At 38.1% G+C, this 144,179-nt stretch overlaps 2 protein-coding genes across 12 annotated transcripts in view; one reads left to right on the forward strand and one right to left on the reverse strand.

Moving 5' to 3' along the window:
- Positions 1 to 2,198: 2,198 nt before the first annotated feature.
- On the forward strand, positions 2,199 to 119,775 carry PRUNE2 (prune homolog 2 with BCH domain). Of its 5 annotated transcripts, XM_081940221.1 has the most exons (20): positions 2,199 to 2,424; positions 28,371 to 28,475; positions 29,426 to 29,628; positions 31,997 to 32,148; positions 40,651 to 40,803; positions 41,839 to 41,933; positions 65,962 to 66,117; positions 73,003 to 79,282; positions 80,583 to 81,366; positions 98,245 to 98,321; positions 99,507 to 99,707; positions 103,893 to 104,069; positions 106,031 to 106,133; positions 107,293 to 107,424; positions 108,794 to 108,880; positions 109,751 to 109,849; positions 111,572 to 111,607; positions 112,049 to 112,081; positions 115,138 to 115,185; positions 118,146 to 119,775. In XM_081940221.1, exons 1-20 carry the CDS (start codon positions 2,389 to 2,391, stop codon positions 118,171 to 118,173), a joined length of 8,985 nt encoding a protein of 2,994 aa, XP_081796347.1. In that variant the 5' UTR covers positions 2,199 to 2,388; the 3' UTR covers positions 118,174 to 119,775. The 5 variants fall into 5 exon arrangements, with proteins under 5 accessions (XP_081796347.1, XP_081796350.1, XP_081796348.1 ...); XM_081940224.1 differs by lacking the exon at positions 115,138 to 115,185; XM_081940222.1 differs by lacking the exon at positions 112,049 to 112,081.
- A 19,579-nt stretch (positions 119,776 to 139,354) lies between these two features.
- The window catches only part of GCNT1 (glucosaminyl (N-acetyl) transferase 1), a 26,207-nt gene continuing 21,382 nt past the window's right edge, over positions 139,355 to 144,179 (reverse strand). For 6 of the 7 annotated variants that reach the window (XM_081941925.1, XM_081941922.1, XM_081941927.1 and 3 more), the window contains exon 2: positions 139,355 to 143,212. In XM_081941925.1, the coding sequence (XP_081798051.1) occupies positions 141,829 to 143,136 (1,308 nt within the window). In that variant the 5' untranslated portion in view covers positions 143,137 to 143,212 and the 3' untranslated portion in view covers positions 139,355 to 141,828. Of the gene's footprint in view, positions 143,213 to 143,329; positions 143,350 to 144,179 lie in introns of those variants that run through there. The other variant, XM_081941928.1, reaches the window with a different exon arrangement.

A 144,179-nucleotide genomic window follows, 5' to 3' on the forward strand; every position in this document is an offset into this window, starting at 1 on the left:
TTAATATCTGACACTGGAAGAAGTAAGTCTGTAAGCATTATTATAATTAACCTTAGGAAAAATATTCAAAGCAAAGTCATTGTATCACTGAATTCATTATTAAGCAGAATGGTGGAATATAATTTGTACAGCTAAATTGTTCACCTCCAAGGCCATTATTAGTCAATTAAAAGTAGCACATTATTATCTGTGTTCTTGGAGATTTGTTAGAAGGTTTAAACAGTATCGGAAACAACAATAACAACAGAAAAAAGTAAAAAAGTAAAAAACATATAGTTTATACAAATCTATATATGTATATAAAGTTTACAGAATGGTTTCATTCACTCAATGGTTTTAATCATATTTTATTTAACTATCCATCCATAATCAGATGTAAATAATTATTCCAATAATAATATCTTTCCAATGTTGAAGCTTGAATCTCTTAGGGGGAAAGTGGGGGGGGGGTATGGAGAATCCATTTTCAATGCCCATAGATCAATTCCATATAAAATGCGTGTAATGAAGAGTATTGATATTAAAAAAAATAAGCACTATCTCAAAGTTAATAAATGTAATTACAGGTTCCCAGAGTGCAACAACTTTAGGCTTTCTCAAAAACTTGTTTTAATGAACTGTTATTTTTATTGCATCTTTAACAACCTAATATACGTCTTTTCAAATGTGACCCAATAAATCTGAAGGATTATTTTTCTGCTAAATTAGACAAAATCTAAGCACTATTTAATTTTTTGATACAGACATTGAGGCAATTTTCTGTAGCTCAGACAAAATGAAGATTTCCAATTCCTTTTTTTTATTCAGGTTTTAAAATTTGCATATCAGATAAATTGATTGGTAATGCATTTCTACAGACTTTTTTTCATAAGATTTGGTGATCAGTTCTAATAGGCGTCAGGGTGTCAATACAAGTCACAGATACTGCCAATTGGCAGCAACAGACAAACAATATTTATCTCAATAGTCACTGAGTTTATGAAGTTTTTTACTCACAAATATGGATATTCTACGTAAAGTATGAAATATTCTGGCTTAACGACTCATTTATCAATAGCCAAAGAAACCTCTTTATAGATCTTATTTGTATTTAATGTAATTATTTGAGAAATATCACGTGGAGTCAGAGTACCTAAATAGTTAATGAATTAAGTACACGTGAAACTTGTGAATTGTATTAATAAACAAATATTTCTATAATGCATTAATTCTGATTTAGTCCATTAACAGAGTATCCTGCAGAAGAATCCTTCTGCATGTCAGCCAGGTTTCTAGAACTGGAAACAAAGTACAAAGTCCCGGGGGAGGGGGGAAGAAATCCAATAAACAATCCAGATATTATGATTTGGACCCATTTTATAAATCCTTCAAGAAACTATAATTTACTATGCCCAAGTATGCCTTTGTACATACCTAGTATAAATAGCACTTTCTGTTATGTGTGTATGCCGTATGTGCATATGAAATATGTTGGAGTTTGTTTTACAGCAGTATACTAGAAAGATTTGAGCAATACTCTACACTTGACTTCTGTGAAAAACACCAAAATATATGAAGTGATTGCCATGCTTCACTAAATAAAGTAAGACATGTTGTTTACTTAGGTTCCAGCAAAGGATAAACACACGCTGACAAACATCAGAGCGGTGATAATCTACAGAAATATGTTAGCCTTTTTAGTATATTTCTTTAGAAACCTAACTGAAGGCCATAGGATTTACTTCTAAGCAAGCAGGGTAAAATTTGGACGTCGGGGCTGCATCTGGCAATCGGAAGTTTCCAGTACCCATAACTCTAATTACAAGGAAGGAATCGTGCATCATCACAACACAGTAAACAACGTTGTGTGTGTGTGTGTGTGTAGCTTTCCGGCTCCAGATATAGCTCGCTCCTTGTTCCCACATATCAGACACCCTTTGGGGCTCTGCAGTGCTGCTGGGAGGCGAGCGAGCGGACCGAAGGGAGAGAGGTTTCTTCCCTCTGCCGCAGATCTCCGCATCTTGTCTTTCGCCTCACTTTTGGGCGCTGTCCATGGTTGCAGCAATTGTCCGCGTGACGTCAGCCCGCCCGAGCGTCCCTGCCATTGGTGGAAGAGCTCGGTCGGCCTGTGGAATCATGTAAACTCTGCCCACCCACCCCTCGCCCCCCTCCCTTGCCCGGCGGGGACCCGAATCCACTTTGTTGCCTAAATAGGCAGAGGAGTCCACCGATCTGTGCAGCGCCGATCTGTTGGGAGACGTATAGCAGCCGCGCGGCGGAAGAGGCAGAAGCCAAGGCAGCGGGACAGTCGATGCCGGGGAGGCAAGGAGCCGCCCTACAGAAGCAGTGCGGAGCTCTGGCATGGGACTTTGCCCTGGCTGAACAGAACCCGCAGGCCGAGTAAACACCATGGAAGACTTTTTGCAACGCACCAAAACAAAGCTGGTAAGTTCTGCAGAAAAAGAGGGTATCTTGGAAACACTTTTTAAAAAAAAAAAACCATACCAGTTTGTTTTGCTACACTTTCCTGCACGTTTTTGTTTTTAAAGTTTTGGAATACATCCAGATGAGCTTGTATGAATCAGCATTTTGAATAATTATAATATGAAATAGCTAACAATGACACCAGAATGTTGAAGGTTGCAACACCTGTGTTATTAATGGAATTCATTACTTCTCAAGGGTCCAGACCATATTTGTTTAAAAAAAACCACACACACAACAAATAGCTGAATTCTCACTCACTCATTTGAAGAACTTGGTCTGTAGTTAGAAGGGATCCCAAAGAGCCGTCAAGCTTCTCTGTCATTTTTGTCAACCACAGAAATGATAGCTTATGGTTTGTAGGACAATTCAATCCATGTTTATTCAGAAAAGAGTTCTACTGTACTAAGTTAAGTATACTCTTAGGAAAATGTGTTCAGGATAACCTGTTCAATACTCTACAAAAGTGCATGGAACTCCTTTTGATTCTGTAGGTTAAAATTGTGGAAGTAAACAACAATAAGTGTAAAGGTGAAAGTTCAATCAATGTCACAATATGAAAGCATCAGAATACCAAAACAAATTCACCACCATTGAGATCCCTTTTACTTAAAATGACTGTTGATATGAACCAAATGTAATTTAGGCACAATAAAGCTGTGCAAATCAGTATCTGGTTCTGTAATATTTCTAAGGAAAGTTCAGTTGACAATACATAAGGACTACAAGGGCAGAAGACACGAGCTGCTTTGTTTTAGCATGTCATCTAACATTTAAAGTTATGTTTAAAACTTTTAGCATATGGTCATTAATCAAAATTCATGCCACTTGAAATAAAATTGCTCTTAGACTACATTCAAGTGCATTAAAATTAATATCTACAAATAACACCATAAAAATATTACATCTATCTTCAATAATATAAATTATATAATATAGAAATTCAAAAATAAATAAATAAATAAATAAGCATTTCAAATGTAGTTAAATGGCATTATATGCCTTCTCCAGACTTTTTTTTTTAACCAAACATTTTATTTTTGTATTTTTAAATATCTTTTAACAGATATCAGTTATTTGAAAAAGTTCTAGATAAGATTTCTTCATAGAATAATATTCACAGTGACTAATGTTATACCTCTTTTTTTGAACCTCATTTTTTGCTTAAGTTCTCTTCAAAGCAAAATAGAGCAAAAGCTGATGACAAAGCACAGAAAGCATGAATAATTGAGGACTTTCTTTTAACTCTAGAACCAGAACACAAGCACTCAAAGTATAAAATTAACATTATACCATTGTAGCAGAAATTGAACATTAAGAATGTTGAATTCCATTTTTAAAGTTCTGTTAAGATCTTCTCTTGCTCATTTTCCCTGTGCTAAACCCCAGGTCTTCCCACGCTAGCCTTAGATGAGAATTAGAAGGTGGTATACAGATCAGCACATCTGATGATGACTTAGTTATATTAGTAGAAGTAGCCTGAATGGGAAATTGTAGTGCTCTCCTTGACTTACCATGTGTATCTATGCTTGCTGCGCTTGTAACACTTTGCGCATAGCTGAAATATTTTATCATTTTTTCAAACATGGCTAATATGTATTATAAGCTTCTCTTTGGGATTGCTAACAACAGTGAATATAAAATACAACCCCTATAGATTCTTAAGTAAGCAAATTGTGCTAAAGGACAAATTCCAGATGAGTTTCTGAATTCGTTTGTTCAGCAAGAAGTCAAAAAGTGCAATGGAATTACAGAAGAGCATTTATTGATTGAAGCAAAAGCTTTCATAATTAATAGCTTACTTTGTAAGATACAGTAAGTTTTTTTTTTTTACAAACTAAAGGTAAAGATGCCCTTGAATTAAACTCAACTCTTAGTGACTGATTTGTGGCAACAGGACCTGAATTGTTTTCAGCTATCTTTTTTAATGTTTTAAAAGTTCTTATTTTGGTTTACAATGCTAGAAGTCCATAGTGATGTCTCATTTGATACTTACCAGACAATTGCCTGCTTATTTTCAGGGCCCAGGTAATTAGTCAGCCAGGGAATCCACTGTATATGTTATAATTATAAATATTAATATAATGAATAAAACCTAAAAGTAGCCAAATAACATTAGGCTTTGATAATTCAAAGAATGGGTGAAGAGTATAGACATCTCCTAACATCAAACAGAAAAACAATATAGTATCAGATGAATTTGCCTGCGGTAAGAATTTCACAGAGGAAAGAAACAACTGTGGAAAATTTATTTGCTACCTGGTGGGAAAATTCAAATTGGCAATTTTTAACTATGCATATGTAAATAATCTTTAATAGCATGGATTAGCAATATTTTTGATGCCTGGCACCAATGAACAACATTGCATTTTATATATTTATTACCAAAAATTGGTATGCCACACAATTTCACTGACTCTAAAGTAGCTTACATTGATAAAACAAGAACGAGCCACCTGATATTCAATGAGACTGCTGACTTTTTTGCATGTGGGCATGTTAACCAAATGAATCTATAAATAAATAATAGTCAATATTATAAAAGACAAAGAGCCATAGCTAGCAAGTGACTAAATCTTGTGAGATTTAGTGAGCTTGAGATATTTGGACCATAGAAAAAACACTGGGAATCATGTCACTGATGCTATCTGTCATATTATGGTCTGTACAGGTACTCCTTGAGACATGACCATAATGAAGCCTGCCAATTTTGTTGCAATGGTCATTAGGTGAAGCATCTAATGTAATGGTCATTAGATGAAGCATCTAATAAACCCCCGCTCATCCCTGCTGTCCCAATGAATTGTTAAATGAACATGTGGGTTATTAAGTGGAGCATAGAGTGTCTTGGGATGGGGGAAGCCCTTAGAGGCCTAGCACAGGCACGGGCCTGTCTGCTCTGGCCTGCCCAAGGTTTCCTCCATCTCCTGAGATGCCCTGTACTCTGCTTCCCACTCCTTGGGTCCCACTAGTTCTCTGAGTTCTTAGGCCTCAATCCTACCTCACCAGGTCAAACATCCACCTACTCACCCTTTGAAGAGCTCCAAGCTTTCTAGAGCATTGGAATGGCTTGTTTCTTCTTATTTTACTGTTTTATTTATTAAATTTATTGGCCTCCCATTTTACCACTGGGTAACTATGGGTGGCTTACAATATTAAAAAGATAAAATTATATAAAACCCATGCAAAATATGAACAAAGTACAGCAAATATATAATTGCTCAACCCTATCTAAAAGATGGGAATGGAGGGAGGTGGATGAGCAGAAGTGGGGAGGTGGAATCTGTTATTAATCTGTCAATCATCCCCAATGTAAAGTCCCCCCCCCCATTAGATCCCCAAGCCAACTGGCAGAGCCATGTCTTTAAACTTTTGCAGAAGGTGCAGCCGACTTCACTCTGGCGGGACAAGATTTTCTAAAGGGCAGGAGCAAAATTCTACTGGACCCCATCTATGGAATACCCTGGCCAATGGGGCCCACAGCAGGCCTCCCCTGCTGTCATGGGTGAGGCAGGCCATTCCATTAGGATGAGATGGTCCCTCAAATTACCTGGACCCATTCCATGAATGGCTTTAAAGGTGATTATCAACACCTTGAATTGCATCCGGAAGAAAACCAGCAGTCAGTGCACTCATGGAGCAGTGATGTGACATGGGCTACTCTTGGGACTCCCAAAACTTCCCATGCCACTGCACCCTGCACCACCTGTAGTTTCCAAATGCTTTTCGATAGCAGCCCCATGTAGAGTGTGGTGCAATAGTCCAAACACAAGTTGAATAGGGCTTGAATGTCCAAGCACAGGGACTCTTGAACCAGGAGAGACCACAACTGGTGCTCAATCTGAAGTTGTGCAAAGGCTCTCCTAGCCACAACTGCCACTGCTCTTGGATTCATCGAAAAGAACTCCCAAGAAGCAGACTGTATCTGTCTAGGGTAGTGCCATCCCATCCAGAACTAAAGATGTCAAAATCCCAAATCTTGGGGTTCCATCCACCCAAAGCAATTCGACCTTGCTAAGGTTCAGTCGAAGTCTGTTTTTCCCTCATCTAGGGTCCCACGGTCTCCAGGCATCAAGAGAAGTCAGCAATAACATCACTTGAATCATCAGAGTAGACATACAGAGTTGAGTATCATCAGCATATTGAAGATATCACAACTTGTGGTGATGGATTATCTCACACCCTGCAACTATGCAACTATAGCTTTGCATAGTTGTAGGGTCTGGTTCCAGAACTGGCCACCACTATGCCCCACCCACAAATAGTGCCCACATTTGAATCACCATCCGATAGCCTAGAGACAAACTGCTTAGTTTTGCTGCCTTAACAAGATTTGCACAGCACTGCAGAAGATTTTTTTGGGAATTCAAAAGTTTCTTCAGCAGTGTGCATACCTTGTTAAGGCATAAAAATGAAGCAGTTTGTTTGTCGGCCACCATTTTCATTTCACCCACAAGGAGGTAGGACAAAATGGTGGGTGTATTCTGGTTGCCACTATGTGGCCCAGAAACATGTTCCTAACATGAAGCTCCAGAGAGCTTCAAAAGGGAAATGTGATGGGTGTGTGGGGAACAGACCCAAGCCTTGTAGGGCCCAGCATAGGATGGGGGAGATGTGAGGAGTGGCTCCAGAATGGTTGGTTATAAGGGTAATTGACCACAGGGGTGCTGTAGCCTTTGTAACTTTAAAACAGAATTGAATGTAATTTTGGGGTGTCTGCTGTAACTTTGAACGTTTGTTAAGAGGCTCATCATAGCTCAAGGACTACTTTTATAGGTATGTCTCATATTTTAAAGAGAATAATTTGTTAAAAGTTTTCAGCTTCATAGAAATCTGATATGAATTTGAGAACTTTTAGCATCATACAATTCTATACTCCATAATGTATTATAAGATTTAAAAATTCCAGTAAAAACTCCATGTATTTATTTCTAACATCTTATATGTGAACTATGTATGTACCTATATTTTTATGTTCAGCTTTATGTATTTTTATTTTTATATAAAAGAAATACCCTATTGACCCAGCCAGTTAAAACACCGAAGTAACACCTATATTTTGGACCCAAGCTATTTAAGAATCATTCAACTTTTTCTAGTGGATCCTGTTGATGTTTTTATGCTATGGAAGAATGCCATTATGTGGTCAATTTAATAAGGTTAGAAGACTATCCCAGATGAAGAAAAGGAGGATATATTGGAGAAATGTATAGGATATACATTATTCTAAAATAAGCAATTTCTAACATATAACAATCTAACACTCATGGCTATCTAGATAGCAAGCACAAAAATATATTGCCACATTTAACTGGGCTTAAAAACAAGACCTTTCAGAAACTGGAAGTATATTATCTCTATCGTCACTACTACTAATTGATATAAATTTTTGTTTCTTGGAAATAATCAGAAGATTTCATGTTGAACATGACTTTTGTATAAAATGCCTAGTATACATATAAAAATTGGACATGTTTATAAGAATACACATGTTAACTCTACCAGTGTTCTTGGATTAAAATATGAGTATCGGTATGTACATGTGAGTTATTAATTTAACATAGTACCAGTGTTAGATAGGACAGGCTTGATCCAATGAACATTGAACAACACATTATCACATCAGTTCATGTTATGATTTTGTTTGAAGTGTGCCAGAAGTGGGGAAAACAATAGAGTTGCAATGAGTCTCTATTGGGGGCTGTTCATGGCCAAAAGTGGTATCATTCCAGTATTATAAATATTTATATATAAACTAGGATAAAGGAGGGTGACTGATTAACTCTCATGAGGGGAATGTAGCTAGTTATTGTGGATAAAGCTGATATGCAATGAGTGAATTGATTCCATGAAATCAATTCATTCATCGCATATGTTGAATCTAATTGATGTTTCCTTTATTCAAAACAGTTTCTGGATATGCAATAAAAGATTGAAAGTTTTTCTTTAATTCTGAGTTCTCTACAGATTCAGTTTCTTAATAAAATACTATGCATACTAGGGATTGGTCAGAAAGAAGAGCAATGATAATTGAATGAAATATTTCTCTTAATATTATGCTCAGAGTTTTATATACATAGTGCATAATTTTATGTTGCAAGTCAAACTGTTGATTAGAAGGCACAGAGCTTACACAGTAGATTTGTTGCATGCTTTCCTGGCATGTTGAACACTCTAAAATATTTCTTGCTATGAATCTTCAGAAGCAAATGCCTAAAAACTGGTGATCCCACTGTAAATGTTCTGCTAATTTGGATACTAAATATGTAATTAAAAATTCTGCAAAATCAGCTTTTTAACCTTCTATTCTAAGAGACTATTGATCTCTTAGAATACTTACTGTCTTCTTAGAAACAAAGATTGTTGGTAGCAACTCTGTTCATTTGGCTCATTATCAACTTATTGATAATTAAATGAAAAAGTATGGTATATTTTTCAAGCTTCGTTTAGTTTAAGATGAATTAAGATGATTCAGTGTTGAATCCATTTACATTTAACTTGTAGTGGCTCCACGGATGAAAGTTTCAAACCAATGGGGTGAGCTTAAAAGTGCCATATATAATATGCTTAGATTAATAAAAATGCAACTAATGTCAAATTATTAGTACTATATAACTGATATTGAAAATCTTGAATTGTTCTTATGAAACCATTCAAACTTTGTTTGGAAAACATTGTTCTGAAAAACAGTACATATGATATCAAGAACGAAGGTAAAATAGTAGAGATGGTATTTTACTTGTATTTTATTATTTCAAGAAATGACATGTTGAAGATAACCATGAAAAAATATTTTCATAAGAGTCCTCAAACAGGTCTCCCTCTGCATAAATGATTCAAGTATAACAGCTGTGTTTAAACATAGCTGCCACCTGCACAATTTTAAAACATGCAAGATAAAATGCATATTTTTTGCACTTTGATTGATGAGTAGATTTTAATTAGTGAGCTAACCACTCTGAAATTATAGTAGCTTCTATTTAACATCCAGTTTGTGTAATGATTTAATACTGAATGCCCCTGAAGAGAACATTTAATTTGCCTTTTATTTTAATCTACTTGTGACTCAAAATCCCATTTAGTTTAAGGGAATTCCCTTTCCTGAATTGTTCTGTCATGTTGCATTTGTTTCTATTTAGACTCTCAAAAGTAATTTGCAGAAATATAGCATATAGCCCATTTGTCAGAAATTAGTTTTCCTTTGTGATACAGCTAGGCAAAATATTTAGCTGTTAATTACTGTGATTATAAGATGTTTATTCTCCAAAGCACCTGAAGGCAGGACAAGAAGCAATAGATGGAAACTAATCAAGGAAAGAAGCAACCTAGAACTAAGGAGAAATTCCCTAACTGTGAGAACAATTAATCAGTGGAACAACTTGCCTTCATAAGTTTTGAATGCTCCAACACTGGAACTTTTTAAAAAGGGATTGGACAACTATTTGTCTGAAAGATATAGGCTTTCCTGAGCAGGGAGTTGGACTAGAAGACCTCCAAGGTCCCTTCCAACTCTGTTATTCTGTTTAACTTCTTTATAGTGGGAGGACAAATGTCTTGAATAAAGATAATGGCAGAAAATATTAGGGTATTAATACTTTTTTTTTAAAAAAAAGTGATTCGGAGTCTTACAATATACAAGATCTGTTAAAATCCAAAGTAATAAAAAGGCCAGTTTCACTACAATTAATTGACAATTAATTTATTATATATCATGTTATAAAACAGATTACAGTATAGCATAAAAACAAGTGCATGTTAAGTCCTTTGAAATACACGAGTTGTGGCCCTGGAATAAATATAGTGAATTATCTTACTTTTCAATAATGATTTTCTTGTTGATATGTAATTAGAGAAGAGGAAAAAGAGTGGTGTGTGTTTTTTCTGTTTGTTCTTTAGATTTATATCACTGGGCTCTCCCTTTGGTTAAGTCCCCAACCATATAGAATATAGACCAGTGATGGCGAACCTATGGCACGCGTGCCACAGGTGGCACGTGGAGCCATTTGTCAGGGCACGCGAGGCGCTGCCCTGTCAGCTGGCCAGCACGCATGCGTGCGCTGGCCAGCTGAGTTCACAGTTTTTAAAAGCCATTTTTTCGCCCTCCCAAGGCTCCAGAGGCTTTATAGGAGCTTGGGGAGGGCGAAAAGAGCCTCCCCCGCCCCCCCCGGAGGCCCTCTGGAGGCTTCAGGGACTGTTTGGAGGCTTCCCTGAAGCCTTCGGAACGCTTAAAATGACCCTCCGAGCAAACCGGAAGTCACTTCTGGTTTGCTCGGAGGGTCGTTTTAAGCGCCCCATTTTAAGCGTTCCGAAGGCTTCAGAGAAGCCTCCAGACGATCCCTGAAGACTCCAGAGGGCCTCCGGGGGAGGCGGGGGGGCTCTTTTCGCCCTCGCCAGGCTCCTATAAAGCCTCTGGAGCCTGGGGAGGGCGAAAAAAGCATGTAAAAAGGGGGGGGTGGCTGTAGTGCGCGCATGCACACTGGGGGGGTCACACATTGCATTATGGGTGTGGCACGCCCACACACGACCCCCCTGCACTCCCCCCACTTGTGGCACGCGAGCCAAAAAAGGTTCGCCATCGCTGATATAGACTAACAGAGTCAGAAGGGACCTTGGAGGTCTTCTAATCCAACGCCCTGCCTAGGCAGGAAACCCTATACTGTTTCAGACAGATAGCTATCCAACATCTTCTTAAAGATTTCCAATGCTGGGGCATTCACAACTTCTGGAGGCAAGCTGTTCCACTGATTAATTGTTCTAACTGTCAGGAAATTTCTCCTCAGTTCTAAGTTGCTTCTCTCCTTGATTAGTTTCCACTCATTGCTCCTTGTCCTACCCTCAGATGCTTTGGAGAACAGTTTGACTCCATCTTCTTTGTGGCAACCCCTGAGATATTGGAACACTGCTATCATGTCTCCCCTAGTCCTTCTTTTCATTAAACTAGACATACCCAGTCCCTGCAACCATTCTTCATATGTTTTAGCCTCTAGTCCCCTAATCTTATGTTGTTGACTGGTAGAGGGACTGGCGTAAAGTCAATGAGTCTCCTTGGCTAATGATGGAATTTAAACTGGTTTTACCAATCTTAGTGCAATGTCTTAATTCTCCAGTAACTGAACCTAATCCAGTATTCATAACACATATAGTTAAAAGTTAGGGACACAATTTAATGGGAGTTTCTCTTGTGCAAGGTCTTGCAAAAAGGAATAAAACCTCTTGCTAATTTGAGTTTGCTCATGAGTTATTTCCAATGGCATGTGTCTTTGGATGTGTCTTTCAAGTGCAATTCAGATTTTAGCTGTATAGTTGTAGCTAAACTGCAAAAATCTAGATGACAGTAAATAGCAATTTTCAGGATTTTTGGAGCCCAGCTATGCTTGCCCTACTAAACAGAAATTAAAAGGAAAAGGTTGGAATCTACTTTAATGCATTTGGGCAAACTGAAATACACAGAGATAAAGTGCACTATATAGTAATACTCTTATTGTTGCAGGAATATTGCTATGTGTTCTTAGCCCAATAGTTTAAAATTCTACTCCTATTTAATAATATTCAGATTAAATACAATTAAATAAAAATACTTCTTAGCTGATAAAAAATATAGTATTACATTGTTATTTAGAAATGATTGTGCTTTTCAAGAGCTGAACTTAGATAACAATTTTTCAGAAAATTTCTGAATAGATTTTTTTCTCAATAGGTCTTACTGAAAGCCATGGTGTCATACTAAATGTAGCCCTTTGTAATTTTATGTATAAATGTAGAATATTAACTTCCGCCTTCCACTTGCTACAATTTGGATCTTCCTTGAAGAGAAAATCATTGAATGCCATCTAAGTTGTGAGAATTTACAATGTACATTATTGATTGACTCTAACATAAGAGCTTGGATCTCTTTTTAAAATGCAGATTACTGACCTTGCAAGTCTAATGGCTCTTCTATAATGATCTAAATTGTGCTAATTCATTCTTAGCCATAGCTCTGTAAAAGGAAATAAGAGCCTTCATTTTACTGACTATTGATAGTGGAATAATGACTCTTCTATAACATTTGATTGCTTTCCTTATCATACCGTATAGTGTGTGCCATTTCTCAAATATAATCAAAGCAGAGTTTTAATATTTGCTTTTATTTTTCTGCAATCCATATGTTTTTCTATAATACAAAGAAATGAATTTGGGATCAAGAGTGCAAGAAAAAGTAGATGTGCTGTCATGTTTTTCATCAAATTAATGGTATGCCATTTTTTCTAATGGTAGTTTACCACTGAATAAATATTTAGTAATTTAATAATAATTTGGAATGGTATAGTACATCTAATCAAGTACACAACAAAACTGTTTTTTCTCTCTCCATGTATATTCAATGTTGACATTTTTGTATTTTATGAAAGAAAGTCAGAATGAAATTATGTGCCCAAAACTGCTGAACTAATTGAAATAAAATGCATTTTGTTTTAATCTATTTGATGACCATTTTCACTGAATGAGAGAGGGTGAAAAATATTTCTCTATTATCTCAATTCAGATTCTAATTCTTAAACTTCCATTATTTTAATGGAAGTTTAAAATTATTCCTTAATTTTATACATATTATATATTGCCAGTTAATCCTTAACAGTATGTCTTGTAGAATTCTTGAAGCAATTATTGGATTTTCTAGCATTAAACTAACATAACCAGATAAACAGCATACAATTACTCTTTCCATAATGGACAACTTGTATCAAATATACTCAAAAGAGGTTATACTTAGAAATAAGAAAATGAGCTTTCCTTAGATTTATTTCCTGACATATTAATATGTATATTTGCAAACTTTGAGATTAATGAGGATGTCATTAAAAAGTGAATCAGAGGCACTAGATAATACATGTAGGGTTAGCTGATTGTCTCTTTTAACAGGAAGTAATGTTGAAGTGATGTTCCCCTGAGGCCTAGAATGAATACACATCTGTAATTAATGTAAGAAATGACTGGATGTCACATTTACTTTTCTCTTGCAATGAAAGATCATTCATCTTGAAATATAAGAAGCCCTAACCTTCAAAACAAACAGTTCATACATAATAGCTTAAGAAATCTGTTTCCCAAAGCATATTTGAAGCAGATCACACTGATATGTAGAATCTTTCTGAGAATCTTTAATATTCAGGCTAGTAGAAAATTAAGCAGAAGAGCTAAGTGAGATATCAATTCAATTTCATTTTTTGTGGTCAAAGACCAGTACAGAACAAAACAAAATTTAACACAGAGTTTAAAATACATTTATAAAACAACATAATTAACATCTGCAGGATCCAGTCTGGATTGTCATTGGGACCAGAGGTTTTGTCTTCCAAGCTTTTGGACTCATCCTGGAGCACCTCTTCAATCTATATCTAAACACCCCAATCTACATCTAAAACACTACATACAACAGCCACCAAATAAGTTCCCTAAAGATGGGCTCCAGCATCCTGAGTCTAAAACCTCAGAAGACAAAACCTCTGGTCCCGGTGACTGACCCAGATTGGATCCTGCAACAGGTATATTTGCCTTCGTTCATAATTAACATCTGTATGTGAGATACAGCCTATATTAAATCATAATGTAAATCCTAAAATTATATGAAACATGATAATATCTAAAATTACAACAAATCAAAGCTATTAACATCAATGAAGTAAAAATATCTAAAATTTGAATGAATTATACTTGCATAGAATGCATTGCAGGATGTTGGCCCATCAAAGTGTGACAAATCTTCTGTGCTGCTGCGCAAAATCTAGCTAGCTGTGCTGTAATAAGGGCTATCTGGTCTATGAGCAGCATCTGGGCATAAGCTGAATCTGGGTAACCAGAATGTCTACTAATGAGAGGCACCATGAATTGCAAAACATTCTTATAATGCTTTATTGGGCTTCTACTATTTGTCTCCCTTACTGGTCTTTAGATTGATCTTTATTTGATTAGCATCACAGTCCTTACCTCATATGTCCTAGAGTACAATGTATGTCTTCTATTCCATTTATTCATGTTTCTAGGAAAGAATCACTATCATCAGTCATATATTCAGTCTGCCCCAATTAAAATTTTTACATATGCCTTAAATATAAATTGTTATCTTTTCTTTATGTTGCAGAAATTCAAACATTCCTTTTATATTTGATTTCGTGCCTCTTTACTATGTAATGGATTGAAAATAATCTTCACTTTACTTTAGATTATATGCTAGAGAACAACCCTTGGAGAAAAAAATTAAGAAGTCATATGAAAGAAAGATAAATGATGCTATAAGGGTCCTGTCCCCGTATAGCATCATATTAGATGATATTACATATTATATCAGTATCAGTCCATAAAATGTAGCGATCCGAGAACCAGGATTCTAAAAAAGGCTATATATTGCTTTTAAATTGGTTTTATTAAACTAACAGTCAATTCTGCCATAATACAATACTATCAGTTCCCTGATCAAGGTAGTGAGCAAGCAGCATGGTGACAAGATAAGTTGCTCTGTCTTGCTCCATATGTTTGTTGTTTCAAATTTTCCATACTTTTAATTGGTTCCCTGTAGAATAAGATTTACAAGCATATGGTATTGAAAAATGCTGACTTGTATTTGTTATCATATATTTTAATATGCTGGTGGCACAGATCACTTAATTTTAAGTGTGATTATGAACTTACTTAGTGTAGACAACTGTGTTTTTAAAATGCTAACAGTCTGCAATGCACTAAAATTCATTCCAGTTCTTTTTAAAGCATTTAATGGAAAAGCAAAGTAGCCACACTTTTAAAGGTCTTGACATAAGAGTTTTGGTGAAATAATTATGCTAGTAACTATTTGAAAGACACATCTATGGTTAGTTGCAAATACAGAAGAACATGTAAATTCTTGGGACCTTAGGTGAGACCAATAGCCTCCATATCAGTATTAAAAACATTTTAGTATTTCAAAGCAGAAAACAATGGAAAACTGAAATAAACCTCCAGCGATATGGTTACCTTCATATTGAATGTATCATATCCATATGAATTTATCATATTTAGATTCAGAAGCTTTCAGAGGCTTCAATGATTGTTAGAAAGATTATGAGTAAAGTTAATAACATTTTTGTAGAAGAATGGCCACTGAGTTATATGCTTGATTTCTTAGGAAAAAATTGTAATGCTTTTTAAGTTTGAGGTGTGTTGTGGCCCAGCAGGATCCGGTTGAGCTGCTGATGGACTCGGATAGCGAGGAACCATATGAGTCTGCGCTGGACGATGTAGAGGACCCTGTACAGGGTTCAGACTCAGAGCAGGGACCAGAGAGGCTTGTTGGCCACTAGGAGGCTCCTGAGGCATGGAGCAGTGGGGAGGACCAAAGGCAGTTTGTCCCTGATGCAAGATTGAGAAGGGCTGAGAAATGGAAGCAGCAACTCCGTAGGCAGACTCACAGAAGATGATTAAGCACAGGTGGTTGTGGATTGGCCCCTCCCAAGAGAGATTATAGGTGAGGCGTTGGGAGGGGACATTTGCAGGAAACAACCGTTCGAATTAGTAGTTAAGAAAATCTATCTGTATATTCTAGCCATGTCTGTTCGTTTGGACTATCTGCGTTGCTGCAGAGCTACTCTATTCAACGTGAGTTGTCTGGGCCCTCAGCCAAAGGATTTGTTATCTCAGTAATTAAACAGTGGCAAATAGCCAAGCCTGTGTTCTGGTTTATTCACAGGCATGGGGCGGGGAGGGGGGGGGCAGAACAGAGGTGTATGTGTATAATGTTGTGAAAAGTTCTACTGACTGACATCTAGGCTATTTCAACTTTCATTATGATTCTCTTGATCAAAACCTGACTATAGAGTTCTAAGATGCCACATATTACTTCCTCATGTTTGTATTCTACTTTCCTCTATTAATTATTATTTTTAGAGTAGATCTTCCCAATTTCATCATCAGCCCATTTTTAAGGCAAAATGTGTAGTCGTGTTACTGACTTGCTTTGGTTTCATGATGTTCATCTCATGCTCTCCAGTGGTAATGCTGACTGGAATTTTTCCAGTTGATTTCAAGAATAATTATATTAACTATCCTTATTAACTTAGAACTTTCTTATTTTTAAAAAAGAAGAAAGAACTTTTTTGCATGAAATAGAATGAAACCGGGATGGATTTAGGCTACCAAATCCAATTCTTGCTCAAAGCAGGAATCCAGAATAAAATATCCCTGACAGATATTTGTCTTGTCTCTGAATACGTCTATTGCCAGACAATTAAGCAAATCCTTCTGTAATTGTTTTTACAGTCAAACCTCTGTTCCTGTTGGGAAGCTTTCCCTCACATTCAGTTGTGATCTGTCTTCCTGCAGCTTCAGTAATAAAGACATTATCCAATGTCTTGCTCTCTGGAGAAAAAAAAAGACATGTTTTTGACTTGTGTGATCAATTGCACTTTCTTTCCTTCTGGTCACCTTTCTGCAAGATTTTACATAATTTTTCAGTTTCTCTTCATACGGCTTACTTAAGATCTTCTTGCTGTTTCCTGTGGCTGCTCTATTACATCCTATTTTTATTCGGAATTACAATCCCTAGTGCAACTGAGGATAGTAGCCATTGAATTGGGATGAGCAAACAGTTTTGGGCTAAGCACCACATTCATTTGCATGGACCATTTTTAGAAATGAGTTTTAAAAAAGAGATTGGGGGAAAAGGTAACAGAATTTACATTTAGAGCAAAAATGTAGATTAAAATTTAATAATCAAATACAAGAATAAACACAATCAATATTCTCTTCTGACAGATGCTTCTAAAAAGTCCAGCAGAATGACGAGATAGGACAGTGGATTCTGATACATGATTTTCCTATCCATTGGCCAACATTTATTGTTCTAAAATAGATATTCAATTGCTATGAACTGGTTACATATAGAATTCCCAAGATGTAAATTGTCCTTTAATTATTAATATTCCTGATTAATATTTTAGAAAGAAGGCTCAGTTAATTCAGGGATTGTTTGTTGATTCTAATAATCAAGCATCCTAGGCTACTTGCAAAAGAGAAAGCAGTTTTGTTGCTTAAAGGCTTCAAAGGCAATCATTTTTGTTTAAGCCAAAACGCATTAACAAGTAAAACACCAGAGTCATATACCAATGAAATTTGGTTCAGCGCCAATGGCTTGGTATACAGCAGGCCAGCACAATTCATAGAGGGGAAAGGGTCACATTGATACATTAAAATGTTTACTGGTGACAAAAGAAGAGTTGGCATGCCAACTCAGTTATTCAGAGGGTAATGAAGAGGCAACAGCATTGTTGCTGGCAGTGTTGGTATCGGTGAGGACTGGAAACACTGGAGGTGCTTTGCAGCATGTCTTTCAGGATGGAGGTAGTTATGAAAGCCTAGGCAATGGCAGCAGATCCTTTGCAATGGTGACATTTGGCAGTAGGGGATTGATTGAGTTTTCAAAAAAAAAATATTGCAGGCTGCTTGACACACGTTGTATAGGTCAGCTTTAGAAGAATGCATAGATACCCTGAAGGAGTGCAGTTAAAGCAAGGAAAGGAGGAGGTGTGAGAAAGAGAACAGTCCTTACTTGGTACAAAAAGGGCCTACTTGGCCTATCTCTAAAAGCTGGCACTTGGTAATTGTATCCATAATGAGAGTGTTTATATTCAGTTGGCAACTCTTCCAAGTTTTAGAATGTGGTACTAGTGTGGAATGCAACATCTAACTAATTGAAGAAGGCCGCAGGGGTGGGCTGCTGTGGGTTCTCATGGGTTGGGCGATCCTCTAGCTAAGGATCTGCCCAGTTCTGCCCAGTTCTGCGAACCCTCAAATCCCACCCCTGGATGGCCCCACCCACCCCACTCCACCCTGCCCCTCCCAGGAGTCTCCACATGCTCTGTTTGGGATGCCAGGTAAGTACAGGGCTTGCTGGCACAGAGTCTGGGGAGGGTGAAAAATGGCCCTCCAGGAAGTTCAGAAATGGGCCCGTTTCCAGCTGCTGGAGGGCCTCCGGAACCCAGGGAGGCCATTTTTGCCCTCCCAGAAACTGGAGAAAAGCCTTCCAAGCCCAGGGAGAGCAAAAACATCCCGTCCCCCTGCTGTGGTGTAAGAGGCCAACTAGGCCACGTCCACCATGGCCACGCCCACCCAACCAGGCAGAGAACCCGTTGCTAATTTTTTTTTGAAAAAAAGTTTTTTATTGGTTTTACAAAATTTTAAGGAAAGGGGTAATGGGTATGGGTACAAATTTTGACAGCTACATCGTGCAGGAAATGGTATTCCCCCCAAGTCTCATAACCTTTACAAAATGATAAACAAAATGTTATTGCTTAACTAAATCTTGACAGCTTATTTTTACATTGTATCTTTCAATGAATTCAATCATTTACTTTGTATCTAACAAAAAGATTCATTGTATCAGCAATTGCAATGTTTTTCTAACTTACTTTTGTGATCTGAGTCTTCTCATTGTTGCCTCCTCCCCACCACCTGCCAGCAAAGCCTCGGCCCCTCCCTCCTTCATATCTTGTGTACTGTCTTCCGCTTTGTCTAGGAGAGCTTTGTTTTTTTCCATGAAGGCCTCCGCCTCCATAATTGTATTAATTCTAACTCTGCCGCCCTCCCAGAAAATCAACATACCTTCTGGCAATAGCCACCGGAACCAAAATCCGTTATCAAATAATTTTTTTGCTATTGGTGAATATTTTTTCCTCTTATCTCTTACTTTCTTTGGGATTTGTTTCAGGATGGCTATCCTTGTATTTTAATGTTTACTCCCTTTGTGCCCCCAGAATCTCATCTCTTGTAGCCTTTCTAAGAAATTTAATATGAACCTCTCTTGGAACATTGTGTGTTCTAGCATAAGCTGAATTGACTCTATAAACCAAGTCAATATCCCATCCTAGCTGCTGTTTGTCTTTTTTAATATATTCAGCTAACATTGTTGTCATGATCTCCTTCAAGTCTTCATTGTCAGTCTCAATTACGTTTTGAAATCTAAGGAAAAAAGACATCCTTTCAAATTCCATTTTTATCATGTGGTTCTCAAGTTCTAAATTTCCTCTCTGGACCACCCTCACCTCCCCCCTCATCTCAGTTGTCCCCTCCTCCAGAACGTCTAGTCTTTGCTTGTTTTGTGCAGTTTGGTTTTGATTTTCTCTGAGTTGTTCATTCATTTCTCTCAGTTGATTTTTCAGTTCATCCTGCCCTTTTAAAATCCTTTGAAGCAGCTGGTGAGTTACTGATTCCTCTTCAGGGGCTTTAGGTTGTAGAAACGATGTTAGTGACTGTTGACCAATTGGGCTGGATGTTGAAGATGCTGGATCAGAACCTGGCTTCCCAGGTGGTGGTTTCTTCGGAGCCATCGTAAGAAAAAAGCTCAGAGATATCTATGTCCATACAAAGAAATGGCGACTGTGGAAAAGCACAACCAAGAGAGACCACAAGGCAGACAGTCCAGACAGGAATAGAGACCTTTTATATAGTTCAAGTCCAGTCAATTAAATCAGTTATTCCAGATCCAAGATACTATGTAGCAAGAGATGTTTCTGAGAGTCACGGAGGCAAAGGTACAATGCCAGCAATTTTCATAGGGGAAGTCTAATTTCAAAGAGCATAAAGATGGAGGAAGTGTGCCATCTTGCTTCGCCAGCACCGGAGGTCAGGAAGCAACAAGTCAAAAGTTTTCAAAGTTTTTAAAGGAGTCAGATCATTACTTTTCTTTCACAACTGCATTAAGAAAGTCATTTTGCCATTGCTTATAACGAGTGTGATTCCTTTTAAAACTCTCTCTCTCTCCTCCGAGAGAGAGCAGATAAATCCAAAGCCGCTTTTCCGAGGGGGGGGAAATCCCCCTCCCTCCAATCACACTTCCCAGGAGAAGATTGAAAGTCTTTTAAAAAGCTGATGTTCTTTCATTTAAATATCAAAAGGAGAATTGGGGAGGATTCGCATCTCACCGCACTGCAGCTGTAGCTTTCAAATTGTCGATCATCCAGCTGCCTCAAAACGAAAGCGCGTGGGAGCGTAGGAGCTCCGTCGCGCACCCCCTCTCGCTTCTCGGCTCCTGGGGCAATGCCAGAGACCCCCCCGCTGCCACCACCGATCCAGGGGACCCCCAGCGAGCAGCCCCTAAGGCAGGGCGTCCCTTCAAGGCACCCTGTGCCCCCCCAAGCCAAGGGGAGCCCACCAAGAGAGCGCAGGACGGACAACACTTCCGTCGCTCTCAACAACCAGAAGCAGAATCTGGTGTTGCTAAAATTTTTGAAGCCCACTCCTGGAAGGCTGGAAGAAAATATTCAGCCAGTCCACTGTTATCTATGTAAATTGATTACTTTTCTTGCTGTCTTCTATAGAATCAATCATGTCTTACAGTTCTCAAACAACTGAAAACTACACCAAGACAAGAAATCAGGGGGGGGGGGGGAAATGTGTGTAGGTACATATACCAACAACAATTTAGTCAATAGAGTAAAGTGGGTGAGGTTGTCTCACTATGAGAGTATGATCCATGAGGGACTTATCAAAAGTCACATTTCTTTTTGACCCTTCTTTCTTGCATTTTGTTCATTCAGTATACCCAATTCACCCCATGGCAACAATTTGAGATAGAACAGATCAGGAAACAGACATTGCAAGAAATATTAGGACCCTATAGATATAGGCTACAATCTTGTAAGTCTGAAATAATTTCTCCTTCCCTTCCTCTTATATCAAAGAAAGACAAAATAGAACAACCATGAATTTTTTTCTCACACTTTCCTGTTTCCTTAAGCTAATCTTTTTTTTTTACTAATAATCTCCACATATTTTTTTCCAATCTCTGAATTCTTCCTCTCTTTGTTTTTACACATCCATTTCTCCCTCAGGTATCTAATGCTTCTGCAGTCGGAAATATACAGCAAGGGAGGAGTCCTGAGGAAATATCACTTTAAGATTTTCCCAGAACCTTGATCTGACTGCTTTCCATTTCCAGAATGTAATATATACTGTTTCTATTGTAAGCACTTTTGTGCAAGTGCATGCAACTGTATTATTTTTGAAAGGCATTGTAAATTTCTTATAATGTTTGCTGTTTGACATAGCCAGGCAGGCAGGCAGCAGGCATGCCGAGTTAGGAAACAAGATAGAATGGAAATTTTAGGGAGCACAATTTTTGAGGAGGAAGAAAAACACAAATTGGGCAGTATGACACAAATAGAGTTTTTGTTCCATGTTGGATCTCGATGAGATGGTGTTACTAGCTGCTGAAAAGAGAATTGAGTGGAGTGTGTTAAAAGAAAATATGCACGTATTACAGGAACTTGTTTTGATACTTGGTTTATGAAAGATTTATAAAGTAATTGCAGTAATATCTTTGTTTTATAATCAGATAAAGACAAAGTAACAGTCTGTTTGTTCGTGTAATCATAAAGGCTGAAAATACTCTTTGCTATAAAAATGTCACTTTCAATTTTTTGTTTAGATCTTAATAAAACTCATACATTTATGTGAGTAAATATTCACTTTGCATTCATCTGGGTATGTATTCCATTTATCTCAAGGCAGAAACTAAGGCATTTCAGGATGAACTACATATGGGCAATGGGAGTGGTTCTAGGAGATATTTTATTCCTTTATTTGTTTAATAAATAGTATATTCCTCCAACTCACACGCAGGGGACTCCAGGTGGCTTAAGAAGTTATGCTCCTTAGCTGAAGTTGCTGAAAAATAAATTATCCTACAAGGATTAATTATACTTTATTTTTGAAAACTTGACTAATTTCACCATTCTAGAAACCTGAGAATGTAGATACTAATGTGAAAAATTTCAGAGTAGATGAGATAAAGCTAGTGCTAAATCTTTTAGTGGATTTTGTTAAGCCAAAGTAATTTTGCATCCTCTGTATGGCTATCAATAGAAGAACGAGTTGTTGCTTTATATAAGTGTACAGAGATGGCGGATTGCCCTGCTATCATAGTTTGTGTAATTTATTGACAAATGTTATAAAGAATTATTGGTATATTTTGGCAATAGATATATTTTTAATATCTCTGAGAGAAACTGTTAACCAGATATGCTGATAGTCTGCAGAAATAAGTACTGTGTAATCAATTTATTACAACATTTTTATTATTCTCATCACATTTTATTTTGCTTTGTTAAATCAAAGAATAAGTACACTTAATTTTTAAAATGAGACATTGTTTGATGTATCATCAGCACTTTTTAACAACTGCATTATTTGACAAACATTTTGATCTTGAACAGCCTGGTTTCTAATATTACTTCTTTTTTCATAGAGAATGAGCTATTGATAATACTTTTTTACATATTTACAAAGGTGTGCATGAAGCTGCAGATAAAATACAGCGGGCAGACAGATTTCTTTCTCATCTCTTTTACAGAGAATTTAAAATAGTTAGGAATGGACATGCTTTTTTTCTTTAGACATATTACAATAGTTCTTTCAACATCTCCACTATGTCTTGCATCATTACTCGTTATACTTAATGTTTTCTTCTGAATCTGTTTAGTTTGCTTCAAGTCAAGTCTACTTTGTCCATCTGTTGTAATGTCCTATGGTTTGGCCTGTCCTCATGGACTTCCTCTTCATAGATTAATTCATTTAAATAACATATTTACCAAGAAAAGTTAATGCAATATGCAAAAACATTTATGGGTGTGGATATAATCAAAGGGAATAGACCAGTGGTGGGATTCAGCCAGTTTGCACCACTTTGGGAGAACTGGTTGTTAATTTTCTGAGCAGTTTGGTGAACTGAAATCATTAGGGCAGAGAACCGGTTGTTAAATTATTCGAATCCCACCATTGGAGTAGACTCTTCGAGATAGTAAGTACCAGTGGTGTGTTTCAAAATTTTTTAGAACCTCTTCTGTGGGTGTGGCCTGCTTTGTGGGAGTGGTTTGCTGGCCATGTGACTGGGTGGGAGTGGCTTGACGGCCATGTGACCAGGTGGGAGTGGCTTACCAGTCATGTGATCGGGTGGGAGTAGCTTGGCGTTTAGCAACCAAAATGTTGGCTCAGAAACTGGCATTTGAAGCACGCAAGTCTTTTTTTTAAAAAAAAACAAAGTTTTATTGGTTTTTTAAAAATTTACAAGGAAAAAGGTAGTGGAAAGGTGTACAAATTTTGGCAGTTGCAAAGTGTGGTAGGCGCCCCCTCCCTCCAAACTCATAGTATACATCTGAGTATAAAACATTAATACTTAGTCATATATAATCAGCATATTAGTTCTATTGGTACTTTCAATCAGTTTAATACATTGTAATATATAGTCCACATGTTAATTCCATTACTACTTTCGGTCAGTTTATATCAATGAGATTTTCTTATTCATTTTTGTGATCTGAGCTTTCTTGGTATTGCCCCTTCTCCCCCCGCTGGCAGAGCTCCGGCCCCTCCCGTGTCCTGCATATCCGTTGTAGGATCTTCTGTTTTTTCTAGGTGTATTTTGTTTTTTTCCATAAAGGCCTGTGCCTCTATGGGTGTGTTAATTCTAATTCTTGTCTCCTCCCAGAATATCAACATACCTTCAGGCATCAACCATCTAAACCACACCCCCTTCTGGTATAATTTATTCGCCAATTGCGAATAATTTTTCCTTTTTTCCCTAATTTTCTTGGGGATCTGCTTCAAGATAGTTATTTCCCTATCATGGTATGTCAGGGCCTGCCCCCTTTGTACACCCAGAATTTCATCTCTTGTGCTTTTTCTAAGAAATTTAATATGTACCTCCCTGGGTACATTGTGTGTTCTGGCATAGGCTGAATTCACTCTATAAACCAGATCTATCTCCCATTCCATCTGTTGTTTTTCTTTGTGTATATATTCAGCCAAAATGTTTGTCATGATGTCCCTTATGTTTTCATCATCTGCTTCTATCATGTTTTGAAATCTAAGATAAAAGGACATTCTCTCAAATTCTGTTTTCATTTGTTGGGTATCAAGTTCTTTGTTTCCCTTCTGCACCGCTTCTACCCCCCCCTCCGCCACCCCACCCTCCACAAGGTCCAGTCTCTGTGAGTTCTTATAAATTTGGACTTGGTTCTCTTTAATTTCTTCTTTCATTTCCTTTAATTGTTTCTTAATTTCCTCTTGGCCCTGTATGAGTTGTTGAAGCATTTGTTGCAAATCCATCTCTGTACTTTTAGGTTGCATCAGGTCTGTAATCTTTGATTGTGTAGCAGGGCTGGATGTTGCTGATATCGGGGCAGAGGTAGCAAAGCCAGGTTTTCCAGGGGGTGGTCTTTTAGGAGACATAGTTTATAGAATAGAGAGTTCAGTCAATGTAGAGACTGGACAGCTGGAGCGGCAGAGCAGCCAGATGAGTCCAGGAGGCAGAAGATCCAAGCAGGAGAGAATTTCTCTAGTCAGCCTGGCAATAGAGTAAAAATTTTTCCCCCAGAGAGTTCAAAGAATAACAATCCACAAGAGATTCTTCTAGGTAACACAGAGACAAAGACCGGAAGCCTGAGTTTTTAAAGGTGGAGTCAGGTTTCACAGTTCATGAAGACAACGGAAGTGTGCCATCTTGCCCTGCCAGCTTCAGGCTCAGAGGCATAACAAAGTTTTCAAAGTTCCCAAAATCCTCAGATCATCAGTAAATTATGGGGTTAAGTTCAATGAAAGTCACTTTAGGCAAGGGTGTGGCATCATTGGTTGGCTCTCCCCCCTCCTCCTTCCCCTGGGGCTGAGAGCAAAATTGTTCCAAGCCGCCTGTCCGAGGGGGGGGAATCCCCCTCCCTCCAGCCGCGCCTCCAAAGTTAGCCGAGAGTAAAAGTTTTAAAATGCTGAAAGGTTCTTCAAATCAACAAAGGGAGTGAAGGGGGGTATGCGCCTCACCACACCGCCGCTGCTTTCTTCTGCTTTTTCATTCTCCGATCAGCCTGTTGCGAAGACGCTTTACGCGCCCTCCGATACTGCTCCCCGGTGCCTGGAGCGAGGCGGGGGGCCCCCCACCAGCCGCCGCCGATGCAGGGAACCTCTGCAATGCCGCCCCTCTGGCAGGACGCCTCTTCGGGGCGTCCTGTGCCCCCCAAGGAGTGGGGAAGCCCACCGGGGAGCCGGAGCGAGTAAACGAGTTGCCTGTCGCTGTCAGCCGCCGGAACCGGAAGTGAAGCAAGTCTTAAAGCTGTCAAGTTACAAGACCCTTGCACCCCTAACCCTTTAGAAAAAAAACCCAGGGGTGTTCAAACTTGACAGCTTTAAGACTTGTGGACTTCAACTCCCAGAATTCCTCCTCCAGTCATGTTGGCTCAGGAAATCTGGCATTGAAGTGTGCAAGTCTTAAAGCTGTCAAGTTACAAGGCCCTTGCATCCCTAACCCTTTAGAAAAAAACCCAGGGGTGTTCAAACTTGACAGCTTTAAGACTTGTGGACTTCAACTCCCAGAATTCCTCCTCCAGTCATGTTGGCTCAGGAAATCTGGCATTGAAGTGTGCAAGTCTTAAAGCTGTCAAGTTACAAGGCCCTTGCATCCCTAACCCTTTAGAAAAAACCCCCAGGAGTGTTCAAACTTGACAGCTTTAAGACTTGTGGACTTCAACTCTCAGAATTCCTCCTCTCACTCTTCTTCTTGATGATGTGTGGACGGGCGGGGGGAGGGAGTTGGAACCGGTTCTAAACGGAACTGTAGATTTATGGAACCTCTTCTATAGGAGAGGTTAGAACTGGCAGGAACCCACCCCTGGTAAGTACCTAGACATATTTAAAATTAAGAGCAGCATTTATTTTTCTATCACTCCACATCCAGAAGAAGTTATTGAAGAGTTTGATAGTGAATAAAAATGTAAATAATTTAAGAAATAGAAAACATTGAGAATAAAAGCTATGGTAATTGAAAAAAAGTCTGGACGTGGAATATTAAAAAGTGGTTATCCCAAAATAAGGAATATTGAAAAGTAATAAGTATCTCTTTATTCAGATAACAAAAATTAAAATACCTGATATATTCCTATGTTCCAGCCAACCAATCAAGATTAATGTTTCATATATTTATTTGACCACCCCTTATAGAACTGACCATATTCTGTGCCTACAGTGCATTATCAATTTGTACTGATCTACTTTATTTAAGTGGGTTGTTGACCCCTGGTCCTCCTCTCTCCAATAGCTGAATGTTTAACAAAACAGGGCGGCCTGTGCATGGAGATACAGTGGTACCTTTGTACCTAACTGCTTTGAAACTCATAAATTTGGTACTCAATGCATTTTGACATGAAAGTTTTGTCCTGGTACTCATTGTTTGTTGCTTCTCAATGCACAAGCTACACCTTGTCAGTGTAAGCTGCCTTGTGGCTCACTACATTATTCCTTATGGTAAACATGTGTTTAGTAATCGTTTTTGGTACTCATCGCACCTCCCAGAAGCAATTACCCTATTTTTCGGAGTATAAGACGCACCTTTTTCCCTCAAAAAAGAGGCTGAAAATCTGGGTGCATCGTATACACTGAATACAGCATTTTTTTGCCTCCTGAAACCCCGTCCCTTCACCAAAATGGCCATGCATAGCCTTTAGGAGGCTTTACAGAGTGGTCCTGGGGGCTGAGGAGGGCAGAAATGAGTGAAAAATGGGACATTTTTTGCTCAATTTTGCTCCCCTGTCCCCAGGAGCTCTCTACAAGCCTTCTAAAGGCTATTCAAAAAAGAACGGCCCCGTTTTTGCAAAAAAACGGGTTGTTTTGGGGAGGTCTGCAGAGTGCAAAAACTTTTTTTAAAAATTTGCCTTTTCAACATCTTAGTGGGTCTTATACTCCGGTGCATCCTATACTCTGAAAAATACGGTAATGATGAGTAACAAGGTACCACTATAATGAGAAATTACAGTCTGTTTAAAACTAGAAACAGACATGACAAGTCCCTGACGTACAATACAATACAATACAGTAGCAGAGTTGGAAGGGACCTTGGAGGTCTTCTAGTCCAACCGACTGCCTAGGCAGGAAACCCTATACCATTTCAGACAAATGGCTATCCAACATCTTCTTAAAGACTTCCAGTGTTGGGGCATTCACAACTTCTGGAGGCAAGCTGTTCCACTGATTAATTGTTCTAACTGTCAGGAAGTTTCTCCTCAGTTCTAAGTTGCTTCTCTCCTTGATTAGTTTCCACCCATTGCTTCTTGTTCTACCCTCAGGTGCCTTGGAGAATAGTTTGACTCCCTCTTCTTTGTGGCAACCCCTGAGATATTGGAACACTGCTATCATGTCTCCCCTAGTGCTTCTTTTCATTAAACTAGACATACCCGGTTCCTGCAAGTGTTCTTCATATGTTTTAGTCTCCAGTCCCCTAATCATCTTTGTTGCTCTTCTATGCACGCTGTCTAGAGTCCCCACATCTTTTCTACATCGTGGTGACCAAAACTGAATGCAGTATTCCAAGTATGGCCTTACCAAGGCATTATAAAGTGGTATTAACACTTCACGTGATCTTGATTCTATCCCTCTGTTGATGCAGTCTAGAACTGTGTTGGATTTTTTGGCAGCTGCTGCACACTGCTGGCTCATATTTAAATGGTTGTCCACTAGGGCTCCAAGATCCCTTTCACAGTTACTACTATTGAGCAAGGCACCACTTATACTGTACCTGTGCATTTCATTTTTGTACCTGTGCATTTCGTTTTTAAAAAATGAAATGCACATAAAAAAGAAGAGCGAGGATATTAGGAATGGCTTGAATTTTTTTTTTTGCTTGTTCTGTGCTGGTCTGTGATCATAATAAAGATTCTTTGCTTGTCCACATAGATAGAACTATGGTTTCTCTAACATTTGAGCTGGGCTGCCACCTTTGTTATATCATTTCTAGTCTCATACGTACCAAGCAGCAAAGATAGCCTGCTACTATCCAATAAAAGGTGGTGGGGTTTTTTGTTTTTGCTGTCTCAAGAAATAACATGTCTGCATTCCTTAACCACTTAAAATTGATTTTGTTTTAGAGTCGCAATAAACATTTGGATAAAGTACATGTAGTCCTTGGAAAGAAATCCTGTGATTTGGATTCACTTATTTCTGCTTTAGCTTATGCCTACTATCTTGAAAAGGTAAATATTTTGTATGTCATTATCTTTTTATAATTCCATTATCATATAAATATTAATCATTTACCATGTATATAGCAAAACTGATTTAATGATCGTGAACCATTGCAAGGCTATTTGTTTTAATCTCTGATGTTTGTCTAATAACTATAGCCCAGTTATCCAAAACATATTTCACTTATATAATTTGTCTAAATTTAGAATTTTATTTTGATTATCCCATATAATTTTCTTTATATTTCTATACTTAAAATATTTGTTGCATGGAGATTTGTTTTGCTTACCTACACTTATCCACTAAGTAAAGCTGCATAGTTTTTGGTGGATGCAGGAAAGTCCCCCCTCCCCCCCAAGTCCTTCCATTAACTATACAACTGAAAAGAAATTTGCTCTGTTAAAACTGATCTCCCAGGACTGGCACAGTATCTCTTTTGGGCCTTTGGGTTTGGCCCATAGATATCTCCATGAACCAGTTCACTAAGGTTTGTTTGTTTAATAAATCATGTTTAAAATAAACCATAATTTACCATGTTATATCTATTCTGTGAATTTATAATAAATTGTATCTGTTGATGTACTTTATTGTTGGAGGAAAAAAAACTTCAGTTACTTTAGATTGATACAATTTTATCAGACATGAACACTGGGTACTTTAATATTCATATATCATAATAAATCTACACTGTTTTTAGTCATGAATATGCTTGCATAATATCTATTCCATGTCATCTATTTCTGGGCTGGAAAAAATGTCAACTATAAAGTTGCAGTGAAAAATTTCCCAAGGATTAAAAACCAATAAAATTTTGTTTAAAAAAAAAAAATTCCCAAGGAATCAAACTTTTTTTTTATAGAAGTGCAAACTTGATCCAGGGTGTAGCATCAGTTCATAATGAAATGGTTATCCTCACTATTGGAGTGCTTTCTAATTTCCAGGAATTCTCTTGATGTAGGTCAGTTCATCTAACATCGTATGTTTGCCAGTATTGAATGTATCAAGAAGAGAAATCTGCTACCACCCAGAAACTAGATTTATTTTGGAGGAGCTGAATATCCCAGAGACTCTCCACATCTTCCGTGATGAAATCAATTTATATCAACTGAACAGCGAAGGGAAATTGCTTCTTACGCTAGTGAATAGCAGTACATTGACAAGGTATCGTCTCGAATTCCTTATCCATGGTTATTACTACTAGCAAACCTTGCTTGAACAGATTCATGTACATCTCAAAGGTGCTTTTTCAAACAACCTGGATATATGATCTGGATGACGGAAAATCTCCATAGACAGTTTCATGTATAGCTTTTCCTAGAAATCTTCTTTCCTGGCAGTTTATCTTATGCTTGGATAACTTACTTGTACTTTGTTTTGAAGCTTTTGCATCACGCAATGACACTGATATTCATAAAGTTTTATAGTATTAAAAGGATAATGAAATGTTAGGGAACACAACACTCACAACAATCATTTACCACATACATTTAGGCAGTTCATGTTTGGAGTTGAAGATAATTTACTCAAGCCTTGTTCACTTATCTCTATCTGTAGAGTCCTGCCTCTGTTTAAGGAATATATTAGAATATATCTTTTAGTGATGCGTGACATTTCAGTTGGAATTAGGTGTGTGCAAGCTATGTTAAATGCCCGGTTCATAAAAATGGCATCGGCAAAAGGAGAAGAGAAGTAACACTGAGATTAACTGTAGAAGCAGAGTTCAATATTTTTATTTCCTTCTGTAGGTTTTTTTTTGGGGGAAAAACCTTATCTGGACCTGGAATCTCCTTTAAGTGAACATATCCTCTAGTTTTTACTAAGTTTTCACACAAAAAAGTGTATTCATTTATATCAGGATATTCTTGGTGTAGACAGGATTTTGCCTGATCTTCCACATTTTTCCCCTCTCACTTTTTCCATGGGGGGGGGGGGGGGAAGAAGAGACTACCCATCCTGTCTGTGCTCTACTATCTCGGTTCTGAAATTCATTCTTTCAAATCTGTACTACTAGAAAAGAGGGAAGACTGCTTCTAGAAGGGGAGAGGAATTTCACCACAAGCAATTCTTGTGCTGCAGTTTATTTTATACATGAGTAATGAATATATGTTTTTCAAGTGCTGCAAACTAAAACTCCCAACAATCTCACCCAAATGACAGGTGGTGAAAAATGTTGGAAGTTGTAGTTTATAAACTTGGCGGAACAAATAGGACTGGAGTAATCTTGGAAAATTTTGGAGAATCTTACCTCTCCATAGCAAAATGCTAGTGTAAACATGTCCTTGGAATACTGTAGAGAGAGTGCGTGAGAGTGAGATTTCTTGTGAAACACATGTGTTATAATGTCTTTACAGCTCCTAGTAGCAAGATGTATTTATGTGCCATCATTAGCATTCGGGGGTTGATTCTGTGTAAAGCAGAAATTAAAAACACCCTTCAAAAATTTTCCCCCTCTCAGCAATATCCCACAGGTTATAATTGTTAGAGCTGCTTTTCATCAGTGTAAAGATTTCTCAACAGAAAAACAAACAGATTTTATCCAACAAGAGTTTGGTATGCTTAAGTCATTCTTATCACAGAATGGCTGGGGAATGTTGTTAGCACAAACAATATTATAAAGATGGAAGCAGCCAAATAAATTTATGGTGTTCTTTCTGTGCTGTTGGCTACTATTGGCTTCATATGCCCAAGTGATAATATAAAGCCATAATGGCGAACCTATGGCATACGTGCCCGAAGTGGCACATGGAGCCATATTGCCTGGCATGCACTGTGTCGCCTGTTCCACTTCTGCGTTTCAAGTGTGCATGCGCACACAACAATCAGTTGGCCTTCATGCCTGCGGCAATGCCGGAAACTGGAAGAGCTGGTCTTCCATTTTTGGCCATGAGCATACCTGCTGGCCAGCTGATCATCGTGCCCGCATGTGAACCAGTAACCGGAAGACTAGGTGGCTCGCTGGAAACCGGAAATTCATTTTACAGCGCGCGCATGCCCCCTGGCAACTCCTCTTCTATGTTCCGGTGTATGCGCACGCACTCCCTTTTTGGCACTTGCTGCTGAAAAGGTTCGCCATCACTGATATAAAGGAATTATTAACATATCACAGTAGATTCACTTCTTATTTAAAAGCAGTATTACTTAACTATATTTAGATTAAATCTCCACCTGATAAAAAGCATCTACAGAAGAGATCGAAAACAAGATGAAGCAATGACATCAGCAAATATTGCGGGCCCAACTGGCAAAGGAAAGCTCAAGACCATATAGGTTGGAAACATGCAGAAGAGGCCTTCATCCTGCAGTGGATAGACAATGATTAGAAGATGATGATGATGATGATGATGATGATGATGATGATGATAAGATTAAATCCAATGTTATACTAAGAGCCAGTTTGGTGTAGCAGTTAAAATACCAGACTAGAAACTGGAAAACCAGGAGTTCTGCACAAATGAAATACATAAATGAAATAATGAACAATATATGCAAATGAAATAATGAACAACTTTTAACATTTCTCTTTTTATAGTGAAGATAAAATTTTAGAATCAGCTGTTGTCAAAGTCATCATCCCCAAAGAACAAAATGAGTTGTTAGAATCTGCTTCCTGTCTTGTAGCAAAAGAGCTCCTCCAAAAGGCTCCAGAATTAATCACTCAGCAACTGGCTCATCTTCTCAGAGGTGAGAGATTGGTCTTTATATTAAATACTGAAAAGTTTAATGGAGTGTTGCTAGATCTACTCATGCAGTGAGACTGTGATCCATTCTTTGGTTAACAATCCTTTTAAAAACCACAGGAAGCTGCAAGAAACAAGCAGAGTGAGAAGAGTTTGTTCCATATTATGCGGAATATTAAAAGTTGGCATGGCTGGGATGTGTGTTGCATTGTTAGATACCAGTGTTATGTGAAGGCAGCCGCATGAAAGAAACCAAAGTATATCTCATACAGCTCTATTTTTGATATATGTGGGATTAAGGAAATAATGCCATAAGAGGTGTCATGTAGATTGTCCTAAAATGTACGACCACAGTCGGAAGCAGAATTTTCATTGGTAAGCAAGGCAGTTGTAAAGTGCCCAATTGTATGATCTTTTTGCTGTGGTTGTTAAGCAAATCACTGCAGTTGTTAAGTGAATCATACCATCATTAAGCAAATCCAGTTCCCCCCATTGAGTTTGCTTGATGGGAGCTGGCTGGAAAATCAAAAGTGGTGATTACATAACTCATAAATACATGCCAGTTGCCAAGTGCCTGGATTTTTGATCGCATGACCATAGAGATGCTGCAATGATTGTAAGTGCAAAGACTTTTTTCAGTGCTGTTGTAACGAATTGGTCGTAAGTCGAGAACAATATGCATGATGCCTTTGAACAGGTATAATGTTTAAATTTGTCTGCCATTCCATTTTGACAATTTATGGTGATGCAGAATTTATTTAATATGTCAAGTCATACCATTGTACTTCAATTAACCATTGAAATGTTATAGAATGCTATGTTAGTTTTCTTCTTTTATGGATTAAATAATCAAAATATTTTTTGAAGTTTGAAATAACCAAAGTTAAGGAGTTGGGTGAAACCAATCCAATTTCGGAAGGATGATGTAAACTGTTACCCATTCTACTCTTCTCCACCCAAGATTACAAGTCAAAAATTTCCTCCATGCTGTTTATGATATTATTGTCTATGAATAGTGTTCCCAATTCAGATAGAATTGGCAAAGAGATATCAACAAAATTGGTGTTTCTGCATTGTGATGATGTATGTGTCCAGCAGACATATAGATTGTATAACTGGAAAAAAAATAAATCAATACATGAGGAAGATAAAGTTTGGTCATTTCTATAACAAGTAAAATAATAATTAGTTTTAGAAGCATAGAGAAGAATAAGTGAAAAATTTAGCAAATGAAGGTGAATGTAGGTATTCCAGGATACTGTTGCAAGATCCAATGTGGTTCGGGTAGTAGGACCAGAGGTTTAATCTTCTGAACTTTCAGGACTCGTGCTACAGTCCATCTTCAGGGAACTTTCTAGCAAAGTATGTGTTTTGGACTATTCTATGCATCATCTTTATGTGGTGCCTAGTTGTGTGTGGGTTTTTTTATTTGAAAAACTTAGCTTTTAAAAAAGAAGAGTGAGAAGAACATTACTGAAAAGCAAACACAGAAGGACTGAGAATATAATCATAATAATTGCTATAATTTTACCAGCCCCTGCAAAATACTTTTTCTCTGGAAAATTAGAGCCACAGGAGGTAAAAAGGGAGCCAAGGAATTGTTTAACATATTCTGGAAACTTTGCCTTCATTTTGAAAATATTTTGTTCAGGAGTTGCTAAATTTGATTTGTTACAGAGAATAGCATAATTACATTCACTGTATGATTACTAGTGGGCTAAATCATTTCAGGAAATTGAACAAGCTGTGGTAGGGAAGAAGAGCAGCACTGAAGCTGCAGCAGACACAGGAAGCTATATAATCAAATGATTGAACAGACCTTGGGAAAATGGACATTCTTTCTCTGCCTACACAATTTACCTTCCCAAAAACAAATATATGAATCAGTATGATTCAGAATAATAAGCACAGAGATAGGGCTTGCCTGCCATTAGCACAAACAATGCTGCAAACTAAGAAAATAATTCAATCCAGTATTTGCAGAGATAATTATGAGAGGTAAGTTTCATATTTAAAGCATTTTTAAAGCTCTGCTTTTCACTGGCACTCTTGCCAATTCTCCATTCTACACAATAAATTAATTCTTCCCAGTAGACTTGAGCAAAACTGCCTCAAAATTCACTGTCCTTCAAGACAGACTCTGCTGTTACTTGAGCTCTGCTCCAGTTTTGGATTTATGCCAGAAGCAAACAATTAGAAAACCTGCCGGAGACCTGAACCTGTATCATCTTATTTCCCTAGAGGTAACTAGTAGGGAACTCTTGCCAAACTCAAGACCCATTAAATTGCTGAATCATTACATTTTTGGCTGCAGCCAGCTGTCAAGGATATAATTTGGTAACTGATTGTCAAGTATCTTGAGCCATTGCATTCTCTTCTGTTTGTTTATATGAGGCCATAAAGGATGCCACAAGGTGCACAGATTGTAACATAAATAAAACAAATTTAAGTGAGGAAAATATTACAAATGAACTATAGACCAAAAATGACATCCAGTTGTTAAATAATATGAAAGAGATTGTGTTATTTTTTTTAGCAGCTTGTATTGAATACACGTGTTTAAAATGTGTTTTTAAGGAGTTTGGGAAGACAACCTGCATCTTAAATTTTTTGAACTTTTTCTATATGGTTCTTAAAAACAAAATGGTCAGGTGAGAGATGACTTCTCTCCAAGGAGGATTTTCAAGGGCAGACCCATGTAGAGTATATTACAATAGTCCTCAATCATACCATGGAAGACGACCAGGGTATGAGTGACAGTGATGAAAATCTTCCAATCTAGGAACAGGCACAACTGACGCTACACAAAGCTGTGCAAAGCCTTCCCTGGCCTGACTGCTACATGCTCTTTGAACAGAGTTGAGTTGAGAAGAATTCCCAAGTTGCATAACAGGGCTATATGGGGCAGTGCAATCCCATCCAGAATCAAAGATGATGTCATCCCAGGAACAAAAGGCCCCAAAATTCAGAGCCACTCAGTCCTGATCTTTTTAAAACAAAACAAAACAAACCAGGAAAGGTCGATGCCTTTCAGCTATTGCTTTTGGGATTATATAAATTGCTCTAGGAAGTTAAACTTGGGTTAGTACAATTTGGTAGATTCAAACGGATTTGATATTATATTTTTGTTAGTCTCTACCTATGAGATCTCTTAGAGAACTCCTTCATGTGGCTAATGAAGTTAATTTTTTTCTGTAGCTCTTGAATTTAAAAAACCTCCTCACACTTTTTTGAGGGACAATCTATGCGATGGTAGATTAAGCTGTTAGTCCCTATTACTGAGATTTGAGTATTACTGTACATTGTTGTATTCAATCTATATTGCTCACGTGGTAGTAATATTTGTCCCTCACCCTGCACCTTACTTGTAAGTGGAACAATTACACAACAAAAGACTTACAGTTACAAATGCAATTACGAGTCACATACAATGTACATTTCTGTTTTAATAGATATTTTTTTAAAAACTACATTATTTGATCCTGTGCTAGGAATGCTAGGTTTGTGAAATAAAAATCCATTAGATGCTAATTTCTATTCCTCTTTTACTTCTGATGAAGGTAGGAGAATTGCCTTGCCTAAGCTCTTTCCAACTCCTGCTCAACTCATTCCTACCTTCCTTGTTTGCCTGCTAATAACAATACTTTCCCACTATGACAATGATAGTCTCCCTGCCTTTCCTGAATAAATATCTTTCTCTGAGCCCCTTTGAAGTAAAGGATTTGGGCTGGAAAGGGAGAGTGGCAAAAGGCAGCATTAAGGCAACCATTTGGCTGGTTAAGTCAGAGAAAAGTAGAACAAGGAAGTTTGGATGCTGCTTTGTGTTCCTCTCTGCTGCCTGATGGAACAGCAAATATCCACCCACAAAGTTACCCAGCTCAAGAATTTATGTCTCACCTTAACTGATATTCTGAACTGACTTGGCAAAAGCTGGTGTGCAATTGTTGCTCAATTCACTATCAATTACATAATTACATTGTGTGGACAAGCAATAAATTAAAGTAAAATTAATTAAATCATGGTACCACCACGGCTGTATTGAAGCACAGTCTTTTTTAATCTTCTTTTTTAGGTACAATTAACCTCACAAATCGGTGTACATATTTTTGCCAGCTTTAATTCTAAAGTAATGAGCCTTGGTTGTTTTACTTGGTAATTTGGATCTGATAGTTTAAACTATTTGATATTATGTACTTTTTCTTTTTCCTTAGAACATTTCTAAGAACATTATCCAGTAGAGGGATAATTTAGGCCTTCTGGTCTGTAAGCTAGTTGAAGCTTCTAAAGGAATTTTGGACATCAATCTGCATTCATAAACAATGATAACCACAGCATCTCTGTCTTCTTTATATTTGTAATAACTTAAGAGACCAGTTCAGAGATGGGTTCCTACCGGTTCGGACTGGTTCAGCTGAACTGGTAGTGGTTTGGTGGCCTGGGTCACTGGAACTGGCAACAACCCAGGCCTGCCATGCCCCTGAACTGGTTTTCCCAGTGGCGTCTATGGTGCCGCCATCTTGTTTTTTGCTTCTGCGCATGCACAGAGCAATTTTTATTGCACTGTGCATGCATAGGCGCGCAGAGCGGCGATGAGCAAACAGCAGTAGTGACTGCCGGAACCCACCCCTGGACCAGTTGATATGAAATAAACCTTATTTATTACCACTATTGCATCATTCAAAAATTTGGGCAATATTGTAAATATTATAGACACAGCAAAACTAAAGTACTGCAACCAATTTAGTGTTCATCTATATTTTATAATTGTTTGGTAACCTCGGAAGGTACAATGGTGTTGATTGTGATTTTCTTTTTGGAGTACTTACAATTTTCTGCATATGCTTCTAATGATTATGGAAATGCTTCAAACTGTGATTATTTCTTACAAGGTATTCACCAACTTAGTGTCCTCCAAATTTGTTGAGGTAGTGAACTGTTATCCCAAAATACTGGAGGATACTGTAATTAAGACTTAAAACCACAATTGAGCCCAGAATTTCTGTTGCTTAGTGAGACAGTTGTTAAGTGAACTTTGCAACTCCATTTTACAACTTTTCTTGCAACAGTTGTTAAGTGAATGACTGCAGTTGTTAAATTAGTAACATGGTTATTAAGTGAATCTGGGTTTTCCATTGACTTTGCTTGTCAGAAGTCACAAAAGGCAATTATATGATCCTGGGCAATCATTATAAATATGAGTCACTTGCCACGCATCTGAATTTTGATCAGGTGACCATGATGATCAGGGATGGGTTCCTGCCAGTTCTAACCTCTTCTATAAAAGAGGTTCCACAAATCTACAGTGCTTTTTAGAACCGGTTCCAGCTCTCTCACCCCGCCCGTCCACACATCATCAAGATGAAGAGCGAGAGGAGGAATTCTGGGTGTTGAAGTCCACAAGTCTTAAAGCTGTCAAGTTTGAACACCCCTGGGTTTTTTCCCCTAAAGGGTTAGGTGTGCAAGGGTCTTGTAACATGACAGCTTTAAGACTTGCACACTTCAATACCAGAATTTCTGAGCCAACATGACTGGAGGAAGAATTCTGGGAGTTGAAGTCCACAAGTCTTAAAGCTGTCAAGTTTGAACACCCCTGGTTTTTTTTCTAAAGGGTTAGGGGTGTAAGGGTCTTGTAACTTGACAGCTTTAAGACTTGCGTGCTTCAAATGCCAGAGTTTCTGAGCCAACACTTTGGTTGCTAAGTAAGAGCGTTGTTAAGTGAGTTTCACCACATTTTCCAAGTTGGCCACACCTACCCAGTCACATGGCCGGCAAGCCACTCCCACCTGATCACATGGCCGGCAAGCCACTCCCACCCGGTCACATGGCCAGCAAGCCACTCCCACAAAGCAGGCCACACCTACAGAAGAGGTTCTAAAAAAATTTGAAACCCACCACTGATGAGGATGTTGCAACAGTCATAAATGTGAAAAATTGTCATAAGTCACTTTTTTTCAGTTCTGTCATAAATTTGAACAGTCACTAAAACTGTTGTAAGTTGAGAACTACTTTTATAGCTTTCATATATGCTCAATCATGTTGTACAATCCTGTCAAGAGAAAGGATACACGTCTATGAACAATATCCATAATTGTGATCTGGTGTTCCAGTAGTGTTCCCTGAAAAATCAAACTAGACATGACATGGGACATCTATACTGAGATTCTACTATTTTTATAAAAAAGTCATTGACAGAGGCAGAGCTATATTATTATAGTATTATATATGTTACGGTGAAAGACCGAAATCTGGTGAATGTCGACATTCACCGGTGAAAGACCGAATATTTCATTACATTGTTTTACATTCGGACCTTCACCGGTGAATGTCGACATTCACACAGTCGCTTGGTGTATGTCTGAAAATACCCTTATCCTCTCGACACCCTTACCCTAAATCCCCTTACCCTAATACCTCGGCTCCTCGCTTCCTTTTAAGCGTCTTCTTAAGGATCGCAGGTTTAAAAAAAAAAACTCCGTGAATAGAAGACGCTTAAAAGGAAGCGAGGAGCCGAGGTATTAGGGTAAGGGGATTTAGGGTAAGGGTGTCGAGAGGATAAGGGTATTTTCGGACATACACCAAGCGACTGTGTGAATGTCGACATTCACCGGTGCAGGTCCGAATGTAAAACAATGTAATGAAATATTCGGTCTTTCACCGGTGAATGTCGACATTCACCAGATTTCGGTCTTTCACCGTAACATATATACTATTAGTTTGTTGGGAGTAGGTGGATAATGGATTGAAAAGATTTCAACATTAAAATTGCCTAAATATTGTTCTTGGCTATAGAAAAACTATGGACTTTTGCCATTTTGAATCTTTAAATAGATTTTAAATTATTTTTTGTACAGTATGGTTTCTCCCTGTATGGAAAATGGCAGTTGTTTTGAACAGGGATGAACGATGGTTAATTTTGATTCTTCACTACAGAACTGATCGTGCATGTAAACAATTCCTACTTCATTCATTCATTTGTTCATTAATTAATTCATTCATTCATTCATGATACACTAATGCACATTGTGTATCATGAAAGTATTAAAAGGATGTATTTTTTTCAAACATGAATAGAAATTAAACCACAGAAATGTACAGCTAGATGGTATGCAAAGTACAAAAGCTCTATAAAGTTAAAACAAGTAAATAGTGAATGATGAAAAAAGAATCACTTAAGTGAGATGAGCAGTATAGAAATGTAAATAGAGAGAGAGAGAGAGAGAGAGAGAGAGAGAGAGAGAGAGAGAGAGAGAGAGAAAGAAAGAAAGAAAGAAAGAAAGAGAAAAAGTTTTGTCAGGGAAATTGCTGCCTGGAGATATGAAACTAGGTATCTTAGGTAGCAAAATCGTCTGATCTGTCATAAATATTCTTATGGGTGAAAAGTCTGCCTTTTGTGATGGTATTGTGGAAAACCTGAAACAATTAATATGCAGAAGCTCTTTGCAGTTCAAAGGTTAATCCATTTAGAGACATTTTGGAGCTGAGCAGCCAACAAATGTAATAAATAAATAATACATAAATACAGGTATTTAACCTTCAAAAACATCACTTGGCTTTTTAATGTCATCCATTAATATACGTGGCTGTATTCGTATTTGCACAAATTACTTTAATAACATTATACAGTAGATGGGGAAATTACGCTTTGGGAAAAACTTTTAGTTCACTTAGAAGGAAGGCTAATTATTAGGTAGCTTTAAGGTTTTTTCCCCTTTATTTTTCAGCATAGCCCTACACTGGTAGTATAATATTATCAAGCAATCCCTTTTAGGCATGTATAGATATTTTTTATATTGCTAACTATATTTTTAAATTAGGTAATAGTTTGTCTCATCGCTTAACAGACATTTCTACTTAAGGGAAAACTTCTAAATTACTGGGAACACCTAAAGCTAATTGTAGCATTACTTACAACCATTCATTTAGTGACTGTTCAAAGTTACAACACCACTGAAAAAAGTTACTTTGACTGTTTTTCACACCTACAACTGTTGCAGCATCCCCTTGGTCATGTGATCAAAATTCAGAGGCTTGGCAACTGACTCATATTTAAGATGGTTGCAAGGTTCTGGGATCATGTGATCCCTTTTTGCAATCTCTTGACAAGCAAAGTCAAGGGGGAAGCCAGATTCACCTAACAACTGTGTTACTAGTTTAACAACATCAGTCATTCACTTAACAACTGTGGCAAGAAAGGTAGTAAAATGGGGAAAAACTCACTTAACTCACTTAATAACAGAAATGTTTGTCTCAATTGTGGTGACTGTGGACTGTGGCTCCTAAAATACATTTTTCCAGATTAAAAGCAAAGGATGATTTATTTGTGGTAAGAAGATAATTTGTAGGAACAGATATATTAAAAAGATACACATTGAATGTGAAGAAATGTGACAGAAACTACTAGGAATAATAAAGAATGAAAAGAAAGGATATGCAGCTTAAAAAAATTATTTACATTATCTAATAAGTAATAGTTGTCTTTTTTAAAATTTCTTTTAAAAAATGTCAGGGAGCATTCTATCAAAAGTCATGGATGAAGATGCCCTCAAGATTCCTGAAGACCAGGAAGAAGTTCTTTCGTGTTTGGAGGAGAAATTTCCAGAACTTTCCTCCCGAAAAGACATTATCACCTTCCTTCAGGAGGCACAGTTGCATGCCGATGGTACAGCATTGCTTTAATTTTTCCCTTTATTCTTTATTGAGCTGTCTGATACTTTCTCATTAAATGTCTGCCAGACTCTTAACTTTACTAGAATAATGAGTAGTAATTGCTGGTTTAGTTCCTAGTCTGAATTTTGGCTGTAATCTAAACAACATAAGTTATGAGATATGTCTCCATATATCTGGCTTATTTTATATTCAGTACCAGTCATTTTGAACCAGAAATTCTGAAAATGTTTAAACAGTGTATATTCTTTTATTGCATCGAAGTGTTTCCATTATATATGGTCCAAAAGATAATAATTTGGGAGAATATCTGGACTTTGATATAGATATAGATACACAGTAGATCATACACAGTAGATCATATATTTAATACATTGAAAGCCAGTTCTTAAGGTCCTGAAATGCAAACACAACATGCACTCCATCATGGACTCCTGCTGCTACTGCAGCTCTCTCTGCAATGGGTTGTTATTTACTGAATGTCTATACCAGGGGTGTCAAACCTGCACTCCTTGGGCCGGATGCATCATGCGTTGGCCACGCTCACCCCCATTTTAGCAAAGGGAGGAAAAGTTGTGATATGTCACATGATGATAATGTGTCATTGTGAGTTTGACACACCACCTCTACATGAAAACATGTCTGAGTAAAAGATTAAACAATAAAATGATCTGATTACCTTCTAAATATGAAGTTCTGTAAAGCTACTGCCCCTCCTTCATTCCTCTATCATAATCCTTATGTTACAGAAATTGTTCTTGACTAGAGAGGAACTATATTCCGACAGGTTCCTATTACGTTTGCATTGATAGATACCTTTGGTCATCTAGTTTTATCTCAGATTGACCAAGTATAGATGAATCTTGTTGATATCAAAAGGATTTTTAATTATCATATTTTCCTGGAAGAAAATTAGAAACCTTACTCCTTCTCTTTTGTATATGTTTGTACACACACACACACTCACAAACTTATACTTGGCAAAAAATTACTTTAAGCAAAACTGAATGGTTTTCTATCGGTTTCACAGAGCTGAGGATTGAGGAAGCTTTGGTCAAAGATCTTAAAGAGGTGTCAGATGGAGAAATAAAAGTAGCAGTTAGTACCATATATATCAATTTGGAGGTAAGGAAAAATCAAACTGGAAGCTTTCACCAGAAATTACCTGAAGAGTAATTCTTATATCGTTTTTTTATTGCTATATGGATTTTTAAAACTATTGATGGATTTCTTTTGATGTAATTTGTGATGTTAATATTCTAGAATAGTTTTTTCCCAGTTTGGACATTTGAAATGTATTCTCAAACAATCCTCAAACAACATAAGGCCTGAATCATTGTATCTATGGTTGTCAAGACCATAGATTGCAGAAAGCTCCTTAAAGCCTGGTAAGTGCATTTCCTAATTGAACCAATTCCTAAACATTTGCCTTCATTATCCAAAACCACTTATCAGAAAGTCCTTCTTTAATGTCTCTGTAGAAATTAGATAATGGGTTTGTGTCTTGTTACCCAAAGAAAACCCAGCTTTATCCAGTTTGGCTTAATTTACCTAGCTTTGGGAAATATTGCCATAAGGCAGGGGTGTCAAACTGGCAGCCTGCAGACTGGATGTGTCATGCGCAGACCAATGCCCACCCCAGTTCCGCAAATGGGAAAAATGTTGCAAAATGTCATGTGACAGCAAAGTGATGCTGTCAGTTTGACATTCATACCATAGGGAGTGATTTACGGCTGGGATTTAGCATCTCATTAACATTTTCTCTGTTGTGTATGTCTACCTACACATAACAAGATAGTAATGAAAGAAGGGGACCCAACTTTCATCTTACAAAGAGACATGGCTACATGTTTCTATGAAATAAATTCCAGATAAACTTCTATCATCTCCAATTAAAGTTTTGAAAGTAATAAGGACCAGAAAAACTAATCCAGACTTTTACGGGCTAACAGCATTGGCAAAACAAGGTTTTAATATTATAATACACTCATAATCTGTATTCTCATAATCTGTAGTCTTTCCATCCTTACCTGTGGTTGTCCAGGTTGAAGGATTAGAGAAGTAGTGCAATTGCCATTATATAGAGACAATTCTTCAATTGTTGGGGGCATGTTCTACAGTGATGGATTCAAATTTTTTTACTATTGGTTCTGTGGGCATGGTTTGGTGGATGTGGCTTGGTGGGCATGGCAGGGGAAGGATACTGTAAAATCTCCATTCCCTCCCCACTCCAGCGGAAGGTTACTGCAAAATCCTCATTTCCTCCTGATCAGCTGGGACTCGGAAGGCCGAGAATAGATGGGGGTGGGACCAGTCAGAGGTGGTATTTACCAGTTCTCCAAACTACTCAAAATTTCCGCTATCAGTTCTCCAGAACTGGTCAGAACCTGCTGAATGCCACTTCTGATGTTCTATAAGACAACTAAGCAGAGAAAGGTATGGGTATCAATGAACCTTCTTTGCCAATGTAGCCATAATGTAGTCGCCTAAAAATAATTGGAAATGTGGATTAGATATTGTTTGAAAAAAAGAAAAAGATTATGTGTTCACCCAGATAATACACTATTTTCAGCTTTTCTAATTTTCCCATTAAATAAATGCATGATATCAGTGATTGATTATTCTTGCATACATACTTATCATAATGGTATCTGCTGCGTGGTAAGAGATATGCACCACATACTGTGATTGGCATATTTATTTCCTAGGAATTTAAAATTATTTGTTATTGGGCATATTGCTAAACATTATAGATTGAACTGTAGCGTTGATATCTGTCGTTCTGCTTGGTTTTAAATATTTTTGGGGGGCACATTACAAAATATAAATTTGTCAAATATGTTTAATATTGATGGGATGTTTTGAAAAGTAGAAGTAAAAATCTACTTTTTAGATTTTTACTTCTAAAAAGAAGAATATTGTTCTTGAGTGCCACTGCAGAAAGGCATAGATAATTGTTGCCAAGAAAAATGTATAACATAAAATCACCAGGAGTTGAGCTGGACATAAGGAGACTTACATTTTTCAGAGTTTCGATCACATGAGTGGCCTTGTATTAGATCACAGCTAGACAACCATTGGGTCATCATTTCAGAGATAGATAGATATATCTAATATTTTGTATTATGTCCTAAATGTCTTATATGTTTTATGTCCTAAAATGTTTTATAAAACCTGCCAAATTTCAATTCCACAGGAGTCACGGATTATGTATTTTGGATGTAGTCTGTAAATTAGCGCATTTGAGGTACCTTGGTTCAAAAATTAGAGCCCTAGGATATGCCCTTTTTTCTCAGTTAAAATCATAAGTGTTTTAATAATTTCTAGATTTTACAAAGCCTTAAATACTACTTTATGGACTATGTTCAGGCTGATTATAGAAATCCGATTTCAGTTTAGAAAACCCAATAAAAGTAAGGCACTCTTTCATATTTTAATAATGACACATGAAATAAATTACAGACTTTGAAAAAAAAATATCTCCAGATACTTCTTACAAAGACATAGGATACGAAAAATAAATGATTTATGGAGCTCTAGGAATGTGACTTTTGCAGGCTACCTTATGTCTAAGGAACATTAAACATGGAGTTTTTGTTTAGCAAATAAATAACCATTCACTTCAATGGTTGCATAGTCTGGACTTCTGCGCATATTTTTGCAAAGATAAGGAGAGGCCATTAGGGATTTAATATAAAATAAATCGCCAAGGGGTCTTCTTGTAGTCCTAGACTTTCTGCCACATGGTGTGTTACTAATGTGCATAAATGGGCTTAAATGAATGTGTTATCTGTACTACATTTGCAGTGTGTATATAGATATTATTTTAATTGCATTCTTTGTAAAAGAACATCTATCATATTTTTGGATCTTGAAAATATTCTATACACAAACAGATTAAACCTGTTTTCAAGTATCAGATAATTTTTGCCTATAGGTGATGTTTTGGTGTATCTGTTGTACAGCAGGAAGTATACTTTGATTTTCTCCTGTCGTATGTATTCCTAGTTAAGTAATCACCTTCTAAGAATAAATGGGCCAGTCAGAGATCCATTATCAAATACCTTCTGTTCACAAAGCTATCATTTAAACTTGTGTACCACCATGGAGGAGAATAGTGGTAATATTGTTGATGCTCTAGGTCAAATTAAAACTCACATCTGTAATAATAAGCACCACATCTGCATAGGCTTAAAAATGTGATCCTTCTGAGACTGCTTCAAATTTAGATAATTACTAAAGTGGACTTGAAACATTAATTTGTCTGTACAATAAAGTGATACTTCATTATTTTGCCCATACATAAATGTGATAGACAACAAGGAGGTTAGCTGCCTTAGAAGCTTACTAAGTGAAAATAATGCAGTTCTTGAACCTAGTCGTACTATAATTATAAAACATGTTTTATAGCTTAACATTTGTCTACCTAACTATATAATGGTTTATATAATAAAGCGTAGTTAAACAAACTTTGATTCTACATGATGCATGTTGTTAGGGGTGGGTGGGAATTCTTTGGAAATCCATATAAAAAGATAAATCAGTACAGAAATTATGGGCGGCCAAAAGGCAAAATCTGAGTGGTGGCATGGCAATTCAATGGTTACCCTTTTTATGTTTCCATCATTTTGACAAAAATCCAGCTTGCTGTGAATTCCCCTGATTAAAACATCCACTGTACATGTAGATGTCTATCATTAAATTATGTTATTTGTCCTGAGAGTGGATCTTTTCACTATCACTATCTATTGATTTTTTTCCCAGAGGTGAGTTGCTAATTTTTTTATTACCACTTTCGGGCATGCTCCTGCATGCGCAGAAGCATCTGGGCAGGTGGGTGGAGCCTCCTACCGCCGCTACTATCAGCTCGGCCAAGGGGGCTGAACCGGCAGCAACCCACCTCTGATTTTTCCTAGATTATATAATGGCTGTATGATTTGTACAAGTTTACCAGTTGCATGGGTTCAATTCATCCCAAATTCTGTAGGAAGTCAAGCAACCTTTTGGGAGGGGAGATTTTATTATTGTGCTGTAGTATATAACCACATACATACTTCTTGTAGTTTTATTTCATTTTTCATGCAAGGATATCACAGCGTCATGTATTGTGTTCTCCATTTTTATCCATCATAGATCTGTTTGTTCCAAAGATGCTTTTTTTCCCCCTTCAAAAGGTAACTGGACTTTCTTGGTTCCCCCCCCCCCTTTGAAAGTGTTTAAGTTCTTGTCCAAGATACTTCTTCAGTTCTAACTGGTATGGAATGTAAGAAGCTTCTTAGATGAGAAGCAAAATGTTAGAACCTGTAGCTAACATTATGACCGGTTTGGAGAACCTCCAAATCGCACCCATGGCTGGCCCCACCCTGCCTCTCCCACCCCTCCCGTCCCCTCCCAGGAGTCTCCACATGGGCCATTTTGGATGTGAGGTAAGTTGCAGGGCCTGTGCAGAGGCTCATGGAGGGGGGAAAACGGGCCCCCTGGAAACCCTCTGGAGCCTGGGGGAGGCCTCCAGAACCCAGGGGAGGCCTCTCAGAGGCTCAAGGAAAGCCTCTGGAGCTGGGAAAGGTGAAACGCCCCCCGTCATGGTGCAGGAGGTCGACTAGGCCACACCCACCCAGCAACCGGGCCGAGGACCTGTTGCTGAAATTTTTGAAGCCCACCCCTGGGTTCAAGGCAATGAACTTCATAACAAAGCAGGATTTGAATGCCAATGTTTAGTGCTTGAGTACATGAATATATTTTATGTCTATAATGATTCCATGTAATTTGAAGCCAAGACACCCAAACGGCCTAACTCCAATATTTCCATTAAAAAAATTAACCTATTGACTTTTTTTGGTCTATCATACATTGGAAAAGAAAGTAAAAGTTAGGTCCAGTAAAGAAAAGTTAGCATTTCTGTTCTGGGAATCGGACTTGCTAGAAGCAGAACTGCAGAAAATGAGCAGAGCAGAAAAATCCTGAACTGAAGGGTTAAGGGTTTCTATTCCTTTTTTTTCTTATTGTTGCTACCATGTTATAGTAAACAGGTCTATATAACATGTGTTTCCTTTGTTAAGGATCCTTGCTGACTCTTTCTTCTTTGGCTGCTGTATCTCTTCAGCAAACATTTACTGATCTACTATAATTTTGTCCCTTATGTACATATCATAATAACTAGCTTTGTATAGTAAGGTCATACATAACAAGGGACCATAGCAAGGACAGACAGAATCTGATTTGCCCATTTCACTAGGAAGAACTCCTTTTTAGGGGTTTATAAAAGAGTTAATCTTCAGCACCCCATCTTTCTTAATAAGAATTAATGTGGTTTCAGGTAGCTGCAAACAGGCCTTTGTGTTCTTTAACTTCCCCAGATTGCCTAGCTGACACACAGATCTTTTCATCAGTAAATGCGCTATTAGTCCTTATATATACTTGTAACCAAACTCATGGAAGCTATTGATAATAAAACTTTGCATTTCCTAAATTCCCAGTTCTGGGACACTTCTGCCCTGCAATGCTTTCATCTTTAAGAACATACAGTCCTACTTAATTATTGGATCTTCTATAATGCCTGTGAATGTCAGATGCTGCCATTTATTATTCGGCACAGAATTGGGCCTTGCAGTTAAAATTTTAATATATGAAGCTGTTGAAGTCTTGTCAGCACCTAGGCCTTTTCCAGGGAATTGAAATTCTGTTCTGTTCTACTTTACTCTAATCTAATCTAATCATCTAATCTAATCTAATCTAATCTAATCTAATCTAATCTAATCTAATCTAATCTAATCTAATCTAATCTAATCTAAACTATTCCTCCAGACCTGATCTAATCACTTAATATTTATGGTCCAATATGCATGCTTGCTGAGCTGATTTCAAATTTTATTCCTTAGGGTTTTTTTTTGTTTGTTTGTTTAAGGTCTCAGTAGAAATTCACTCGTAGAGACGCATGAGCTCAGTGGCTAAGACACTGAGCTTCTCAATCAGAAAGATTAGCAGTTTGACGGTTCGAATCCCTAGTGACACGTAATGGAGTGAGCTCCCATTACTTCTCCCAGCTTCTGCCAACCTAGCAGTTCAAAAGCATATAAAAAGGCAAGTAGAAAAATAGGAACCACCTTTTGTGGGAAGGTAACAGTGTTCCATGGTGTTTAGTCATGCCGGCCACATGACCACGGAGACATATTTGAACAGCACTGGCTCTTCAGCTTTGAAATGGAGATGAGCACCACCCTCTAGAGTCAGGAATGAGTAGCACATATGTGCGAAGGGAACCTTTACCTTTAGAAACTCACTGGAATGTTATATTTTTATTTTATTTTTAAAATCACATTTGTCACCATTGTTGCTATTTCAGAATATTATGGTGTAATATCAAAACAAAATTTGATATAGCCATTTTAGCTATTGAGAGGAGACTACTTTCTTAAATCATTCTTCATGGCACAAGACATTTTCTATGGAACTTACAGTACAGTATATTCATTTATTGTGCTAAATCATTTTATATCATGAAACATCAGCTTAATGCTAAAATTCGTGTATCTCCGGTCTACTATTAGAAATGCAAAGACTAAACATGTTTCAAATAGCACTCTGTGCTGCCAACGATGTATCAACGCCCTATGCCATTACTCTTTTCTAAATGTGATAATAATGTGATCTGTTAACATAAAAAAAAGTTTGATGCCACAAAGCAGCTGGAAATGGACAACTGAAATATGCATATATCTAACTCATATCATCAAATGCACAGTTTGATATATGTTGTTAAAAGCTTTTCATGTCTTTCTGTTCTTCTCAAGCAAAAATAGCTGCTTTTTAATGTAAATCGACAGGTTTTTGTAACTCCCATTCCTAACTGAGATATTTTGCTAGTTCCAAACACTGTTTGGTGAATAGGGATAGCAATGTTTAACCTAAGATATTTTTGTGCTAGTAATGTCAGGATTTGTAGGATAGATGCTCATGAATAATTGCTACAGTATGTGAAGTCTAGCTTTAAAGGTAAAGTTCCCCTTGCACATATGTGCTCGACGCTCCTGACTCTAGGAGGTGGTGCTCATCTCCGTTTCAAAGCCAAAGAGCCCGCACTGTCCGAAGATGTCTCCATGATCATGTGGCCGGCACGACTAAACGCCAAAGACTAACAGAACACTGGCTAGCTTTAGTAGCGCCCTATACACTTGATTCCACAATAGTTTTGCTGCTATCTTCTCTTGTTTGTCCTAAGTTTAAACGTGAAATTCTTCTTTTGGAGGAAACGGAAAGTTGTGTAAGGCTTTTGCAGTCTTATTTTTTTTTATTAACACTTCCTTTGGCATGCCTTAAAGATCTAGCGGTAAACATCCCCTCTGGTGTAACTCAAGTGCATTTTTTCTGAAGTGCGGTGTTGGACTGAGAGGCAGGATTGCAAATCCCCTTGGGGTACCTGAGAATCAAGGATATGTGCTACATAAGTGCAATATTCACCCTTGATTTCCTGCGTTTAATACTGATCTTAAGAGCTTTCTACTCAGATTCAGTGGCTTTTACTCAGGTTTCCTCTTATTGGATATTGCTTTGCAACAGTGCAAATGTATCTTTGTCAGTAGCTCAATTCAGGTTCAATATAGAGATTCCCTTTTATGCCTGCTGAATGTAATTTGTAATGAAAGATAACGAATCACAAACATAAATAAAACACATTATAAATGTATTAGCAGCATGTATTAGCCAGAAATATTCTCTCCCCCACTTCCTGTCCAGTTGTTCTATTACATCAGCAAATATTAAGGAGAAAATGTTGTGGACTAGCTTGCATATACAGAAAATGGCTAAAATGGTAGCCATGGCCAACCACAAAGTATTCAATTTATCAGCACACAAACTAGGGAAGAAATTACAAGTTTCTCTTTGTCAACTCTTCTCATTTTGCTACTCCTTCTTCTGCTATCATGCATCTCAGACATCTGTCATGGTAACACTGAATGTAGACTAGGGGTGGGTTCCTGCCAGTTCTAACCTCTTCTACAAAAGAGGTTCCACAAATCTACAGTGCCATTTAGAACCGGTTCCAGCTCCCTTCACCCTTATACCAGGGGTGTCCAAACTTGGGAACTTTAAGACTTGTGGACTTCACCCCGCCCATCCGCACATCATCAAGATGAAGAGCGAGAGGAGGAATTCTGGGAGTTGAAGTCCACAAGTCTTAAAGCTGTCAAATTTGAACAACCCTGGGGTTTTTTTCTAAATGGTTAGGGGTGCAGGGGTCTTGTAACTTGACAGCTTTAAGACTTGCACAATGTCAGAGTTCCTGAGCCAACATGACTGGAGGAGGAATTCTGGGAGTTGAAGTCCACAAGTCTTAAAGATGTCAAGTTTGAACACCCCTGGGGTTTTTTCTAAAGGGTTAGGGATGCAGGGGTCTTGTAACCTGACAGCTTTAAGACTTGCGTGCTTCAAAAAGTTTCTGAGCCAACATTTTGGTTGCTAAGCAAGAGCGTTGTTAAGTGAGTTTCACCACATTTTACAAGTTGGCCATACCCACCCAGTCACATGGCTGGCAAGCCACTCCCACCCAGTCACATGGCTGGCAAGCCACTCCCACAAAGCAGACCACACCTACAGAAGAGGTTCTAAAAAATTTTGAAACCCACCACTGATATAGACCCATGTTGACAAACCTAATAATATCAAGAGTATATACTCAACTTTGGATGTTCTGGCTTCTAAAACTGGTACTAAGGTTGCACCAATATAATCACCAGAGACACATATTTTAAATTCTGAACAACTTTACCTATAAGCATAGACTTTTATATTTTACCTAAAATCTGTCCCTCTTTTCATCTTTTATGAAACACATTCTTTAGTTGAAAATTAAAGTAACACTTCTATTTCAGTTAAAGTTTTATCATAATATTCTAATGTAGAATTTAACTTCCTATATTTGCTGAATATTTGCTTATAATAATAATAGCTAATATTAATGACCTTTTGTGAATTCATGTCTAGACTTAGTGTTATTTTTTTACATTAATATGTTCCTTACAAGCTTTCTTTTTGTTTAAATCTGGAAAGTGCAATTATATTGACATATGGTGATAATGTGATAAATCTTAAGGGTTAGAGGTTGAGGGAACCACGGCTTGTCAATTAGCAATGTAAATGAAACATTCATTATCTAACATGCTGAGAAGTTGATGAAGTGTACAATAATCTGATCCCAAGTTTATTTCTGAAATAAATAGGGTATTATGAGGATCAAGGACAATGGTTTGGATTTCTTGTTATTTTTATTTTTATTCAATATTTAGTAGCACATAGAAAATACATTTTGAAATCCAATTAAATTTCATTGTAGCAGAAAAATATTTAAGCATTTAGAAAATTATTCTACACAATCATCTGTGTTTTTCTCAATGCAATATAACCCGATTTAATGTAGCTGAATTATCCATATTAAAAACTTAAGGTTGCATATTAAAAAGTTCAACAACACATGAAGAACTATTCCTAATTTTGGGATCCACTTTAGAAAAAGTTGCAAATAATCCCAGGATATGAAGTTAATTGTTCTTGTGATACTGTGGTCATCACTATAATGGAGTCAATTTTTGTTATTTTCTATGATGGCAGTTGAAATCAGCCTTTCCGGGTAATATTTTCATTCATTAGTGATGTTGGTGTTGAGACTGTTGGCATCAGTATGAATACAGTTAGCATCACCATTCTTGGGCAGATGGAAGAATGATACATAATAAAAACATGGAGTTTTACAATCGCTGCAAAAGTAGATTTATTTTTTAATAATTTATTTAATTGTATTTATCAGTGAACATTGATTATCACTCATTCATACCACTCATTCATAAATTATTTTTCCAAGAAGCTCAGGAAAGTGCATGCATTCTTCCCTATCAAGGCAAGAATGCTGTTGGGTAAAATACACTGAAAAGGAATTTCTTGTGTAGAATTCCTATGGACCCTACTCTGAAATGCAGATTATGGCATCATAAACAAAACAACAACAACAACAACAACAACAACAACAACAATGAGTGCTGTGATTTCCCAGCTTATTGTGACCAGGCATTGCATTGATGCAGTGCAACTTATGCCTAATACTTTTAAGTCTGCTGCTGTGTCAGTGGAACTCAATGAATATAAAATCCCAAACACCAACTTGCTTGTTAGAAAAAACCTTGAGAAGCATTCTGTGTAAAATGATGTTTTTCTGGAAAGTTGCAGCCACCCAGTGGCCAGGAAACCTAATTTCAAAGCAAATGTTCATATCCAGAGATAGTCAAACAATAACCGAAATGCACAAAGGCATTTCAACCTGTTTTCATATGAAACTAACAACTCATTCCCACACTGGATTAATGTCAATAGTTCATTAATTAAATATTTTAAATATACAGAATCTAATTATTGAACAATTGACATTAATCCAGTGTTCATGTCTGACGCAATTCAACATTTTACATTTTTAACATTAAAGATATTTTTTTTTATTGTATGACAATCTGCAGATAACCTTCCCTCCATAAAACCCATTATGTCCTTTAAGTTTCATTGCTTAAAATAGTTTGCCAAAAGTTGTATTCCTCTTTGTATGAGTTTGAACAGTTTCCATCATTTGTAGAAACTTTTAAATGATTAAGAAAGCAAACATGAACTTTTGTTGAGATAATTAAAAATCCAACTCACATGGATGCATATGAGTAGATGAATGCCATTGTAATGAGTAGCTAAAGAGCCATTGTAATGAATTCAGATTGCTTGAAATATTTAGAGATATTAGAGTCTAACATTTAGAAATAGTTTCAGAATATTAGCCTCAATTTTTATTTTGAATGACTATTACTTGAGGGGGGTTGTTATCCCACAACATAAATTATGGGGAACTGTTTAGGTATTTTGACACAGAAGAAAATATGGCCTTTATAATGAAGAGGCTCATGGAACTACACCTCCTTAAAGAGTTACTACATGTTTATATACATGAGGGACGCAGTGGTTCAGTGGCTAAAACACTGAGCTTGTCGATCAAAAAGGTCGGCAGTTCGGCGGTTCGAATCCCTAGTGCCGTGTAACGGAATGAGCTCCAGTTACTTGTCCCAGCTTCTGCCAACCTAGCAGTTCAAAAGCACGTAAAAATGCAAGTAGAAAAATTGGGACCACCTTTGGTGGGAAGGTAACAGTGTTCTGTGTGCCTTCGGCGTTTAGTCACGCCAGCCACATGACCATGGAAATGTCTTCGGACAGCGCTGGCTCTTCAGCTTTGAAACAGAGATGAACAATGCCCCCTAGAGACGGGAACAACTAGCACATATGTGCAAGGGGAACCTTTACCTTACATGTTTATTAACCCACAATCTTTACCACTGCATATAAATCCCAGTGCCAAAGAAACAAAGAAAGGCTTGTTTGTAAGCAGCTTTACCTCCTCCTTGTCTGTCTGTTCCTTTGCTGCTCATACAACTCATTTATGACTGCTGGTGAGTTTTCCCAGCGCTCCTTATCTGTTTCCAGAACAGATAAGTCCATGTTCTGGAAAGATGAGTTTATGTTCTCATCCTATTCCTCCAGTTTGTGCATAGCTTTTTGGGTTGCCAATCTGGCTAGAAAAATGAATGTACCTTGGCATTTTTTGTAGTTTGAACCAAATGATTATAAATAAATGAAGGATGTCTGCTGAGATTAGACATAGAGCTCTTGCACACACACACACACACACACACACACACACACACACACACTCAACAAATAGCTATTGGGAAAGTAGCATTATGCTGCAATAGATGCTATTAACATCCATTAGCAACCTTGATGGACTGTTAGAGTTTGATGCATCATTTTCTGTTAAAAGGTTTTTGTTTCAAGGTTTTAGGAAATTGTTACTTAGTTTTCAGAATATGTTAATAATAGAGTACTACTCATTCTGTATCCTGAGATTAAAACTCATGCATTTCTCATAGGTCAACTGGTGACTTCTTATTTGTATATTATATACTTGAATGTCTGGTTTTGGTATCTTCTGCTCTGATTACACTTGGCTGTCTCTTTACATCTTCAATCTTCACTACATTTAACAAACAAATGTAGTCCTTGTCTATATTTACAAACTGCATAGTCTGTTTTCCTAAAATGAAAGTAGGGGGAAAATGTGTAAAATTGAGAAAAGCAACCTAATTATACAGTATTAAAAGGAACTATATTTTATATAAAGCAAAGCTGGGCTTCAGTTAAGTCACTTCTTTTGATTTTGCTGCTTCTGTCTCACTTCCTTCCTTCTCAGTGGCTCTCAGTTCTTTAAAGAAGAAATGGAAGGGAGAGACCTAGAACAATCTGACTACAATATTTAATTGTAGAAGATTGTAGAAGAAAAACAAGATTGCTCTGAGTACAGATAGTTTAACACCGCCACCTAGTGGCTGTAATTGTTGGGGAATACAGACGTTTCTTCACTTGTACCTATAAAGGGAAGTCCTCGACTTACTTTGAGCCCAACATTTACGTTTCTAAGTGAAACATTTGTTAAGTGAGTTTTGCCTTATTTTACTACCTTTCTTGCCACTGTTGTTAATTGTTTCAATTGTTAAGTTAGTCAGTAGCACGGTGTTTAAGCGAATCTGGCTTCTGACCTTGTCAGAAGGTCGCAAAAGCTCCACACATGACCCCACGACACTGCAACCGTCATAAATATGAACTAGTTCCCAAGCAGCTGAATTTTGATCATGTGACCTTGGGAATGCTACAAATGGTCATGAGTAAAATGACCATAGCTCACTTTTTTCAGTGCCGTTGTAATTTTGAACGGTCATTAAATGAACTGTTGTAAGTTGAGGACTACCTGTTCTGTACACCTACGTTATTTCCTTACAGGATTGGCAGTGTTAAGCAAAGTACACTAACAAGATGAGAAACACAGAAAAGGAGTAAATAAAATGTTACTTGTCAATATTAGGCAATTAAGGCAATAAAATATTAAAGGTAAAGGTTCCCCTTGCACATATGTGCTAGTCATTCCTGACTCTAGGGGGGGAGGTGCTCATCTCAATTTAAAAGCCAAAGAGCCAGCGCTGTCCGAAGACGTCTCCATGGTCATGTGGCCGGCATGATTAAACACCAAAGGTGCATGGAACACTGTTACCTTCCCACCAAAAGTGGTTCCTATTTTTCTACTTGCATTTTTACTTGCTTTTGAACTGCTAGGCTGGGACAAGTAATGGGAGCTCACTCCATTACGCGGCTCTAGGGATTTGAACTGTCAACCTTTCTGATTGACAAGCTCAGAGTTTTAGCCACTGAGCCACCGCGCCGTTAAAGGCAATATTAATTGTCTTTAATTATTGAAACCATTATTTCAATCCTAGTTTCTAGTCAATGTATTTTAAACTGAGGAAAGAAAGGATACTAAGTGAGGTTGTTGGATATTTGATTAGACGCCAAAGGCTTTCTCCCATATTACTTATTTTGTTTACCCTAATACTTAGAATGTCTAACTGAAAATTGTTACAGAAGAACTATAATGACATTAGAGTGTGCTGGCAGGGTAAAAACAAGAATGGAAATACTTTCTCATATCTCTGACATTTTCCAGGGTTTTATGGAAAATCTTCTACTGTACAATAGAAGAGAGTTAATTTTTTAAAAAGTCTGAAATATTATGGAGGCATACCCTCAACTCATTCTGCCTGGCTGAAAGATTTACTATTTTTTCATACTATTTTTAGAGATTTTTCGAAGTTCAAATTCCCAATTTTGCGCTCAAATACTGGTGTTCTGTTCCCAACAGAGTGGAAAATTGAACAGTATTGTGTCTTGGAGGATCTTTTAAAACTCATCTATGAAAATAATTTTAATTATGTTACTGGCCAAAATTCTATAGGTAGACCAATAATTGAAGCAATGTAACTATGTTTGTATTTCAAATAAAATAAGTCAGTATAAATTTAGAGCTAAGTTATTAAGGCAATCACAGCATGTTTAGTTTTACAAATGTAACAAATGTAAATGTAACAACATTTAGTCCCATTCAAGGAAACAAAATTGTATGAAATAAATGTTTGGCTATTTAGCCAGATAGGGAATTATAAAGTGGGTGTTTCCAATTTGACATAGCGCATTCTAAGAAGACATGACAGCTATGAATCCAACTGAGTTTTTCCCCACTCTGTCCAATGGAACAATGTTAGTTTGAATCTGGGAGGATACTGAAATATGTTAGTGTCTTCAAAGTTTGGGGACGGTTATTTGATTTAACCATATTTATCTTTCCAGACCAAAGGACGCCATAGCTACTCATAGTTATTCCTAGATAGGTCCCTTTATGATCTGTGGACTTGAACTCCCAGAAATCCTGATCCAGGTTTGGCTGGGGAATTCTGGGAGTTGAAGTCCACAGGTGATGACGGAGTCATAGGTGCTCGTCCCTGTGCTAAGTCAAAAACAACACAAAACCACACAGAATTTAGCACCACAGCAACACTCTAGATCATGGCTGTCAAACTCCCAGCTGCGGGCTGGATGTATAACACTCTGGCCATGCCCGGTTTAGCGAAGGGGGAAAAAGTCCCGCCACTGCCATGACTACCTAGTTTGACACCCCTGCTCTAGATTTATGTTATAGTATTAATATATGCAACTGCACTGGCTTCCATGCTGAAGTACCTAATTATTCTTTCTGCTAGAAAAGGGTTGGGCTGATATGAAAAGCAATTATGAAGAAAAATCAATGGGAGCTCAGCATCCTTAAATTGGTAAATAAATCCTTCTGAATGTGTTAGTGCAAGAGATATCATGGTATTAAACGCAAGAACCTTAGTCCAGTTCTGGTGAACATATTAATATTTTGTATTCTGGGTCTTGATTCCGTTGGTAAAGGGTCTAGGATTGGGAAGCAACATGTAAATTGTTGAATTCATAAATTATAATCTCCCTTGTAATAGATCACTTTGATTATTAACTGTCCTCAAGAAATGCATTCTTTTCCCATCTCCTCTAAGTTTCATAAGTTTTATTTCTAATTAACATTCAGCATTCCATAGCTTTTGCAAATACTTAGTGCCCCTAAAATATTCAGTCCTCCTCAAGCTTTTAGATCTTTTTAACCAAAACGCATTTCTTTTAGACTTTTACAATTCTCAAAATTCGGCAGACTGAATAGCCCTCCTCCTTTAGCTTCATATTTCCAATTGCTTCTCCCTGCATGTGATAGGTTTCTCTACTTGGAGCCTACTTTTAAAATTAAAAATATTGACTGATTAAGCAGTTAGAGATATCTGTCCTACTTGCTGTATTCCAGGGGAAAATATGTGTTTACAGCTGGTGAATGTCCAACAACAGCTATTGGAACATTTTGCATAGGATGGACATCTGGATATATTTTTTTCATTGTTGATAGGATAATGAGTCTTACCATTTCCTCTGAAGGAACTGACTGTTTAATAAATGAGTTGCTAAAGGCATCTTCTAATTCATATAACCATGAGTGTTTACTAGGGTCTTTAGCAAAACAGCAGCGGAATTACAAAGAACGATTAGAATACTTGTTTTATATTTTACCATTGTATTTTCAAATTTTTGGTATAAAATAATTGTTTTGATTTTATTTGATTGGTGTGTGTGTGTGTGTAAAAACATGTAAATGAGTAAAATAAATAATTAGATTCAGTTAATGACAAAATATTTCTGTGAAAATTGAATTGTTTTCTGTTTTTTTCACTTTCAAGAGGATTTAATGGAGAACATATATTTTTACCCTTGTTTTCCAACTCCGTTTCCTTGATATTCTTATGCCACAATATTATTAGTAGCATATTATTATAAGGCAGGCATTTATGGCAATATTTTGGTTTTATGCTTATTCTGCATTATGCTATGCTATGGTAATGATATTTTGACACTGTCTGAATGAGAGTAATGGTTTGAAATGCTCAAAAAGAGAAAGGAATTTGCACTTGGTTTCTGTGAAATGAAAGGAGAATTGTTAATTTGGCTGGGAATAAACCTTCACAAAGGAAAACCTGAACTTGCAGAAAGAAGCCTTGAAAAATGGCTTGCCCAGGGAACCTAGAGGCCTGGGGCTTAAGAGGAGAGAACAAAATAAACACTAGAGAATTTATAAAAAAAGACTCTGAAAAAGAATATTTCAGAAACAAGGTTGGAAGGGACATATTTTAATCTAAGGGAGATGAGCAGGAAGACTTACAATGGTTTTTAATGCTTTAAGTACCTTTGGTTTTCATGTTTTGGATTTCAATTATGCATGATTTGTGAAAAAAAGTGGATAGAAAACTTTATGCCTAGCCTGTCTAGGGACAAAAACCTGTATTAGCACTGTCTTTTCTGCAATGCCATTGATGGTTAACAACTTTATTCTGCTTATGATGTCCATTTATATAAAAGACATCATAAATGTTTTTAAATCCTGACATACTAAAAATAAAATTTCCAGTGATAACATTTGGAAAATAGTTGGTTAGGATATAGAATATATTTTGCTGAAAATATCTGAAAATATTTCTTATGATCATCTAAGTTTGTTTTTTTAGTTTGTGAGCTTTTCCAGCCAAAAACCGTATTCTATACACAATGCTTAATAAACAACTTGTTCTCTGAGTAAATATGTGTGGGCATATAAGTAACATGACTCTGCTAGTAATTGCAAAGATAACACCAGTAGAAGAAATCAGAAGTTATTTTGGTGTGACAGGAGTGAGTTTTAGAACTATATTAATTGATACCTACAGTATCAATTAATACTGCTTTTAGTATGAATTTTTTTAAAAAATAATCTATTTTCGAACAAATAAACTTGCATTTAAGAATAGCTATTCAGGGCTGTAAAAAATCAGGGATAAAATATTCTAGGTATCAGTGTACAGATTCATACTTAGATATGAATTAAAATATCCAAGCAATGTAAAATGAAGGATTCGCTAAATAGGAAAAGTAAAATACCCCAATAAAATTTTCATCTATTTGTGACTAATAGATTTTAGTTTAAAGCAACAACAACAACAACAACAACAATCTCTATAATTTTGAGCTAATGCCTCATCTTTTTCAGATCAGTAGTGGTTAAACCAACAGTTAATGATCTTCATCATGTAATTTGAGTGTCGAGTTTGTTTATGCTAGACCAACTTTATCTATACTCCAAACAAATTATCTCTTATAATCACCAGCCTGAAGATAAATCTGTAAAATGTTTTTCTGATGATAGTGCTGTGGTTGGCAGGTGTTAAAAGTGCCTCCCAGGGACAAAGATTGAAGATGGGCTTGTTCCCACGAATCCTTTAGGCGATGGCGTTTAGTTTTCTAGTCTATCATCTGAGAAGGAACCTTGCATGGTGTCCTGCTAATGAAATCTAATGAGCAGAGGTCACATATCTTTATGAAAAAGAACCAAAGCTACTGAGTGATGAATGGACTCTGTGGGTTGTAGCACATTTATATATTGTTGCAGATTGCTGTTTTTGCCAGAAGAACTCTTTTCTAAGCATGTGGATATTTGATTATTAGGCGGTCATATGCATATCCACTTAAAAAGTTTCCCCTCTAACAGCTGCATTTATGTATATGGGGAAAAAAGCAAGATGCCAAATGGAGAATAGGGATACAAGCTCCACACATCCTGAATGTGTGTGATGATAACCAATACACATATGACATGGGTAGGACTTGCATTGTGATGTTCTCTCTGCCATCCTGTTGGTTTTGACTCTCCCCTGCAGACTCTGTTGCCTATGGATTTAGGTGGAATTTATATCCAGTCTGAGCAAATAGGACTATCTCCTGAGAAAGCAGTCAGCCTCATTGGCTAGAGTGCACCAAAATAGAGGTACCTGCTGTCTACTAGCTTTCCCACAGATGATCTGCCTTATTTTTCCTCCAAAGGAAAAAAAAGACAAAGTTCTCATTCAAAATAATGAGAGAGATATGCTTCAAATATGTCAAAGACTGGCAGAATAGCCTATCTTTGTCCCCTTGACATCGTGTCTCCTTTTAGGAAATTCAAATCTGAAAATCTATGGGGATTCTCAGTTATCCAGGTCATGGTTGTCCCAAAGGTGCTTATTTCAAAAGGCAACTGGACTTTCTGGTTTTTTCCTTGAAGACGTTTCGCTTCTCATCCAAGAAGCTTCTTCAGCTCAGACTGGATCCTTCCAGATAATCTTTCCATTCCCCATCATTCAGTTAGAGCTGAAGAAGCTTCTTGGGTGAGAAGCGAAATGTCTTCAAAGAAAAAGCAGAAAAGTCCAGTTGCCTCTTGAAAAAGCACCTTTGGGTTCAAATCTGACAGTATCAGAAAAAGCTAGTTGCAGAGATTTGTGGAGAGCAGGAGGGGGAACCTGATAATGGATTTCACTCTTTGAAATTGGGATTCTCCATCCAAACATGGAGTAGAAACTTATCTGGGATACTGTCTCAGAGGTTATATGAATACAACAATATATATTCAAGATACACAGGGAACTATCTTTATTCTATTGCTGAAACAATTTGCCCATCAGCACAACTGTGTAAATGCAAATTTGCTGAATGCCAAGATGTGCTGGAACTTAATTGCATCCATGCTAAAATGTATTAATATATTTGACTATATGCATGAGAAGGGCATTAGCAGCGTCTTCAAATTGTTTTCCAAATATTCTAACTTTTATCATTTTGCAAAACTCAGTTGTTTGCTGAGCCACGATTCAAGACCTTTAAAAAATCTTTAATCTGTGAGAAGGAACTTAATGCATCAGATACTGCTGAACATTACTGGGTCTTTTTTTTTTTGAAGTTGTTATCAGTTCATTTGCTGTAGTAGTACTGCTGTGCTAAGAGACAGTTCAATAAATCAACTCAAGCTTGATGGATTCAATAGTCTATTGCAATGAGTGCACGGAACATGCAAAGAATCTCTTAGCTTTCCCTCTTTGAGAAAAGGGTATGCAAAGAGCCTGGATGGATGAATGGTTGATTAATTTTCCTAGACATTTTCTTGACAGCAAGAAATGTGTTTCTTTATTACCATGTTTGCATGACAGTGATACTGCATGGATGATGCTACAAATTACTGAATATAAATTTACACCTGGGACAGTCTTACTAATAGACAGCTCCTGGACAGTAACTATGCTGGTCATTTTTCTGCACAGTTTAGTACTTTATCACTTGAAGCCTGACCATGGTACTTTTGTTAAACAGCACATTTCTCTTGGTGTCTTAGGTGTAAAAACAGATTGTGGAAAGGCATACTATGGATATGTTTGAGCAGCTTTTCAAGAAAACGTCTTTAAGTGTAAAACAACGAAGTTTTGTAGAAGTTCCATCCCTAAAGTGCTTTTGTACTTTAGATTCCAAAATAAACAAGACAGTAGATAATAAAATATCATTAGGGAAAACTGTTCTTTTGCTTGTTCATAAATGATCTATGATTTAGATGAGCATTGAATTGATTCCTGGCCTCACATTACTTAAAATAGTTAAAAAGGGGCAGTGAAGAATTTTCCTGTCAGAAGACAGTAAAGTTAAAAAAGGGAAATGTGGCGTAAAATGATGAATAATGTGTCAAAAAACCCTTAATATGCATATGGTTCGAGTTGGTACAATTGACCAGGAAAGAATTCTAAGCCTAGTAGTGACTAGCTTGATGAAAACAAACTTCTGCCGTTAAGAAACAGTCCTATAATGCAGTGTTTCTCAACCTTGGCCTACCTGAAGATGCGTGGACTTCAACTCCCAGAATCCCCCAGCCAGCAAAGCTGGCTGGGGAATTCTGGGAGTTGAAGTCCACGCATCTTCAGGAAGGCCAAGGTTGAAAAACACTGCTATAATGAATAATTTTTTAAAAAATAGAAGTATTTATGTATTCACTTAATTTATTTGAAAGTTTTATATGATTTCTCATCAAAGTACTACTGAAACTCTCATTGTGTATATCTATTTGTCTGTTTGTATGCCAAAGTTGCAACAATTTTTGAATCGAGGTACTTAAACTATGCTAACATAAATAATGTGTAAAAAAATCTGGGATCCGTTAATCCTGTGCAATTGAAATTTCTATGATGACCGGTTTTAAATGCAAAATTATGGCCACTGCACCATCTCTATGATCACATGATCACAATCTCCAATGCTCCCTACAGGCTCCCCACAAGTCAAGTCAATAAGGAAGCTGATAGAAAGTCGGAAGTTCTTTCTTCCCACTACTATTTTTTCCCCCTTATCCTTGGTCGTTATGTGTATCTTTTTAGGCAAATAAATATTGATCTTATTGAACTTCATTTGCCACTACAATCATTTATTTATTTATTATATATACTCTTAATAGATGATCATGGGACTTTCTAGCATTGGATTAAAAAAAATATAGTCATCCTAAAAGTTCATTCTGGTCACATCAGGCTGCATTACCTTTCTCTCAAAGGATGAACCAATTGGTCACAGGGTTGTCTAGTACAGTATTAATCTTGAGTAGTCAACAACAATCAAGTTCTATAAACACATAAGAAATAAAGCAAAAACTCTACGGAATTAAAGCCACAAGCTAACCAAGGTACCATAGCACCTCTACACCAAATATACCTTTGAAAGGCTCAGTGCCTGGGAGAACAACTAAGACTGCACGGTCTTCTAATGGTGTCCCCCAGATTATAGGATAGAACCTGTTTCACAAAGCAGGCACTGCTATGAAGAAGATCCACCTCCTGAATATCCCACCCAATGATATTGTTTGATGGGAGTGCTGGTATGTGCTTCTCTTATTTGATAAGCTGGGTCAGGCAAATAACTTTGGAGAGAACTGGCTCTTCAAATTGCTGGGTCTCACACCATTCAGGGCTTTAAAGATGAAAACCAGCACTCTGAATTTTGCCCTGAAGTAACCAGAGAGTCATTGCAAGTCACACAATACTGTAATTAGGCTATGGGGCACCCAGAACTGCCTGCATCACTGCATTCTGAGCCAAGAGAAGTTTCTGGGTGATTTTCAAGGACAGCCCCATATAGAGTTCTGTATGTCTGTGTTAATATAGTGTTTTATACAGATCTATGGCTGGAGGAATATTAGATGTAATTCTGACTTCTGCTGTTAAAAAAGAATAAAAAGGGCAACCAAAATGAACAAGGGGTTGAAACAATATTGATATAAGGAAAATGTATGTTTGAGGCCTTTTTAGGTTAGGAAAAAACAATAAATAAATATGATGGAGTATGGAAGGACGTGGCTAAGACGCTGAGTTTGTCAATCAGAAAGGTCAGCAGTTTGGTGGTTCAAATCCCTAGTGGCACGTAATGGAGTGAGCTCCTGTTACTTGTCCCAGCTTCTGCCAACCTAGCAGTTCGAAAGCATGTAAAAAGGCAAGTAGAAAAATAGGGATCACCTTTGGTGGGAAGGTAACAGCATTCCATGCGCCTTCGGCGTTTAGTCATGCCGGCCACATGACCACAGAGACGTCTTTGGACAGCGCTGACTCTTCGACTTTAAAACAGAGGTGAGCACCGCCCCCTAGAGTTGGGAATAACTAGCCCATACGTGCAAGGGGAACTTTTACCTTTACCTTATGGAGAAACTGCTGATGAGCATTGATGATGTTACCTAGTTTGAGTAATGAAACATCTGTAAGAAAACAACTAAGCTCAGAGAGCAGCAAGGACCTCTCAGGTTAAAAAATACATTGAAAGAAAAAAAATGGTTTAAGATTTTTGTATTGTTACCAAGAAAGCTGCATGAATATATCCATGTAATCATCAGGAATCAAACTTAAATTGTGGGTATTTTTGTCTTTACCTTACTGTTAACCAATTACTTTGCCTTAACTGGTTGCAAAAAAAAAAAGACCATGGTTTCAGCAACTGTAGGAAACTAGATAAAATAGGCATCCAATGAGAATGCAGATAATAGAACTTTCTAGAAAGAAAACTGTAATAAGAAGAATGGAGTCTGGGAGGATCAGTATCGGCTTCCTTTTTTTTCTCTTCACAACAAAGCAAATCAGTGTTACTATTACCTGAAAACTTTTATCAAAAAGTCATCCATATCTGGGTTCAGGAGGGGGGTTCGCAGTAATTAGCACACATTTTTCAACAAACAGCACACAGGCTGTTGGCACGGCATGTGTGCGAAAACACTGATGTTTACTGTATTATATTGCAATTTAAAGATGTCACGAAGTTTGCCCATGAGTTCATAAAACAGAAAAGAGCAAACTGAAGCATTGGCCATGAAGAAGCAAAGTTGAGTTTATTCCAGCTTGAAGATCATTGGGGGTTCATGACATAATTGTCAATGTGGGGGAAACGCAGAGTAATGAGGAAAGAAATATATTCCTCATTTATACTTTGCAATAGTTGGATATTTTTAGCAAATGAGTTGTCAGCAGAAAGGCTTCATTAGACCCATCAGGATATCTGGCCATGAATAACAAATCCCACACTGTAGTGACAGTTTCTTTGAGTCAAAATGATGAAGCGCCTCTGACAAAAGCCATATTGTGCTCCCCATGCAAGAAGAACAAAAAAAGACATCTTATTTTTAATTTGGGCAGGTTAATATTGACACAGTTAGTTTCTCCAGAGAGTCTGATGTATGAACAATGAACATTTACACATAGCTCACTTGAGTAATCAACTGTCATATGCCATCAATCAGAAAGTATTCTAACTATTGAGAAGGACAAAAACAAAATAAATTTCATTTTAATCCTGTGTTTAAAATGGTGTTATTTTTAATTATGCAGGTTTACCACAGATTTCTCTCACCAAAAAAAAAAAAAAAAGACAATATATTTGACTGTATATTTTCTTCCTGCACCTCTATATCTCTGTGTTGTACTTGAATTGCAAGTTAGCAGGATTTTTTTTCCTGTCCTTTAAGTATTTTAAACATATGCAGGTTTTTACAGGATAAAATAACAAAAAAAAAAGCAAATTGCCATATTGCTTCTGAGCATAATTTAAGGGGCTTATTCTTATGAAAATAATGGCAGCACAAGATATCACACACAAAAGAATGGAAACAGCCAGTTTCTTTAAAAAAAAGTAGGATTAGTTCCATATTTTTTGTCTAAATAGCTTAGGAGTGGCAAAGCAAATTGAAATTATTTATGACTCGAGGAATTGAAGTAGATTTCGCTCTTAAACTATCTAGAAATAAAATGTGACTGTAACTTATTACAGATTTAGGTTCCAATATGTGGGTGAATGATTAAAAATTCAATCTAGAGTTTTATTGAGGCTCAGTTTTAAGACATTATCTAATGGGAATTTGACTTCTAAATCTGAAATAAGTTAAATTAAAACATGGAATTTATTGGAAATATGAAGCATGAAATGTTAATGGTTATATTTAGCATACTATATTTACTAGTCAAAACAGTATATTGAACAATCTTCAACACTAAGAGCTCTGCATATTAGATTGTTTGAATATATGTATGTATTTATTTATTTGCTTATCCCTGCCTCAACTCTTGGGGGTATAGAGCTAATGTAGTAGTCCTTGACTTAAGACTACAATTGAACCCAAAATGTATGATGCCAAGACATTTGTTAAGTGGGTTTTGCCCCATTTTATGACCTTTCTTGTCATAGTTGCTATGAGAATCATTGCAGCTGTTAAGTTAGTAACAATTATTATTAACAAGTATTAACAGTAATTTTTATTATATATTAATCCATTACATGTGTTATTTATGATGAAATATGTTTGACAGCATTTCTTATTTATTGTAAGCCCAATAAACCCAAAGCAGATTTTAAAAATGGCTGTAGGATTAAAATAAAAACTGAGGATTTCCATAAAGAGAAACAGATTTTTTTAAAAAAGAAACTCTTCCATAGTTCAATGTGCCCGAATAAATGACCTGGGAGAATAGTTTGAAAGGGCAGTGCAGAAGAGGGATTGTCAGAATAATGCAACTGAGTTCATGTTGTACATCAGATCGTTAATGTTTGAAAGCTCTGGCTCGATAATCATCATATTACACTTTCCAATTAAGATTTTACATGGCCTAAGATGCTTTTATTTTTGCTGAAAATTGCATCCTAAGAAAGACTTGAGAGACCTATCATTAATCCAGGTTTTCAAATGACTTAAAATATCACTTTGTATATATGGACGTGACAGTCTCAGTTGTTAATTCAATTACTTTCTTCAATAAATAGTTGATTTGTCATATTACAGGATTATCTGTTTCACAGAAATATCAATGAAGACCTGAAAGCATTTGTAGATAAATATGGTTTTGATGTCCTTGTCATTTCGGCCAGCTACTTATCAGAAGGACAAGAAAAAAAGCAAATAGCAGTTTATTCAGAAAATATGGAGCTGGGAAATCAGGTATGTATTCTGGAAAGAGGATGAAATAATATAAAAATTGGCATTGTCGTAGAGGATGCAATATTACATCATATTTTGCCATTATTTTTGTAATAATACAGGATGTTAAATTCTTAAAAAATATTACAAGAATAGAACAGTAGCTTCTACAATGATCTGAGAACAATAAAACATCATTAGATGGTTAATTGATAGGAAAATTAGAGACGAAAAGCAATTCTAAATTTTTAAAACTGAATTCTCTTTTAATAGTTTTATATCATTATTTTCTTTTCATTTAACACCTAAATCATGAATGTGCATGGATTTCTGTATAGTTTTTAAATTTGCATATTTAGATAGAATAGTCAGAAATACTGTACATTAAAAATAACCCAGTTTCTTTATTTTTTGCTATCTAAAGTTCACACCACAATAATTGCTTTTTTAAATCAAAGCATATTTGTATTTATTGTTTTGGTTGAAGAAAAGATATGCTTCTTCTCCATGTCCTAGAATGTCTCCTACTCTAGTGTTCTTTACAGTATATTATACTATTTACTGTTCCTTGTTTGCTAATTTTGATATATTTAAATTTAAAATATCTTTTCTTACAGTTATATCTAATCTTAAAGTCTATCTTTTGATGAAGTTATAGAAATAATTTTCTAAATTCACGTGGAAAAGGTTGTTTTTGTTTGTATGTATGAATGTTATATAAGTATTATATAAGAATATAATAGAATAACAGAGTTGGAAGAGACTTTTTGGAGGTCTTCTAGTCCAATGTCCTGCTCAGGCAGAAAACCCTATACCAATGATGGCTAACCTTTTCCGGACTGAGTGCCCAAAGTGCTCGTGTGCGTGCACGAATGTGCACATGCATGCGTGTACCCCCAAAATGCAATGCGCATGTGACTCCACCGCATGCGCCCCAGCCCCACATGCACCCTGCCTCCCCGCGTATGCACAGCCAAGACCCGAAGATCAGCTGGATGGCGGGAGATGTGCGCGCATGCGTAGCAGAGCTGAGCTGGGGTGATGGCTTGCATTTGGCTCTGTGTGCCACCTCTGGCACATGTGCTATAGGTTTGCCATCATGGCTCTATACCATTTCAGAAAAATGGTTGTGCAGTTTCTTCTTAAAAACTTACAGTGTTGAAGCATTCACAATTTCTGGAGGCAAGTTGTTCCACTGATTTATTGTTCTAACTATCAAGAAATTTCTCTTTATTTCTAGGTTGCTTCTCCTCTTCATTAGTTTCCATCTATTGCTTCTTGTCCTGCCTTCAGGTGCTTTGGAGAGTAGCTTGACTCCCTCTTCTTTGTGGCAATCCCTGAGATATTGGAACACTGCTATCATGTCACCTAGTCCTTCTTTTAATTAAACTACACATACCCAGTTCCTGCAACCGTTCTTCATATGTTTTAGTCTCCAGTCCCCTAATTATCTTTGTTGTTCTTCTCTGTACACTTTCTAGAGTCAACATCTTTTTTACATTGCTGCAACCAAAACTGGATGCAGAATTCCAAGGGTAGTTTTACCAAGGAATTATAAAGTGGTATTAATACTTCACTTGATCTTGATTCTATCCCTCTGTTAATACAGCCTAGAACTTTGTTGGCTTTCTGGCAGCTGCTGGCTTATATTCAAGTGATTGTCCACTAACACTCCAATATTCCTTTCATAGTTACTACTATTGAGCCAGGTATAACCTACATTATACCTGTGCATTTGATTTTTCTTACCTAAATATAAACCTTACTTTTTTCACCATTGAATTTCATTTTGTTAGATAGTACCCAATGTTCAAGTTTGTCAAGCTCCTTTTGTATCTTAAGCTATCTTATGAAGTGTTGGCTCTTCCTGCCAGCTTGATGCCGTCTGCAAATATAATGAGTTCCCCATCTATCCCCTCATCCAAAACATTGCTGAAGATGTTGAAGAGCACTGGGCCTAAAACAGAGCCTTGGGGTACCCCACTGTGAACTTCCCTCCATGTAGATGTAGTTCCATTGAGGACTACACTTTGAGTGCAATTGGTCAGCCACTTATGAATCCATCTGGTGTTGATGCTGTCTAACCCATATTCTTCTATCTTATCAAGTAGTAAGTTGTGATATACTTTATCAAATGCCTTACCGAAGTCCAAGTAAATTACATCCACATCATTCATCTGATCCACTAATTTTGTCACTTTGTCAAAGAATGCAATGATCTGTTTTTGACAAATTCATGTTGGCTTTTGGTTCCGACAAAAATTGAAGACACACCTGTTCCGATTGGCTGGCCTGGCATAATCATAACTGCTACCTCCTGGCAAACATATTTCTTAACTGGTATTTTAGGGGAATTGTTTTTTAAATTTAATTTTATGGGATATTTTTAGGGGTTTTAAACTATTTACTCAGCTGTACAGTTCTTTTAAACCTTCTTTTATCCTCCTTCGTATCTATTTACCTATTTAATAATTTTAATTGTTTAATTATATAGTTATTTATATGATGTATTTCTTATATGGACTGTACACCGCCCCGAGTCCCTTTCGGGAGAGGGGGCGGTCTATAAGCGCTCAGTAAATAAAAAAATAAAAAAATAAATAAATGACTTTACCTCTAGGTGTTCTCAGATTCATTGCTTGATTATCTTTTCCAGAATCTTCCCTGGTATTGAGGGCAGGCTGATAGGTCTGTAGTTTCCTGGATCTATTTTGTGCCCCCCTTTTTGTTTTTGTTTTTTTTAAAAAAAAGATTTTATTGGTTTTTTAAGAAATAATATAGGAAAAGGGTAAAGGAAAGGTTACAAATTTTGGCAGTTGCAATGTGCGGCAGGAGTCCCCTCCCTCCATACTCATAAAATACAATTCCAAAAATTTCAATACTAAATAACAATATATAGTCAGCATGTAAATTCAGTTAATAATTTCGGTCAATTTATGTCAAGTGGATTTTCTTACTCATTTTTGTGATCTGAGTTTTCTTGGTATTGCCCCTTCTCCCCCCGCCAGCAGAGCTCCGGCCCCTCCCGTGTCCTGCATGTCTGTTGTAGGATCATCTGATTTATCTAGGAGTACTTTATTTTTTTCCATAAAGGCCTGCGCCTCTATGGGTGTATTAATTCTAACTCGTGTGTCCTCCCAGAATATTAACATACCTTCAGGCATCAACCCTCTGAACCACACCCCCTTCTGGTATAGTTTCTTCGCTAATTGCGAATAGCTTTTTCTTTTCTCCCTCACTTTCTTGGGGATCTATTTCAGAATGGTTATTTCCCTGTCTTGGTATTTCAAGGCTTGCCCCCTTTGTGCGCTCAGAATTTCATCTCTTGTGATTTTTCTGAGAAATTTAATGTATACCTCCCTGGGTACGTTGTGTGTTCTAGCATAGGCTGAATTCACTCTATAAACCAAATCTAGTTCCCACCCCATCTGTTGTTTCTCTTTCTGAATGTATTCAGCCAAAATACTTGTCATAATGTCCCTTATATCTTCATCATCTGTCTCCACCACATTTTGGAATCTAAGGTAAAAGGACATTCTCTCAAATTCTATTTTCATCTGTTGGGTGTCATGTTCTTTGTTCCCCTTCTGCACCCCTTCCATCCCCTCCCTCATCTCAGCCATCCCACCCTCCAAAAGATCCAGTCTCTGTGAATCTTTGTTGATCTGGTCCTGGTTCTCTTTAATTTCTTCTTTCACCTCTTTTAGTTGTCTTTTAATCTCTTCTTGTCCCCGTAGAAGTTGTTGAAACATTTGTTGAAATTCAGTCTCAGTGGTTTTAGGCTGCATCAGAGATGTTATCGTTGATTGTGTACTTGGACTGGATGTTGTAGATGCCGGGGCAGAGGCAGCAAAGCCAGGCTTCCCAGGAGGTGGTTTTTTACGTGACATTATAGAGTTCAGTCAGTACAGAGAATGATCAGTCAGAAAGGTAGAACCGCCAAGAGAGTTCAGGAGACAAAAGGTCCAGGCAGAAGAGGATTTTTCTAGTCACACTGGCAATAGAGTAAAGTTTTTCAGTCCAGGGAGTCCAAAAAGTCACAAACAGCAAGAGATTGATCTGAGTAGCACGGAGACAAAGACCGGATGCCTGAAGTTTTATAGGTAGAGTCAGTTTTCACTGTTTATGAAGACAAGAGTGTGCCATCTTGCCCTGCCAGCTTCGGGCTTAGGAGGCATAACAAAAGTTTCAAAGTTTCCAAAGTTTCCAGATCATCATTCCATTATCAGTTTAGATCCGAAATTCACCTTTGCTAAGAGCGTGGCGTCATTAATTGGCTCTCTCCCTGCCTCCTCCCCCAAGGGCTGAGAGCAACAATAGTTAACAGCCACCTGTCCGAGGGGGGGGGAAATCCCCCTCCCTCCAGCCGCACTTCTCAAAGCCAAGCTGAAAGGAGATTTTAAATAGCTGGCAATTTCTTTCGCATATACAAAGGGAATGGAGAGTGGATTTCGCCTCACCGCACTGCAGCCGCATCCTTCAGAATGTTTATTCTTCCCGTTGCCTCGCAGCGAAGATGCCGGAGCGCCTCCCCATCATGCTCCCCAGTGCCTGGGGCGATGCGGGGGCCCCCCTGGCCGCCGCTGACTCGGAGGATCCCCTGCGGTGCCGCCCCTCCGGCAGGAGCCTCTACGGGGCGTCCTGTGTCCCCCAAGGAGTAAGGGGCCCACCGGGAAAGCGCGGGGCGAGCAGAGCCTGCCCGTCGCCGTCAGCAGCCGGAACCGGAAGTCTTGTGCCCCCCTTTTTGAAGATGGTAACTACATCAGCTCTTTTCCAGTCCTCTGGCAGTTCCCTGATACTCCAGGATCTTTGAAAGATATAGTTCAGTGATTCTGAGATCACATTTGCCAGTTCCTTTAGAATCTTGGGATGTAATCCATCTGGTCCTGGTGATTTGAACTTGTCTAGTATGGACAGGTTCCCACTTACCATTTCCCCCCTATTTTAACTTGTGTTCCTAATCTGTTTTTTACCATACTGTTTTTGATAGGTTGGACTGATTTTTCCTTTTGTGTAAAGACATTTGTCAGGCAGTTCTTTATGCACCCATACTGGTTTCTTTTGAGAGCAGTTATTTTTCTTCTTCATTGGTATTGTAGTAGACTGAGCTTTTATAATCTTACTTTTCAAAGTTTCCCAAGCTTCTTGGGTTGTTTTCCCCTTGACGATTCTCATCCATGGATTCCTTCACAAGCTCTCTCTAAGTCTATTGAAATTAGTCCTTTTAAAGACACTACTTTGATTTTGTTCTTATGTTAATATATTGTTAATATGAATGAACTTGTTAATATGAATTAATGTGACACTGTATCATAGAAAGAATCTATCTGGTGGTGATGAATGGTGGTGATCGTATATCCAAATTGTCCATACTCATATACGTGAGAGTGGAGGAGTGGAATTGTCTTGCTGACTTTATCTTTGAGACTGTCCATTATTTTTTGCTCTATAGCAGGGGTGTCAAACCTGCTCACATTGCAGGCCATGTCACAAAGTTTTTTGCCTTTGCGGAGCCGGGGAGGGCGTGGCCTGTGCAGGCTGTATCCAACCCATGGGCTGCCAGTTTGACAGGCCTGCTCTATAGGTAGTTCTCATTCATTGACCACTAAGCAACACAATTGTAAAGTGAAAAGTCATATTAAAAGTAATCTCACATGACCTTGACTTGCAACTTCCTGCCAGCTTCCCCATAAACTTTGCTTGTTAGAAGTCAGCTCTTAAGGTTTCAAAAGGTGATCATGTGACTGTCAGATGCTACAACTGTTGTAGAAACTTACTGGTTGCCAAGCACCCAAATCATAGCCATGTGACTATGGGAAAGCTGCAATAACTGCACCTTTGAGTACCAGTCAAAAATCTCCTTTTTCCACACAATTGTAACTTTGAATGGCTATTGAATGAGTAGTCGGTAAGTGAGGACTACAGTGCTTATATACCTTTTTTTGCAATTCAGTCTTTGAAATAAAAAAAAAAACATACACAAATCTATTCCTGTTCTGAAGAATAAATGAACATACTTCAAATATTATTATTAACATTTTTAAATGTTACAGACTGCTGTGGTCAAATGTTTATTCCTACTAGGGAAAGAATATGATTAGCCTGTCTAAAATTGGCCATGCAATTAGGAATCCTGGGACTCATAGTTCCAGCATATCTGACTTGTATATTTATAGGGTATTATTATTATTATTATTAGATAAATATTTTAATAGCATAATTAAGTCATGTAGGAATAATGGAAATGTCACTAATGTTTGCATTATGTACTCTTTATCAGAGTACATATTTCTGATATTAATTAGAGGACTAATTAGTAATTAAATAAACCCAATGTTGAAATTGATTTTTTTCTTAAGCATTTCATTGGCTTTTGCTTTAGAATGACATTGAAATGATCTAGCAGTCTACGCCCCAAGTCCCACATACGTTTATTAGGCAGGGCAATAAGCAAATTAGAACTGAGCCCTCATCAAACCATAGATATATATTAGTGCAATGCTTCCTTCCCCAGAATCTGCCCCAATTCTATTATGGTAAGATTCTGGTGAATTCTGGGAATGGTGGATGGCTATTGTTATATCTAGTTCTTCTAAATAATACTGGACTGAGAATACTGCATAACAATATTTTCTTTTATTCTTCTAAGGAGAGAGGAATATTAGGGACCAAGATCAGTAATATTAGACTCTCTGACACCCATAGACTAAAGATTTATTTCACTTAAGTTCCTGTTGCTTAAGCAGAATACACTTGCTCAGAGTATATTAGAACATGAAAATATTACAAAGTAAAAAGAAGTAGAATTATTAAATCAGTATTAATTTTTACTAAACTTACTTTCATTATGTACAGCTGATCAAACAAAACACTGGTGTTTGATGTGTTTTTTTTTTCCTTTAATAGATTTGCTGCGAATTAGAAGAGTGTCAGAATCCATGCCTGGAACTGGATCCTATGGAATATGGATGTGACCAACTTCTTATTTACCAGCAAGAGAATTACGTAGCAAATGGTGATGAAATTTTTTTGCTAATGAAAGATGTTATCAGCAGAAGACATCCCGAAATGGCACCAAATAGTAGAACATCTTCCACTGAAGCTGTGGCTGGAAGTGCTCCGCTTTCTCAAGGTTCTTCTGGTATTATGGAACTATATGGTTCAGACATTGAACCACAACCAAATGTTGTGAACTTTATAGAAAACCCTCAAGATCATAATGGATCAGCGCAAGCCCATGCTGATGTTAACATAGATCTTGTGAGTCCTGACAGTGGTCTCGCTACTATTAGAAGCAGCAGATCATCTAAGGAGAGCTCCGTTTTTCTTAGTGATGATAGTCCAGTAGCAGAAGGGGGTCCATCTCACCACAGTTTTCTTTCTGGATTTGACTCTTATAGTCCCATTCCTGAAGGAGCAGTTGCTGAAGAAGAAAAGCCTCCCTCTGGAAATAGCAGTGACAATTATGATCTTTTCAGTTTTGATTTAGCACCTATGCCATCAGTTGAGACATTGTCTTCACATTTGGCGGGCTGTTCTGTGGATGATTTCTCCCATGACAGTGGTTCATCAGAAGAACAGTTGTCAGCTAGTTCAAAATCAGATGACAAGACAAATCTATCGGAATGTGATATTGCAAGTTATTCAATGGACATTCAAAGAAGAAATGAGGAGGAGGATATAGTAACATTGAATGAATCTGGCCACAAAGAAGAAAATCACAGAAGTTTCCCTGATAATAAATCAAATTTGGTTGACTTGGAAAATGAATTTTCCTCTTGTACAGAAATCTTGAAAAGTGGTGAAAGAAGAACTCCACCAACCCCAATGAATAGCCTTGTAGAAACATCACCTTTAGATAGTGGGCCACCTTTATTTTATCCACAAGATATAATTGAAAGAATTAATGAAATTGATCACGTTAAAAATCCTCATTCTCGCATTCGATATGGGAGCTGGTGGGATGGTTTTGAATTAGATTCCAAAAATGTTGATACATGGAATTCAACTGAGCCAGAATCTGTATTTCAGAGTCCTGATTCATGGAAAGATTATAAAGTAAATCTGTTACTGAGACAGCAAACTGATAGAAGAGCATCGGATTCAGCATGTACACAAAAGCAACCAAAACATACGGAATTTTCTAGAACAGATACTTGGAAAAAACCATTTAGCCCTGCCCAAAGTACTCTGGAGTATCAACAGAAAGATGATAAACAGCAAATAGAAGAATTTGCTAATGTGTGGAACTCCAGTCAACTAGCTTGTGGACAGTGGAATAATAGTGGACATATAAAGACAAACTTGCCTAATGTTTGGGCAGAGTTTGATCATGATATCTCAAGACCCACAGAACATCCATGGAATGTTCCTCAAATGGAATTTGATCACTTTTCTCAAAAATTTGATAAATATTCTACGTCTAAATCTTTGCTGGAATTCTCTGTAGATAATTTAAGTGAAAATCCAAAAAATCAAATTGATTTAAATTCTCAAAACAACAGGCAAGATAGCTTATTAGAAAATCACCCAGCATATAAAAATGCAAAATCTAGTTTTGGCATTGTGCAGAAAGATGTTAAAGAAAATCATAGTAACACCAAGTCTGACAATACCACTGTATGGGATCCCTGTGATTCAAACATCAGGAAAGATATGCTTGGAAATCTTGGCTCTTGGGAAGATCCTTTCCTGTCATACAAAGATCCAGATTTTGTTACATCAAACACAGTTGAAGATCTGATTGTTTCTCCACCAGATACAAACTATTCAACATCTGATTCATATGTGTCACCCACAGGTGTTGGAGATGAAAAAGAAAGTGAAGACAAATATTCTGAGGGAAAGCCAATCTTTGACCAAATAAGAAACTCAAATTCAGATGAAACTGGAACAGAAATATATGATTTATCAGATAATAAATCATTGCCACAAACATTTCCTGTATGTTCATCTGATTACAGTGAAGCTTGGAAACCAACCCTTAATAATGAAAAAAAAGTAGAAGTTGAACCTTCTCACTTTATTATAAAAAATGCTGTTGTATATGATTCAGAACAAAAAGCTGCAGAGCTTTTTTCTGGTGACTATGATATTGATGACAGTAGTTCTTCTGAAAATAGTGGAATGATGTTGATCCTTGCACAAAAAGATAATAATTCCCCTCTAAGTAGTATCGTGTGCACAACAGAAGAAAATGGTGAGAGGAATAATGAAATCATTTTTGAAGACATAGGATCTCCTTGTTTTGAACCAAATGATACAGAAAATGACATTTTAGTTAATTATCAACTTAGACAAAACAATCAATCAGATCAAGAAAGTAAACTTCTGAATAAGCAAAAGGCTGAACATCTTCACCATGATCAAAAAGTTGCATTGGAGGAGAACAGCTTAACTTACTCCTCAACACTAGAAGTCATTGAAAATAAAACTATTGTAGGGTCACTCCCTCTTAATGATATTAGAAATGAAACAATGCAAAATGACACGCCATTGTCACTTTTACTACCTCTTTCATATGTTAATAGTTCAGAAGAAAGCAGAACAATTTCTGATTATCCCAGTTCGCCAGAAAAAACAATAACTAGTGGAAGTCTGGAAGAAGTAGCAGCAGAATCACCAGAAGTAAATATACCATTTTCCAATTGGACTCATCTTATCACGGAGGAAAAGAATGATGCAAAACATGTCATTACGTCTCCCAAGGAAGATAATGATAATTTGGATCATTTTAACACGATTGAATATCCAAACTACCATTCAGGGGAAGTGTCTACACTAGTTTCTAAACCTTTTGATAAAGATCTATTTGAACAAAATATTCCTGACATGGAAAGTCCCTCTTCAATTTCTCCCAGAGAAGAATGCAATCAAGGGAACTATTTTCCAATCATGGTTGAAAATGAAAACATGATTAATAGCTCAGAAATGAATGCTTCAGAGTCAGAACAATCAAATTTTTTTTTGCATGCTGAAGAACAACCATCAACAGGGGAAGAGTCAACCTCTTACTTGAACACTGATAAATTTGAATTGGAAAGTTGTGGAGACATTTCAGAAATGTTGGACATTGAAGACGCAACTTCAAATGATGAAAATCAAGGAATTTCACAGAATCTGTACACAGAAGATATTGAACCCCTGGAGACAACAGAGAAGCCACAACCAAGTATTTTATTACCGTATAAAACTGATTCTTCTGAATTAAGTGAAAGTCCTGAAAGTGTGGAGAGTGAAAATGAGTTCACTCATGAAAAATGTATTGATATTATACTGCACCATGAATTGTCCCAAATCCTTGATGCTTGGAATACATCAGTGAGTGAAGAAATGCAGTTTGCTGGATTAATCCCCATGAAGAATGAAATGTCAGAAGGATCAAGTAACTCCCCTGCAAATACGTCCCTCAAAATTACCGGTGAGGAAGATAATAGCAGTGGTGGGTCCATTAATAATGATATATACTCAGGTCCAACAAGCCCAGATATAAGTGATTCTTTAACTAATATACATACCAGGCAGAATTTTCAAGGAAGCAATACTCAGAGTGAAGGTATGAGGGATGTTACAAATGATATCAAAATAGATGAATCTGGAAAGGAATTCCTTGAAAATAAAAGCCAAGAAGATTCCGAAACAAACACTGATCACAAAGTACCTAAAAATTTAGTTCTTTGGAATGCTCATGTGGATGATGATGATACATCTTCGTTATCAAGTCCTGGAACAGATGAAGTTTCAGAATGTTCAAATATACATCAGGGAGAAATAGAGTCAGATTTAGACTCTGACAAATTGGAGGATGCTACGAGAGAAAATGAATCTTTGCATTTCCATGAAACCAATCTTATAGTTGGTTCAAAAAATTCAAATGGTCAACCTAAGTTGAAGGAAAATGTTCACACGGATGCATTAAATGAAATCTCTGAAGATGTTAATATTATAACAGGAAACTATGCCCATGAAACATCTGAATATTTTATAGAAAGGGAAATAGATCAGGAAGATGTACCTAATAACATTGAACAAACATCTGCTTTAAATAATGAAGAAATTTATAGACCAAATAATTTAGATGCCTGGGACATTCTGTTGCAAGATAGTGCAAAAAGTGCATTAGATAAAAATAAAAAATCCATAGAAGAAAGTTTTGGATTTCCAGATGATACATTTGAATGGTGGAATTTGGAAAAACAAAATGAGTGTTCACTTGGATTTAATTCAAGGAATGATTTACAAAGAAACTATGCAGGAGTTATCCCTGATAATACATGGGCAGTAAATCCAAAAATAGATGAAAATGTTGAAGAACCAAATCTTACAGCTACTTCCACATATGAAAAAGAATCTACACAATGTAACAATATACCTGAATATAAAAATGAGGAACCTGTACTGACTCATTGGCATGAAGGATCAGATCAAGCTTGTGCAAACATTGGAGAATATGATGGACTACCATGGTCACATATTGATGGAACAGAGAGAAGACAAGATCCATCTCTTAACACTGTTAAACAAACTGTTCCAGAAGCCTGGCAGACAAGCCTGTTAAATGCTGTTGCTCAGGAAGATCTAAAACTTGATCCAAATATGATAACTAGAAATAAATTTGTCCCCAGAATAATAAATCAGTACAGTGAAATGCAGCCAGAGACTGTTAACACATCTCCATCTGATCCTTCACAATCTTTAACAAAATATTTGAGCTCAACACCTACTGAAGAAAGAATTGCCCAAGGAAATCCATTTGTTCCTGACATATTACAGAACAGCACTCCAGGAAACTGCCAGATATTTAGTATTGATCCAGATTTGTGGACTGATGTAGACCAGCCCTTCATTTTGAAAACAAGCAAAGAAAATCCAGATATATTAAATCACTTTGATCAAGACAGCAGTTCACAGGCCTCAAGCAGTCCTGACGTTTGCCAGTATGAAGGCAAGGAAACATATGCACAAACTTCTGTCCTAGCTGAGCATGAGGAGCTCGGTGTGATGTCCCCCATCTTGTTAAAAGACACTGGTTTTCATTTTAATCAGCAACTGGCAATGGACAGAGTGGAAATATGTCCTGAAGAAAACAACTCATGCCTTTCAAATAAGTATGAGACAACCTACCAAGGAACATCTCCAAATGACAACCTATCTGAAGTTGAAAAAGAAAATATTACTCAGGAATCTGTTTCGGCCACAGATAATTTTATGTATGATAATTTCCCTGGAAATGATCAACTTTCACCCTTTGTCCATGTAACAGGACTAGTTGAACAGCTGGAAACAGTGCATACTGCACTTGATGATACTGGAAAAGAGTATAGTATGAATAAGATACCAATTATGAATAACCAATGTATGATGCTGAATGAAACTAATCTTTTAACAGTCATTGACGAATCAGAGAAAACCGAAATTCATCCAACACTTGCAAAGAAACAATCACAAGACTCATTAGAAGAAAAGGAAGAAGAGGTCCTATATAATACAGAAATACAATATTCTGCAGATAGTCTACAACATCTTCAAAATACTCAAGAAAGTTATAGTGCAGGGTTTATAGAATCACCCCATAAAGAATTAACACTAGAAGGTGTTTCTCCTTTTGGTTTGGACACTCTTCAAAAAGATGGCGTGAACCTTTCAGGATCTAACACTACTATCATAAAAGATGATGTTGCCGAATCTTCTCAACAGGGTTGGGGATCCCTGTTATTAGAATCTGATGGGACTCCCGGATCTTCATGTACTTTGAAAGCATTTGAATTTGAAACAGATTCAAGTAACATTGAATCTCCGGTTGCAGACAGTGAAATTGACATTTTGGAATCTAAAGCTACCGGTTTAAAAAACAAGGTTGCAGAAGATCAAGAAAATCAAGGCTGGGAGTCGTTTTTATTAGAATCTGATGAGAAATCGCAACCCTCATGTGTTTTTAAAAAACCTGTGCATGAAATATATTCAGCTACTATTGATTCACCAACTAGCGAAGATGAAAATAATCTTTTAGAAGAAAAATCTGATGATGTAAATAGGAAGGCTGGAGAAAGTTCTGAAAACTGGGATTCTTTATTGCTGGACTCTGAAGTAATTCCTGAGTTAACAGAAGATTTGAACAAATGTGAATACAAAGCTAAATCAACTCATATTGATTCACCAGCAGATGGAGGCATAAGCATAGACAACGGTGAGTAAAATTAGCACATTTATTAATATAAAAAAATTTTTCTAGGGAAATACAATCTTTTTGCATATATTATAATCATGCAATGGTTTACAAATAAATTGCAAAAACTTGTCCAAATAAAATGTAAAACTGGAGATACTTTTAAAAAAAAGTATATTTATTTTTTAAAAAATTAAAGATTTTTTTATTTCTTTAAAAAAATATTTATTCACAATCAATACATATACTGTAAAAATATTCTTTTCCAGCTGTGAATTGTCTAGCACAGGGGTGGCGAACACGCGGCCAAAATAAATGAGGCTCTTTGCCTCTTACCATTATTTAGTTTACTGTGGCTCGGATCGCGCGCTAAACCCGGAAGTACGGTCGACGCGACAACGCTTGCCTGCACTCCACCAGCTCTCCACCAGTACTTCTGGGTGTAGCTCAACAGCGCCCTCTGCTGCGCCCCAAAAAATAATGCTTCAAAGTCTAGCACAGTTGCTGCAGGATTCCGGTGAGGTTCTAATGATTGCTCAAATTAATAATAATGGTTGCATATTGAAGCTCTGGGTTCAGGAGCAGCAGAGTTTTAAATAGGAGAAAACATTTAATTGAATTTCCATGGTTAGTATATTTCCCAAAATTCTACGAGTGTTTTTTTCACAGCCTGTAATTGTAATAGATATCAAAGATAATCCAAACTCATATATATATATTATAATACATATATTAGGTTAAAGGAAGATAATATTAGGACCAGGCTTTACCCATGTATAGGTTGTACTCGATTTACAATCACAATCTCGTCACTGAGCAAAGCAGTCATTAAGCGAGATATGTGACTGCTTTGTTTAATGACTGCAAGTGTGGCATTCCTGGTTGTGGTCATCAAGTAATCTTGTAGGTTGTTAGGTGGACAGAGATTCCACTTATTTATGGATTTAAAAGTTATACAGCAGCTCTAATGGGTTTATAAAAATTTATAACAAAAAACACCTGACTGAGCATGTTATATTATGTGTTTAATATATTATTGTTAAAATTATATGCTTTTGTGTGAGTGTTTGTCTGTTTTGGCAGGTCACTGCGTGGTGTGGCTCTCTGACTCTCACAGTTTAAAATTTTGGCTCTTTTTGTCGAACTTGTTCGCCACCCCTGGTCTAGCAGGTCTTATTTTAAATGAAAAGCTATTCTAATTAAAACATAAAATGAAATAATAAGAGGCTATACAAATCAAATAGATAACTATTTTCATGTTTAAAATTAGCAGGAACAATTGACTGCTTTAACGAAAACTTTTTTTTTTGTTTAATTTCAGAAGCTGTCTGTGATGTATTTAATTTTGATAGTAAAGAGACCAAGTTCCCAGAAAGGACAAGAAAGGATGAAAAGGAAGATAGACAATTACAGGAAACAGAAGAACAGTCTTCTTTAGAAATGGACTATGTCCTCATTAGCGGTGAAGAACATGTATCTTTGACAAATGACTTATTGGTAACCCAAGAAAACAATTTCCCTTCAGCAATTGCTGAACAAATGGATTTTCTTGAAACATTTTCAGTAGACTCCTCGGATACATTACAGTCAATCTCCATAATAAATGAAAGTGAAGGACAGTCTACTCTGGAGAATGAATGGGACTCTTTTTACTTAGAGGAGAAAAGTTCTGCTGCTGTGCCTCAAAAATGGGAAGGTGAAAAGAAATCACCCAGCATCCTTGTACAAGACCAGGAGTGGACTATAGTTGGCCAAAATGGAGAACATGAGGTATCATCTGAAGATAATTGTAGTAAGCCAGTCACAATAGAGTCACTATGCAGACAATCTATTAAAGAATTAGACAACGTTTTAAGCCAGGAACTGATCTCTGAAACCCAAGCTGAAATTCCATTAGATAAAAGCTCTTACCAAGCCTGGGAACAACAGGACAAGATTTCATGCGATACCAAAACAGATGCTCCTTTCTTGCACGTGGTTGCTAATGATGTTGAATTGGATGATCATCCACAACAACCTCTTGGAGACAGCATGGTTAAAGAACAAAAAATAGAAGATGAGACTTCATCTGTGGACAATACAAGACATTTCCATCAAATAGTAGGGTAGGAACAGATCTATAAATGTTAAGGTCTATAAATGTTATTGCTGGTTTTATTATTGATGAATGTATTGGTACATTTCAGAAGGTTGCTCACACCAGAAGCAATGGGTGGATAAATTTTATATTAGTATTAGAGCTTCCTTTTATTCAAGGCAGATATCTAACTTTTACTAACCTCTTCTATATTCTGCAACAATTCAGTATAGAGCAATCCAGCAACTGAAGATATGCAATTAATATATGCATTGATGATTAGTACTGACTGTGTCTATTGAAAGGATATTCAACTTTTCAATTACATTTAGAGTTGCATATTCTCATTGTAGATGTTGTACAGAGGTGGGTTGCTCTCGGTTCAGCCTGAATCGGGCGAACTGGTAGTGGCGGTGACAGGAGGCTCCACCTACCCGCCCGGATGCTTCTGCGCATGCGCAGAAGTGTTGCGTGCGAGCGCGCACAAGCAAACTGGTAGTAAAAAAAAATGGAAACCCACCACTGATGCTGTAGGAGGAAAATAGTAGGTAGTCCAAAATCAGATGGAGCCTAGTAGTACCTGTCTTTTAATATTATTAAAAGACATAAGGTGTTCACTTCAGTTCATTTTATCAGATGCATAAAGAGGCTATGTGCCAATCCAGATGCCTGAAAACATCTACAGTTTTGGATTATAATCATATATCATATCATATCATATCATATCATCTGGTTTAAAGTGTGTCTTAGGTACTCCCTGCTAGAAAGGCTGGATGTAAAATCAATTAATCAAATCAATTAATACAGTTTAAATCTAATTTGTCATTCAAAACAACACTCAACTTTGATCTAACTTTTAAGATATCAAATGTCAAAGTTTGTAGTGAACAAAATTTTTCCAACCGTCATCCTATTGTCCCATTGTCGCACTTACCCACTCCTGTCCCTGGGCCTTTTTTAAAAAGTCATTTCTCATTTCTCACATTGATTGAATCTTTTCCCTTCTTCCTTTCAAATCAACTTTCTTATTCATTTATATTGTCACCATATTTTTAATCTACCCTGTATATAGGTTGTCCTCTTTTAGCTACTGCTTTATTTAGATACCATTTGCAGTTACAATAATGATGGAAAAAGTAACTGTGACTAATCCTAGTATCTATGATTTTGTAGGACTACAAAGCAAAAGAAAGTTGAAGTAAGAGCATAAACACAGTCACGGTTTCACTTAGCAACTGCTGTGTTAAATGACCTAGAAGATGTTGGTCCCAATTGTGGTTCTACCTATAGATCTTTTCAGAGTTCTTGACTTTTGTTCTCAACCTTCACAGATTCTTTGGTAGAACTTGGGCAAACTAGGGATCTGGCTTATTTCTGAAATACTGCAGAGGAAAAAATGCTGAGGTGATCCTATGTATCCATTCTTTTCAGTTCTGTGTTTCCTGTGTGGATATAATAAACATGAAATGATCCTAATTTCACCGGAGTATGAAAAACTTGCTATAACAAGTTAATTGTGATTTAACTTTTTCCTCTAGTCCTACGCTTATGTGCATTACTCATTGATGCCTTTTCTCAGAATGCTATGCAATTCTTGCAAAATATATTGCAGATGTTTTTAGTTTGTCTTCTTGAAGGTGTCTCTTAGCTGCAAATCTCATGACCACAATAGGTTGGCCATATAAACATTTTTGGTTTTTTTCCTTCCCCTTTTATTTTGCATAAACTGCACCACTTCACCCCAGTCTATTAGAGTGGTTTTTTTCCCATGTAAAGACAGCTAACTTTATCAAATGATTTTATTTCTCCTTTTGTTTTTATAGATCTACGCAAATATTTCAGAACATTATATTACTAATTTTAGATAAATGTATCAATTTAAATCATTTGACGCAATCCACATAAAATATAAAAGTTAACATCTCATTTGCTCATAGACTCTTTTACATACATACATACATACATACATACATACATACATACATACATACATACAGTAATACCCATCCCTCTCCTAGAAGAATGGCTATTTTGAGAAATATTAAAATGGCAGAATATTATATTCCCTGGATTAGAAATGGAGAAACATGTTTTTATCAAGAGGCTGGAAGTAGACTCACTCTTAATAGCCCCCACCTTTCTTAATAGCCCTCAGCAGATGTCAGCACTTAAAAAATAAAGAGATAGACAGCTCTATTCATAAGCAAATTCCATGCAGCAAGGTCTGAACAAAGGTAGGGTTAGCTCTCAGCCACAATAGGAATTGCCCAACAAGCAATTGCATCAGCTCCAGGCTGCAACCAATCTTAACTCAGACAACCTATAGAGTCAATTATGACCCCTACAACAGCCAATAGAATACATGTTGCACAGGAAGTTCAAGTTCAAAGCCCAAGAGAAGGTATAAAAACCCCTCACTCTCGATTCCATGTGGTCAGCTACCCAGAACGGAACCAAAATATAATTGTGTATATTGGCTACAGTCAAAATCCGAGAAATATACAAATATTTTAATTTTGAAAGCTGAGAACTGAACCGGAACTAGCTTGCTCTATAGAGGTTAACTTTAACCACCTGGCAGGAATTTTAGCCTCAGCACACCAGGAAGTCTCTCAACAAAGGAAGGCTAATTTTGATAATATGACAGATAAAACCCTGCATGCAAACCCTGCATATCTCTTAATGCTGTTTTCTACACACTGACACATATTTAAATATACTTTTCAAGAAAAAAAGAAATAGCCTTTTAATTAATTGGATAATGCAGAAAAAAAGTGGCTTCTGCCTACAGATCCCAGTAAAAATTCTCTATTCTGCCTGAAGGTACTCATTGAATCTGTCCCCTTATTTTTTAAATAGAATTCTCCACCCCTATACGACTTTAAATTCAATTTAAGTGATGTAGATTACATAAAGCTATCCAATACACAGCTGCAAACTTGCTTTTAAATTGATTGTGAGATTTGTTTTATCTGGTTTTCACAGTTATGCTCTTGCCACCAAGAAAGAAAGAAAAAAAAACCGTTATTCTTAATAAGTCTGTTTGGCTTTGGTGTTCTTTGAGTGCCTCTTAGAATGGCTGATTGGATATGCACAGCTTGGTATCCAAAAAGCAGGTGATCATCTTCCTTATTTAGAACGGGCATCGGTCATGTGATCAGAAAAATGGTGAAGAGCTCGGTTTCTAGTAAGCTGCTATGGCAAGGAGATCCTGAACTAAAGTCCTAAAGCAGCTTTGCACTTTTCCTATTGCAAAACTGCTTTTTAAACCTGAGGAAGGTAAGCACGCCGTTTGTACGGAGCAATCGGCAAAGATGGTGCTTTTTTATTTTTTTTAACAGCTCTATTGTTGCAGTTAATTCGGAGGGAGGCGAGGGAGAAGAGAATATGCATCAGCAGGATTGCAAAACGTTTGCTGTCTCATAAGGAAATTAAGCAGCTGTGACTTAAAATTCAGTCACATTTGGTTACGAAGGAAACTGTATCTTTTTTTCAGAGATCTGTCGAATTGCAAGATGTCGCGATTTTTGTAATTGACGAACAGAACTTTACTGTCTGTTTTAATTGCATAATCCTCCTCATTAGTATGATTTTGTTCTCTGCATAGCTTTTTGAGGATGGTGGTGAAGAGGAAAGAAAGGCACTTCCACTATCTAAAAGCTTGCTTAACTAAGGGGAAGCAACGAAACGCACTTGAGATTGTTATCAATCTTACAGCAGTATAATAGGTGATTGTGCTGTTTTAAGTCCTTTTCTGTCAGTGAAAAGCATATAAGATTTCTTTCTTGAAGTATCCTCTGGCTGTTCAGAAGGAATTGGGTTTCAAGTGGACAAAGTGTGGAAAACACAAAGCTTGAAAAATGAGCAAGCATTTGGTTACGTCTGCCAGTAAAAATAAATAAATAAAAATGAAATATTTCTGTGAGAAACTTGTTTTCAAGAAAATGTTTTGTGCAGTTAAAGAAATGACCACGTTCACAGCAGCTTTCAGAAAAGAAAATACTTAAGAGGAGGATTTAATAGAAATATAGGAGAATAGGATGGAGGATCTGTGCTCTTGTCTTCTTAAGCCACAAGGGGTTGATGTGATTGGAGCTGTGTTTGACTGCAAGTCTCACATCAGCCATGTACTCTGCACAGCTCATTTGTTCTCTTGAGTCTGTAAGATGGAACTTGTAATGCTTTGCCTCATGAGGCTGGTTGAAAAAGAAGGAGCTTATAAAACTAAAGGACAATCTTCCAATGAAACAGCATGTGCTTTAATGCTGCTTTTGATAAAGCATTGCATATTTTTTTAAAAAACCTAGGAAGTTGACTATATTTTCATGGAATCCTCTTCCTCATTTCCTTTTATTCTTTTTCTACCTTCTGAAGAAAAGCTAAGTGTCTTTTGTGCTTGAGATAAATTGAATCTTTGTAGTTATTGCTGATCCAGGCTACCAAGATATATACAATATAGCTTCCTCTAAGTCAGTGGTTCTCAACCTGTGGGTCGGGACCCCTTTGGGGGTCAAACAACCCTTTCACAGGGGTCGCCTAAGACCATCGGAAAATACATATTTTCAAAAAAATATGGAAAACATAAAATAATTTTAGGGTTGGGGGTCACCACAACATGAGGAACTGTATTAAAGGGTCGCGGCATTAGGAAGGTTGAGACCCACTGCTCTAAGTCAAGGGGTTAGAAAATTTATTTAGTTTTATAGTGAATAAGTTAATTTGAAGCAGTTTTCCCATCAATAATTCTTCGTCTTTTGTAAATTCAACTAATGAAACTGTGTATAACCCACAGTTCCCTTCTATTGATGCAAATTCCTCTCTTTCAAATTCCTGTGTCATAGACACCTTATTTTTAGATTTTGTAAATCCCAATTTGACCCACTTAGAATCCATAGAAATTCTATTGCTAAGGTCTGACTGGTTAATTGTTCATGTCCTCAGTTCTAATATTTCTTACTTTATGATCCTTCCTCCCTTCAAAAATAATGAACATTTTTGTCACCTGAGGAATTTTAATGTCAACATCCTTGATTTAATTATTACATCTTCTGTGACAGTTTACAATATCCTCATTAGGCTGCATTAATCTGTTAAAACTATATTTGCCCAAATCAATATTTGTTTTCTTTGCTTCAGTTTAGAGAACCCTGTAATGGAGGATTGGTGCCATGGCACTATGAGCTCTGCCATGATGCCTCAGTTGCTGCCAACACTTTGAATATTATAGCTTCATGAATGAGTCATTGGCATAACTTTTATAACACCTAACATTTCATATCAAATTCTAATAGTTGATTCTTAATTAAGGCGGTAGTAAATTTAAGAATAAATGTTCTTTTATAGAAGTAATCTTTCTATAAAAAGAACCTTCAATCCAATACGATTGCCGGCTCATAATATGGAAAAAAGTTGTTTTCTATGCCTACTTCTCTCTAGCTTCAGAATTTTAAAGTGTTATGTGGATTTTTAAAATTGAGAGATTTAAAATTTGTTGAGAGAAATATCCGGATCCAGTTCCAAGCCGGGAAAAAGGCACTGGAGACAAAATGGAGGCTGGTGGCTGATTGGAAAGATGGTTTAATGATGAAGCAGAACCACATGGGTAATTCTGGGCAGCTGACCACATGGGGTTGAGAGTGAAGGGTTTTTATACCTTCTCTTGGGCTTTGCACTTGAGCTTCCTGTTCCTGTGTAAGAACATGTATTCTATTGGCTGTTGTAAGACTCCCATGCGGCCATATAGGGGTCATAGCTGGCTTTATAGGCGAAGTACAAATCCTAGGTGTTTGTTTGAGCTAAGTTTGGTTGAAGTTTCTGAGGATGATGCAATAATTCCTATTTTGGCTTACTGGCTTTCCCCTGTTTTGGTCTCTTGGGTGAGGGCTAATCTGCCTTTGTTCAGATTTTGCTGCAGAGAGTAATGTGTTACTAAATCTGCATAGGGATAGGGAAATATTTTATCCTGCCTTTTTTAAAATATTCCTCAAAATATTTCATTCTTCTAGGAGGGGAAGAGGTGGCTTCCCACAACTTATTATGTGCGACCAAGTCATTTTTTGGCTTGATGGTGACCACATAGATAGATTTTTATCTTGATGATCTATTTCTAACTTGGTCTTTCAAGTCTTCCAATATTGCATTCATCACCACTTAACTGGTGGCATTGAAACCTTTTAAATGTATACTTTAGGTACTTTACTTTGGTTCTTAACTGTCTTGGTACTTAACAATTTTAGATTTGCATAAAACATTGGTCAATGATTCTAATAAACCATTTGAAAATGGTTTTGAAAATTTTTGGCTGTGGCATAATTGCAGTGCTTCTCTGATGTTCATTAAAATAACCCCATACTTTTTCAAGCTTTTGTTCATGCCTGAAAATAGATGCCAGTGATTTAAGTAATCCACTCATTAAGGTTAATGTGACTCTTTAAAACATCATTTTCCCCCTCAGACCCTGTGAAAGTCTGAATAAAGTCGGGCTGCTTTCATGACTAGCCCAGAGGTACTGCGGTCTAAAGCACTTTGAATAATTTTAGAAATATACACAACAATAATTACCTGTACTGATTAAACAGTTTAATCAACTAAAATTGCTTACAATTAATCTGTTAGCAAATTATGAATTGTTTGCTTTTTTAAAGCACCAATCTTTGTGATACAGGTAGCTTGAAATTCCCTTCTGCAAAGAAGCATTTGGTCTTTCATAAAATGGAACAGATTATGGATATATTTTTTTTGAGGTGAGGAAATATGGTCTATATCTCCACTGAAAACTAAGGAAAATATTTCTCTACTGAAAACTAAGGAAAATGTTTCTTTTTCTCAGTGATTGCTTTTTCCAAATTGCAGTAATACTTAATGAGAAATTAAAGCCATTGTAGTCAATTAACCATGTGAGTTTTAAATCAATCCATGGAGTTTTACCTAAAGTTAATATAGTTAATTGAGTAAGATTTCTTACATGCCTAATTAATATTAGCTTATTGATCATCTATCTATCTGTCTTGCTATCTATTCATCCCAAAAGTAACCCCCCCCCCCCCAAGCAGTTATAGCAGAACTGTATGCTTCTGGGTCCAATTCAAGGTTTCTTGAATCAAGATCACGTGAAGTGTTAATACCACTTTATAATGCCTTGGTAAGGCCACACTTGGAATACTGCATTCAGTTCTGGTCGCCACGATGTAAAAAAGATGTGGAGACTCTAGAAAGAGTGCAGAGAAGAGCAACAAAGATGATTAGGGGACTGGAGACTAAAACATATGAAGAACGGTTGCAGGAACTAGGTATGTCTAGCTTAAGAGAAAGAAGGACTAGGGGAGACATGATAGCAGTGTTCCAATATCTCAGGGGTTGCCACAAAGAAGAGGGAGTCAAGCTATTCTCCAAGGTACCTGAGGACAGAACAAGAAGCAATGGGTGGAAACTAATCAAGGAGAGAAGCAACTTAGAACTGAGGAGAAACTTCCTGACAGTTAGAACAATTAATCAGTGGAACAGCTTGCCTCCAGAAGTTGTGAATGCCCCAACACTGGAAGTCTTTAAGAGGATGTTGGATAGCCATCTGTCTGAAGCGGTATAGGGTTTCCTGCCTAGGCAGGGGGTTGGACTAGAAGACCTCCAAGGTCCCTTCCAACTCTACTATTGTATTGTATTGTATTGTTTTGGTTCTTATTTTTAAATCCCTTCATGGCATGAGTCTACCAAAAGAACTGTCTCCCAAAGAAATTGGCCCATCACACCCATTCTGGCAAAAAAGGTATGCTATGAGCTTCATTGTTCATGGAATTCCAGTTTAAAGGGCCCCAGAGAAGAGCTTCTCTACATGGCTTCCGCCCTTTGGAACATTATGCCCCCCCACTCGCCAAGGTGAGAGCCACACACCCCTTTTGGCCTTCTGAAAGGGCCTGAAGACCTGGCTTTGCCAGCTGGCCTGGGGCCCCAGTGGGGTGCATCATTCTGCAGGTGATTAAGAGACTAACATAAGATCCCACCATCCCCTACTTTTTCTACTTTCCTCCATCTTGGTCAATTTTAAGCTATTTATTCCTTTGATGTTTAAATGTTTTTTATCAGCTTTGTAATTATTGTAAGCCACAGTCTAGATCCATGATGGCTAAACTATGGTACGCGTGCCAGAGTTGGCACGCAGAGCCCTCTCGCTGGGTACACATGTTCGTGTGCGCACACACACCTTTTAGTTTGGGCATGCGCGCATATGCAGTTTGGGCAGTTTGGTGTCTAAAAGGTTCGCCATCACTGGTCTAGATGGACAGTATATAAGTTCAATAAATAATTAAACATAATAAACCTGTGATCTTTCTCTCCTTCCTTCCTTCCTTCCTTCCTTCCTTCCTTCCTTCCTTCTTTCTTTCTTTCTTTCTCTTTCCTTCCTTCCTTCTTTCCCTCCCTCCCTCCCTCCCTCCCTCCCTCCCTTCCTTCCTTCCTTCCTTCCTTCCTTCCTTCCTTCCTTCCTTTCTTTCCTCCCATCCATCCATCCATCCATCCATCCATCCTAAATGGGGAAGCCAGGAAAAGGATTTCTTAAGGAACCTTAACTGAAGCTTAACAGAAGCTTTGCCTTCTGTTATACTACAGCTCTCAGGTTTCCCAGGCAGTGTGACCATTTGGCAGTACTTGTGAGTATTGTGGGAACCGAAGCCCAAAATATGAACAGAATGCCAAGTTTGGAAATGTCTCCTTTATATTATCAGCAAGTCAAAAATAGCAGTCATTATTAGTTATGATTTTTGCCCCTTCAGCTGTAGTGCAAACATTAGCACACAATATTTACACACCATATTGTACGGCATATAAAAATATGTGCTTACAAAGCTCTCCTACTGCAGCAATTGATTGTGGATACTGAAACATGATTTAAAATGTCCATGCTATGGAAATATATCCAAGGTGAGGCATTTTTTACAATTTGGGGGAAGGGACAGATTCAGATCAGGATTCCTTGGACTAGTACCTGAAATTTTCTTGTCGGATTGTTCGGAAGTTGTTTGCCATTGATTTTCTTTCCTAGGGCTGAGAAAGAGTAGATGGCCCAAAGATATTCAGTTGGTTTCATGCTTATGGTAGGACTTAGAAGTCACAGTCTCCTGGTTTCTAGTCTGCCTCCGTAACCCATAAATTGGCTCTTATTCTTGATATGAAATACTTTAATTATAATTTGTTAATTAAGTTGTGTGCATGTGTGTATCTACATTGGTGTGTGGCAAGTTCATAAAATGAAATAGATAGTATCTAGTGAATTATAGCTCCCTTTAGGTTATCAGACTAATTAGGTCTAGTCACATGATTCTTTTTTTTTTTCAAAGAATTTTATTGGTTTTTTAAACATTTATAGGGAAAAGGGTAAATGGAAGGGTATACAAATTTTGGCAGTTGCAAGTGTAGCAGGCGCCCCCTCCCTCCAAACTCATAAAATACATCTGAATATAAAACATTAGTACATAATCATATAAAATCAGCATATTAATTCTAAAAATATATTTTCCATCAGTTTATATATTGTAATATATATTCTACATATAATTTCATTACTACTTTCGGTCTGTTTATAACAATGTGGTTTTCTTATTCATTTTTGTGATCTGAGCTTTCTTGGTGTTGCCCCTTCTCCCCCCGCTAGCAGAGCTCCGGCCCCTCCCGTGTCCTGCATAACCGTTGTAGAATCTTCTGTTTTTTCTAAGTTTGCTTTGTTTTTTTCCATAAAGGCCTTTGCCTCTATGGGTGTATTGATTCTAATTCTTGTCTCCTCCCAGAATATCAGCATACCTTCAGGCATCAACCATCTAAACCACACCCCCTTCTGGTATAATTTATTCGCCAATTGCGAATAATTTTTCCTTTTTTCCCTAATTTTTTTGGGGATCTGCTTCAGAATGGTTATTTCCCTGTCGTGGTATGTCAATGCTTGCCCCCTTTGTACACCCAGAATCTCGTCTCTTGTGCTTTTTCTAAGGAATTTAATATGAACCTCCCTGGGTACATTGTGTGTTCTGGCATAAGCTGAATTCACTCTATAGACCAGATCTATCTCCCATTCCATCTGTTGTTTTTCTTTATGTATGTATTCGGCTAAGATATCAATCATAATGTCCCTTATATTTTCCCCATCTGCTTCTATAACATTTTGAAATCTAAGATAAAAGGACATTCTCTCAAACTCTGTTTTCATTTGTTGAGTATCAAGTTCTTTGTTTCCCTTCTGCATTGCTTCCACCCCCCCCCTCACCTCCGCCACCCCACCCTCCACAAGGTCCAGTCTCTGTGAGTTCTTATAGATTTGGACTTGATTCTCTTTAATTTCTTCCTTCATTTCCTTTAATTGTTTCTTAATTTCTTCCTGACCCTGTATAAGTTGCTGAAGCATTTGTTGCAAATCCATCTCTGTACTCTTAGGTTGCATCAGTTTTGTAATCTTTGACTGTGTGGCAGGACTAGATGTTGCAGATGTCGGTGCAGAAGTAGCAAAGCCAGGTTTTCCAGGGGGTGGTCTTTTTGGAGACATAGTTTATAAAGTAGAGAGATCAGTCAGTATAGAGAATGGACAGCTGGAGAAGTAGAGCAGACAGATGAATCCAGGAGGCAGAAGATCCAAGCAGATGGGAGTTTCTTTAGTCAGTCTGGTAATAGATAGAAGTTTTCCCCCCAGAGGGTTAAAAAAAAAATAACAATCCACAAGAGATTCTTCTGGGTGACACGGAGACAAAGACCGGAAGCCTGAATTTTAAAGGTGGAGTCAGGTTTCACAGTTCATGAAGACAACGGAAGTGTGCCATCTTGCCCTGCCAGCTTTAGGCTCAGAGGCATAGTAAAGTTTTAAAAGTTCACAAAGTTCTCAGGTCATCAATAAATTCTGGAGCTAAATTCAGTGAAAATCACTTTTACAGGGGTGAGGCATCATTGGTAGGCTCTCCTCCCTCCTCCTTCCTCTGGGGGCGAAAGCAAAATTTTCTCAAGCCGCTTGTCCAAGGGGGGGGGAAATCCCCCTCCCTCCCACCGCACCTCCAAAAAAATCCGAGAGTTTAACTTTTTAAATTGCTGAAAAGTCCATCAAATCAAGAGAAAGGGAATGAAGAGAGGAAGCGCCTCACCACACCGCCGCTGCTTCCTTCAATTTTGCATCGTCCGATCAGCCTGAAGCGAGACGCCCATTCGCGCCCTCCGAGACTGCTCCTCGATGCCTGGAGCAAAGCGTAGAAGCCCCCACCAGCCGCCGCCGATGCCAGGGTCCTCCGCAAGCCGCTCCTTCGGCAGGATGCCCCTCCAGGGCGTCCTGTGCCCCCCAGAAGCGGGGAAGCCCACCGGGGAGCGGGAGCGGGCAAAGGACTTACCCGTCGCCGTAGCCGCCGGAACCGGAAGTCAGGTCTAGTCACATGATTCTAATGTAAACTGTAACTAAGGGTTTTTTTTGTTACTCCTTTGAGTCAATGTTGTCTAAAAGTTTTCTTGCAGAATTTTCAGAAAAGTTTGTCATTTCCTTCTTCCTAGGGCTAACAGAATGGTCTAAATCTAAACTGATTATGTTTTCCATAGATGGCCTGTATAATACTAAGACATTATACTATCTAGTTTGTTTTATGCATGATATGTAATGTGAATGTAGCAATATTATCTAAATAATATTCTTTAGATTTTACTTTTAAATTATTTTTAAACATTGTCTATATTATATATACATAATATATATTCTATACATATACATAATATGTATAATATCCATACAACTATACATATGTGTATATAACATATCATGTATAATAGGCATATATTATGCATAAAACAAACTAGATAGCATAATGCCTTAGTTTACACAGCATATTAAGACTATGCTTGGGTTTTTATATTATTCTGGAAGTTATATAACCTCATTAGTCTAGTCTAGCGTATTGTGCAAATCTGTTTTTGAGTGAATAACAGATCTATGCATGTTTGTGCAGAAGTGAAGTCTGATGTACTTTCATTTAACTAAATATATCCAGGATTTCAGCTTGAGAGAGAAAAGCTGCATAGCACGTTTTTTTGTTTTTTTTTTGCCACCAATGAAGATGAAAGTTTTAACCTTGGAATAAGCCTTAGTGAAAGGATATTCTGAGATTCTACTCATTGTAAAAGATTCACATAAGATTTGTTCTTACATGGGCTAGAGGTATATTGTGCTGCTAAGTCCTAAATTGTTTGGTTTTGGCAAAGTGCAATGTATGAACCCATCCATATTTAGAAATAACATTGTTTAGCATGAAATTGTATCTAGGTTCACACATTTCACTGAGCCAAGACTTGTTATCCAGTTTTAATTAGATTCAACTATAATGCTAAGTTATAAAACATGTTTTGTAAGTCACAACGGTGGGGAAACCAGTATCTTTTTTTGTTCTACCTTCGTAATCATTCAGGTTCTACATAGTACACATATCATTTATAGATTCTGCTTAACCATCCTATGCATTTCACATTGGAAGCTTTCCTCTTTGACCCAAATTGGCCAATTATCTATTAGGGTGGCAGTTGGCAGATACCCTACATTTCCAATGAAAGCCATATTTGAATATATTCATATAAAATGGTTGCCTCTGTTTTTCACACTATGTTAGAGTACTTGCTATATACTCAGTGGAGGCCAGAACTCACAGTTTCAATTGTAAGAAATTTTAATTGTTCTTCTGAGCAGGAGATACTCTTTTCCTCCTGCAAGATCCATTCTCAGCTTTTCAGGCTTTCCTATGCGAGGTTATTGCTTTTTATATTTGTTATTTAATATACTGTTGTATTGTTATACTTTTAAAATTTTACAGCCTTGGATTGTAAATAAAAAAAGAAAAAAACACCCTGAATTGTATTTCATTATCTAGATCATTGAGGCCCGCATCAGGGTTGTGTTTGACCTTGCAGGAACTATTGGGCTATGACCAGGTGGGTGTGGCCAGCTCGATGCCACTTGTCGAGGCTCCATTTTTGGCCCTGATGGCCTCCTGAAGCCCTCTGCCAGCGAAAACGGAACCGGGAAGGGCTGTGGATAGCCCTCCCGAGCTCTGTTTTTGCTGGCAGAGGTGCTGCGGACCGATCCTTTGCTGTTTCCTGGGCGGTCCCACAGTCCAGATCCAAGCACTCTGCGGGCTGGTGCCGACCCACGGGCCTTGAGTTTGACACCCCTGATCTAGGTCATAGTGTTTAGGCCTATTGTAACTGCCCTGCAATAAGCTGGATAAACACTTGAGATTGGAATAGATTTTATCCATCTTAATCTTTTTGCTGCTATCAAGTAGTCATCTGGATTTTTGTAGCATTGATATAGTAAATATAATTATGTTTATCTTGAAGCTACATTATAAGGAAGCAGGAAAAATGTATCTGAATGCAAAACTAACTCTGAGCTGAGAGAAGAATTTTTTTTGACAGTGAGACTGTGGAGTAAATATGAAAGGAAGAAGGTCTAATGCATGCAGGCATCTAAAAATGGTATGATGCACTGACCCTTGTTATCAGTGCATTCTTTTCAGGAAACAGATATCCTGCTCTGGGCTTCACTTGTGGACACAAGAGCTAAAATATCTTAGAATATTTCTATAGTGAGGCCTATGTGATAGAGGTGGCGATCAATACTCTAAATTCTAACAAGAGGCTGGATAGACTCAATAGGTAGAGCATTTGTGCAGGTTAGGGATAATTTAGTGAACTTGTTATGGTTATACCCTAACTCTAGCCTCATGGCACCACAGTCTATTAAAGCTTGTAAATTGTATTCTACCAACAGCCTGGATCTTTCGAGTAGGAATGATTACATTTTGATGTGATACTCCATATATCAGGAATTTGTTTAATTCTAAAGAGAGCCTTAGCTTCTGAGGTTGGCTGGGATCTTCATTTTCAAAAAGTCAGATCTGGAGCATTTGTGGCATCTACTCATAAAATGCTCATGTGTAGATGAAGAGGGGCTCTCATAGGAGAGTGAAAACATTCTCCATGATATAAACATAAACCTTGCATGCTGTAGTGCTTGTCTTGGATAGATGACAGAATCTTGCTGGATTCCAGCTTCATGGAGTCAGTTTCAGAAATCTGTATTTGCTTTGACTCCCACCATCTTTGTTGGGTACTTTGCAAGGGGCCTCTATCTAGTGCTTCCATCAAAACTGCTGTCATAATTTTCATTGTGGAGTTAACTGGTTCACCTGGGCTACCAAGGCATTGGTAACTAGGTTGACAATCAACGGAATTACTGAAACATCAGTAGCTGTTGAGTTAAACTATGATCTCCTCTCATACTGATGGAATTGAGCAATCAAGCTGTTGGGTTGTCCATTTCAAAACACTTGACAACTCAATTTAGCTAGGCTCATAGGCTAGATTATTGCTTCGTCTTATAAAAAAATACAAACGAGAGTAGAATCATCCTTCTTTTTGATTGGCTCCTTAGTGTTTGATTCTCCAGACTCATCTCCTGGATGAATTAAGTTCCTTAACATTTTCAATGTCTGAACCTTTTGAATTGGAGTTTCTCTACATTCACTACAATTATGAAAGAAGTACAGATAACCCTTTCTTAGCAACTACTTGTTCAGTGACCAGAGTTATGCCAGTGATGATCAAGGACACTTATAAATGGTCCTCAGAGTTGTGGCTATCACTTGTCCCTGCGTTCAGATTTCAATTTGGGCTTTTGTATAGTTGGGATGGTCTCAGTATCCTGTGGTCATGTAATTGCAATTTGTGATCTTCACTGCTGACTTTTGACAAGCAAAGTCAGTGGAAAAGCTTTTAGGAAATCATAAGTCAGAGTCCTGTGATGTCACCCTTAACAACTGTTCACAGTTTAATGATCACAACCAGAATTGCTCTAATAAGGTTAGACATGTGATTTTTGACTTTACAACTGTGCCACATAGCAACAGAGATTCTAGTCCCAATTATGACCATTAACTGATTACTCCCTGTACATAGAAGTGGTTGGTCATATAGAGAGTATGAATGAGATCCACAGTGCAAAAATAAAATGCACAAAGGAAGTAAATCATCTGAGAGACAGTGAAAGACTGAGAAAATTGTGTTTGTATAAAGTTGAAGACTCAAAATGAGGCAGGTGACATGTTTAAAGAACAAAATGCACTGTATAAATCAGTGTAAGGGCTATATAGTTAAGTGTGGCCCTAGAGTTTTGAGAGTCTATAAGCTCTCTGTTATAAGCTAAATCTATGTGAAACATTTTCTCCCCAAAGCCTAGCATTTACATCTATAGTAGTTCTCCTGTATCAGTTGCTTTCCTTTTTCTGTGTAACAATTACATTTATTTCTCTAAAGCATAATTCAAATTGTCTTCTTGCTTTAGCTTTTCTCTTTCTTCTTCCAGGTGGATGATTATGACATGGTGTCATCTTGATCTTCTATAGAAAAGAGATGGGAGTCACATTAGAACTCATAAGCAAAGGAACCTTACAATAATCTGATTGGGAGCAAGCCTTATTTTATTTTTACTCTGTTCACCTTGTCTTTGGAAAAGCTTTGTGAAAGTTAAATAAAGACTCACAATTGCTTTAGGTAGTTAGAGAAAAAAATGTGTTACAATAGATAAGATTTTTAAAAAGTTTTTTAGTCAGGTACGGTATTTTTTTTCACGCATTATATATCATTTGTTTTTAAATAGTCCCTGGATTATTCCAAAAGAATAATTTAATTTATATGCTGGAGAGGTGGTGGAGTTTTCAGCATGGAAGGGAAGGATTGGCTTTTAGAGTTAAGCTATTTGAGCGATGAGAACTTTTTAAGGACTTTAAAAAACAAATGGTAACTAGGGAAGGTTGAGGCTGAGGCTAAAAGAGTGCGTTTTATGACATACAAAGAAGATTTATATGAAAGCATTATTTACTTTAAAAAATACTTTTCTTTTGATAAATACTGTGTCTATATGTTTTGATATTAAGAATTATGGAGCCTTCAGCAACTGCTTGACACTTCTCAGAGGCATCTGATGGGTTACCATCAAACAGATTGTTGGATTAGATAGGCCTTGGGCAAGGCTGATTTTATGTTTTTAAGAATAACTAGCATAATCTAAAAATGCCAATTAATCTGTAATAGCTTTTATCACAAAATCCTAGTGGACATAAATTTCTGTAAACCTTAATTTATTGAGTTTATAAAGTGATCTTATTTATTTACAAAAGTTCAAGGTCTTACTTCAGCAATAGTTCTCAGTTTGGATTCAGGTACAATCAAATAGTAACTTAAATCTGGGTTTAGTGGAATTTGATGCCACAGATGAGCTTTCATTCAGCCATTAACATGAAATAACTGGTAAATCCATTATTTAGGGAGGCAGTCTGGACACAGGTTGCTGCTTCAACTAAAAGATGAGTATGCTCCCGTGCAAGATTTACATTTGATAAGGCTGCAGGTGTAGATGGTATAGCTAGAGAAATGTCGACACACGGATGCATTGTGCATATGGAGAGGATGCGTGTCTTGTTTAACATCAGATCTGCATGGAAACTGCAACTGTACATAACGGTTGGAATAATGCTCTTATTATTATTCTGTACAAAGTGAAGGATGGGAAAAAACAACTGGCAAGGATATTCTGTAAGCTCAGAACAAAACACAATTCTCATTTGTGGCAGAATTTTCGAAGACAGGATTTGTCTTCATTGTCAGAAAAAATATAATTGACTTTGCATACAAATACTAAAGTTTGGAGACAACATCATCTCTTTTGAAACTTAATCATCTCAAAAAGTCTCTATTCTTCAACAAAGCCAAATTCTCTTCAAACCTCTTCAGGTCTCTGCATCTGTCTCCCCTTGAGCATACTGAGAACAGTTAAATCTTTACTTAGAGTGCTTTGATTCTTCAAATACGGAAAACAACAACATATGTGTTTGCCTTGATGTTTTAGATTGGTACCAGAGGATGTGGGAATGGATATCCTTAATGAGGCCATGCTAGATTCTACTGCAATAGAGATGAGACCTGGTGAGTCTACATTTTAATTGTCTTTTTAAAAGTTTCATTCTCTCCTGGGGCATTTAATTATTCACCGACTGAACTATTTCTGTACTGTGATAATATTATTTATTTATTTGGAATAAAAATGGTTAAATTTTGATATTTAATTAATTCAATGGTTCCCTTGATCATCATTTGCAGTTCTCATCCATTTTCTGCCGTGCTTAATTTCATTAGGCTGCAAATGAACTTGCTGCATATGATAATTAGCTACACTGCACTTTCTTCACTTCAGCCTGTACAGATTTAGCTTCTATTTACCAGTAAAAACAACACAATTAAAATTGCTGCCTAAGGTGTCATCAGTTAGAAAAGAAGTCTTTGACATATTAGATTATTCCTCAGCCCTTGCATTACATCCAAGACCAGGGAAGATATAAATGGCAACTGCCCAGGACTTGAGTAATCATGTTTCAGGAAAAGTATACCAGGGAAGGGGGATTTTACAGCTGTGCATAAAATCTTCATATTTGTTCTGTTAATTAGAGGGGAACTGATGCCTTATCAGACGTAACAAAAATAGACACAGGTTGGCTGGCAACAGCATTCTGCTCCAATTGAAATGTTATCCTTATTTGAATTGTAAATACAGTATCTTCTGTATCTGCTATTAAATATTGGGTCCAGGTTTTCGTAAGAATGCTTTGCGATAATGAAGGCTGCAGTGAAGAAACTTATGCATTTCTAAGGATGAAGTGACTGTGTTACTTCACTTTGGTCCTTCACTGCTTCTACTGGTCCTTGCTGTAGCTGATGGGAGCTTCAAGACAAATACCAGTCAAGGAAGAGTTAGCAGTGAGAACCACCTAATTGAAACATACATTGCCTTTTTGTGCTAACAAAAAGAATCTTGTTCATCTTCTCTCTGAAATGGGTTGGTCCATCAGAACAAAGGGTGTAATTTATCCTGATAATGGAGAGAAGATCCTTGGCAAAGCAAGATAGGGTAGCTCAGGTTAGTAACTCATTCCTTCCATATCATGAAGCTCTTCATCCAGGCCCACTTCACCTAGGCCTTCTTGTTTCCTGGAGTCACATACAACTATTAGATATGTTGAGTAATTTTTCAAAAGTCGAATTAATTTAAATGCTACATTTGGAGTAATAGTTTTAACCTAAAACAGAGATTCTTCTCTTTCCGTGCTTATTCAGAACCTCCCAATTCGCTAGACCTTAATGGCTCTCATCCCAGAAGGATAAAGCTCACTGCTCCAAATATCAATCTCTCCTTGGACCAGAGTGAAGGATCTGTCCTTTCGGATGATAACCTGGACACTCCAGATGAAATTGATATTAATGTAGATGATCTTGACACACCAGACGAAGCAGATTCTTTAGAATATGCTGGACATGGTAATGAGTTTAATTTGGTAAAAGTGATTATCTATGTGTGTTTATTATGGGGGGAGGTATACACTTTGGCATGAAATTTTACAATTCTCTAGGAACCGAGCTGTCAGCTCATAAAGACATATATGCAGTATAAGAATGAACAGCTCTAAGGAAAAGCAGAACATGTTTATATATGTGTGTATGTGATAGATAGATAGATAGATAGATGATAGATAGATAGATAGATAGATAGATAGATAGATAGATAGATGATAGATAGATGATAGATAGATAGATAGATAGATAGATAGATAGATAGATGGATAGATAGATGATAGATAGATAGATAGATGATAGATAGATAGATAGATAGATAGATAGATGATAGATAGATAGATAGATGATAGATAGATAGATAGATGATAGATAGATAGATAGATGATAGATAGATAGATAGATAGATAGATAGATGATAGATAGATAGATAGATAGATAGATAGATAGATAGATAGATAGATGATAGATAGATAGATAGATGATAGATAGATAGATGATAGATAGATAGATAGATAGATAGATGATAGATAGATGATAGATAGATAGATGATAGATAGATGATAGATAGATGATAGATAGATGATAGATAGATGATAGATAGATATTAAATTGTAGAGTCAGCTGTTGCTTATTTGTATACAATAGTTTTGGAACATTAAATGGTTTATCTGTTTAATTGGATAGCAGGAAAAATTGTAATATTAAGGATAAATAGTATTTGTAGTTCAGATATTTTTAAAGATTCCAGATGCAAGTATAAACTTTGGAGGATACATTCTTGTATGCAGCTATGATATTTATATATATTATGTAACCCCAATCCTAAAACGTAATACATGTTTTGTTTTAGAACTATGGATTTCTCTCTTTTTCTATCATGCCAAAGGAATCTAAATACCAGCAGAGGTCTTTTTAAAAACCATTTTGTATATAATTTCTTCATAATTATTTGGCTCTCCATTGATTTTTTTCCTTTACCTTTACCTTTACCTTTATTTCGATTTTTATACCGCCCCCTCTCCCCAAAGGGACTCGGGGCGGTGTACAGTCAAATGAAATAGATAAAATGGACTACAAACATGCAAACATAAAAACATAGAAGAGGAGGCAATACAACACTGTACAGGTAAAGCAGATAAAAACAGTATATAAACAATCTTAAAAAATACCCAATTAAAATTACCCAATTAAAATATATCTGCCAAGGGGTATGATGAGGTTATGAATGGTCCAGGCCGGCTAAACGGAACAGGTGAATCTTCAGTTTTCGTCGAAAGGAGAGAAAGTTGGTGGTGGTTCTGATATTGGGGGGGAGGTCATTCCAGAGGGTTGGGCCCATCACAGAGAAGGCTCTACTCCTAGGTGTCGCCCGTTGGCACTGCCTAGTGGACGGCACCCGGAGGAGCCCCTCCTTGTGAGAGCGAATCGGTCGCAGGGAAGTGTGTGGTAGGATGCGATCCCGCAAGTACCTAGGTCCTGAGCCATGGAGCGCTTTAAAGATGGTGATTAACACCTTGAAACGCACCCGAAAGACCACAGGCAGCCAGTGCAGCTCGCGCAGGAGCGGTGTTACGTGGGAGTACCTAGTACTCCCAAAAATAGCCCGCGCGGCTGCGTTCTGGACTAGCTGCAGTCTTCGAGCGCGTCCCAAGGGAAGCCCCATGTAGAGGGCATTGCAGTAGTCCAGCCGAGACGTCACCAGTGCATGAGTGACCGTGCGTAGGGCATCTCGGTCCAGTAGGGGGCGCAATTGGCGCACCAGGCGAACCTGGTGGAACGCCCCCCTTGCCACGGCTGCCACATGGTCATCCATTGACAGCCGGGCATCTAGGAGGACGCCCAAATTGCGCACCCGTTCCACAGGGGGCAATTGCTCGCCCCCTATGGTCAGCGATGGAATCAACTGACTGAACCGGGGTGCCGGTAGCCACAGCCACTCAGTCTTGGAGGGGTTGAGCTTGAGTCTGTTGTCCCCCATCCAGATCCCGACGGCTTCCAAACACCGGATCATCACCTCGACAGCCTCGTTGGGGTGGTCTGGGGTGGAAATGTACAGCTGCGTATTGTCAGCGTACAGATGATACTCCACCCCAAAACCACGGATGATCTCCCCCAGCGGCTTCACATATGCGTTGAACAGAAGGGGCGAGAGGACCGACCCCTGAGGTACCCCACAAGTGAGTGGCCTCAGAGTCGACCTCTGCCCCCCTGCCAACACACATTGCGTCCGGTCGGAGAGGTAGGAGCCGAACCACCGCAGAACGGTGCCTCCAACTCCCATCCCCCCCAGCCGGCGCAATAGGATACCATGGTCGATGGTATCAAAAGCCGCCGAGAGATCTAATAGGACCAGGATAGAGGAACAACCCCTATCTCTGGCCCTCCAGAGATCATCGACCAACGCGACCAAGGCCGTCTCCGTGCTGTGTCCGGGCCGGAAGCCGGACTGGCATGGGTCTAGATATTCGGATTCCTCAAGGTGTCGTGGAAACTGCTGTGCCACCACATTCTCTACAACCTTCGCTAAAAAGGGAAGGTTGGAGACTGGACAATAATTAGCTAGCTCCATCGGGTCAAGGGAAGGCCTCTTGAGTAAGGGCCTCACCACCGCCTCTTTCAAGGCGGCAGGAAAGGACCCCTCGCTCAAAGAGGCGTTCACCAGGCCCAGTAGCCAGCCTCGTGTCACTTCCCAGGATGCCAGTACCAACCAGGAGGGACACGGGTCCATTAAACATGTGGTCGGTCGCAGCCGTCCACGCAACCTATCCAAATCCTCGGGGGCAACAGACGCAAACTCCTCCCAGAGTGGTCTCACAAGACTCACTGTTGGCGGCTCCTCTGGTCCACTGAAGGGGGTCCATCCGCTCTGGATCTGAGCGATTTTGTCCTGCAGATATCCCCCAAACTCCTCTGCTCTGCCCTGTAGAGGGGCTTCCCGCGTCCCCTGTGATAAGAGAGAGCGGGTCACCCGAAACAGGGCGGCAGGGCGGTTATCGGCGGACGCAATAAGAGTGGCACAATGTCTGCGTTTGGCCACTCTTAATGCCACAAGGTAAGTCCGTAAATAGGCTCTTACTTGTGTTCGGTCAGATTCGGAGCGTGAAGACCTCCACCTGCCCTCTAGGCGTCTCCTATGGCGCTTCATCATCCTCAGGTCCTCGGTGAACCAAGGAGCCCGGGTGGGTCGTTGCCGCAGGAGAGGCCGCAAAGGCGCAACTCGGTCCAGGGCCCCAGCGGCCGCCCTATTCTAGGCGGCCACTAGGTTCTCGGAGCGAGAGCGGGTCAGGGCTACAGGGAATGGCCCAAGCTCCGTCTGGAACCTATCCGGTTCCATCAGGCGCCTGGGGCGGTACCAACTTGGACAGTTTGGTTCACAGTTTACATTGTTCACAGATTACATTGTTCCTACAAATAATCCAATTTAAGCCTATGTTGATTATTAACTTCATTATGTTAAAAGGATTAAATGGAAGAGGGTTAATTTAGATTTAATATCTGTAAAATTATTATTATAAGGTAACAAAGATTATTACAGTAACCAAACCCTTGAAATTTAATTGTTGTTATGTAATGAATTATGAATTCCTCAGTCCTTTAGAACACAAAAAAGTACAAAAACTTTCAATTGATGGAAAGTTAGGGTTATTCCAGATTTGTAGTCTTGAGCCTCAAATATCACAAATCACATATTTGTGATTCAAGACTATAAATTGTTCACTGCTTATGGTCTTGCTATCATTGTAATGGAAGAACTACTGTGTATTACTTTATGTGGTCAGGCTTAACAATACATTCTGGTTCTCTCATCAGGAAATCATTTTCCTACCAGATGAACAAGCAAGAAATTAAATATTTAAGTTAATTTTATATTCAGAAAATGAATGGGAAATATCAGAAAGCAATAAATACACACACACACACACACACACACACAGAGAGAGAGAGAGAGAGAGAGAGAGAGAGAATGACGTGCTACAATAAAATTTGAAAAGAAGGTTTATTCATGGAACTTTTGAGAATAATGTCATTCAATTAATTGTATAATTGATTTCAGAGTTAAACACAGAAATTCAGTTTTGTTATTGGACAAAACAGGCTTTTTTTATATTAATGGCTACTTACTTAAATCCTCTATTCTTGTATTTTCAGAAGAGCAACCAGCCATTAAAGAACCTTCTCAAGAAGAATCTGAATCCATCCCAGAATATACTGCTGAAGAGGAACGGGAAGACAACAGGTTATGGAGAACTGTTGTTATTGGAGACCAGGAGCAGAGGATTGATATGAAAGCAATTGAACCTTTTAAAAGGGTTATTTCTCATGGAGGTACAGAAAAAACTGTTTTATTAATTATACTAGCATAGAGTAATTAGAAAACACTTGAAAGTATCCTAATTTCTAAATGGTCTTGCACATCTAACATACATTTAGAATGTGTTTCCTTTGAATAAAACAGAATTTGTGAATTATTGAATGAATTCCTTCGCTACTGAAAACTCTATAATGTATCCATAACAACAGAATACTTTTGATGTGAAATATGTGAGTTGATGAGTCATTAAATCATTTTATTCTGGGCATGGTATGCTCCAGTTTCCAGATCTCTGATTCACACTTTCAAAGGAAAGACAGAGCTTAAAAAAGAAAAAAGAAACGAGAGAAGAAAACACAATATATTCAGTGTTTATGGTACAACTCCAGGCCTGTGTATTACAGGAACATTTCGTCATATTGAATGTTTGCTTTGAAATTAATATGTGGTGTGAAACTAGCCATGGTTTGTATACCATAGTCCTGTGATGGTGAATCTAGGGCATGCGTGCCAGAGGTGGCATGCAGAGCCCTGTCTTTGGTCATGCACACTGTCACTAGCTGATCTTTCGGGTTCTGGCACACGCATGCGTGCTGGAACCCAGAAGAGAGCAGCTGTCTGGTGTGCATGCGCACGATGGAACCCAGAAGAGCTGCTGGCTGCCCTGCACATGCGCACTGGCCAGATGCTCTCTTTCAGGTTCTGGCACTTTGGCGCGTGCACTCCAGTTTCGGCACTCGTTGCCAAAAAGGTTAGCTATCACTGCCATAGTCTATGGTGGACTATAAACACCCACAGCAGCATATGCCTCCTGAAAGCTACTTGGACAGCTTCAGAATCTCTAGAAGCTGTCTCCAAAGGAGAAATAATTAAAATATGAGAATAGTATATTCATTTTACTTAATTAATTTGTTTTTAATTAAACCTAGCCATTGGTGCCAATGCACCAATCATAATCTCCAGATAGAAAAGCTGGCTACCATTGCTCTATAGCGTAGTATGACGTGTGAACCCAGCCATTGTGGTTTGTTCAACAATTTAACAATTCATGGTTAAAAAAGAATATGGTTTAATACAATCACAAGCATAGCCAGATTTACTGAGGCTATTGTAAGGTATGGTTTAAAAGATGTCTATTACTGCCAGTTTGTCCCTACATGTCATTTAAACCAGTATGTTGTGACCAAGTTTGGATGTTCTGAGACTAGGATTTTGTACTTATTTTGTAGCAAAACACATGTCTTGAAAGAGAAAAGCATATAAAAATGGGGAGTTGCGCCTGTAGTGCGCACATGCGCACTGGGCGTCGTGCATTGCATTATGGGTGCAGCATGCCCGCACACGACCCCCCTGCGCTCCCCCCACTTACGGCACGCGAGCCAAAAACGATTCGCCATCACTGCGTTAGGTCCATGTGTGTGCAAAGCAGGCATACATGCACTCACTGAACCAGTTGTTAAACTGGTTGCATCCCACCACTGCCTGTAGGTATGTATGGCAGAACGGTATGAGTTCAAGCTTTTCAGGACTAGCATCTGTTCTTTCCGGGTTTTTTTTCAATTACACTACTTACTTATTAGAGTTTGTAATTTCTAGAATTATTTTGAATTGAGACTTTCATAACAGATGATGCTATCAATTCTGCAAATGAGAAACTTCACCCGAGACATTCTTACATCAAATAGGAGGATGTCATGAAACATTCTGGTTTGGAAGTAGCTTTGTCAATGATTCAATGTTGTTGAATAGTTTACATTGAGATTCCCAGGTTGCTTTTCTCATTAAAATGTTACCAAATATGCCACTATGCTATTGGTTTTCTTCCCAACTTGTTTTAGCATATTTGATACTTCTGCCCCCTGACCCTGAATTATGCAACTGGTAATGGGGGCGGGGGGGCTTCAAATGTTTATGAAACCTTCTAATTCTATTGTGTTAAGAACTGTTTGTGAAACATATATTTTTGACTCCACAGGATACTATGGTGATGGTTTGAATGCCATCATTGTATTTGCTGCATGTTTTCTACCGGATAGCAGTCAAATGGATTATACGTATGTCATGGAAAACCTTTTCCTGTGAGTGTAGAAATATTGTAGTAAAATTCTTTCATGTGGTGAAATAGATGATTTTCATTAAGAGATAAGTGCAGAGTTGAAATGGGTTCCTTTGTTGCTGTTGAGGCAAACAAATTTGGTTTGTATAAACAAACAAAATGAAATAAAATACACTACAATGGAAAGAAGCCATAGGGAAGTGATTCCTGTTTTGCCATAGTTAAGAGTGAATTGGGCCTTGATATTTAAAGAAAGTTTTTCTTGAAGTGCCCCTAACCTTTCATGGCTGAAGTCCTGAATTCCATAATACAGATAGTCCTCAGCTTACCACAATTGAGCTCAAAATTTATGTTGCTAAGTAATTTTGCCCCATTTGACCTTTCTTGCCACAACTGTTAAGTGAATCACTGCAGTTGTTAAATTAGTAACACAATTGTTCAATGAATTCCCCATTGACTTTGCTTGTCAGAACTTCGTAAAAGTTGGGACGTTGCAACAGTCAGAAATATTAACCAGTTGCTGTGATTTGAATTTTGATCACATGACCATAAAAATGTTGCAGTGATTGTAAGTCTGATAAATGGTCATAAGTCGTTTTTTTCAGTGCTGTTGTGACTTTAAACATTCACTAAGTTGAGGACTACCTGTAAAACTATAATTTCTCATTGTGGGAAAGCCACATAGGTCAGGAGTTCTGTCTGAATTTCCAGACTATATTCTTGCTTTGAATCCTGTCCCTGAAATGCTCCTAAATTCTCTGCCAATGGAGTGAGTTTAATCATTTACTTATACTGCAGTTTTCATGCCCTGAAGAGTAAAATTAGCATGGGCTTCTTATTTAAATATTTCACACTCCCAAAGGAGTGACCTGTACTATGTAGGTTACTTAGCGTATGGGTGGAATTATACTTTTAATAAAGAATTCCCTCAACTGTCAATTTTGTTGCTGGAAATTATGTATTTGCTTAAGTGCTAAAACATGGGGCAGTGTTTCTTGGCCTTAACAACTTTGAGATGTGTGAGCTTCAACTCCCAGAATTCCCCAGCCAGTTGTAGTCCACATATCTTAAAGTTAATATTTTAAAGTTCCTAAGGTTAAAAAATACAGGCATAGGAAAAAAAATGCTTGTGAAAATATTGTTCCTCTTCACTTCTTTTTCTTCTCCTTCTTTTTGTTGAGATATGTAATAAGTACTTTGGAGCTCATGGTTGCTGAAGACTATATGATTGTTTACTTAAATGGAGCAACTCCAAGGAGAAGAATGCCAGGACTCGGATGGATGAAAAGATGCTACCAGATGATTGACAGACGGTTTGTGGATCACTTATATTTTCTAATTATTATTTTTCTTAGACTATTTACTATTTTAAATACTCTTGCCCCCTTCTTTTTAAATGCAAGCTTTTGCTTGTGAGTATCACTAAGGATTAAGAATACATTTTAGAATGCATGCCAAAAGTGTGTGAATCAGTGTGTGATAGTGGCCATAGTTGTTGAACATATGACTATCATTTTTCTCAATCAACATGTTTCATACTGAAGATTTAAAGTATCTTAGGCCCAGTATTCTTCAATATCTTCATAAACAATCAATGTGTTTCATACTGAAGATTTAAAGTATCTTAGGCCCAGTATTCTTCAATATCTTCATAAACAATCAATGTGTTTCATACTGAAGATTTAAAGTATCTTAGGCCCAGTATTCTTCAATATCTTCATAAACAATCAATGTGTTTCATACTGAAGATTTAAAGTATCTTAGGCCCAGTATTCTTCAATATCTTCATAAACAACTTAGATGAGGGAATAGAAGGGTATCTTACTAAATTTGCAGATAATACTCAGTTAGCAGGCATAGCCAACACCCTACATGATAGGCTCAAGATCCAGATTGATCTTGACAAACTTGAACACTGGGCCCTATCTAACCAAATGAAATTCAATGTAGAGAAATAGTAAAGTCTTACACTTAGGCAAGAAAAGCCAAAAGCGCACATATAGACTAGGTGAAAGCAGGCTTAATAACAGTAAGTGTGAGAGGGATCTTGGAGTCTTAGTGGATAATCAATTAAATATGAACCAATAATGTGCTGTGGCAGCCAAAAAACCCAATGCAACCCTAAATTGCATTAACAGAGGGATACAATCAAGATCAAGTGAGATAAGACCACACCTAGAATACTGCATCCAATTTTGGTCACTACACTATAAAAAAGATGTTGAGACTCTAGAAAGAGTGCAGAGAAGAGCAACCAGGATGATTGAGGGACTGGAGGCTAAAACATATGATGAACATCATAACTAGTCTAGTGAAGAGAAGGACCATGGGAGACATGATAGCAGTATTCCAATATTTGAGGGGCTGCCACAGAGAGGAGTGGGACAAGCTATTTTCCAAAGCACCTGAAGGCCAGGCAAGGAATAATGGATGGAAAATGAATAAGGAGAGATTCAAGGAATAAGAAGTTTTCTGACAGTGAGAGCAATCAATGGAATAGTTTGTCTTCAGAAGTTGTGGGAGCTTCATCACTGGAAACTTTCAGAAAGAGACTGGAGTGCCATCTGTCAGAAATGGTGTAGGTTCTCCTGCTCAGGTGGGGCGGTGTGGTGGTGGTGGACTAGATGACCTACAAGATCCTTTCCAACTCTCTTAATCTGTGATCTTTCTTTTTAAATGCAGATTAAGGAAGAATTTGAAATCATTCATCATAGTTCACCCTTCTTGGTTTATAAGGACAATTCTAGCTGTCACACGGCCATTTATAAGGTCAGACATTATCACTTTTGGACTTTCTAAAATACTGAGTTTTTGCATGATCAGGAACTGCTTTGATTGTGAGATAAGCAGTTGGGGAAGTAAAGAACAGCTTCTGATTCAGCTTTGTGCTGATATGGCTCTTAGAAATGATAAATATATTTGTTTAATTTTACCATGAGTAAGATACACAAGAAATAAATTTATCATTTCCTTATAATAATTACGTTTTAACTTCTATATATGGCATTATTGCAGAATAATCTATGCAGATTTAATAGGTTGGTGCAGGCAAAATGAGTGCTTGTTCTTTTTCTATATAAACTAAGGGGTAAGAAGTCCCTGCCTAGGTATCACCTAACAAATTAAGTAGGTTATCTTGGATGAGGTTCGTAGAAATTACTGTGATATTTGAAGACAGTACAGGTTGTCCTCGATTTATAGACACAAAAGAGACCAGAATTTATATTGCTAAACAAGGCTGTTGCTAGATGGATCACACCTGATTTTATGACCTTTTTATCATAGTTGTTAAGCAAATTGTGCAGTCATTAAACAAATCCAGCATCCCCCATTGACTTTGCTTGTTGGGAAAGTCACAGGTGGCAATCATTTGACGCTAGGACATTACAGCCTTTGTAAATACATGCTGGTTGTCAGGTGCCCAAATTTTGATCACGTTAGGATGCTGCAATTGTTGTAAATATGAGGACCAGTCATAAGTGACCTTTTCAGTGCCTTTCAGTAACTTTGAAAGGTCACTAAAGATCATGCCTACACTAGCCTGCAATTTTGCAGCCTATTAGTTAACATGGAGATGAATTTTATATTTTATTTTATCCATATTGCTTAACCAGTGAATTGTGCTTTTTTGTGTTTCAGTTCAAAATTCAGTAATAAGATACAATATGTCAACACTTTGGCAGACCTTAATGAACTAATTCCAATGGAATATGTAAATGTCCCAGAAAGTATTATCAAGTAAGTGAAGAGCATTTGGAGAATAATAATGAGATACGTTACTACTATAAAACAAAAGGATTGCTATTTTTAAGGAAAGTTAATTTTATCTAAGTAATATATAATATTTACAAAGTACTCAACATTGTGATTAAAATTGAACAACTCTAGAAACAATTGTTTAACTTGTTTACTTGATTAAAATTTAAAAACATAGAAAGCCAAGCCAAGAAAATAAAAGAGGAATGATTAAGAAATCAGAATCAGATTAACCTATAGAAGAGGTGATTGAGGGAAGCTAATAAAGCACTCTTCAAATATCTGAAATTTGAATCAGTGATCTTATTATCAATTGCTTCAAAAAGAAGAGGTGGAACCATAGGTGGTATGCTGCCGGTTTGCACCTGTTCGGGCAAATCGGTAGTGGCGGTGGCGTGAGGCTCTGCCCACCCACCCAGATGTCATCAAGGACCTTCTGCGCATGCACGTGCATTCCTCCTACCAAACCAGTAGCGAAGAAAATAGGATACCATTACTGGGTGGGATCAATTAGTTAAAACTATAAGGAAGAAAATTCAGGCTAGAAGTTGGGAAAAACTCATGACAGCATCAATTGTTAACCAGGGAACAGGTTTCCACACCAAGTGGTGAGTTCTCTTCAGTGGTGGGTTCTGGATCCTTCGCAACCGGTATGGTTGCAACAGGGCCTGGCATCCACTACATGAATGTGTGCAGCGTGCCACACATGCGCACAGCGCACACATGTGCTTACCTCTTGCGATGCCCCCGCAAGCCTCCGTGACACTCCAGCTGCTCGGCGGATCGTCACGCAGGCGCTGTGTGCTCCGTGCACGTGCGCAGAAGAGCTCAAATACAGGTAAGGAGCTTGGGGGAACGGGGGGCCCCTCCAGAGCACTGTACCGGAACGGTACCCGGTGCTCTGGGCAGGCACTCGTACCGGGGTGTACCGCCTACAACCCCCCACTGTTTCTCTTTTGCTGGAACTCTCCAAACAGAGGCTGGCTAATTGTTTATCAGGATGATGTCTTAGATCCTGCACTAAACCACATTAGGTGGCCTCTTTGGTATCTGTCATCTCTATGATTCTGTGAAAGATCCAAGAATCTATTCCAATGAGTTACTGCCTCACTAATTTATTCATGCCATCTTTTATGAAGTAAAAAATGTAATATTTCGCAAAATATTTGTGAGACTTGCACGAGACATTGTAGAATGGGAGTATATTTTATTCACAGAAAGTGAAGATGAAATTCTCAAAGTGTTCATGTTCTGAGCACTGATGTTTTGGGGAAGCATCACTGTTTCTGGCTTGGGTACTGTATTCTTTATAAATTATTCTCCTGTCGGAATTGCTAAGGATCATAGGATATTAATTCAATATAGCTGGACAGTGCCAAGATGGGGAAAATCCAGAACTTTTCATGGTTTTACCAGTTCTCCCAGTGTGCATAGTAGTTCATGCCAGCCCACTAATATCAAAGCGAGTCTGGAGCCCATTGAATAAGGTACAAAGGAATATACTATGCATAATGAAACAGACATTATAGTTTAAATTTGCATTGACAACGAGATGCATATACAAGAGCCTCAGTGCTGACTCTACACTTCAACTTGACATTGGGAATAGTTGCTTGTGATGTGAAGGCATTTGGCACAAATATGATGTCTGCATATTATTTGACCTTGAATATGTTTGTCCTTCACCCACTTTTATCTTGAAAGGTATGATGAAGAGCGATCCATTCAGAGAAGAGTAAGGTAAAACCCTTGCTCTGCTGCAGCTTGTGCTGATGTTTTTAAATAACTGAGGATATCTGAGGCAGTAGAAGATTTCAGCAGCTGACATTTAAAAAGACCCCATATCTCTCTGTAATGAATGTCACGCATGAGCTATTGAGATCAGTTATAAATTTCCTTAATTTGGCCTGTTCCGGATTTAACTTCAATCACTTTGTCAGCTTTGCACAGCATGCATGCTGCAAACTCCTGCTAGTTTTACAAGACCTGCCTACACATGGGCTACACACACACACACACACACGAAATCAAAATCAGTAGCACATTAGAAAAAAAAAACATTTTGTTGGTGCATAATTTCAAAAGCATGTTCCTTGCTTGATTGACTTTTCTGCTTTTCCCTGCTTCTGTTTTATGTTCTGCTTGCTTCTCCTCCTTCACCAATAACCTTTACTCACGCAGACTGGATGAAGAGCTCAGGGAGGCATCAGCAAAGTAAGACAGAATTCTGATAATAAACTATATTCCTTTTTCATTCTTAAAAAGAATTAACTATTAAGAAATGTCATGTTAATCATATGCAGGACTACACAGAAGTTCCATTAAGAAAAATGAATATTACTGCTACATAATATTACGTAGGAGCAGGGACGTGCGGTCAGGGGAGGCAGGGGAAGCAGAGCCTCACCTCTCTTCATGAAATAATAGTATATAATATTATATACTATATATATATAATATTATAATATTATATACATCCGTCCGGCCGCGCCCGGGAGCTGCGGAGGCAGAAATGTTGTCGGCGCTCCTGGATGATGAAGGCTCGAAAGCGACTGGGGAACGACGTGAACCTTCCTGCCTCTGCTGGATTTCGCGCGCTCCTCGCAACTGCAATATGCAGTCACGAGGAGCGCGCAAAGTCCAGCAGAGGCAGGGAGGTTCTCGTCGTTCCCCAGTCGCTTTTGAGGACTGCGGAGCACGAGCCGGCGGAGCACGCTCAGGAAGGCGGGGAATGGGATCACGTGTGCTGGAGGCTGAGGCAGCCTGAGCCTCCAGCACACGTGGTCCCATTCTCCGCCTTCCTGATGATGTCACCAGCCTCACCAGCCATAAACCTCACCGCACGTCATTGCGTAGGAGTAATATTCACTCTTCTCAGTGGCACTTCTGCAGAATGGCCTGGGGGATCCTGGGAATTGTACTTCAGCAGCATCCTAGTTCAGTCTAATTATAACTGCTAGGTAAAATGTTATTTTTAGGACATGGTGCACAATTGGTAATCCTTAAGGCTTTGTATTTTCTAATTCCACCTTCAGTGGCTGCCAATTTTCAATAACAGTAACTTTTCAATAACCTGGAGATATTAAGACTGGATAAGTTGCCCTAATACAGATAGTTGCGGGTAAATAAGGAATCTTACAAGTGAATTAAAAACAAACAAGTTGTCTTTCGTTTGGATGCATCCACTTACTGCTTTTATGTCACCCAAATCCATAAATCCACTGTATCTTCGTTACAAATGAAAAGGCAAATATTTTCAAAGACATTTACTTGAAAGGAGATTCCAGAGTATAGGGGTAAATTTATTTCTTAAATGAATGTGTTTTCTATCAGCTTTAGAATTTTTCTTTAAAACAGTAATTTTAATCATTTTTTCTTCAGGTGAAAGTTATTACCTATTCATTGGCTAGGCTTCAGTTGGATATGACATTTGGCAAATTGGATGATAAAATGGTTCCATTGATGTATTCTAAATTAGTCCAGGTTCCTTTAACAAAATAGATAATGTTTTTTAGAGAGTATAGTTCTACTCATGCCCAGGATTTTACATTATGATGAAGATTGATTTTTAAAAAGAGAGCATGGCGTAACATTATACAGAACCCTCAGTTTAATGGACTGATGGGGGAAATGTTTTTGAGTCAAATGTTCATTAAATGCTGAATTTTTCAAATATAAAACACATATAATCTATATCTTATAAAAATTATAAAATATATGCACATGTACATAGCATGAACATAATGTTCGAAATGTACAATTGTTGTGTGGTTCATAACACTATCTGTTATCTGGGGCAAAGTTTCTTGTTGTCAAAAGTCCAGATTTTCTTCATTGCATCCACTAAAGTCTACTGAATAGAATTTATTAAATGGGGATTGACTGACAGAAAGAATCACTACTGAGTCATTGCAAGCCTAAATAATCTTTTGCTAGACTGGCTGTATCCATGTCAATTGCATGAGCTTTATAGCACGCTGAAAAATGCATATGTTATTACCTTATTATGTGATTATAGTGGTAACCATATGGATCGAAGTGGCCATTTCAGAAAGCTTGAAAATGCTGCAGCTATGAAGTTCAACTCCAATATACTGTTGTGAAGATGCATCTATTTTGAACGATGCCCAAAAGTTATTTTAGTAAGCTGCCTATCTGCTTGCAATCCTAGTACACTTGATAATGACCACAAGCAAGATTTTGATAGATTGCATCAACAAAGCTGTTCAGAGCAGTTGAAAATATGTCATGACTATCCTCTCATATTGCTCTGGTTTAAGCTTTGTGCCTTATAGCATATATCCAATGCTATATTTGGTAATAATGGGTGATATCAGTGCAACATCTCACTGAATTCTAGAAAATAAAGTGTAATATACACATGATACATTTTCCAGTCAGTATTAAAGATGAAATGGTATGCATTTGACTGTCTTATAGCCTCATCCTATCTATGCTTAGGCAATAGATACCTAAGTAATTACATTACCGTGTAATGTAATGTCTAATCGTGTAACATGTGATTTATTTATTGTACGCCGCCCCGAGTCCCTTCGTGGAGAGGGAGCGGCTAACAAGTCTAATAAATACAAATACAAATACAAATACAAATACAAATACAAGTAGAAGTCTCTGTAAGTACATTCAGGATTATCTAAGGTCATTTTCATAGGAGTAGCATTTCACCTATACATTCTTAAAATGCATTATTTTTAAACTTCTTGCAGTAATTGACTCTAATATTCCAATTAGTCTGCTTCTATAATAGCAAAAAAAAAAGTCTCATAACACTCTACAACCGTGATGGCAAACCTATGGCACGCATGCTGGAAGTGGCATGCAGAGTCATCTCTCCAGGCACGCAAGCCGTTGCCCATTGCTCTTCCGGGTTCCAGCGCACCAGCCAGCTGGTTTTCACACAAGCGGGAGTGCCAGAAACCGGAAGAGCTGCCTGGCGTATGTGTGCACTAGGCAGCAGCTCTTCTGGTTTCCTGTGCACGTGCGCATGCTCTCGTTTCGACACTTGGTGTCGAAAAGTTTCGCCAACACTGCTCTATAATCTAACATTTTTGTGGCAAGCATTTCTGATGACTGTTGGGGAGACATTTCTTAATGAACATTGATAACTTATGAAGACATCATAATATATATGATAAAAATTGCTTGTGAAAATGCCTTTTTTCTGCTTTTAAAGTAAATATGTATTTATAAATATCTGTCTCTAACAAGCATGAATGTATTTATTATTTTTCATTTTTCCTTGCCTTCAGAGCAAGCTGTCTTTCAAATGAGCCTGAAATAACGTCAGTCCAACAGGAGTAAGAATTTCATAAGCAAGCCATTATCTATGAGTATAATTCATAATAACATTATGCAGGAGACATTGTAGAACTGGGTAAACTCCAGGTAGTCTCTTTGAGATCCGAATATTTACACGGGCCTTTTAGACCGGCAGATAAAAGTTTAGATAAAAGTTTAATTTTTAACAAAGATAAAATATAGATAAAAATTGCTACCAGTTTTCTTATAAACATGTAACACACGACCCTATTATTAGGCTACTAAAGTATATGTTAATGCTTTCATCTTATTTTATTTATTTATTTAATTAATTTAAGACAATAGGTAAAATTTGCAACTTTGCTTTAGTGGAACAACCTTTTTTTACTATATCTTTCTGGAGTCTACCCAACCTCCTTTTTTGTTTGTCCTATCACTTTTTTATATTCACTGTAAAAATCTTTCATGGAGTTGCATTTTCATTTGCCTTTGTGGTTTGAATAACAAATAATACAGATAGTCGTCAACTTAGGACCATGATTGTGAGATCCCATGATTGGGATTGCAATCAAGTCAGCTTTTAAGTGATTTGCCCTTAATTAACAACCTTTGCTGCCACAGTTGTTAAGCAAATTACTGAACTGTTAAGCGAATCATGCAGTTGTTAAGAGAATCTGGCTTCCCCCACCTCAACTTTGCTTGTCAGAAGCCAGCTGGGAAAGTCACAAATGACCCTAGGACAGTGATGGCGAATCTATGGCACGCGTGCCACAGGTAGCACACGGACCCATTTGTCAGAGCACGCGAGGCACATGCGCGTGCTGGCCAGCTGAGTTCACCTTTTTTAAAAGGCATTTTTCGCCCTCCCAGGCTCCAGAGGCTTTATAGGAGCCTGGGGAGGGCGAAAAGAGCCTCCCCCCCCCCCGGAGGCCCTCCGGAGGCTTTATGAGCTTCCCTGAAGCCTCCGGAGCGCAAAAAAACAGTCCTACGGGCAAACCGGAAGTTCGGGAACGGACTTCCGGTTTGCTCAGAGGTTCGTTTTGACTGCTCCGGAGGCTTCAGGGAAGCCTCCTGAAGATCCCTGAAGCCTCTGGAGGGCTTTCGGGGGGCAGGGGAGACTGTTTTCGCCCTTCCCAGGTTCCTATAAAGCCTCTGGAGCCTGGGGAGGGTGAAAAAGGCATGCAAAAAATGGGAGGTTGCGCCTGTAGTGTGCGCATGCGCACTGGGGGGTCGCGCATTGCATTATGGGTGCGGCACACCTGCACACGACCCCCCTGCTCTCCCCCCACTTATGGCACGCGAGCCAAAAAAGGTTCGCCATCGCTGCCCTAGGATACAGCAACGGTTCTAAATACATGCTGGGCCCAAGCACCTGAACTTGATTCTGTCATCATAGGGGGTTAGGATTGTTCATAGGGTTTTTTTCAGTGCCGTTGTAACATTGAACAGGTGCTAAACTAAGGTTTTAAGTTGAGGACTGCTGTACATAAATCTTTTTATAAAAAAGCAGTATTCTGCATGTGTTGCATATCATTTTATAGTTTATGAAAGCTATATGATGTTAGAAGAAATATACATTAGTGTTTAACCATTAAAGAAAACAATAAATGGATGAGTCTAGTAGTAGTTATTTATTATTCTGCAAGCTGTAAAAGAAATACTGGATTGGACTGTACTTATTTTTAATTAGACTTCAGATGACTCATTAAGTCCTATTGTTGCTCTGTTCTATTATTAAAATTTGTATTCAGCCCAGTTTTGTAAAGGAACTAAGAGGTATCAAGGATCACGTCCAGAGTTGGTTGGTCATGAAAGTTAATTATGACAATACCATTATTAATAGCTTGATTAGACCTATAAATGATAGAATCTTATAATTATAGAATATCCTATAACAATAATCTTTTTTGACAAAGTTGTTTTTCTTTTATTGAGTTGAAAATGGTACTTTCAAATAAAAGAGGATCAAAGTGTGTTGACTATTATTGGTAATAATTTTTATCAGTTATGTTATTGCATGGCATTAGACTTTGGACTAATCCATTAATAAAAAGTGCAATAATGGTAACTACTACTAGAGGAAGAAAGCTTTTTCATGAATGTTTGCTCTACAGTGTGTAATTCCATGTATCTGTATAATATAATGCAAATGGGGAATGGGGTGGGACAGGTATTGTGTTACAAATGAACACTGAAGTTTCAGATTTTGTAGTTCAGAAACAGGAAGATTCTTAGATCATGTTTTGCTGAGCATATAGTCAGCTTTTATGGAGGAGAAATAAAAGTGATGGGATTCTTGTTGGAATTACAAACTATAGGCTTCTCAGATTTGATTGATAGTTTCTAGGTGTGCCTAGCGTAAGCTGGACCCTGGGAAAACACTTCCTGTAAGGATTGTTCAGGCATCTATTGGAAAATGATCACTTGGAACTGTTTAAATTACACTCTGGCTAGCAGGTCCTCTGGAACTGGCTGAGATACAATCTTGTTGATTATATGGGAAGGAGTTGGGGACCTCTGATTTAACAATCTGCCCTACTTCCCAGTACGTTTCTGCTACAATTTAAAGGGCTAGTGGCCATCTATAAACTCTAATGACCGGGGTTATTTATGGAACCGCCTTTCTCCTATTGTGTCTGTTCATCTTGTGTGATCTGACATGGTGGATTTTTTTCCAGGTCCTTTATATTGTAAGAATAAAAACGCAAGTGATGTTTGAGATAGTTCAGCTTTTATCACGTGTAATGTCTGAGTCTGGGCAGTAACCAGATAGGATATTACTAGGGCTAGTTATGTGTGTATTCTGCCCTTGGCTCCTTAGAGCAGGGGTGTCAAAACTTGGGAACTTTAAGACTTGTGGACTTCAACTCCCAGAATTCCCCAGCCAACTTTATTGTCTTAAAGTTCCCAAGTTTGGACACCCCTGCCTTAGAAGAAGTCCTGGATACATATGCAATAACAATCCATTGAACTGACTCTTCCTTTTCTTTTTCTAAAGCATCAACATGACCACGAAAAGTTCTTAAGTTCCATGGAAATTGGAGAAGAAAATTGATGTTCCTGAGTCTTGAAGATGGGACAGTTTTGGCTTGTCATCGGAACACTAGGGTCTTCTTGCGCACAAATCTCTTTTGTTCTCTTTTGTTTCCCCAAAGCTGTCTGTGCAAGAAAGACTCCTGGTAGATTTCTCTGATCACTTAGTGTTATTCAGAGCATTCTGAAATTAAAGTAGCAGAGGTGGCTGCTACTGCCAGAATAGTAGCAGAGGTGCAGGTAATGATTTTGTGTAATATTATATCAGGAGTAGATTTACAGTAAGGAAAATTCTGCATTTTTGAATTCCAAATTATTTTGCCATGAATGTGCCTCACCTGTGATTTTATAGTGTGGTTCAGTCTTTTTTTGTCTTCTACGTATTTATGTATTAATGGCTAGATATTTTAGCTTCCATGCAGCAATGCTGACCTTCCTTCCTTCCAGATAACCCGATGATTGAGAATCTCCATAGACAACAATTAGATGGCTGCAGGAAAGAGAACTAACATGGTGCTGCCATCTAGTGTGTGCAGTAGTCTGGGATCTTAGAACATTTCCAAGGAGCTCTGGGTTGCATACCGTATTCTTATAAGAAAAGATACAGGATCCCCCTTTCACGCACCATTGGTTCTCCTTTTAAGATATGAGTCAATATTTTCTGGACTCTGCAATTTTCTTGAAACCAGGGCAAAGTTTTGCATAGATTGGGTCTCTTTTTCTTCTGGCTTTGGTCTTGTTTCACCTTGTTTCTCTAAAGTGGCTAACCCCTCGGTCAACGTCTGCTTTCCCATAATTAAGATAGGAAAAAAATGCAGGTAAATGTAGCCAGACAGTTCCAATCGTTCTAGTCAGTTTCATACTCCCTGTAAAATAACAACAATAATAGAAAACTCTGCTGGCTTCATGTTTTCTTTTGAGAAAAGTGAACTCATTGAACTTTTGCCTCTTCCGGTTCTTAATCTCATCCCCCCCACCTTGCTCCCCAAAGTTATAGTCCAGCCTGCAGTGATGTTTCGATCTATTGGAAAAAGTATCCTGTGGAAAATGCCACCATTCTATCCTTCGAAGATCACCAGGAAAAGATATGTTTTAAATAGAAAAAAAAACCTATGGTAATTTTGACCTGTAACAACTTTTTTGTGGAAGATAAATGGCTAGATATGCCAAACAAAAAACAAAACAAAGTAAAACCCCAGGTTCCTGCAAAAATGGCTAGAGATGCAAATAATAATAGTAATAATAACTGGCTACTAGTGGCCTATCTGTTTTCAGTATTTTGAAGCTGGCAGAAGTGAAGATAATTGAAAATTTGGCTTCAAACTTGGTTATGAGAGATCGTAAAGTGGAAAAAGGTTGTTTGTTATGGAAGTGCCCCAAGATTAGTTATTTCTTGGCGCTCTTAATATATAAATGCAGAGTATTTCTTGGGGAAAAAAAGGAAAAGCTTTTAAGTGAGTTTTAAGTGAGATCCTAATGTGATTTAGAGACTTCACAGATGTTGATTTGGCGCTGTTAACTGCCATTGCCCTCTTTTGGCCCCTGTAAATTTTCTGCTTTTTTTATTGTTTAAATTGCAGATTGGGACCATTCCTATTTTTTTTTTAAAAAACACTTAATTATGTAGAAGTAATTGTGAAAAAAGCCAAAAGTTCAATAAGTTCTCTCATAGCCTAATATATGTGGGGAGAGGGATGATTACATATGAGAACATATATGGATAGAAATAATACCCAATACATGGATTCAGTAAAGCTAAAACACTTGATAAAATGATAGGATAATGTTCTGAAACATTGGCACAAAATAAAATAAAATAAAATTTTGATTCCTATATTTGTATTCATGGCTATCATAGCATCAAGTCAACATTTACTGCTAATTATTGCATCAGCCAGTCATAGAATAGCATTCCTATATTAAGGAGAAAGCTTACACATTTTGAAAAATGCTAGTTAATTTTAAAGCATGGTGACCAAGGAATCATTGGATGGACTGAAGTTTATCGTTAGGAATTAATAGCATTATATTTAGTTATTTAATAAGCATATTTATTTAATCAAACTTTGCAGTAATAAAAGACATAACTTGTTCATAAGAATTTATTATAATAAGCTTAAAAACCACACAGTGCTATCATCTTCTTGTAGCAATATAGCTTTCCATAGCTTTACATATACACAATGGCATCTAAGGTCATTTATATTATTATTATTAATCATTAATAATCATGCTGAATAGAAGTGACCTTTGCAGTTTTCTCCATTGATATATCATTCAGAATATATTGTTCATCTCCTGGGGAAACTATGAAACATATATTGTACATCATAAAGAAGCAGAAAGTCAGCAATATAAACCATGAAAGTTTGGGGGGGGGGGGAAAGGCTTGCCTCCATTTTAATAAATGGAATTTTGTTTTAGAATTTTATTTTACCATTTATGAGATTATAACTATATAAATTAGCTTATTAATTTATTAATTTAATAATCTGTCTTGTCTTTACTTCATGTTTCGTGCTTGTAATCATATCCTGCATATTTACTCTGACTATCTCTAAGGTCCTCTTGTATTATTTATATCAAATGTAATCAAATTTGGAGACTACTCATCTCACAGAGCAAGTTATTATTTTTAAAATGTAAGTTTAAATCTTTAAATTGAATCTTTAGACTTTAAAATAACACTAGAATGTTAAAATTGTATTCCTCGGAAAAGGCATTGGTTTAAACCACAGTGCTGTTGTAATGATGACACATGCATCATAATGTCATCTTACAAAAAACATGATTATGTAATTATGTTATGAATCACATCATAGTATTGTTTTGATTGTTTTGTTTTCTATTCTGTATTCTTAAATTTTTATTTAGTATTTTTTAAAAGAACAAGCAAGCGAGGAGAAAAGAAAAAAGAGATACAAAAACATATTTATATGTGGACAAAAGGTATTACCAAGATTGTACAGTTCGTGATTACTATATTTGTATGACTCTGTACTTTAAATCCTCCCATGTCCTTGGAAAATAGGATGATATAAACACTAATATAAATAAATAGAATAAAATAATAATTTGCACAAAACCATCATGGCATGCATCTCATCACTTGCTGCCTCTTGCCATCCCTTCAGATGTCTTTGTTCCTTGATACCACACAAATCATTTTATCAGCTCTTGGGAATAGCATCCTATTCAGTTTAGGATCTCTGCTTTGTTTATCACTTATTTTTAATTTCTGTTTAGTATTTTAACTCTTGGACTGAACCGAAGTTTTCAAAAGTTTGTTTTCTTAAACGTTGCCTTCTAATTTTGATGTGGCGCCATATTTATTTATTTTCATTTCTGTGTTTGTGTTGTTGCTTAAGCTAAGCTTGAATTTCCATTTAATGTTTTGTGTGCAACCACAGCTATAAAGTTAGGAGCAGTTGGCTGCAGTGGCTTTCAGATTTCAGTGGCTGAGATTTTACAGTTATTAAGAGTTGAGTTGTTTACATCTTGGTTCCCAGGAAGCCTACTCCTTATCCTTTTATTTAGTAAGTGAAAGTTAACATTTTTAAAGTTACCACTCAAATATTAAGATTTGTATCTTAATGAGCACTCCTGATTTGAATCCTCAAGGAGGATCGCTGATAGCTGTTTAGATACTACCACCCAGAACAAGAGAGGGTCAATTACATAGATGTTATTGCAAAGCCAGTTATTCCTCCACAAGTATTTGTAAACGTTTGTACTAAGAAACAAGCATTTTGAAGGGTGGGGTGATTTGTAGTATAGCCATGAGAGATGTCCCTGAACAATGTATCTTTTTACACACTATATTAAGAGTGAATAAGCAAAAACAGTCCTGTAATTAGTACTTCAATTATCATTAGAGCCAAAATGCATCCCCCGTGGGCTACTTGAGTCCTACTCAGACTATTTGGAAAACTGCAATTATGATACAAATCAACATGCCTTTACAAAGTTTATAATCAACTTTGCATTGTTTCTCAACTCTGTTTAAATTCAGAACTGATGGCGTTCTTTAAAAATCCTCATGTGGGAGGATGATGACAGGGTCAGATTCCCTTCACTACCACTTATGAATAGATATTGTTTACTCTTCTCGTTTTACCATCTCCTGGGATCACAGTGAATCTGTGGAAATGATCAGCTTGCATGGCTTTGAATAAAAAAGCAGTGTTGTACACAAAGAGGGTTATAGGGATGGAGAAGGAATCAGTGTATCTTCAAGTAAATCATCCTAAGAGCATATGTGCCTTTGGGGTCGATTTTGAGCTGTCGTATGTATATACATACGTACGTAAGTACACACACACACATCTGTTGAATTCTTACATTCATATTGCTAATTCTTTTTGAGAGATGCTCTGTATAAAGATTTAAACAGGCCATATTTATGGAATTTCCAAATAATCCTTAACTTACAACAGTCATTAGTGACTTTCCAAAGTTACAACAGACCCCTAAAATGGGATTTAGAAGTTGACATTCTGACATCTAAGCCCTTGTTGAAATGCATTTGAATATAAGTAGTTCAGGTTGGTAGTTGGGCTGTTGGTCTGAGCTCTGAGCTTGGCAATTTGGCTGCAAACATTTCATCACTATTTGAGCAGACATCGTCAGTGGATTGTCAATTCAAAGTGCACTGACGATGTCTCCTCAAATGGTGATGAAACATTTGCAATCAAATTGCCAAGCTCGGAGCTCAGGCCAACAGTTCATCTAAGCCCTCCCCCAGTCACGTGACTTCAGTTTGGGCACTTGGCAAATGGTCTTTAGTTACAACATCCTGCAGTCACATGACTAATTTACAACTTTTTTCCCCCTGGGAATTGGTAGTAACTTCAGATTTCTGACATAAAATGACCCATAGTGAAAAATGGGTTTATATAGACCACCACAAAAAAAGGTAATAAAATAATAGTTTTGAATTTTATGTTATTTTTTGGGCTTTGAGATTAATTAATAGTAAGGAACAGCTTCGTCTGCTCTTACATGTTAATCAGAAGTTTAACTTTCAGTTCTTAGTAATCAACATCAGCTGCTGGAATTTTGAACGAGATTTGATGAGTAGAATGGTATGGGATTATAGAAATAATGTACATTATTGTGAACTTAAGAGTTTGCTGTATTTTATCTATCTCTGTGCCAAAGAAAGTTGGAAGTCATTCTTTTTATATTCTTTTCTTTTTCTTTCATTTTTGTTTTTGCTCTTTTATCTTGCTTTTTTTCTTGACTTTCCTTTTTTTCAATTCTTTTTCTTTTTGTTCATTTGTCTTCTTGGGCTTTATTTTAAATTAAGTAAAGACTTGTACGTGCGTGTGTGTGTGTGTGTGTGTGTGTGTGTGTGTGTGTAAAATAGACATCACACATACAAAGGTGCATACAAGATGTACATACTTCTACCATGCACCCGCAATAGAGAACTTGCATAGCTCAAAAAGAAATGATTTCGAGCGTTATATTTTAAGATTTTTATGGTTTGATCCTGTGCAAATTGTCTCTAGAGCAAATCCCACTGACTTCAGTGTATTTATTGCCTAATAACTGTACCTAGATCATCAACCTGATGATCCATCTATGGTTAAGTTACATGCATCTAAGCTCATGTATTTAAATCACTTATGCATACCTAATTTCATATAATCAGGTATGGATTATTGGAATTCTTCTGGAAAAAAAAATCCCCTCGTTAACTATTTGAACAAAATGTGAAATCAATCCAACACTGTCAAATGTTGATACTTGAGAAGATATGCACAATAAATGCCTTGTTAAAAATGTAATAGACTATCCATTATGATTGTGTATGCATGTTAACTAATACATATTGTAACATATCTTTTGAAATGTATAAATCTTATAACAAAAGCAAATTATTCTAAGTCCAATGTTTTAGGGAAAATTCAACAAAAATGATTTAAAAATAAATAAATAAAAGTTGTATACTTACTATGGGATACATAGAGGTCATCTCTTTAAAAAGCCCTTCTCTCATGGCTTACTAAAGAAAAGATAGCCCCATGCTCACATTAACTGTAACCACAAATTTGTGTGGTTTGAACTTTGTTCGTTATTGACTGGTGGTCATAGAATGTTGTGCTGATTTAATGATGGGACATGATATATCCAAAATTAAGAACTTTAAAGACCCACAAATTTTAGAGAAAGGGATTAAAACATAGCATCAGCACATCAATCCTCGATGCAGGCTGGAGAATCCATGCTGATTATTCAAACATACATATCTAAAGCTCTGCTCACTATCGTGGAGAGGGAAATTAGGGAGAAGAGGACACAAAAAAGGATTAAATTATACTCAAATGTTTCTGATTCCCTGATTCTTGACTTCATCAGGTGTCAGGTCTTCCCTTCTGCAGCAATCTGGGCCTTCAGAAGCAACAGTGAAAAAAAAATCCCAAACTTATGAGCACCTCAAACAATTCCAGAGAACATAGCACTAAATTCGGTTGGGCTTGTGTTTTTGGTTAGATGATAGCTTTATATTGCATACATCATGATTATTTTTAAAAATAAGTTTACATGCTATGCAAGGAAGGAATCTCTGGAATGGATGTTTTGCCATGATGCTATCATTGGTAAAAAAATATAATTTATCCTTTATCTGGAATGGCTCTAAAGGTTTATTTTGTTCAGTATGCTATGTAATATAGATTAAGCAATATAATATGTAATATCAGTATACATACAGTATGTATGCATGATTCAATAATAAAATGGATTCAAATCCAGTAAAAAAAAAAGTCCATTCAGCCCAAACCAGTTTCAACTAAAATGATCACAACATATATTTTCATGAAATTCCACTGGCTTTCCTCGGTGCAGTCCAACGCTTTTGCCTTTGTTCATGTAGCCTTTGTTTCCTGTGGCATGTCTTAAGGTCAGCTTTAAGTGCAGTAAACAGTTGTGAGATTTCCAGAGCTTAAAATCACACTGAGAGGGGCCACAGATAGAAAACATTCTTCAGTACACATAATCATTGCCTTCAATAAATGTGAGATTGATATATGTGGAACTAGTGGACATGCCTGCACAGCTGCTACTTCTCTTCATGTGCAGAATTTATTTTCAAATGCCTGAAGGAATTTAGTTGTCAGCAATTGTGTTGCAGGAAGGCTGGTGCTTGATAAAAGAATTAGACTGAACTGTTGAGGAAGTTGTGGGCTTCCTGCACCAAGTAACCGTTGGGCCCTTTCCAGTTCGGGAATTTCACATGGCATATTGAAAGCCTTTCTTCAGAACTAAATTCTTAACTATGCATACAGTGCTGTTTACATGAGTGGGCCAATTTTTATGGCCACCTCTGATCAAGCCCCAATGTTTCTAGCAGTGGTACCACACTGACGCAAGATAGGTCTGTGTGAGTCAGATAATCAACCAATCTAAAGCTTTCACACATTGTGGTAGAGAGATACACTAACTCATGTTGACTTTGTAGTGTTTCCATTAGTAACATAAATGGAGACAAATCGTGACAGATTCCTATCACACTTGGCTAATAAAGAATATTTTAATTCTAATAAAGAACATTTCATTAGAATGATCAAGTAATGGACATGCTGATACAGTTTTCTTGGTAAAAGTATGAAATTAGTTACCATTGCCTTATACTATATTGAAATTGAAAAATAATGCTCTATAAGGCTTATAGAGTATTATTTTTCAATTTCCTGATCTTGCCTCATGCCCTAAGATATCCTGTGGTCTCCCATTTCAGTACTACTGTACTCTGACCTTCTTCAACTTTCAAGATCAAGGAAAGTTGGCCATAGCGCCATCTATCTGGGTGCTATGTACCAGTAATGGCATGTAATTTTAACCCCAAGCTATATAGGGTAGTAAATGATAATGACTATAATTGTTGCCTTCATTTTCTGTTGTAATTGATTTTCTTTAACCTTACATTTTTTCCCCTCTTTTTGGCTTTCGAGACTGCTTTTTGCAACTGGAAATGCAGTATCTATTTTATCCTCCTTTTTTTTAAAAAAAAATTGCAGCTCACCAATTAAGGAGAACTTAGTAGAGATTTGCAGAACGATTGCAATTTATGAACAAAGAAAACCTGAACGTGGACCATGTCAGGTATTTACTTTGCTTAAAATACGTATGGTAGTGCAATTATACAAACCTAGTTTGTGTTGCTTGTTAGAACCTTGTTAGAGAGGCAATAGTGTGATGGGGAGGAAGGATAAGTGACAAAGCTTTGACAGAAGGTCAGCGTGGGAGAAAGTAACACAGCTGTTGCGCTTGCTGCTACTCTCTTTCCCAAAAAGTGATATTACAGGGTAATTAACCAAAACACTAAAAAAAAGAATTATTCAGCTACTACTGTTATATTTAACAAGTAATCTTCATGCCTAATACTGTTAACTATCTGATGTGTATCCTTCTCTGATAGATGATATATAGGTAGAACTAGCTAGATATTTGAGCATCAGTAATATGTAGCAGAAATGAGACTCGAATGATGATAACTCTGGGCTTATATTTCTTATTCTAAACAAAATTAAGATTTGGGCAAACAATTGCAAAGGAAAACGGGGGTACTTCAATGAGTGATGTAGAAAAACCACAAGGTATGTCTTTCAGTATCCATCTCTTTTTTCACACACAAATTAGCATTTCAGGAGTCTTGTTCTTACCTTGTCAGTCACATTAAAATGTCCTTTTTCATAATTTTACACTACTGTATATAAGTATACAGGAATAAATTACTTGAGATTATTCTAGAAATAAGTCTAGAAAAGTGCATGTCAAAAAAGTTTTTAATTTGCCATGGATAAATTAAGATATTTACAATAATAATACAATAATACAATAATACAATAGTAGAGTTGGAAGGGACCTTGGAGGTCTTCTAGTCCAACCCCCTGCCTAGGCAGGAAACCCTATACCGTTTCAGACAAATAGCTATCCAACATCTTCTTAAAGACTTCCAGTGTTGGGGCATTCACAACTTCTGGAGGCAAGCTGTTCCACTGATTAATTGTTCTAACTGTCAGGAAATTTCTCCTCAGTTCTAAGTTGCTTCTCTCCTTGATTAGTTTCCACCCATTGCTTCTTGTTCTACCCTCAGGTGCCTTGGAGAATAGTTTGACTCCCTCTTCTTTGTGGCAACCCCTGAGATATTGGAACACTGCTATCATGTCTCCCCTAGTCCTTCTTTCTCTTAAGCTAAACATACCCAGTTCCTGCAACCGTTCTTCATATATTTTAGTCTCCAGTCCCCTAATCATCTTTGTTGCTCTTCTCAATTTGCTATTGTTTTTCTTCAATATAGGGGTACACAACATTTTTTGGGACGGACGGACTACCCTTGACTTGTTGAATGACATACCAAGTGACATATCCCAAAATTGGCTTAACTTAATATAAATTGAACACATATTAAAATACAATTACCGTAATATAACTCCCCATAGATTTCATACTTTGCAATTATTTGCTTTTTACACTTATATGCTTTAATTCAGGAGCTCAAGGTAATGTACATAGTTCATCTTCCTCTTACGTTTCTCCCCCATAACTCCTGTGTGACTTTGGTTAGGCTGAGAGAAAGTATGACTAGTTCAAAATTATCTGTGATTCAGGTTACTGATAAAATTAGGAAGATTTAGGAAAATAAGATTTAAATAAAAATCTGTTAAAGATTATTGCTCACATCTACTCCAAGGAATTTGCTCTTCTATGGTTAGGATTGTACTTAAAAACCTCAGTTTTCATTAAAGTTCTGAAAACAGTTTTTTCAGTCAATACGCTAGCAAACCATCATTTTTTCTTCAAAATTGCTTCTTGAAACACTGTTATATACTGTGATTTACTATGCATAGTAGATTGTTTGATTCAGATTTACAAAAAAATAACTGCTAGGGGCCGGGTAATCCCCACTTTCATAAGGAAACTAGTTTCTGGAAAGAGCCATTTTTGAGAGCTTGAGCATTTACACAAACTCCATTCATTTTAAAAATTGAAAAAATTAACCTCCTGTCCTCTTTGCTAGTCAGCAATGAAGACATTGTCTGACTGTGTTAATTCTTATGGCTTGATTAATTCTTTCTACATTCCTCATATCTGGTTACTAGGAACACCTGTAGCTTATTTAGAGGGGGGGAACCTTTTGCACTATAACAAGGAACCAATACAGACCAGACTAATCTTTCATAGATTAACCCGCTGTTTTTTACATGGCAATTTGTTGACGCAGATGCTTTCTGGATCCTTAGATTTGGCTTATTCTGTTAGTGGCAGGCTTCCAGGATTGAAGCAGAGCCATTTTTGGTTGTGGACATAACTGATATCTCTGTCTTAAATACTTCTGGCTGTTAGCTTACAATTCACAGTTGGCTTCTTTGTGTTTGTTTTTACCATATATATACCTATACCTAATATATAATAACTCTTCTAAAATGCTTCTAATAACTCTTCTAAAATGCTGCTATATTTGCAATATTTAGAAACCAGCCTTCAAGGTGCAATTTACCAGTCATGAGTGTAAATGCAGCAATGCGATTAACAGCATAGGCCACTTTGCTCATAACTAAGTCTCACTACTTTCAGAAATTATGGTTTTGTATTGCAGCTTACTACAAATAGTATAATGAAGTACTTAATTTTGGTAGGTATGTTAAATGAGAGAGGGGTGCAACAGTATATTGTGTGCCACTTTTCTATGGTTATTGCAGTTTTATCCTATAAGGCTGTGAAAATAATATGAAAAATCCATACAGAAATATTCATGTATTTATTAGATCTATATCCCACCTTTATTTTGTACGTTAAGGCAGTGTGTGTGTGCCACTTTTCTATGGTTATTGCAGTTTTATCCTATAAGGCTGTGAAAATAATATGAAAAATCCATACAGAAATATTCATGTATTTATTAGATCTATATCCCACCTTTATTTTGTACGTTAAGGCAGTGTGTGTAATGGTCTGTCTGCCCATTTTCCCAGATGACAGTTGGGTTGGGATGAGTCTGGCCCAATGCCATCTATTCCGCTCCAATGTCCAAAGAAGTTTCTAGGCCAGCATCTTAATTACACCACACAGAAAGGTTTTTCCAAGACATATATACACTTCCTGCATTTCTACATAGACTCTCATGCTCGCATATGGTTTATTATTATGTGTGCTACAAGGGGCTGCCTTTGAAGATCATGTGAAAATCAATTGGTGCAAAATGTGGTAGCGAAGGTGGTAATGGGCATGCCACAGAATATCCATATAGCATCTTTGCTCTGAGTTACACTGGCTGCCAATTACAATGCAAGCTTCTGTTTATCTGAGTTACACTGGCTGCCCTATTACAATGCAAGCTTCTGTTTATCACCTGTATTCGTGTCATAGGGCCTGATTATCTAAGGGACAGTCTGTCTCCTGTAGTGCCTTCCCATCCCATCCTGTCAAAATTAAAAAAATAATGAACCTTCGGTGTTGTGGTGCCTGCCCCCTGGAATGGCAATTTTGCAGAGATACTGTTCCTCCCCTGGTTTGTTCAAATGGATTCTTATGGGAAAGCTGTGTTCAGGATAGTGGACTTAAATTATTTCTACAAGTTAACTATTTTCCCTTTTCCTTGTTGCTGTTAATTTGTCTTTAATATTGAATATTGCGCAGAATCACTATGGAGTTGAGTGGCCTTACAGAGAAGAAGAAAAGGTTTAAATTAAAGTAACTAAAATACCTTAATGTCACTTAAATGTATTACAAAAAAGCATCTTTTAATACAGTGGGACTTCAGGCCTGAACAGCTCAGACGATGAACAATTTGGATGCCGACCGAAAAATCTGCTAAGCGTTTCACTCACACCATGAACACATCCTCGGGTGCTGAATAAACACAACCACGACAATTTCCCCTTCCGTGCCATTTTTTGTGTGTGGGTGCGCGCAGTTTGTCTTGCTTCTGGTCACGATCAAATCGGGTGCAGACCGAAGTCCTGGAATGGATTAAGGTCAGCACCCAAGGTCCCACTATAATATCACAATATGTTTAGGATGCTTTTTGCCTCCCCATGGAAAAGAAAGTAAGTAAACAGTATAAAAGATCAGTCTCACTCCCAAAGGTATTCTGGCAGTGAGTTTTATTCTTATTACCTACCTTGGTGCTAAATGCATCACGTTCTATAGAGAAGCCATAAATACATGTCCTGTATTTATTTATTGATTAAATTTTTATGCTGCATATCTCTGAAAAGTAATACAATAATATTACAATAGCAGAGTTGGAAGGGACTTTGGAGGTCATCTAGTTCAACCCCCTGCCTAGGCAGGAAACCCTATACCATTTCAGACAAATGGCTATCCAACATCTTCTTAAAGACTTCCAATGTTGGGGCATTCACAACTTCTGGAAGCAAGCTGTTCCACTGGTTAATTGTTTTCACTGTCATGAAATTTCTCCTCAGTTCTAAGTTGCTTCTCGCCTTGATTAGTTTCCACCCATTGCTTCTTGTTCTGTCCTCAGGTGCTTTGGATAACAGTTTGACTCCCTCTTCTTTGTGGCAACCCCTGAGATATTGGAACACTGCTATCATGTCTCCCCTAGTCCTTCTTTTCATTAAACTAGACATACCCAGTTCCTGCAACCGTTCCTCATATGTTTTAGCCTCCAGTCCCCTAATCATCTTTGTTGCTCTTTGGGCAGTGACTATGGGCAGTTTACAAGATAAAATGCATAGAAAAATAGTATATTAAAAAATTAAAACACAGGTTATGATTTTAAAAACTATACTAAAACTGAATATTCATGGGAATGACAGTTGGTCTTACCTGAACTGTTGTTTTAGGAGGTTTGCAGGATTAGCCAGGATTGGGTATTGTGATGTCCAATTGGCCTCGAGACAGAGTTAAAACTGAAGCCACGCCTCTGTGCTCCTTGCTTCTGGTTCCCAGTTTCAACAAGTCAAGTCCACTGCAAAACACCTGAAAACAAGTCATAAGGGGACACGCCCTATCCCCTGAACTCCCCCATCCCATGGACCAATGCTAGGCTGGGAACCTGGCTAATCCTGCAAACCTCCGAAAACAACAGTTCAGGTAAGACCAACTGTCATTTTCCGGAGGAATTTGCAGGATTAGCCAGGATTGGGACATACCCAAGTTAACGTCCCTCAGGAGGCACACTATTGGTCCTGGGCTCCTCATGCGCTACCACCTGTTGCAAGACCCTACGACCAAACGCTGCATCAGCCGATGCAAAAGCGTCTAACCTGTAGTGCCTGATAAAGGGAGATGGAGACGCTCACGTAGCAGCCCTGCAAATCACCGCAATAGGCGCCTGTGTGGCCCAGGCCGCCGAGATAGCCAAGCTCCTGGTGTGCAGTGATGCCCTGGGGCACCAGAAGGTCCTGAACCTCATAGGCCAATGCAATGTCCAATTTGATCCACCTCCCTATAACTGAGGAGGACACCCTCTTCCCCAAGGAAGACGGGTAAAAGAAAACGAAGAGTGCCTCAGATTTCCTGAGGCTCTCGGTGCACCTCAGGTAAATGCGCAAGGCACGCCTGACATCCAGCCTGTGCCAAAGGCATTCGCTATCATGAGATGGTTCCGGACAAAAATCAGGTAATACTACCTCCTGTGATCTGTGAAAAAGGGAGTCAACCTTGGGAATAAAAGTCAGATCCAGTCGCACAACGACCCAATTATAGTGGAATGTGCAAAGATCTGACCTGGAGGATAACGCCTCTAGTTCGGAGATGTGATGGGCCGAGGTGACCGCCACAAGGAACACTACTTTAAGGGTCACAAACTTCAGGTCAACCGTCCTCAGAGGTTCGAATGGTGCTCCTGTCATTGATTGGAGAACCATAGTGGGGCTCCATGTTGGAAACCTGTGGACTACTGGAGGGTGGGGGCGAGATTCTCTGCACCCTTTAACGGAACCTGGGAAAGTGGAAGGAGCCCCTCTCCCTGAATAATCATAGATAGGGCCACCACCTGCCTCCTAAGGGTGCCATGTGAAAGCCCCTTATCCAACTCATCTTGGAGAAACTCCAAGACATGCGGTACCGAAGCCTCGTGGGGATGTGCTCCCGAGACCCGGGACCACTCTGCAAAGATCCGCCAGGTGGAATCATAAATTCTGGTGGTGGAACCCTTGCATGAAGCCTCAATGGTGGAGATTACCCTCTGTAAAAGCTGGGCGACTCTCAGGTGGTCCTGCTCAATCTCCACACAGCTAGCTGCAGCCATTGTGGCTCGGGATGCACCAGGTTCCCGTGCCTGAGGTCCATATCCCTTCCCGAGATCATCCCCGGGTGTGACACCGACAGGCACATTAGGTCCGCAAATCACGCCCCTCTGGCCACAGAATCTGAAGCGCGTCGACCCCCTCCATCCCCTGATTTGGGAACCAAGATAAGAACTGATCCACCTGAGTGTTCTGCAGTGTGGCAAACAGGTCCACCTCTGGATGGCCGAACCTGGAGCAGATGGTCTAGAACAGTTCCGGAGGAAGGCTCCACTCCATGGTCGACCGTAGCCTGACTGAGCCAGTCGGCTTGAGGTTGTTCACTCCTGTGATGTGCTCCACCCTGAGCGATCGAAGATGCCTCTCTGCCCAGGCACCGAGTGCCATCGCCTCAGTTCAAAGAGCCCTGGAGTGTGTGTCGCCCTGTCGGTTGACGTAGGCCTTCGCTGCCACGTCGGTTAGCACCAAGATGTCCTGATCGCGAGCAGCGTCCTTGAAGTGCCGCAGTGCCAAGTGAATCACCCGCAGCTCCAGCCAATTTATATTGTGCTGGAGGTCCAACCAGCTCTCTCCAAGAGAGCTCCCCACCCATACAAGCTGGCATCCGTGGTCAGGATGAGGTGCTCCGGCTCCCTGAACTCGCAGCCCTTGTGCAGCGCCGGGGAGAGCCATCACCTCAACAACAGCTGTACCTGCGGCATCACCGGAGCCTCTTCCTAGGAATTGCTGGAGTTGGACCTCTGATGCGGCAGGAGACGCCACTGGAGTGTCCTCACGTGCAGATGAGCCCAAAGCATCATGTCTATGCAAGAAATGAATTTCCCCAGCAAGCTGGAGAACGCCACCACAGGAACAAAATGCTGACTTCTAACTTGTCTAACTAAAGCTACCAAACTAACCTTACGGTCGTGGGAGAGGAACACCTTCCCCAACCTAGAATCTATGATAATCCCCAGGTGAAAAATCCTGGTGGTGGGGACCAGGAACTCTTATCTAGGTTAACTGAAAAACCTAACTGTTGGAGTGTGGACACCACTAATGAAATGTCCTCCCTTGCACGCTCATACGTTGCCGCCTGATCCAAGATGTCATCGAGATAACATTGGATCCTGATGGCGCTCTCTCAGAGGGAAACTGCCACCACAGCTAGGACTTTAGTTAAGGTCCGAGGCGCAGATGCCAGGCCAAACAGTAGGGCCCTGTACTGATACTGCCTACCTAAATAGGAGAACTTGAGATATTTATGATGACCAGGGAAGATGGGGACATGGAGGTAAGCCTCCGTCAGGTTGATGGAGGCCATGAAGTCATTGTGCCTGATCCCCGCCAAGATGGATTTAAGGGATGCCATTTTGAATCTCCTATAGACCAAGTGAAAATTTAGAAGTTTTAGTTCCAGTATCAGCCTCCATCCCCCCGAACTTTTCAGAACGATGAAGTCATTAGAATAGAATCCTGACCCTACTTGGTCCAGTAGAACCAGTTCTACCACTCTAATGTCTAAGAGGTGTGGGATTGCCTGCCTCATGAGAGAGCGTTTATCCTTACTCTTGGCGACCAAAAACGTCCGAAAGTGGTTCGGGGAAATGGAGAGGAACTCCAGGCGCAGGCCAAATCTGATGGTGTTCAGAACCCAAGCATCAGAGGTAAGCTCACCCAGGCGTCGGCAAACAGGATCAGTCTGCCGTCTATGGGTGGGGTCACTATTGACCTATCTGCCCCGGCGGTAGGGACAGCCACCTCCCCCCCGAAAGGGCCTCTTCCCCTGGGGTTGGAACCTAGGCCTATCCCTGATGTAGTGCCTATCTGACTGCCTATCTGAACTCGAAAAATACCTGCTGTTTTGTTGAGCTTCCTGACCTGACTGACGATAGGACTGCTTCTGAAAGTAAGGTGCAGACTTTTGCTCCGACTTCTTAGCAGGTGTGGGCATGACCTTCTTCTTGTTTTTGTCCTCAACGAGGATTGGGTCCAATGGGGCACCGAAAAGGGATCCCCCGGAATAAGGTGATGAGGCCAGATGCCATTTTGCCTTGTTCTCAGCTTGCCACCCTCACAGCCACAGGAGATGCCGGGAGGTATACTTCATGGCATGCAGAGTAGCATCAGCAGAGAATTGTGCGATAGCAAGCAGCTTGTTGAGATCCTGATGAGTACGCACTTCCTCTGGAGGAATCCGCTCCTGCATCTGTTGGAGCCAAAGGATAGTTGTGCGGCTGAAGAACGACGCTGAGGCAGCTGCCTTGATAGCCCACGCAGAAGACTGTAATGTTTTGCGAAGAGTCAGCTACACCTTCTTGTCATCGGTCTTCAGGTAGTCAGCTATATAGCCGGACACGACCGTAGACGTGGAAGCTAATGTCACCACTGGAGGGTCTACTGTGGGCACTTGCAAAGCCTCAGAAAAACTAGGCTCCATGTTAAAAAATCTCCTATCACTGCTACTAGGGTTAGGAAATGTCCCTGGCTTTTCCCACTGCTTCTTAACTACTTCTAAGAACAACTTAGGGGCAGGGATATCTTCCTTCGCTAGAGGAGGCTCTGAGTAAACTCGGTCCTCTGGCTTCTTTTCTGGGCTACCTTCCTTGGCACCTAATTTGGCACTCTCCATCTCACCCAATTGCGCTGTGGCCCTGGCCTTGCGCAACAATGATTTGAACAAATCTGCTGCTTCAGGCTTCGAGGGATCCTCATCATCGGACATATCTACTTCTCTGAACCTGATCCCCAGCCATGGAACCTTCACTAGCCAGAGGAGAAACTGGCCGGCGCACACCTGAGCAGGAGGGTCTTGGCCTGGGATGGGCAGCAGTGCCACCTCCAGTGGCTTTTCCACAGTTGCCAGGTTCGCAGTCCCTTTCTGTAACCCAGTAGAAATTCCATGTGAAATTGCAGAGGAAATAAACCTCTGAATGCTTGCAGGAAGCTGCTCCATGTCTCTAATAAAGGAATCCTCCTCCCCCACCTGTGCAGTCATCTGGCTGAGGAGCTAAGGATGGCCTAGTGGGACTATCCCCCCTGCATTGAAAAAGATCCCTTAGATAGGGGCCCTGGTCTACTATGGAGGGGGGGAGGGGAAATATCTCCTGCATATTTCCTGAGATATATTGAGGAATCCCTCCTTGGAGGAGACCTAGACTTAGAACTAATGGGCGATCTGGACCTCAGGGGAGAACTAGGCCTACCCCTCTGTTCAGCCCTGGACACCTGCTTTTCCAGGGCCCTGTGCCTCCTTTTTTCATCTCTCTGTAAAGCCTTGGAAAGCTTCCCAGCAGCCATTGTCTTTTGCAGCCTTGTAGAGGCTGTGGGCCTTTCCCGGATCCCACTGGAAGTTCCCTCCCTAGGAGACAATGGAGGGGAATCAGGCCTCTCCACACCATCTGCCATGACTCAGGGTCTGGGGGCTTCTCAGGCTCAGCACACCCGACCAGCAGCACAAACCAGCTTTCCCCAGTCACTCACGGCCTCTGTGCAACGATTGCAGCCGCCGGTAGACCTTTCTGGTCCCTTTCAAGCCACGCAGTGCGATGCGCAATCCCTGTCAGCCCGCGCCGCTCCGGGCCTCTTGGCCTCGCTCTGGGCCCGCCGAGCTTCTTCGCAGCTGCCGCTGTGGAAGGGATTGCCCCCCGGATGGCAAAGATGAGATTGAGGCCCCGTAACGGCCTCTGATCCAGCCCATGTGGTTCTCCGCAACACGAGGCCCAAAATGGCCACTGTAATGACATCTGGCCTCTAAAATCCTCAACGATGAGTTTAAAACCCTTACCGGCAGCCGGGAGCAAGCCACACCAAGGAGAGGCTTCCAGGAATCAGATAGAGGCAAAAGGGGGAAGGCAGGGAGGAGGAAAATGCAGGATGGCACTGGATTGTTTTTTGGATTTTCAGGAACCAAAAGCAACTCATCCTTCTTCAGCCAGACAGAGTTGAAACTGGGAACCAGAAGCAAGGAGCACAGAGGCGTGGCTTCAGTTTTAACTCTGTCTCGAGGCCGATTGGACATCACAATACCCAATCCTGGCTAATCCTGCAAATTCCTCCAGAAAAATTGGAAATGCACACACACTTTAATCACCTACAAATGTTTCCAGAAGACTTGTCCTTTCCTTTTAGTCTGAAAATATCAGTGCACAAATTTTAGATCTGTCCCTTGTTACAGTCAGTTTCTGACAAAAAATAGTTTATATATATATATTATATATATCTAATATATGTATAAAAAAACCAATTTCAGGTTCAAACTGATATGCAGTATTGGACCAATACTTATATTTATGAATGATAACCCACCCCAGCTAATTATGAGATTTAAGAAACACCAATAGAGTTAAAATAAAAGCAGTTTTCCCCCCCTCTGAAACAAACTAATATTTCTGCTTTAGTCTTATATCAATCCCAACTGTAACCTGGAGTGGAGAAGAAAGCTCTTATTCATTTAATTGCTTTCATTTGACTAGATTACCTAAACATTTTCCATGATTTACAATTTCAGGGCTTTTCCTGAAAATGAAAAGCATAAACAGTGCATGGTTTAACATAACATGCACTTTGAAATGTGAGTAAGCTTAATGTTCTTACATCAACATTTCCATTCTCCAGTGCCATTGCTTGCCTGCAGTAAACAAGGGAGTCAGAATTTCTTATAGCCTCGTCTGTTAAAATACATGAGGTTCTACTTTTCCCTAGAGAGAAAGATGGCCTGAGTATATCCTAGCCAGTTTTCACATCTATAGCAGCCTTGTATTTAAGTAAAACATTTTTCCACCTAAAGATGTAGGGTTGTCTTAAGAAAAGCCAAAAGAAACAGAGGGGCCCTATTGCTTCCAGTAAAATTTTTCAAAAGATCCCTTTAATATAAAATATACCATGGGCAGTTCTGTTTTGTGAGTAAATTTAGCATATTAATAAAATGCAACTAAGAAATAGTGCAAGTTGATCAAAATGACAAAGTAACCTTGCATAGAAAGTGATGCAAATAGTTTGAACATTCTCCATTCTAAACTAGTTAAAAAGTTTATTATCTACATTGTGAGAATATATTGTCCACTAAATGATGTTGAACTACATCTCTATGAAACCTAGTTAGCATGGCCGGTGCTGAGAAATATAGTTCAACCTCTGAATAATTCAAGGTGAGCATATTCTGCTTCTGTCTCCTCAATTTCACCAGAGCTTATTTTTACCAGCTTTCATTTCACTTCATTGGCTATTAATTTTCAGAGTTCACTTTAGTGTTTTCTTGTTGACTTTACCTTGAGGCTTTCACTAAGGCAGCTTTTCTTGTTTTAAGAAAAGGGAGCTAAGCCAGAACCTTGGAAACTCGTTGGCAATTAAAGGAATGTATGAAATGTCTGAGGAGGAGTCATATTAATTAAATGGAACAGTTCCCAAAAAACCCTGGATAAATGTAAATACATACCTGATTGTCAAGCCAAAGGGTTAGCTTGCTAGTTTGCAAAAATCAGGCAAATTGTTCAGTTCAGAGCCTTAGGAAGTTACAGTAACCTCTTCCACTTAAGTCAGGGGTGTCCAAACTTGGGAACTTTAAGACTTGTGGACTTCAACTCCCAGAATTCCCCAGCCAGTCTTAAAGTTCCCAAGTTTGGACACCCCTGACTTAAGTGATCAACTAATTGGCTGACATCTGTGCAGCAAGTCTTCTAAATGGTCCTATATCTTAAAAGTGACTCACATAGAAATCTGCATGTTCAAAATGTTTTTCCATACTGGGTTTTCCCGTGCATTGCATTTTCCTTGTTAAAACATAGGATATTCATTGACAGTTGGAAACCCCAAATATGGTTTTACTTTAGCACAAGAAGGATCACATTCTTAAGTGTTGCATCAAACTGCAGATGGTTTTCTCTAATGCTAAATTCATTCAGGCCGATTTTTATGATGGTATGGCAAGTATGCAAACATCAGAAGCCATAGCTAAAACAGAATACTATAAAAAGAGCATCGGTCTCCAATCAGTTTTCTGTTCGTTGCAGTAATGTTTCTGCAGCTGGGAAGCAAGCAAGAATCCCGAAGCAAATTTGTTACATTTTACTGAGCAATCCTTGACAATAGTCAATGACTTCCACAGTGATTAAAAATAGTATGTATGGTACATCCATACTTTTTTGAAGACAAGATTGTCTCTCACTTGGCATTTTATGATTTTGTCAACTCTTGCATCTATAGAAACACAGTGCTAATTAGACCAGGAGTCTTTAACTGTAATCTATAGATCAGTGATTAGATTTCAGTTTGTCTATTTAAAAAATTACCTTATTTTCCCTATGCCCTAACTGAAATTTAGTTTTACATGTAAGCAACAAAGTGATATATAAATCCTAGGTTCCAAAAACATTTGTGAACTGCCAAAAAATCTTGTTACCTTAAATTATGATAACTTGAAGGTTGTAGGTCACTTGGGAACTTTAAGACTTGTGGACTTCAACTCCCAGAATTCCCCAGCCAGCTCCAGCCAGCTCTTAAAGTTCCCAAGTTTGGACACCCCTGTTGTAGGTAGTCCTCAACTTACAACTATTCACTTAGCAATCGCTTGCAATTAGAATGACACTGAAAACGGTGACTTACGATCCATTGCAACCGTCGTGTGATCAAAATTTGGGTGTTTTGCCAACCAGCATGTATTCATGATGGTTGCAGCATCTCCAGGTCATGAGATTGCCGTTTGCGACCTTCCCACCTGGCTTCTGACCAAAAAATCAATGGGGGGAGTCAGATTTACATGTAACCATGTGTTTCACTTACCAACTCCAGTGATTCACTGATCAACCGTGGCAAAAAAGATTTTATAATTGGGCACAACTCACATAGCAACCACCTTGCCTTAGCCATAGAAATTATGGTCTCAATTGTGGTTGTGAGTCCATGACAATTGTTATTAATAATTTGTTATTAATACTGTAGATTAATAAAGAATCCCATACATTACTATATTACATATTATTTATTAAATGTTTTGGTAACTGTATTTGAGCATTACAACATAGAATTGGTCAACTGAATGCTGATGTAGCTAACAAAAATCCATTCACTTATAATCAGTGAATTGTAATTAATAATCAGTTATTATCAGATGAGATCTTCGGTAGTGCGAAACAGCAAACAAAATTAAAATAAATTACCACATACAATGATTTATTGCACGTACATGGACATTTTTGGAAGACATCCATTCTTCTTAACTGAAGTATGAAGTACCATTATATTTAAGAATTTACCAAGTCAGAGAATTCATTCACATGCTAAATGAATCCAACATGTGAGATAACCCAATCAATGTCTTGCTGAATCTTGAAGATAAGTCAGGACCCATTGCCATGGTCCAGTCGCATAGCTAAACTATGGTTTTCAGTAATGTTTTGGGATCATGCCAAGCAAGATGTCTGAACATAAGCCTCTCTTAACAGCTACTGGAAACTCCAAATCAAGAGAGAGTAGGGCTAAGATCATCCGGTAGGGAAGATGAAGTTGGAAAAAAACGTCCATGGACAAAAAGATGAAGGAAAGAACATAAGATTCTACTACAGTAACCTGCAGCAAAAATATTTAAAGTAGGGTGACTTAAGGAAAGTCATGAGCATTGTGGGATAAATCCTACAGCAGCATTTCCCAACCTTAGCAAATTTAAGATATGTGGACTTCAAATCCCAGATTTTCCATGGCTCACTGGGGAATTCTGGGAGTTGAAGTTCACATATCTTAAAATTATCAAGGTTGAGAAACATTGATCTACAGAAACTCATTTTACCTGTAGTCAGATGACTAGACTCAAAAGAGTAAAGTGGGCAGTAGGTCCAAAGTGGAGTGAACAGGCACTCTTGGTAAATAACCCTTAAGAAACTTTGTCCCCACATATTATCTATGCAATATAATTGAAATTGCATGTTTTTCAATCATCCTGATGGCAAATTTTTAAATAATTGTTCATCCTGCTTGGTTGATCGATGGGCCAGGTAGGATTTTGTCCTCTTTTAAAAACATTTTCACTTTTGTCTACAACGTTGCCTACCCGACTGTAAGGCTACAATGGGGATGACCAATAAATAAATAAATAAATAAAATCGTCAGCCCTGGTCACCAATGCTGGCCAAGAAAACCTGATGAGCTTTCCCTTGATGTCCACAAGAACCCAACTCAACTTGAAGGAGACTTTGTCTCCTTTTTTAAAATTAACACCTAAGAAATAAAACATGTCAAAACCCAGTAGTATAGAAATATAATTTGACATAATATATTGCAGCCGGCAGATAGAATTCTATCCAGGGCAGTTTTAATTATGGGCTATTTTGGAACACTGGGATATTCAGCAGGAAACTGAAGTCCTATTTTGTACCTCATGCCATCTCCATAAATTCCAAGCCAGCATTGGGAAACACACCAAGAAAAGAAAAAATTCTAGCTGTAAACAGAAGCAGCACTTATTATGCCTGTTCTAGATCTTGCTTGCTCTGCTGCTTAGATTTATTAAGAACTGAAATATGTTAACTCCTCCCCTTTTGAAGAGTTGTATGCAGTGAGCATAAAAGCAAGGCTTAAAAAGAACACATTTTTTTTTCAATTTGGAAGATTAAAAAATTTCCAGTAGTAAAACTAATGGTAGGAACTATCATGAATTAACAATTCTACTGATTTGTTTTGTTGTCCCGTTATGGAATAGTGACAAATGGTCTGGCAAGCAGCAAACATAAATGCCATCACGTTATATTAAAAAAAAAAAAAACACGAACAGGCATACATTTTATTTCCCTGAGAATATTTTAACTAGGAGGCTTCTGTTGACAAAACTTCTATAAAAAACTGAATACAGTCTATCTGAAAAATTAAGCTTAGAAAAAAAACAACTTCCATGTGTTTTGCGTATATATGTAAATATTGCTGGCACAGTTTAAAAGTGTGTGTGTGTGTGTGTGTGTGTAGAATTCCGTAATTTGACTATAGAGACATAAATATACTTCTAATTATTGTTTCATAATCGCATAAATTTCCCTTAATCTGAGATCTTTTCCACCAGGGCTACTTTTAGTTGTCTCCTTACTGTCCTCAAAATAGTCCATTTTCCACTAAGGAAAGTAGTCTTAGTGGCTACACAAACTAAGGATCAAAATTATTTGATTTCTAATAGAATTCTTTAAAAGATACAGAGGAGAGGTGAACAGAGTGTAAGTCTTTCAGCTGTAAACTGGAGGATCTTGTTTCATGCCTAAAATCCTGTGGCCTTTTGCAAGAGAATTTTTGTAATAGAACTATTTTAGAAAAAAAAAACAATTAAGAAAGCTCAGGGGATACAATCAGCTAGATAATCACCCTACAAGCTTTGTTTAAAAACAAAAAAAGGAGTATTGTATTTTCCATCTCTTTTCTGCCAATTTAATCAAATGAGAAAGATGTGTACCATAAAAAGAACACTGCACGTTAACGTCTGCGTTGTTGTAGCATTTTGTCTCGTAAATGCTCTTCCAGACATTGAATTGCAAAAGGATCAACGTCAGTATCAAACTTGTTGGCAAAGAAATGATGTTTCCGTAACATCCAGCTCAAGTCTCCGACTCCAAAGACACATACAGAACGGACGTGAACTCCATTGCAAGGTGGGTAAGGAGCACCCTTGGATACATCCCCCTCAAAGTAATGCCACTTCACAAACCGGGCAACGGCATTCATATCGGAAACATCGTATTTGTCACTGGCAGAGACTGCACCAGGAACTTCAGGGATTCGCTGAATTGTAGCCCATAAGTATTCATCAGGACTGTACGTGTCTTTAGCCCATTCTATAAAAGCAAGAATTTTGCTGTTCTCTAATACATATTCCACAAATTTCCTATTAACAACAAAATAGGCACTTCCAGAGAAAATGGGTGTGTTGAGAGGAGGATGCTGTTTGTCTATCCCCATATTTTTTACCTTGCCATCAACTACTTCATGATGTTTCTTCCACCTCATCTCTTTGTTTGAAGGCATTTTTTCCGTTTCTAAACTATTTTCACCGTTGAGGGCTTTCAACTTCTCCACAATCTCTTGATTGGTCTTGATTGGGAAATCCATGCCACAGAGATTGATCAAGTACTTCCAGCTCACATTCCTTCTGTAGAGGTCCTTCATGCAGTTGAGGTCAGCTTGTACCCGGCTCCATGAGGCATACACTACACTTTCCAACTGGCTGGCAATGAAGACATTGTGAAAACATGATGCAATCCCTTTTACCGCTGCCAAGAAAGACTCCGGGGACTTCTTGTCAACATGAATGCAGTAATAATTTTGAGGAGCGTATATGGTTCTCAGAAGTCCCTCAAGCATATTAATTTTATGGTAAGCCACTATTGAATACGCAATGGGAAATTCTGCTTCTACTTGGCTGAGAGGTTCCATAATATATTTCCGCCTCTTAATGAAGGAGGCACAATCAACTGTCATGTTGATATAGTCATTTGGAGTCATTTTGGGGGCTCTCCTAAAGGAGACTGTTAACAGCTCAAGCTTTACTTTTTCAATTTCCTCTGTGTCACCCTCTAGTATCTTGGAACAGTTTACTGTATTAGGGTGTTCACTAGTCAATTCCAAATGCTCATAATCTTGGTAGGTTGGTTTCTGGTGAATTGTAATATAAGAGAAGATTCCAACTGTACAAACTAACACCCAAAGAGGCTTAAACCGTAGGATACCACAGTGACGAAGTTTCCTCCTTAGCATTTCAGACAACATTTGGAACCTTTCAGACATTTAAGGGATTTTCTCTGTACACATGATTAAGTTCCAGTCGTGCGCAGTTCTCTTCACATTTCTCTTTCATAAGTTCCTATAAATGAAAAGGAAGATAAAAGTCAGGGAGAACCACCTCTTTTGTTTATAATTTGCTGTAAATTTATCTTATCATTTAGTTGAAAGAAGACATAGAAGTAACAATAGCACTTACATACTGTTCTGTAGAGTTTTACAGCACTCTAAGCTGTTTACAATGTCCGCATACAGTCTTCAACAATATGGGTCCTTGTTTTTTACCAACCTCAGAAGATATCCTTTATAACATATACTAGACACACTAATGCTTGATCATTAACATTTAACCATATACCTAGTTATGGTATCAGTGGCGTAGCGTGGGGGGTGCAGGGGGGGCCGGCCGCACCGGGCGCACCATCTGAGAGGGGCGCGCTCGCACTCGCGGAAGCGCTCGTCTGCCTACACCTGCGGCTCGTAGCTCTCACGGTACTGCCCGCTCCTCCGCCGCCGGTTCGGCAGGAGGAAGGCGGGGTGTCCAGCAGTCTGAAAATGGGGCGGGGACAGCGCCTTAAAGACACCGCCAGCGCCTCCCTACGCCAGACATTTGCCCCTTGTCGGTCCTTCGTGGCCGCTCTTGGCCTTCCCCCCTCTCCCCCCCCCCCGACGGACCTCCTGCGCCTTTAAGGCGATTGCAGAGCTGCTACTTTTGGGGCCAACTTAGATCTGCTGGGGGGGGTTGGGCTGAAATCCGCTCGGTAGAGCTTTGCCCTCCCGTTCACGCAGCTCTTCGAAGAATAGAAGTCGTGCCAGGGTGAAACATGTCTGTCCCGGCTGACCTTTTTCTCTGATACTAACATAATTTGGGTTCCGCTAAATGTTTGTGTGGGACATCAAAAGTCTCTTGCATCCCTCAAGTAATCTGGAAGAAACCAAAGTGGGCGAACATATTTATGCAGCTGTGTAAAACAGGTGGTGGTTTGCTTACTTGTGGCTTGTAAATCAAGATGTGCATTTAAGTCACACGTTATGTGTGAGTGGAGACA

Source organism: Natrix helvetica (assembly GCF_964273705.1).
Source record: "Natrix helvetica genome assembly, chromosome: 2".
NCBI classification, from domain to species: Eukaryota; Metazoa; Chordata; class Lepidosauria; order Squamata; family Natricidae; genus Natrix; species Natrix helvetica.

Excerpts from the sequence above, each read along its gene's own strand:
- PRUNE2 (XM_081940221.1), top strand. The coding sequence starts at position 2,389 with ATGGAAGACTTTTTGCAACGCACCAAAACAAAGCTG. Across the intron at positions 40,804-41,838 it reads GGCACAGTTGCATGCCGATG|AGCTGAGGATTGAGGAAGCT; the intron begins GTACAGCATTGC and ends TCGGTTTCACAG. Across the intron at positions 112,082-115,137 it reads CTCAGGGAGGCATCAGCAAA|AGCAAGCTGTCTTTCAAATG; the intron begins GTAAGACAGAAT and ends CCTTGCCTTCAG.